Source organism: Equus przewalskii, chromosome 19 (assembly GCF_037783145.1).
Source record: "Equus przewalskii isolate Varuska chromosome 19, EquPr2, whole genome shotgun sequence".
In the NCBI taxonomy this organism is placed as follows: domain Eukaryota; kingdom Metazoa; phylum Chordata; class Mammalia; order Perissodactyla; family Equidae; genus Equus; species Equus przewalskii.
Genome location: NC_091849.1, coordinates 9150131 through 9294309, shown reverse-complemented (window position 1 = coordinate 9294309; position 144179 = coordinate 9150131).

Here is a 144179-nt window from a genome sequence, read left to right as displayed (position 1 = left end):
TTGCTTACATGGCTTAAATGGTATTGTCTGCTCAGGGAATTCTCAAATCTAGTTTCCATTTTGTAATTAATTTTAACATCCCCAAAATCTAATGCAGTTTAAAGCTCTAATCACTTAAGTGCTGCAAATTTTTAGAAATTTTTGGATAATTGATTACTTTACATTTCTTTAACAGTTTTTTAGTTTTGTGAATTTTAAACAATGCAATTGTTGTTTTTGCTAAGGAATCACTCTTTTTATTTGCATTTTCCAGAAACTTGTCATTTCATCTAAATCATAATTTTTATAAAATTTTTCACAATATCCTATTACTTTTTAAGAAGTGTTTAGTTTTCAAATAGTTGTAGATTTACAGAAAAGTTTCAAAGACAGTACAGAGACATCCCATGTATCCTATACCCAGGTATAATGAAAATGTGTGGTTTACTCTGAGGGAAGTGCTTACAGCAGAACCTAAGAGTAAAGATGACGGTTCCTGACTTCTAAGTTCTACAGATACTATCTGGGGGTGAGATAGGAAGTATTTTAAAGAGAACTTGAACAGGCTGAACCAAATTCTTCTTCCCCCCGGATTAGGAAAAAGGCCCTTATGGAGGGGGAGAGTGGGTCAAGTCTAATCGAAGAGAGAAGCAAGAGAGTTGGAAGTCAGTATGAGGTCTTCTTACACTCTTCCTGTCTTGCAGACCAGGTTCTAGAAGATACCCAGTGATTAGTAAACAATTATTTACTGAACCTCTACTCTGTGCTAGGTTCTGGAGATATCAGGTGAGCAAATGTAAATTCACTCTTTATCCATAGTGAGAAAGTTTCCATTAGAAAAGGAAACCCTGGGAGTGTATGCAAAACTGGAGGAAGCAAGCTATTCCAAAAGATGAGGGGTAAGAGTGAGATGGGGGGCCCATAGGAATCCTTCTTCTTCAGAGACAGAAAGGGATTGTAAAAAGCTATTTTGCATTTTATTGAGGAGAAATGCAATAGTGGTTCACATCTTGCGGCTTTTATCTTCTCGTTGCAGTAGGAGGCAACAGTGTCTGGAAAGAACAAAGTGGGAGATTTGGTGAACCAGAATATGTTTTAAAGAGCTCCAGTAGGAAATATTCAAGAGGGGTAAATAAATGAGTATAACAGGATGAAAAAAAAAATCCTGGTGATGTACCTAAATTTGGAAAGTTTGGAAAGTGGGGAAAGCAATGAACTGAGTAATTCGTTTTCTTCTTCATAGTTGTTGGATGTCAGACTGTGTGTAATACCTTTAGCCACTCAACCTCCATCACTGCAAACACAAGCAGTCAAAAGAATTAAATTCTTGCAATTTCTCTCTGGCCTCCAGCCTCAATCTGGAACCCATTCATCTGGTTCCTCGTCACACCCAGCCTCCATACCTGTTCTCAGTATTTTAAACTCCTTCCAAAATTCTTAGTTGCTGACCAATAGCTTCCACCTTCCTTCTTGAGGCAAATTTAAAGGGAGTAAGGAGACAGACAAGACACTGAGAAAATTGATAGGGAATATCAATTATCCAGATGAAGTAGGGAGAAAACTAGAGTTATCTTGAAAAGGGACCTACAAAAAAGGGTAATGGAGTAACTGGGAGAGTTGGAAGGAACGACAAAGAAAAGCTTCAGTGAATGTGGGGAGGTGGAAAAGTCAGAGAGAGAAAAATTTATGGTCAGGGGCGGGAATTTCAGACTTTGCCATGATAGAGTAGAAATACTTTCACGATGACAAAATCCAAGGTGTGGTCCTTAATGTGGGTTGTTGAAATCAAGTAAAGGTTAAAGTTGTTAAAATTGTGTCTTCAAAGGACTCTAAAACTAGAGTGCTGGGTCATCAACAACAATTCACCCCTACTGAAGAATTGTCACAGAAACTTTGTAATAATCATTGAAAAAACGACTGGTCCACCTATATACTATGGACAGAGGAAAGGATGTTGGGGGGTTGGAGAGAGAGAGAGAGAGTGAATATAGAGCAAAGAGCAATCAGTATCACACTTTTTGTAAATTTAATAACCTCTTCCTCTTCTGCTTATTGTCATAGTATTTGCCATATCTCTGGAAGGCTGACAACTTTTGTAACCAATGGTCCAGTGATGAAAATAACTATAAAGGAAGGAGAAACTGGCAAACCCAGACAAGACCAATGAAAGGATTTGCTTTTTTGCGTAAAATGAGTGAAATCCTTGTAAATATAATAGGTTAATAGAGGCAGTCCTGGATAGTTGGTAGATAACAAATATTTTAGATCTCCTCAGATAAAGAAATAAAAGTCACAGAAAAGTAAATGGCTTTTCCCAAGTGAGAACGAGAACTCAAGAATCTCTGTTCTCTCATCTTTAAGCAAGAGAAGAGAAATTCATCCTTTGAATTCTGGAACCAGACTTTGTTACAGTTTTATAGTGAAATCTATCCCTCTTGCCTCACCTCCCACGGATTCCCTTACAGCAGCCTGGGATCTCTCTGATCACCAACACTGAGGCCAAATGCCAGAGAAGCATCGATTGCTGGAGGAGGGCAGAAGTGCAGGAGGCGGTGACGGTAGTGTGTTTTTTTTTCACTTCCTTTCTTCCTTTTTCTCTTCTTTTAAATAGGTTTTTCCTTGATATTTAGTATCCCTAAACTTTCTGCTTATAAAAATTGGATTCTGGTATCTATGCAGCATAAACACATGACTATGTTTAAAGGGGGATCATTTACCAGTTTCTCTACTCTCTATACAACTAGAGGAAGAACTTCAGAAAACCTTGCGGGTGTACACAGGAATTCCGTTCTTTGATTTGTGAATATCTGAAACATGCCCAAACGAGCTAGAGTATGGAATGGAGCCTGTAAGGATCCACAGGTACCATAGCAACCAATTCCCGTGGTTGCTATACCACATATCACGTGGATGAGGACATTACTGTGAGACTCCTTTATATGTAGATGGTTGATAAGATAACTCCAGCTACTCTGATCATTACAGTATTATAGAGTCTCATGTCTACACAGCTCCCTCATCAACTTAAATGCTTTTTTGACTTTGTTGTGGTAAATATGCAATTACTTTGATAGTTATGATTTGCAGTGGTTAGAAACATGTGAATTAAGCAGGTCTAAAATTATATATGAATCCAAACTTTGAAACACTAAACCTTTATTGCAATACCTTCTTCTTCCTGAATCTCTTGAGATAACATTGATTAATAGCTAATTATTAAAGTAATAAATATTTATTTAGAGAAAAGGAAAAATATGACAGCATTTAAAATCACCATTAATTGTACCATGAAAATATAATTATAAAATGCAGCAAATTTTAAACAGCTTATCCATAAAAAAGATTTTTTAACATTTTATCGTGAGTATTTTTGTACTATCCTATTTAATAAATAATATTTCATTTAATCATGTTCTATTGCTGGGCATTTGGGTTGTTTCCAATTTCTGTTTCTAAGTTCTGTATATTATAAATAAGGTTCTACTGAAATGTTTGTCCATTTTAACATATACTTGGCATATAGTCTAGAACTGAAACTACTGGAACAAATTACGTGCATACTTTTAAACTTTCTATGTCCATTTCTTCCAGAAAGGTAAGTGTAAAAGCTTTGTATTTTCTTTCCCTCTCACAGCACTGGAGGCTACCATATTTTACAAACCTTTAAAGTCTGAGAAGTAAAAAATATTCTCCTAATTACATTAATTTACATTTTATTACCAGTATTGGATTTTTCAGGTTAATGGTTGATTTGCTTGTTTTATTTTATGAATTTTGTGTTCTTTGCCTGCTGTAATTAGATTCCTTATTATTTTGCACAAATGCTTTGCTTTTTATGACTTGAAAATACTTTCTCCACTTCTTGGCTTTCTTCTCAATTTTATTTATGTATTTATTGCATTTGGAAGTCTGTTACTTACATACAACCAAATCAAAATTTTACTTTGAATTCTCCACTTACTTTTATGATCTCTGGGTGAGATTAGATAAACATTTCCAAAATTTTCTTCTAGGCATTTTATTATTTTAAAATCTTCATTTAGTTATATTATCTATCTGGAATGTACCATAATGCTTTCTATTATTATATATTATTCATATGGTCTCAGCTGAAATGGATTTGTACTTGTATAATAAAACAAAAATAGACATAATTCTATATTTTCTTAATAGCAATTTTTTTAAGATTATAACTCTAATATTGAGAAATATAATGCTTCAAAAAGATTAAAAATATGCTTGAAGAAATGTACTATATGAATTAATTAAAAATGGGCAAGGGAGTAGGAGATGATGTCGTTAATTGAGAACATTTACATTGGAGACAGCCCTACATCTTTTTTTCTGTAATAACAATAATGGTATTAGGCATTGTCTGTTACTTATCAGTCTCTCACTTGTCTAAATTTCTATTGCAACTTCAGGGTACAAGTTCATTCACATTAAGAATATGTGCTGCCCACATAGGAAAAGAAGGAGCAACCTGCCCTTCATCTGTTTATTATGAGTTTATTGTAAGAAAGCCATTTTCCAGGGCTGTTGACTTTGAAACTCCTTTCAAAAGGAGCAACAAGTGTGCTCTCCAGGTTTCGATTCTTCATTCTATATGCTTTCTCAAATTTGCTGTGTCAAAAGAGCAGAAAACAATTACAGAATGTTGTCCATGTCTAGGAGAATAGAGAGCAGGACTGAATCTTGTTTGGGTGTAATTTACAATGAAGGACTCAGTGAGCCAGCTTATATAATTTCAAATCTGTCTTTGCATCAAACTTAGAAATGAAGGGTACGTACTCAGTGAAGATGGTCACTTTCTGGGCCAGGGCAGGAAGGACTCTTTTATTCAGCTCCACCTAGTACAACCTCCATGAGAGATCCACAACACCACTGCAAATACAAGAAACACAAATGAAGAGAATTAAGTATTTCTATATTCCTCACGGAGCTTCTTAGACACTGCATTTTACAAGTAGAAACTTTCCTATATAACTTTTGGTAGGATAAAATAATCATTGAACTGTGACTATATTACTATATTGCATTATGAAAATTCAGTGAACTATGTTTAAATATTTTGTTTTAGCTATTTGACTGTTTTTGTATATTGTTTTCTTGCTTAATATTTTATTATAAGTATTTTCCCTACTATCCCATTTAATAAATGGTATTCTATTTAATGATCTTCCATTATTAGGCATTAAGGTTGTTTCTAAATTCTGTATATTATAAATAAGGTTTTATTTATTTTTTTCCTCATCTGAAAAATGAATTATAAACTTTGCAGAAAAATCTAATTCTTGTTTGTCATTTTTAAACATCTCTGACATCTACAAGTAAATATTTCTTAAAGGGAATATGTGATCATTTAAATTTGCTCTGGGTGGTACAGGATGAAAATTTTTTCTTCAAAAGAAGAGAACCCTTACATTTCCTTGATTAATTCAGATATTCACATGTTAGATTTGCATGAAGCACAGTATTTCTTCATGTATCATCATTTACTGTATTACTCATGTCACAAATTGATATACCATTTTCAAATCAGTTTTGAACAACGGGTCATATTTAATGATTTTCCTGTTTTGGTAATTCTTCCAACATTATTTTTAGAAGTTTCAATTCCTTTCAAGCGGACCCATCACATCAATATTTGGGCTTTGTCTAATCCGAATTTGCAAATAGATTTTATCCAAAGTCAGCTGTCATCTAGACATAGAAATAAAAGGAAAAAGCAATCATTATTAAAAATTTCTTAGCATCACAATTGACTTGCTTTTGCTGTGAATTGGGTTCCATTATTATCAAGCTAAGTGCCTCAGATTAATCAATATTAATTATTTCTTAAAAAGAGGATGTATATCTATATTAGGTATTTTCAGGAGATTTCACAGATCTCAACCAAGACTCTGTTTGCATATGTAGGCATTGTAGCAGGAACTCATTGGGAAATAATGCAGCATTTCCTTGAAAATGTGGGAAAACAATGCTTGCTAGTTATTAATACGCACAACCAAGAACTTTAAATGGGTTTCAAACTGCGCTTTGAAATAAGACATTGTAGAACGACAAGGGAGTGATCTTGTCCAGTAAGGCAGTCAATATCTATTAGTGAGGTCATCTGTAAACGGAGAAGTGTTCATTTGTTGCCTTTGTCATCATGTATGAGAAAACTGACCTAGAAGGACCTAAGCCATCAAATGTCCTAGATGGACACTGGCTGGAAACACACTTCACTCCAGCAAGTGTATGGATGTGGCAATTAGAGGTTCACGTTTTAAAGGAAACATCTCGGGCTCTTTCTCCTATTCCCCTCTTCCTCCTTTCAACAGCAACACTTTCAGAAAAAGAGAAATTTGCTATGCTCATGACCAGTTAGATCAGAATTTTCAAAAGCAGTAAAATCCTAGTGTGTTCCATGACAGCATTTGAAAGCACGTGTCCAAAAAGATTAAGATATTACAATTAAAGTTGAGAAATTCATACACCAAAAGTCTGAAGTGTACAATGGAAATGTGTTAATTTTAACATGAGAACTTTAGCAGTTTTACCACTTAACAGTTCTAATTTCAAAATTACATTTGGAATACCCATTTAAAGTTCTTGTGTGTGTGACTAACCAACATAGCATCTACTCTATAACTGGTAAGCTACTCTAGGCTCTGTTGTAAAATGGCTGTCTTCCATACAAGATTAGGAAAAAGGAAAAATAAACTAATTTTTTTCCTAATGTAAATAGTGCTTTTCTCTTCACTTGTCATTTGTATATAGGTTATTCCTGAGTAAAACATTTTGGTAATTATGTTCCATTCTCCATTTTCCCTGATCTTATAGGAAACAAAAGGCAGGTATCTTCCGACAGGATCTTCTGTTCTCTTGTACCATTTAGCTACCATCAAGCAGCCTTTCTGGAAACTCTTTAGCAGATGAAAAAAGTTTGCTTTAAAACCATAATTAAAATTAATTTGTCACTTATATTTTCCCTCCTTGCTGTAATAATGGGGCTTAAACCTACTACTTTATGACAATGTTATGTTTTTGCCTTGCTCAATTTTTCCCTTTTAAAATCTCTTTTTTTGAACTGTAATGCAGAGAATTATCAACTCTGAGTTGTCAGTACTTTTTTTCTTGTGAGTTTAATCAAAGTAACTGACCTGAGTGGTGGAGCGGAAGTGAGAGTAATAGTAAAAGGGAGTTTAGATTTTATTTAAGTCAGGAAAATAGAGTATTTAGAGGTACTTGTATTACACATAGCCATCATGAATTCTTAATATTAAAAATGTATTCATAAAACAAGTCAAATGGAATGATTATTCATACTGCCAAAAAAAAGTAGTGGGGACTTTTCACTGCACAAGATAGTTATCCACACAATTCTTTCCTATATCCGTTTCCTCTAATGGCTACAAAGTGTGATTTGATTTGTAAAACTCGTACGTGTCTGCAATATCAGATTGGCCCACAGATATCCCCCTCGGGCCTGGCACACCTCATACTTGGTTTAGCTGTTGCCAGGGAAAATCATGTCACAGGAACTCCTAAGGCAACTTTAAAATATCATCTTTATGTACTGTATTTTTAATAATTTTTAAATAAATAGCCATTAAATCATTTTCACACCACCTTTCCATTTTAGCCTCCAATCTACACTACCTCATCTGTACAACGGCCCTCTGTGGAATTCTTATTCTCTCCATTTCCTGGATAAAGATCGTGGGACTCTCGGTTCTAGGTGATTATCTAGAAGGGTGGAAACTTGGGCATGATTGTTTGACTCCCAGCCCAGTGCATTTTCCATTCTATCACAGTTACCTCATGTTGTTAAACACTTAAGACTTTACAAAAACATCCCAGAAATTATATCAGAGATAGGTCAAGAAGTGGCTATAGCTGTCTCTCCAAAATTGTTATATTTAGGTGTCATCACCCTTGTACTTATGGACCGAGTTTATTTCCCTTCTGAATTCAAGCCAATAACTGTTGGCATTTCTGAAGAGAGTTTTCTCCCCCATAAACAATATGTTTTTAACTTGCACTCCGTCTAAGTCATATTCTGTGAGCTACTGATGACCTGGCCTGGTTGGGAAAATCTTATCTTCCGTATGTTTTACCCGAAAGAATGACATGTACAAGGCAATAAATATAAAAATGGATAGATACAAACATACATAAAAACGGAATCTGATTTCCAAAAATAGATGAATCTATCAAAGAACCGAGAGAAAAACATTATAGGCTTTAAAATGTGACACCAAGTGCCAATTCAGAGCAGTTAACTAATGATTAATAAATAGGGAAGTTAGATTTTCTTCCCACTAGCAACCACTTGCAAATTATTTTGAGGGAATCACATTTATTTTTAGCATAAATTTCTTCAGACTACATAATGAGCACAAACTAGGCCTTTGTCCACCAGGGCACATTTAGCATTGTCTGGACATTTTTGATTGTCACCACTGGGTAAGAGGATGCTACTTGCATCTAGTGGGTAGAGGCCAGGGATGCTACTAAACATCCTACAATTCACAGGAAAGTCTCCCACAACTTAGAACTTTCTGGCCCGAAATGTCAATAGGGCTGAGGTTGAGATATCCTGCACTAAAGAAAGCACTTGGAATGTCAGAAGCACACAAACGAAAGAGCAGTAAACAAAACACTTAGCAGTTGTAGGACAGCAAAGACACGAAGGTATGTGAGAGTGAAAACAGTTAGCCATAAACATGGAAGGGCCAAGAATACAATTAAATGTTGGTGTCATCACGATCTGATGCCAGTTTCCCAGGTAGCTCATGTCATGAAATGCTGCATTTGCTGGCCATGGTCTCCCAATCACCTTCCTTGGCTCCCACTCTTTCTCCTGCACTGCCTTTTCTTTCCCCTTTCACTCTTGCTGCTCTTCCAACAATCAGAAGCTAGTACAGAATATACACCAGCTCGAAAGGTGCTCTGCCCTTAAAGCCTGAACCTTTGGAATGCTCTTCCACACTAAATGGTGTCTGAAGAAGTAGGAATCTTGCAGGCCTTCTCTACTCGCTCCTCTACGTCTGCTTCCTGCTGCAGCCTTCCTGGTTCTCTTTCATCTCTCATTCTCCACTGAGGGAATTGCCTTCATTTTTCTCTGAATTCATCTAAGCACAGAAGAAAAGCACTTGCACTCTATATTCCTTGGGATTTACTCTTCCCAAATCAATCACCAACCGCCCCTTTTTCTTGTGCCCATGTATTTAAGAGAAAGCAAGACAATTATTGCATGGGTCCCCATTATTCTATTTTTATGACACTTTCTCTTCTACTCGGTTGCAATCATCATCTATATTCTGTTACTCACAGATGGTTTTGCTAACACACTTTTTCTTCTGAGTAATCTGGCTTAGCCTGATCTAGTCGTTTCACACTGTTAGACAAGCAAGCCAGTCCAGTTCTGTTTTCTTTGAACTATATGCGTTGACCCAACAAACGCTTGACAAGCTCTGTTTTAACAGCCTTCAAAGCCACAGAATGGGTTCTGAAGATACAGAGGTTACCTAGAAGAGCCCAAGTGTACACTTCTACAGGAAGTATACGATTTCTTTGATTTCAAGTTTAGAAAAACAGCGATTTGTCATGTTTCATATTTCTAAGTCAATGGGCCTAACTCATGTGGTTTGCATCTGAGCTACACTGTAAAAAGGAAGTAAAATGTCAAGCTGTTTATCTCTGAATGATTTTCTTATCTCAAAATAGCACCGAGTTTGCTTAATCAGATGTGTGCTCAGTAACATCAGTGGGATTCCTTTGCCAGTCACCAGTCTCTTTCCAAAAATGATAAATTCTGGGAAAGGAAGAGTTAAACGTTTTGACAATTGTGTCAAAACAAAACAAAAGGCAAAAGTTAACTGGAACAGCATCTCTCTATTCACATGAAATAAAGAATCTATTCTCCTGATCTCCTCCCACAGGCCACCTTCTTTTAAATGCTGTTTCATTATAGATGAAAGGCAATGATAGGAAGGCCCACAAAAGACAAAAAAAATCCTCCTTCCTGATCATAAGCTTTCACTTAGTGACAAGTAGAAACCCTGTCTGCTGATGTCAGCGGAGCAACATTGGACTACGTACACTCTGCCTATTGTGAAATATCTGATCAAAGTCCTCCATATAAAAGTAGGTGGAACAGCCAAAGGTTTTCGTTTTACCTTAGAGATCTTCAGCTTGATTTCAAAGTCTGAAAGTAGTGCTTCTTAAAGCTTTTGAAATTGTTGTGTGTGTGTTTTTAAAAATTAGCTATCAGAATAAAGCAGTACAAATCATTGATGTTTATCAGATATTCAAAAAAGAATCGTTGCTGACATTATACTCCAGGCAGCCACCCCTTTTTGTGCACAAAGGACATGAAACAGCCTGTGCTCGTTCAGCACACAGATCGAAGTCAGAGTGAAGCCAGTTTGGGGGAAGCTGCTCATAAACATATTAATTATTTGTATAGCTTCTATAAAGGGATTTTCCTGTCTTAAAACTTCTTGGACACATGCTAATCACATTCACTTGGCAATTAATCATCTACTCCTTTAAGACATCTTTATAATTGCTACTTTGGACCCTTCACATTTTCTGTTCTTTGCTATTTTTTTAATGTCTCGAGTTTTTGTAACTTGACTCTTGAAGTCAACTGTAACATTTTTTATGCATTTCTTACGCATTTTTCACAACCAATGGGAGGGAGGGAATGGTGTTCTGTGTACTCTACCAGGGTGCCTAGAAGAATGCCTGACAAGTAGCAGACACATAATAGTCAATGTGTTGTTGAATGACTTTCACGTCCCCTCACTGTGCCTAAGTCTGAGCCTAACCCATGGCAAAGTCCGTGTGACCGATAAGTATGTTGACTTGACTACAAAATAAAGTCCTATGCATCATTATTTATTGAGCTTGCATACATACAGCCATGCTCTAAAACAAACTACAGCATAGAGTTTATCCCCCAATTTGACAGGTGAGGAAACTGATGAAGAACATAGTCGCTTAGTTGCCCCAGCTCAAGTGCACGGCCTGGATTCAAACACAAGGCCGTCTGATTCCAGAGCTGGGCACAGCCCGAGTAAGCAGACCATAGTCTCACGTTTTAAATAATGCCACGTTGTGTGTACTCCTATCTCTTTATATGAGTTAAGCTTTTATTAAAATATTTAATACTCACTTATAGCAGTCTGCATTGTCAAAACATTTTAAAAATCAAAACTAATTAGATGTCTTCATTAGCTCTATGTTGTAAGTATTCTGATTTTCATTTGGTGGGTAATGAAACTAAGACAAAAAGAGAGCAAACACTTTTCTCAAAGACAACAGCATTAAATAATTTTGAAATTACTATTCCTTAACCCCGTTCTCACAATGGCTGAGGCACATCTCAAAATACACAGTTATTAAAACTCACGTTGTCACTAGTTTGTATCAAAGAGTGATCCCAAGCTGGAATCCAGTGAAATACAAACAATGACAAAAATCATGTGGAAGGTGATTACAAAATGGAGTCACACACGTCAAGGGCACCTAAAATGGAGCTGGGAGGCCATGAGGGCAGTGGGGCTTCTGCACGTCTCTGCTCAGGTAGAATGTAAACTTTTGAACCGTGATTCACCACTATCCTCCTGAGCTTCTTCCGAGAAATATGCTTACTCCCATAGATAAGAACTTTCTGCTTTAGAGATGGCCTTAGCAACCAATCACCTAGAGCCAAGAAGTAACAGTTGTTGCTGGCATCAATCACAGATCTTGCAGAACAATCTATGTAATTTTGTTGGAATTTCTCTCTTTTTGCCTTTGTAAACCCTTGCCTCTTTCCTTCTACTGGGAGTACAATTGAGATTCTACTTGAATCCTTGTCTCCCAAGTTGCAATTCCTAAGACCCCAAATAGGCATTTTTTTGATTCTCTTACAGTTTATGCCTCTTATTTGTTGACAATAGTGACAATTGTATATTTAGAATTCTTATAAGGTGACAAGTAACATTCTACATTTTGCATACCTGATTTTATTTAACCTTTGTGCTAACTATAGGAGATAGATTATTTTTTCCATATCATAAATGAAAATCTGACTTAGGAAAGTTAAGGTCATGGAACTAGTTTTTGTAGACACAGAATTCAAACTCACATTGTCTGAATTTCATATGAGTGTGCTTACCTACCATGCTAAGCCTATTCCCCAGGGAACTCAGTTTGCAGTAGAAATCACAAGCTGTGGGACAGCTTCTCAAATGCAGAAGGAAGCAAGCATGGATCAACAAGTTACTCTTAATTATAGTGTTTATTAAGCAATATCAGAGCATATAATCCTATCAGAATGAATACTGGTAGATCAGTCTACTGATGAATATTAAAGACTAAATAGACGTGTAGTTCCGGGAATATGCATGAAAATATTTCAGGGGTAGGAGGGGCCTCTGTGACCTGGAATAATCAAAGACAACATCATGGGCAAAGTGGCCTTTGGGTCCAGTCGGTCTCTGAAGCCACTGAATTTCTTTTGTGTTCCAGGCTGCATCCCAAACAGGGAGACAACAGCGAATAAATCAGAGTGAGCACTTGAAGAAGGGGTAGGATTTGGACACAGTCAATGGAGAGGAGAGAGAATTCCAGACATGGGCAAAAGGAGACTCGTCCTTGAGTTAAGAATGGCATGCCGTATTCTGGGATTGCGAGGAGTCAGGCTGATCAGCAGAGCTTATACTGGGAAGAAGTGGAAAATCAGATTGGAAAGACATGACGTGGTTAGATGATCATCTTGAAAATCAGGCAGAGGGATTTGATAGGACTGGCAACTGATGGCTCTTAAAATAAGTTTTTTAGAAAGAATTTCCTGGTGACATTAAAAGGCAGTGACACCAGGACTAGAGCCCGTTGGTTATGAAGTGTATTCTAATGTGAGGTGATGAGTTGGGGACAGTGGGAACTGAAAGGAAGGGATAGACGCCAGAGATGTTAAATAGGAAACAATAAGATGTCAAGCTGTGTTTACTACCAAAGGGAAAACCTACCTAGGTACCTGAAGTAATGAAGCGACCTAAGTGTCTAATTTATCCCAGAAATGAGGACAGTATCAGCAACGTTTCTGAGCCAACAGGCTGACCTAGAAGCATGTTAGAGAGCAGAGTAACAAGCTCATGTGGGAGAAGACCGCCGACACTGGTCCAGCAGTGAGCGAGTCTAACTAACTGAGACAGAAATAGCAGGAATAGAGACAACTGGCCAAGGGGACCTTATTTCCAGAACTGAAAAAGGAGATTTTGTCTTATGATTTTTAATACACTTACACAAAGACTCATTCAAGGGTGAAAAACCAAAATCACATTCAGTTAAATGTTTTTTAATGCTCTTTGTTATTATTATTATAATATGTTTTCATGTGGTTTGTTCTAGAAATTACACAATACATGCAAAGTGTATCTTACTAAACTTTAGACAAATCTTTTGATATGTTTCCCACTTTTGTACTCTACTCCTTCAAAAATACTGGACCTTATCACATGTTTATAAGTAATTACAGGAGTTTAAAGAGGCAACTCAAAATACTGATGAAACTACTTTAAAAACAGTCACCATGGGGCCGGCCTAGTGACATAGTGGCTAAGTTCGCACACTCTGTTTCAGAGTCCCAGGGTTTGCAGTTTTGGATCCTGGGTGTGGACCTAGCGCTGCTCATCAAACTACACTGTGGCAGCATTCCATATAAAATAGAGGAAGATTGGCATAGATGTTAGCTCAGGCCCAAGCTGCCTCATATGCATTTCAAAAACAAAAAAAACCATTAAGAAAAACCAGTCACAATTATGCATAGCTGTTGAAACAAATTTTTAATTTATTTCAAAAGTCAAGAGAGAGAATTTAAAAAGGAGGGTGTGTATAGATTTGTTGCACATATAAGATTATTATGTAAAGTTTAAAACAAAATGGTGACTTTAGAAAAAGCACTGTAGGGCCCGCCCTGTGGCCGGGTGGTTAAGTTCACGCGCTCCGCTTCCTGCGGCCCAGGGGTCGGATCCTGGGCGTGGACATGGCACCTCTCCTTAGGCCATGTTGAGGCAGCATCCCACATGCCACAACTAGAAGGACCCACAACTAAAATACACAACTATGTACCGGGGGGGATTTGGGGAGAAAAAAAAAATATTGGCAACAGTTGTTAGCTCAGGTGCCAATCTTTAAAAAAAGAAAAAAGCATTGTATACACAAAAATTAAGTAAAAATGAATTAAAGATTTAAACATAGACCTGAAACTGTAAAACTCTTAGCTGTAAAAAACTGTAAAACTCCATACTTAAAAACAGTATGGAGGTTCCTCAAAAAATTAAAAATAGAACTACCATATGATCCAACAATCCTGCTTCTGGGTTTTTATCTAAAAAAATTGAAATCAGGATCTCAAACAGCTATTTGCATTCACATGTTCATGGCAGCATTATTCACAATAGCCAGGATGGAGAAACAACCTAGATGTCCATCAATGGATGAATGGATAAAGAAAATGTGGTCTATACATACAATGGAGTATTAGTTAGTCTTCAAAAAGAAGGCAATCTTGCCATATATGACCATATGGATAAAACTTGAGGACATTATGCTAAATGAAAAAAGCCGTTCACAGAAGAACAGATATTACACGATTCCACTTATTTGAGGTATGGAAAATAGTCAAACTCACAGAAGCAGAAAGTAGAACGATGGTTGCCAGGAGCTGGAAGGGAAGGGAAATGAGAAGTTGCTGCTGAATGAGTATAAAGTTTCAGAGGGTAGATCACATTTTATGTGTTCTCACACAATTAAAACAAAATTACAAAGTGTTTCATTGTAGACTAATATTTGATTCTTTTTTATAATTTCCTTGACCAGTATTTAAAGCATCAAAAGTATTTATCATAAGCCAAAAAAAAAAAGCAGCTACTGGCCAGATTTTCATCACCTTTTTATCACTGTTATTGTGTATTATTGAATTACATTACCAATGCTACACAAGTGTGCAATGTTCTCACTACCCCTGGCTGCTAAATGAATCATGTCAAGCTTAATACTCTTGATGGCCAACATCTGGACTGGCCCATACACACTGACTGGTTATCAACAGCCTCAAGTGCACTGTGGAGGGGCTGCTCAACCATGTGACATAAGAAAGTGCGAGGAGTGGTAAACAAGAGGAATATGCCATTTGTATCCAGTTTCAAAGCCTTTTCTGGATCGTTACACAAAGAAACGTTCAGTATTTGACTTACACAAACAGTATTTACTACCACTTATTGAATGAACTATCAGTTTTATATAAAATAATTATTTCACATTTTACCAACAAGGCAACTGAAGACCAGAATGGTTGAGAAGTCCAACTGAGGCAGAATTAATACTAGATTTAGTATTAAGCATGAGTTTCACTGGTTATTAAGGCCGCTTTATCCAACTATCCTTCATAAAAATAAACCGAGTGGTAAGGATAGTCACTATTTCAACTTAGCATGAATTTAGAAAGAAAAATTGTTTTTAGAGCTAAGTGTATACAGACTGGCTGCACTGCTAAAGATCAGACATTTTATTAGAGAGTGTCACTTAGAAGACCACTTTTATTTTCTTACTAGAAATCTTGATGTTAAATAGACGAAAATGTTTGCGTGCTCCAGCTCAAAATGATAACCATTTATTTAGTTAGTCATGCATTCTGATCACAAATCAAATGTACTTTTTAAAAATCATCAGCTTATTGAAACATATAAGGTAAAGGAAGTTACAGTAGAACTTAGGAGGAAAAAACAAAATAGTGCACCCTAAGGCAGTGGAAAAACTAAATAGCAGGATCATTTAATTGACCCCTGCGTAGATCTCATTGATGAGCTTAGATTATTGCCCTACGTCATTTTTGAATTATTTAAGAAACACGTTTAAGAATACTAACCAAAACCACTGAACACGGCCTTGACAGTCTAGGTTGATGACGAGAGTACTTTTCTATGTCTACCTTAAACAATATTATCCAAAATTGAGAATTTCCGTGGATTTTAAAGTCGAAGATAACCTTTTGCTTAAACATACTCTCATCTTCTAATATTGTATCTTTTATTTTGCTTCTTATGTTCCTGTAGTTTATAATATCATGTAGTGTATGTTTTACACAATGATTTCCATACACAATAGATATTTCAATTTCTAAACGCCCCATCTGAATTTAGACAGAAAATGTCCCTGTCTTCTCAGCTTTCGTCTTCCCTATCAAATCAGGCTGGCAAGAAATTCTGCACTCAGAAAGTAAACCTACTGTGCAAGAGTTTAACAAATCCTCTAAACTAGATAATGCAAACAGGCTGGGTTTTAACACTCGTCCACATCAATCTGAGGTAATTGTTTGAAATGCTGTAAATATTCATTTGATACCTTTGCTATAGAATAAACAATTTCTTACCACTCTCATATAGTTCTGAGGTTCCCAGAATACCATAAGGATTTATTTACTTCCTGTAAAACAACAGGGGTCCTTAATCCTGTCAACAGATTACGGAGCTGTGTTCTCTGAGAGGAAGGAGGAGGCGGGTGCAGTCAGGATGCGGGTGTTGTCTGTGAAATGCTGCCATCTATGGGGGAGCAGCGGGCACTACGTGCAGGGCCCAGCGCGGCGAAATCTCAGGGTGGCCAACTCTGGACAACAGATTGGTTCCATAAATGAAGCATTTCTTGGTCAATAAACGGGAATAAAAAGTATAGCATTGGCTGGAAAGGAAATTTTAGAAACTCCAAGCTCGTGCTGCTCACCACCATAACTATTGCTTAGGGAAGAAAATGAGTTCTATGGCAGTTACTGCGCTGTAGCTTTGATCCGAATCTGTTTCTACATTTTCTTTCCCCAAACACGTGAACACCCACACCTACCCTTTCATCCAAAGTGTCGCAATGTCGTTAGAACAATACCACCTTCCACAACTCGCAAAAAGATGTTAATCAGGTTAAACATTTTTTAAAACTGTCCATTCTGAATAACAACATAAACCAAATTTTCAACCTGCTCCTGAGCTTCTAGTAAGTTATTGAGGTCCATGAGACAGTGTGTGACATATTTTTGCTCGAAACACCACAAAGAGATACTGAGGTGACAGTTTCTCCTCCTGTGTGTTTATTTAAAGTCCGTACATTAAGCCCATTTTACTGTTTGAAAGGCTCTTGTGTGTTTGTTGAAAGCACCTGGCCAAGCCCATTAGACGCTGATGTCATTTCATGGCCACCTCCACCCCAGGATGTGGACACTGCCATAATCGTCCCCATTTCACAAAAGGGCAGAGGGAAGTTTAGAAAAGTTCAGTCACTTTGCTTGTGTTTTACAGACAGGTTAGCAGCAGACCCAGGATTTGAACACAACCAGTCAAATCTGTCCAGGTATCCACTCTCCTGGGCTTCCTTGTGCTCAAGCAATGACTTAAATCTTGTTCTTTGTTTTTTTGTTTTCATTTTAAATCTATGTAGCTTTGGGAGAATCATTGAACTTTCTTTTTTCTTAGTTTCCTCATTTTACAACAAAAACATTTAAAGTATATATTTCTATGTTCCTTTCCAACTCTAATCATATAGTTCATCCTCCTTGTTGAAGATAACAAAATTAGAGAGTCACAGATTGTCATTTAGATAGAACTCTGAAGCTTCTTTAATTCAACTCATTTTAAACATGAAGGAGCCAAGCTACTAGAAAAATAAAATCAAATAGCTGAGAGGCACTGTCCGTGGAAGAATTACTTCCAACACGTGAATACCTGGAAGGGGCTCAGTGTTCGTTTGCTCTGTGTCCTCCGGCTCTAACCTGGCCAGCCAAGTGAAGAAACAGAGAAAGCAGAGGAGCCTTGAGAGCCTTCATTAGGTGGAATAGTAATATGGCAGTGGTTACTCATCTGATATAGACCAGGAAGGAAACAGGAATCTCTAGACTTGTCCCAGGGACAAGGCTTGGAGTCCAGGAAGCTGGACATCAACTGGGATAACAAGCAAGCATTCCTCCAAACTTCTACCTTCATGATGAGAATATTACTTTTCCAACATGAATTATACATCTTTGGGTGCCCACAACATGGCTTAGTATAACAGCTTTCTCCTTAGTAGAACTTGGAAAACATTTGTCAAGTAAATGAATTAGACACTGCCCTATGTCTATCCAGGAGTGGAAAGCCACAAAGAACATTGCTTCAAACCTAATAGGGAGAAAAAACTGGATAATTTACAATATCATAATTTTTCTTGAATTTATTAGAGAACTGATTCCTCAAGGTAACCAAAAACCAAATTCCAAAAATAAATAAACGCGTCCAAGGAGAGAGAGGACATGCAAACTGTCTCACCTTAGCTGGAACATGAGGGAAAGAGATAACCAACAGAGAAGAGAGTACAAAAGAAATAAGCAAAAATTTCAACAAATCCTTAAAAGCCAAGAGTGGACTAGGATGTTAGTTTGGAATAGCTAGGGCCCTAGGCACAGGGAAAGTTTGTATTAATGCATGATTTTTTTCCATAGGCCTCTACCAGGTGCTCAACAGAAAGATGGGGACTGGATCGGAGGCCAGGGAAGTCTCTCAGTAGCACAGGTGATTAGCATCAGTGGGGAACAGGCATAAGCCCTGCCCACTTCTCTGGACCTCTCCTACAAAGCAAATGCCCCTGAAGGAGGAGTAGAAGAAAAGCCAATCAGACTCTGGGGGGTGGAAGGGAACTCTTGAGACACAGACTAAAGTCCATTGTTAATAGCGAAGAGTTGAACCCTGTACCCCTGGGAAGGAGGGGCACAAAACGGTCTGAGACATGAGATCCTACACTGATGCAAGACAGAGGCCTGATTCACTAGAGGTGGGGCTGGAAACTCCCATCCAAGATTGTCAAAAACTGTGAAGGATCTGAGATTTTATCCTACTTACAAGCTAACAAGTTAGCTTGACAAAATTTCATAAATTCTGGCAGAGTGACTTGAGGCTCACAGCAATAGTGCTAGTCAGAATATCATCATTTTCTTTCACCAGGTCCCTGAGTCCTGATTCCTACAGGGTGACATGATGAGGGTAAGCTGAGGCTTGTACATGTAGTGGGTTGTCTTACAGAAATGGAACTCCAAGTTAGGATGCTTCAGTCTTTTATAATGAACCACAAGCAAACCTACCTGACTTTTGTTCCAGAAAGAGACTTTATCTTTATTACAATGGACAGCAAAGAAATCTGCCTTCTGGTCCAGAGAAAGACACTCTCTTTTCCTTATAAGGTTGTTCTCCATACTAAATCATTGAAAATAAAATTGTTGAAAAGATAGTCCAGAAGAAAAAAAGACTGTCAGTGTCTCTGCTGGTAAGATGTTTAGAAGCTCAAGAGACTGATGGAGAATTGTCTCTCAAAAAACACAGATACAAGATGGAGTTACTGCCTTGGGGAGAAGGGACAGGAACACCAAAAATTTCCCACCCTGGAGGCCCAGACACATAGATCCTGCCTAAGATTGAGACTGGACCAAGGCAACAAAGAAACCCTTCAACTCTACCATGCGCCAAGTAACTAGGTACCCAGCACAGCATTCTACCACTGGGAGAGTTGTAAGAACATGGAGAGAGACTCCTGTCTGTGGTATAAGTGTGTAGGGATGGCTGAAAGCTGATTGTGGAAAATGGACACTGAGAAAAACTTTGAGGACCACAGACTATTCTAAGCAGCTTGAGGAATTTGAAGCCTCTAGTGTTTGAAGGCAACCATAGCAATAAAAATGTCCAGCCCAGATTGGTTCAGCCACACACACTAACTGCCTGATGAAAGAAAATGTAGAACCATTACTGGGTTTAAATAGTATTTTCCTCTATCTACACTATTCTATACGTGATATCTGACATTCAGCTAAAAATTATGGGATACACACACCAAAAAAAAATACAAAAACCCAATCCATTTTCAAGAGATAAAATAATCAACATAACAAGAAGCAGAGATGACTCAGATATTGGAACTAGGTGAAAGAAGCTTTAAAGTAATTATCACTAAATATTAAAGGATTTCATAGAAAAGGTGGACAACATGAATGAACAAGTGGGAAATTTCAGCAGCCAGAAATAGTAATACTGGAATGCTATAAATTGAAAAAAAAAAAAACCATATCAGACATAAAAAAAAGTAAATCCTTGGCAGGCTCATAAGTAGAATGGACACAGATGAGGAAAGAATTAATAAGTTTGAGGTTAGGCCAATAGAAATTATTCAATCTGAAACACACAGAGTTTTTTTTAAAAAAAACAAAATGAATAACAGAGCAGATCCAAGATCTGCAGCACACTATCAAACAGTATATATGTGAAACTGGAATCCCACAAGGAGAAGAAAGAGATAACAGGGCAGAAAAAAAATATTTGAAGAAATAATAGAGAATTTTATAAAAGTAATGGAAAACATCAAATCACACATCAAAGAAACTCAGACAACTTCAAATAGTATGAAAACAAAATAAGCACACATCTAGACACATCATATTCAAACTGAAATATAAAGATGAGGAGAGGTTCTTAGAGGCAGAAAGAGAAAAAACAAATCTTACATACAAAAGAATAAAGACTCACAGGAGAAATTTCTTGAGAAACAATACAAGTCGGCAAGATGATGCAGTGAGAATTTTTAAAGCCAAGAGAAAAACTGTTCATGAGATTCCATACCCAGTGAAAATATCTTTCAAAAATAGAACCGAATAAAGACTTTTGAAGGCAAACAAAAGCTGAGAGAATTAATTGTTAGCTGATCTGCATGTCAAGTAATATTAAAAAAAAGTTCTTCAGGTAGAAGAAATATGTTATCAGATGGGAACTTGAACCTCACAGAGAAATAAAGACCTCTGGCTATGTCAAAAAATAAATGTTCTGTGTGCACTTTAAAGCTATATTGTAGATAACTGGCAATGGAAAATGAAAAATTTTCTAAAAATATCTGTATTACTTCATAAATTCATATCAAAATATCTCCATATATGAGATGACAACAATAATGCCAATGTTATTACTTTACAAGTAATAATAATAATAGTAATAATAATTTAAGGGAAATCTCAGGAAGATATTTAGAATGGGAATTTAAGAAAACAAACACACACATACCTAGACACATGATAATCAAACTACTAAAATCAAAGATAAAGAGAAAATAGGAATAACAGTTGGCAGTTACTATGAACTTAGCCAGCTGATACTAATATTAGAAAATAATAAAGTAAAACTATCAAAATAAAATCATATATATGTACTCCAAGCTTACCAAATATTTTGGGAAAAATTTTCCAAATAATCAAGTTCCATTCTAAAATTCATATTCTTTTACCTAGTTACTCCACTTCTGAGAAATATTTCTAAGCAGAGGAAGGAATGCTTCCATCAGGCCTGCCTCATGCTTTACAGCGCCACTGCAATCACCTCTTTTGTAGCTTGCATGGTTCTAGTCTCATTTGTAGGACAGTTTCTCTAAATTGTAAGTCTGTTCATGCCATTCCAATTTCTAAAGGCCTTTGACAGCCTCTTGGATCTCCAGTCTCTGTCAGACAGCGCAGAGGCACTTTTTGGACTGGCCACAGCCTCTTTCCTGGCAACTCGGGTTGCCCCCTCAAGGCAATGTCCTGAGAGCAACACGCTTACCATAAGCCAGCCCCCTGTCATGGTTACACAAACTAGTCGAAGATTTTTAATAACTATAAGCTCTTCCACTCCTATTCACATCCTCATCCCTCATAACAGCATCTATCTTATAAGATTTGGTAAAGATTAATTATGATAACATATATAAAGAATTCAAAATAGTACCTGGTGTGTAATAAATATCAATTTCTAAATTTTGCCCTTTTTTATAATTGTTTACTAATTTGTATATATTTTTCTCTAGAACATTCTTCGTCTCCATACTGTACCTGGCAGAAAGTGACTCTCAAAAATATTTTTTGACAGAAAGATAAAATCTGAATATCCACCAAAAAGAGGTTAAGAAATACAGTTTAACCTCTTAGGGATTATTATTTCTTTATTTAAAAAAATGGTAGTCTAGGGGACAGCCTGGTGGCACAGTGGTTAAGTTCGCACTTTCTGCTTCAGCAGCCCAGGGTTCACCGGTTCAGATCCTGGGCATGGACCTATGCACTGCTTATCAAGCAATGCTGTGGCAGGAGTCCCACATATAAAATAGAGGAAGATGGGCATGGATGTGCTCAGGGCCAATCTTCCTCAGCAATAAAAGGAGGCTTGGTGGCAGATGTTAGCTCAGGGCTAATCTCCCTCAAAAAAAATATAGTAGTTTACACCTGAAACTAACATAATATTATATGTCAATTATATACCATTAAAAAAAGTTAAAAAATAGTCAATAGGCAATAATATTTTAAATGCTTATGATTTAATGTAAAATGAACGTTCGATAAAATTTTATACATATACCGTTACTTCAGTATTTAAGAATATGCATAAAAAGAAAAAGACTGGAAGGAATTAACTTTAACTAATAGCAGTTTTTAGGTCTTCCAACAAATATCTGCTCATGTTTTACTGAACTTGAAAATGAATTAATTTTTCTTCTCTTTTCTAATACGTCTGTCATATGCCTGTTACTTTTACAACGAAAACAAATAGAACTAAAAATGATTTCAAAAATAGTGAAATACAATATATTTTGATTCCAGTATTTCAATCCCAGCATTTCAGAAATCTCTCTCTTTATTTGGTGGCTGGGACACCACGGCTGCCTACTTGTTTTTCCCTTCTCCCTCTCTGACCACTCCTTCTCACGTTCCTTCTTCATAAATCCAATCATCTCAACCACTTAATGTGAAGTGTCTCGGGGATCAATCTTCAGACCTCTGCTTCTTTCTATCTGCATTCACTTCCTTTCTTATGGCTTTAAATGTCTACATGACAGTCACTCCCAGATTTACATATTCAGCTAAGACCTCTCCCCTAACTCGGGGTTTATATATTCAGCTGTATACTCATCATATCTACTTGAATCCCTAAACGACGCTGGACTTACCACGTCTAAAATTAGAATGTTGATCTCTTCCTACTCTACTATCAAAGGTCTGTGTCTTTTGCAATCTTTCCCATTGGTCCATTTTCTTAGGCAACATGTTTATTCATACATACATTTTTTGATTTTTCCTATTAACATTCAACCTAATGTCTCAAAAACAAAATAACTTAAAAATCAGGTCATTTCTAAGGACTAAGCATGTAGTTATGAGAGCATGGGTATTGAATTCTCTAATATGACTTGTAATAAACATGACAATAGAATTCTAACTCACATTGTGGAGATGTTTCTAGGAAAGACAAAAATGCTTATCAGAAAAAAAGTATTTATTCTTCTAGTGCTACCTACAGAGGCTTTTCAGAGTCTTCCTTAGAGTAGGGTTGGAGGGGGAGAAGGGGCTTTGGAGGCAACCAAATGCCCGCTAGAAGGAACGCCCCCTCCTTGTGTTACTCATTTTCATTCATTCATTGATTTAACAACTATTACTTGAGCATCTAGACTTTATAAAGTATACTTTCTTAGCACCAGGGTTAAATAAATCATACAAAGTTCTTGCCTTCATACTTCTAGTTCTACTGAGGAAGACAGACGATAATCAAATAAGCAAAATAAATATGAATTTTAATAGACAGTAAAAATGCTATGAAGACGGTACTATTCAGATATCACTGAGGAGGAGTACTTTGAGCAGAAACGTCAATATTTGAGACTAAATTTAAAATATTTTTTTCATAAGACAACTCACAATATTGCTGAATTTGCCTGCATATCTTGATAAGTTGTGACAGCCCAACTGGTTTGCCATTAGTGGTGCAAATATTCAAGTATGAGGCTTCCAGACCTTACATTTGCCAGTTTACAGCATGATCGTGCAGAATAATTTTCTATTTTGCTATGAGGTGGTAATGTTGCATTTAACTCAAACTCATCTGAGCTGTGTTGGCTCAGATGATAATGCTGAGCTCCAGTGACAATTTCATTGGATGGTTTGGATGTAACCCAGCCTGCTCCATTTAGCTCAGAAGTAGCTTTTCATTTCATGTGATTTGGGAGAAATATTAGTCGACCAAGCTCAGAGCACTATGATAGCAATTTATAAGTTAAGAAAGTGAAAAAAACAATTTCTTTCAAGCATTTTGTTTGGCAAAGTATATATCTCAGAACTCTGCAGTCAGAATATTAGGCAACTAAGCTGGACCTTTTGTTTTTTTTTTGTTTTTTTTTTGTTTTTTTTTAAAGATTTTATTTTTTCCTTTTTCTCCCCAAAGCCCCCTGGTACATAGTTGTGTATTCTTCGTGGTGGGTTCTTCTAGTTGTGGCATGTGGGACGCTGCCTCAGCGTGGTCTGATGAGCAGTGCCATGTCCGCGCCCAGGATTCGAACTAACGAAACACTGGGCCGCCTGCAGCGGAGCGCGCGAACTTAACCACTCGGCCACAGGGCCAGCCCCCTAAGCTGGACCTTTTGAATTAACCGTTTAAACATTAGGCATTTCATAGTCTATTTTAATGACAGAGAAGAGAAAGATGGCCTAAACACCAAAGGAAGGAAAATTAGAGAACAGACATGGAAACTATAATTTTACAGTCTGAAAACACACATATCTATCTATATCTGTCTATTTATTGTCTGTCTGTCTATCTATCTATCCCCACATCCATAAGCACACATAAATATGTACAGACATAATAAGTGTAAGAAGTTCCTTCATGTATTAACCACCTACTCTATTCATGCCATGCCTTTATAGACAATGGAGATATATCAGTGAACAAAACAATAGAGCAAGGGGAAACAGAGAGCAATCAACAGACATAATAAACAAATACATTATTTAGCATAATACATGATAACTGCAATGGGAAAAGAAAAAGTAGAACAAGAGAGGAAGACGAGGAATGCCAATATCAATTAGGGGTTCATTTTCAAACAGGGTGGAGAATGCAGTGAAGGCTATCAGAGCGTGAGTTATGCAGCTAAAAATATTGAATCATCACAATTTTGTGTGATATAGACAAACACTTATGTATAAAATGTATTTATATTCAAGGTTGATATATGTATTTATATAAATACTCATCAACATTTCTATTGAAAAGTTTTTCTTTAAGTATTTCTTATCTCTTTTACATTTTTCTTAAATAAAATATTCCTCATATTCACTTGAAAGCATGTAATATTAACTTCTCAAAAATAAATGGGATAAAATATACATAAATAAGTACATGTGCAAATTCTCCCCCAAACATGGCTAGTGTTGTTTAGTTTTCAAGGACAAGCTCATTTTTCTACACACAAATGGCAAAAGGCTCCTAATCGTTGATGTGTACCCGCCTTTGGAATTCAGATGTTACACATCTGCCTTAGAGACAGTAGTCAATGTGGCTGCCTGCCAGGCAGCAGGAGAGGTGTGTAACCATTTTCAAGGCCATTTTATTGGACTCTAGTTTCCTTCACTGTTTCTGTCTAACAGATAAATATAAAAGACAGAAATGTAGAGCGGTAGCATTAAGCTGGTATGTCAAGTCTATGACATACATGACTAAAAAAGTGTTTATGCTAAGGTTGACTACATTAAATTAATATTTTGTCTTTGGTTGGAGGTTTTTAATCTCGGAGTTCATTTCTCTTCATAGCATCTTTTCTGTGGGGTAACTATTGCTTGCATTGATAATATAAGGCATGCTGACACCGAATATCAATCCTAGGTAAATCCAATTAAGCCCAGAAGCAAAACAGCTGGATTAGCAGTCCTTGCATAAATTATTTTTCTTCCATTTACTTTGTTTTTTTGCAAATGAGCCTTTTAGTATGAAAAATCTGAACTATCAGTGTCTCCATTCCTTATTAATATCAGAAGCCTAAAATGGATCCCTTAAAAGAGTTGAAGGTTTCCTTTTATGTTACTAATATGAATGTTATGATTAAAGCTGTAAATGCAAATGCCTATATCCTATATGGACTTCCTGTTCACAAAAGGTTATCAGAAGCACATTGAAAGTGGTATCCTAATAAAGAATTTTCCCCTAAAGGCTGGGAAGCTATGCTATTTTTGCCAGTTTAGAAGCCTTTGCTTTCTTTCTCTATCCAGAAAAATAAGGCCAGTGAATGTAATATAAACAATTTACCCAGTAAGCTATTCAAGAAAATGGGTTTAGTGCTTCTATATCAAAGTACATGGTAGAGACATCCATAAGCTGAGAGGTGTTTGGTCTCTTCCACTAAGAGCCATGAGAAGATATCTCAGCACCTTACTAAATATTTTGATGAGGATTTTAATGATGGTAATGTCTTTAACTGCATAAGTAAATATATATATATATATGGTATATAAAAAGAGAATGAAAATGTAAATTGAAGTTTTAGCTTTCTGGCAGAATTTTAAAAACCTCTTTGTGATGGCCAATAGATTCCATTTGTTTAAAATATGATTGGTGATTGGTGAGAGATCCTAATTTAATTTGTAATGAAGCTTTTAATTTATTTTTACTGCCTTTTCTGGTACGGATAAGAGAAAATGTTCTTTAAAAAGAAAAACCAAGACACTGTTCAGTTTCCAAGAATCCTCGGAATCCTCATGTCTGTATGTCTACCATTCTAAATTACTGTGTCGTAAATCTCACTGGATCATAATCAGGCTTACACAGTGAAGAGCCCACCTTATATGAGAACCCCCAAATTCACGAAATGTTTGCCTTTGCCCTGCTTTCTTAAGACTCTCACAATGTAATGATTTCCCTTATTGAAGTCAGCATTTTTGTCATATTTTTAACTATAAAAATCTGTCTCTACTGAGTAGAAATGACCACTTTCAAATACACTGGATATGCCACTGAAAACTATTTATGTAAGAGCAAGATAATCCTTTTTTTAAAGACCTTATTTTTTTTAGAGCAGTTTTAAGTTCACGACAATATTGAGCTGAAGTCACAGAGATTTCCTATATGCCCACTATCCCCAAACATGCACAGCCCCCCATCAGCGTTCCCCAGTAGAGTGGTACATTTGTTACAATGAATGATTTGAACCTACCCTGACACACCATAAACATTCAAAGTCCGCAGATTACATTCTGATTCACTCTTGGTGTTGTACATTCTATGATTTTGGACAAATGCATAGTGGCATGTATCCATCATTATGGTATCATACAGAATAATTTTGATGCCTTAAAAATCTGTGCTTTACCGGGGCTGGCCCCGTGGCCAAGTGGTTAAGTTCGCGCGCTCTGCTGCAGGCAGCCCAGTGTTTCGTTGGTTCGAATCCTGGGCGCGGACATGGCACTGCTCGTCAGACCACGCTGAGGCAGCATCCCACATGCCACAACTAGAGGAACCCACAACGAAGAATACACAACTATGTACTGGGGGGCTTTGGGGAGAAAAAGGAAAAAATAAAATCTTTAAAAAAAAAAAATCTGTGCTTTAACTATTTATTTCTCTTTGACCCTCAACTCTTGAAAACCACTGATCTTTTTACTGTTCCCACAGTTTTACCTTTTCCATAAAGTCATATGGTTGAAATCATACAGTATGTGACCCCTTCAGATTGGCTTCTTTCACTTAGTAATATACCTTCAAGTTTCCTCCATATCTTTTCATGGGTTGAGAAATGTATTTTAACACTGAGTAACATTCCATTGTCTGGATGTACCACAGTTTACTTATCCAATCACCTGCTGAAGGATATTTTGGTGCTTCCAACTTTTGGCATTATGAATAAAGCTGCTGTAAACATCTGTGTGCACATTTTTCTGTGGATATAAGTTTTCAACTCCTTTGGGCAAATACCAAGGAGCACAATTACTTGGTTGTGTGGTAAAAGCATGCTTAGTTTTGTAATAATCTACCAAACTGTCTGCCCAAGTGGCTGTATCATTTTACAGTCCCACCAGCAATGAATGAGGTTTCCTGTTGCTCTGCATCCTCACCAGCATTTGATGATGTTGTCAGTGTCCCAGACTTTGGCCATTCTAATAGGTGTGTAGTGGTCAGGATACAATCTTTAAAAGCTTTTAAAATATCTATTATTAGATTCTAAGAGTATTAGAAAAAAATAATTATGAGTTTTGTAATTAACTTTAAGATATTAGATTATTAATTTTAGAATAAATCAAAAAATATCTGGAAAGGAATGCAATCACATATAAACCCATTTGACACTTAGTAGTAAGTCTGCTCTTATTTGGTTAAATAGAAAATAAATCATAATTAAAATCCAGTTAAGTCTTCAACAGATAGTATTCTAGGAATCCTTTAGAAATACTTTTCTTTTTTTTGATTCCAACAGAGGAAGAAGGAAAGCGAAATTTACTTTAAATGTTTTCAGGAAAGAAATCAACCAACCACTGATTGGTTGTAGTAATTGGTTGTAGTAACTTGTGGTAGGGAACCAACCATTCCCTATGACAAGTTAAAGTATATTATCTGGAAAGGTCCCTCCCACAGCCTATGGTGCATAATATTTTTATTCTTAATTTTTATTTTTTGCTTGTTTTTTATTTGGAGGAATTCTCACATTGGTAGCTACAGCAGAAATTTAAAAATCAGCATTTTCATGCCAAACAGTGAAAACTTTAAAACGTTTTGCATAGTTTTCAAATATACTCTATTCTCAAACCCTTTCCAAGAAGAAAGACACTTTTTGCAGGGAGAAAATGATTTAATTTGGCAAAACATAGAAATTTCCAGCTGAGGCACATTAAAACATTTTTACAATTGCCTCAAAGGCAGAAAATTCTCACCATTTCTTTGCCATAAAAATCTGTCTCTACTGAACAGAAATGACCAGTTTTCCCTGAAAAATGTTAGAGCAGATACATGCACAGTTTTTGTCCATCCCAAGGTTTTATAAAATGTCATCTACTCACTTGTACAAATCTAGTTTAACGTTAATTTTATTTATAATAATTATTTAGTTTTTTAAAAAGTTTTAGTGGTAAATTAACAATTAAAAGACTAACTCTTGAATTACACTACTTTTAAAAAGAAAGAAGTTATGATTAGTAGGCACCTTTAACAAATCCCTTTTAACACTGGACTCAATTTCAGGTGATTTTCACACTACACCTTACATATGAGAATGTTTATGATAAAATAGGAAATTTCACAGGGAGATAAAAACTATATAACAAGAGAGTCAAATGGAAATGCAAGAAATAAAAAATAAAATATTAAAGATGAAGAATTTCTCTTGCAGTTTTATTAGTAGGCTAGGCGGAAAAGGAAAAAAAATCAGTGAAATTAAAAATTAGGTCAATAGAAAATATGTAAAAGGATGCAAAAAAAAGTGAAATAAAAATATAAAGATGAAAATGAAATAAAAATATAAAAGCGAAATGAAAATACATTTTCCCTAAGTAGCAAATAGCCTAACATGCATATAATTGGAGATTCAGAATTGGAAGAGTGAAATGACATGACGGGGATTTCTGGCTTCAGTTGTAACATGTAAAGAGCTTGAAAGTCATTACATCTTTACAAGAAGAAAAGTCTATAATAACTGAAAATCAGCAACTTTTCTTGGGTCTCTCAGAAAACGAAGGTCACAGGGAAAACTGTCACCCCCAAAATCAAGAGAGACAAGTGAAGCAAAAGCATCATAGCCAAGAAGAGAAATTGCTGGAGCTGTAAACAGCTGGAAACAGTCACAAGGTAATTTTCACAAATTGCTGGGGACCAGTTCAAGTTCACTTGAGACTGAGAAATTCCTAGGGGCTGCAGACTTAGAGGGGCCTAATCTCTCCTGTGGTTTTGACCTCAGGAAACCTACCAAATTCTCAAGCTGAAGAGCCAACAAAAATATTCCCATGGCTCCAGCAGGAGGAGGAAAAAGTAAACTTTGTGAAATATACCCAGAGTGTTCTCCATAACAAAGACCTACTCTCCAGGGAAAAAATCTTTACCTGAGCCATATTCCACATGGAGGATAGGCATTTCTGTGACCCCAATCCCGTGTATCTTTCCTGTCTCACCTAAGGGAGGAAAAGCTGAGAACGACGAGTGGAGGGCCCAGCCCAGAGACACAGGCCCACTAAAGAACTGAGATTTGGTCATGAGATTATAGACTGCCTTCCCTCCCTCACACATTTCCACCACATCAACTGAGCTTCAGTATAACAGCAGTGCATTACAGTGGAGATAGCCGCAGGACACGGACTTGATCTGAGTAGGATTACTTAGAGAAGAAGCAAAAGGCAACAGGATTGACAATGACAAGGACAGAAGAAGAATTTGAGGCCTCTGCCCCCTACAGCTACAGAAAACATTAAACACAGCCCAACACCTAGCCAAATTAACATAAAATCTCACACTACAGCTCTGTTTACCTCAGTTCCTGTTATGTGTTACATCATTTCTGGCTTTTAAAAAAGATTACAAGGCACACTAAAGACAAGAAAAAAATACATACTGAAGACACAAAGCCAGAATCAGACCTAGATTTGACATATATTTCAGAATTATCAGACAAGAAATTTAAAATAACTATGATTAATATATTAAGGGCACTCATGGAAAAAATGGACAACATTCATAAACAGGTGGGTACTGAAGTCAGAAATGAGGAGACAGAGAATCCAAAAGAAATGCTAAAAACCAAAAACACTAAAAGAAATGAAGAATGACTTCTGTGGGTCATCAGTAGACTGGACATCACTGAGGAACCACCGAGCTTGAAGATAGATCAATATAAACGTCACAAACTGAAATTCAAAGAGGAAATAAAATGGAAAAGATCCACTGAATTTAACATACAAAACTGTGGGAAAATTTCGAAAGATATAACATACGTAAAATTGGGATGAGAAAGAGAGAAAAGAAGGGAGAGCAGAAGAAACATTTCAAACAAGAATTTCCAGGAATTGTTCAAAATTACTGATAGACACCAAAGTACTGGTCCAGGAATATCAGAGAACAACCAGCCTTATAAAGAACAAAAAATTTATACGTAGGCCTATCATATTCGAATTATAGAAAACAAAAGGCCAAGAGAAAATTTTGAAAGAAATCAAGGGAAAAAACCACTCTGCTTATAGAAGAGCAAGCAAAAAGAAAAATTACAGCAGACTTCTCAGACACCATTCAAACAAGATGACAGTGGAGTGGAATACTAGAGGTATTAAAAGGAAAAAAAACCCTCAAAAGCTTAGAATTCTATATTCAACAGATTTATCCTTCAAAGGAGGAAAAGTAAAGACTGTCAGGTAAACAAGATATGGAAGAACTTGTCAGTAGCAGAAAGGCCCTGCAAGAAATGTTAAGTTATTCAGGGAGAAGGAAAATGATATAGGTTTTCTCAAGGCTGCAGAAAGAAAGAAAGAATGTTGGAGAATGAATAAGTAAAGCTAAAATAAGATATTTTTTATTCTTATAAAAGACAACTGTTTAAAGTATAATAACACTACAATATATTGGATAATTATAGCAAATGAATATTGAGGAGTCTGGCTATGGTTAAAAACCTACGTGTGATTTTTCAGGTCGGACCATAGGAAATCACAGAGGCTTTACCTGGCAGGTCTCAAAGGGGACAGTTGCCCTCCCCACACCAGACTTGCTGCACAGTCAATGCGTCACAGTCTCAGAAGGGAGTTGCAGTCAAGGACTCAGGCCCCTCTGGCTGGTCATGCCTTTTGCACATTTGCTTTCCAACCCCAGTTCTTTCATTCCTAGTTCTTTTCATCTGAAGCCTTGAGGCAAGATCTTCCTCAGGCACCTCTACTGAGGCCTCGTAATGAGGGAGGGAGGGAGGGGACACCTTTCCCTACTCTCACTCAGTTCTTTTCCACTCCTAACCCTTCCCCCTCACTCTTCCCCCAATCCCAGGATCCGTAATACTGCCACGGCTTTTTGTTCAAGGCTCCGTCAACAGTGAGATAAACTCCACATATGTGCTGGTCCACCTGACCTTCAGCAGTTTGTTATTTCATGGGGGAAAGTGGAACAGAGGGGCTTGGAACTGCCTGCAGTTTTAGCCTCTTGCTTATATCATCTCAGTAAGTAATTAAAGGCTTACCTCATTTATCTTTGGCTTGTTGCTTTAATTGGCTACTCCAACATCTGGCAGCTTAACTCTCTCCCAGCTCAGCTGAGCTACTGATTTATGTAAAATGAATGACACAAATATCACGAGGGAAAAGAGGTATGAATTGGGAAAACTCTTGCGAGGTATCCTTACTACGCATGAAGCATAGTGTTATTTGAAATTACAACTAGATTACGTAAAAAGGTATACTGCAAATTCTAGGAAAGCCACTAAAACTTTTTTAAAAAGAAGTATAATAATATACTAAGAGAGAATATAAAATAGAATTATATAAAATGCTCAATTAAAACCACAATAGGTAGTAAAAAGAGGGAGGAGGAAACAAAACACAAATGCAACAAATAGAGAAAACTTACAAACATGGATGATATTAATTTAACTATATCAATTTTACATGTGAATGGTCTAAGTACATCAATTAAAAGACAGAGATTATCAGTTGGATGGGAAAAAAACAAGATTGAACCATATGTTGTGTACAAGAAACTCATTTTAAATATAAAGGTGCAGATTAAAAGAAAAGGAAATGAGAATTATATACTATGCTAACACTAATCAAAAGAGTGCTAAAGTAGGATATTAATTTCATACAAAACAGATTTCAGAGCAAGGAAAATTATGAGGGGGTAAATAGGTTCGTTACATAATGATAGAGGGATCAATTTCCCCCAAAAATACAATAATCTTTAATGTGTACACACCTAACAGCAGAGCATCAAAATATGAGAGGCAAATGCTGCTAGAACTGAAAGAAGAAATAGACAATATTACAGGAGACCTCTGTTTTAACAATTGAGAAATTAAACAGATAAAAAATCAGTAAGAATAGTTGACCTGAATAGCACTGTCAATCAACTTAATCTAAATTATTTATAGAATAATCCACATAACAATAGCTGACTATACATTCCTCTCAAGCTTGTATGGAACGTCTACCAAGATAAACAACATCTTTAGCTGTAAAACACACCTTAACAAAATTGAAAGAATAGAAATCGCAGAAAGTATATTTTCAGACCACAAAGAAATTAAAGTAGAAAACAGCAACAAAAAGATAGTTGGAAAATCCCAAAATATTTGGAGATTCAACAACATACTTCTAAATAACACATAGATTAAAGAAGTCTCAAGAAAAATTTAAAAATATTTTTAAGTAAGTGAAAATTAAAAAATAACTTATGAAATGTATGAGATTAAACAAAAGCAGATCTTAGAGGGAGATTTATACTATTGGATGCATACATTAGAAAAGAGCAAAGATCTAAAATCAATAACCTAAGCTTCTCCCTTTTAAAGTAAGACAAAGAAGAACAATTTAAACCTAAAGCATGCAAAAGCAAATAAATAGTAAAAATTAGAGCAGAAATCAATGAAATTGAAAACAGAAAAGCAATAGAAAAAATCAATGAAAATGAAATATAGTTCTTGAAAAGATCAATAAGTTGGATAAATTCCTAGCAAAGCTAAGCAAGAAAAAGACAAAGAAGACACAAACTACCAATATGAGAAATGAAATAGGGCCAACACTACTGATCTCATAGACAGGAAAAGTAAAATAGAAGAATATTAATATCAACTCTAAACCTCAACATTAGATAAGTTAGATGAAATAGACCAGTACCTTTAAAGACCAAACCTACCAAGACACAAACAATGTAAAACAGATTATCTGAATAGGATTATACATATTAAAGAAATTAAATCAACCATTAATAACTTTCCAAAAAAGAAAGCACCAGGCCCTGATGGTTTCACTGGTAAGTTCTACCAAGCATTTAAGGAAAAAATGAAACCTCTACAATCTCTGAGAAAATATGAGCAGAAGAAACACTTCCTAACTTATTCTATGAGGCCAGTAATATCCTAATACCAAATCAGATAAAGATATCACAAGAAAGGAAAAAACAACAAATCGATATCTCCCATGAACATAGATGCAAAAAAAAACTAAAATATACAAGTAAATGAAGCCCAGTAACACATAAAAGTGATGATAACACCTTGACCAAGTAGGATTTATCCCAAGAATGCAAGGTGGATTAACACCAATAATGAATTAATGTAACACACCATAGTAACAGAATAAAAGGTAAATCCGTTCGATGATCCAAATTGATTCAGAAAAATAATTTAACAGAATTCAAAATGTTTCATGATAAAAGTCGCTCAAAAAACTAGGAATAGATAGAAACATTCTCAACCAGAGGGATCACAGGGGGATCTGCTGGGCTTGACAAATAAGGCTGAGAGAAATAGAGAAGTAGTTAGGGCTTACAGCAGCCAGCAGTCATATCTTGCCAGATTGCATTCTTCATCACAATTATGCTCAAGTAGAGAGCGGGGCCCATGGCTCTGTCCATCTGCAAAGCCAAGCTGGTGGCCCCATCTGACTAGGGAGATCAGTGGGCAGCTCTGCCTAATATGGGTCCCCAGCCAATAGTCAATACTGGCAGTGGAGCCTCTTCCATAGCCCTGCACAGGCAAAGAAGCAAATGTGAAGCCCCACCCAACTGCTGAGTTTAGCCTCTAGTCCCAGTCCACCAGGAAGCCTGAGCAGAGAATCCTGGCAGCTGAAGAACCCATCCTGCAGCCAAGCTTGTACAGGGACCTAGCCAGAAGTCCTGCTCAAATGTGAAGTGTAGCCTCTGGCCCCACATAACCATGGAGTCTTATGTGTCCAGTGACCCTGGACAGCCTTGGAAACCAGCCAATAGTACCAACCACCCCCAGAAACCAGCCTACTGCCTTGCCTGGTTGGTTATTGTAGCTTGTGGCCTCACCAAGGCAGGGAGCTCAGCCAATGATCCAGTCTAATTGTGGAGAATAGCCTGTGGCCCCGCTAAGTGAAGCAGCCAGTTAGCAACCACACTCAAATACAGAACACAGGTTCTAGCCCCACCCAACTGCAGGTTACAGATGGAAACTCCTGCTGACCAAAAAGCAGCAATCTTGCCCAATAGTGGAGCACAGTCAGCAGCCTGTCTGAGCATGAAGTCCAGCCTGTAGCCCTTCCCAACTCTGAGGCACAGTCTGCATCCTTGCATGCTCACAGAGCACAGCCTGAGACCCTGTCCAACCACAAAGCCCTGCCTGCAGCCCCACCTCAACACAGAGTCCAGCCAGACACACCATATAGTTGGCGATCACAGCCTGAAAGTCTACCTGACCAGGAGAGATTGCAGAGCCAAGCCTATAGCCCTGCCCAATTGAGGAGTCCTACCAGTGGCATCACTGTGCCAAAATACACAGCCAGTGACGTTGCTCAACCAAGGTGATTGCAGAGCCCATTCATGGCCCCACTTGACCATATGGCACAGCCATTAGCCCCACACAATCAGGAAGTCCACCAGTGACTCCACTTGAACACGGAGCCCAGCCAGCAAGCCCACCAAAAGTTGAGCCCAGCCAGCAGCACCATCTGACCTCAAAGCATGGGCAGTGGCCTCACTCAAATAGAGACCCCAAAAGCAAACCCCATATCCCCAAGCATGCTACCAGCTGACCTGTCCAGATCCCCAAGTTGAGCTAACTGGTGAAAGAATATTCCATCTGAAGCAAATCTGTAAAGTCTAGAAGAGGACATCACTTACACAAATGTTCAAATAATAATGCAAGGAACCAAGGATCATGAGGAATCAGGTAAATATGATACCAGGAAAGGAAAAAAAGCTCTAATAGCTACCCTAGAGAAATGGAGAGCTATGAACTGACAAAGATTTTAGAATAATCCTCTTAAATAAGTTCAGTTAACTACAAGAACACACAGACAACTAAATAAAATTAGGAAAACAACCTATGAACAAAATGAGAAGTTCAAGAAAGAAATAGAAAATATAAAAAAAGCCAAACAAAAACCCCAGAGCTGAAGAATATAATGACTGAACTCATAAATTCAAAAGAGAGCTTTGATATTGGACCTGACCAATCAGAAGAAAGAAATAGTGAACTAGCAGATGGGTCATGTGAAATTATTCAGAGGAGCAAAAAGAATAAAAAAGAGTGAAGAAAGCCAGCAGGACTTAATAGGATATCATCAAAAGAAACAATATACACTAGTCCTCCCTTATTTGTGGTTTTGCTTTCCACAATTTCAGTTACCTGCAGTCAACCATGGTCCAAAAATATTAAATGAAAAATTCCAGAAATAAACAATTTATAAGTTTTAAATGGCACACCACATTCTGAGTAGCATGATGAAATCTTTTGTCATCCCACTCCAACCTGTCTGGGATCTGAATCATCCCTTTGTCCAGCATATTCACTCTATATACACTACCAGCTTGTTAGTCACTTAATAGTCATCTCAGTTATCAGATTGACTGTCACAGTAATGCTGTGCTTGTGTTCAAGTAACCCTTATTTTACTTAGTAATGGCCCCAAATTGCAAGAGTAGTGATGCTGGCAATCAAAATATGCCAGAGAGAAGCTACAAAATGCTTCCTTTAAGTGAAAATGTAAAAGTTCTCAACTTAATATGGACAGAAAAAAATAGTATGCCAAGGTTGCTAAGATCTACAGTAAGAATGAATCTTCCATCTGTGAAATTGTGAGGCAGGAAAAAAAAAATCTGTGTTGGTTTTGCTGTCACATCTCAAACTTTAAAAGTTATAGCCATAGTGCATGATAAATGCTTAGTTAAGAAGAAAAAGGTGTTAAATTCATATAATAAGATATTTTGAGACAGACTATATTCACATAACTTTTATTGAAGTGTATTTTTATAATTAGTCTATTTTACTATTAGCTATTGTTAATCTCTGACTAATTTATAAATTAAAATTTACCATAGGTATGTGTGTATAGGAAAAACCATAGTATATATAGGGTTCAGTACTATCCCTAGTTTGAAGCCTCCACTGGGGGGTCTTGAATCTCCTGCAGATAAGGGGGGACTACTGTATACATTATTGTAATCCTAGAAGGAGAAGAGAAAGGGACAGAAAGTCTATTTAAGACAATAATAGCTGAAAACTTACCAAATATGTTGAGAGAAATGGACATTCAGATTCATGAGGCCCAAAGGACTCCAAATAAGTTGAAATTGAAAAGAGCCACACTGAGACACATTATGATTGTATGTCAAAAGTCAAAGACAAGGAGAGTATTTTGAAAGCAGCAAAAGAAAAAAAAAGTGACTCATCACATACAAGGGAACCCCCATGACACTATGGGTGGATTTTTCAATAGAGTCTGTGCAGGCCAGGAGAGAGTCGTATAATATATTCAAAATATTAAAGGAAAAAAATCATCAACAAAGAATACTTATACCTAACAAAGCTGTGTTTCATAAATGAAGGAGAGAGAGACTTTCCCCAATAAAAAAATGTTGAAGGAATTCACTTCTAGACCTACCTTAAAAGAAATGCCAAAAGAAGTTTTTCAAACAGAAATAAAAGGAACTAATCAACATCACAAAATCATAGGAATGTATAAAACTCACTGGAAAATGGTAAATAGTCAAAGTCAGATTCTATAAAAATTGTAATGGTGGGTAATTGACTTACCACTCTAGATTAAAAGTCAAAAATCAAACAAATTGAAAATAACCATAACTCCAATAATTTGTCATTGGATACACAATATAAAAAATATGTAAATTGTAGCATCAATAACCTAAAATGTGAGAGTGGGGAAGTAAAAGTATAAAGTTTCTGTATGCTATTGAAGTAATATTCTTATCAGCTTAAAATATATTATAAGTATAAGATATTTTATGTAAGTCTCATGGTAAACACAAAGGAAAAACCTGCAGTAGGTACACAAAAGATTATGATAAACAAGTTAAAGCATACCACCACAAAAAGTCATCACATCACAAAGGAAGACAGCAAGATAAGAAGCAAGGAAAAAGGAAGTACAAAGCAGTCAGAAAACAATAACAAAATGCCAGTAGTAAGTCCTTACCTATCAATAATTACTTGAAACTTAAATGTATTAATTTCTCCAATCAGAAAACACAGAATGGCTGGATTAATAAAAAAAAGGAAACAAGATCCAACAGAATGTTGCCTACAAGAGGATCACTATAGCTTTAGGGACACACACAGACTGAGAGTGAAGAGATGGAAAGAGATGTTTCAAGTATAAGGTAACTAAAAGACAGCAGAGGTAGCCATACTTATATCAGACAAAATAGACTTTATGTTAAAAATGGTGAAAAGATTCAACATAGTACTGGAGGTGTTGGCCAGAGCAATTCGGCAGGAAAAAGAAATAAAAGGAATCCAAATAGGCAACGAAGAAGTAAAACTCTCACTGTTTGCAGATGACATGATCTTATATATAGAAAACCCCAAAGAATCCATAGGAAAACTATTAGAAACAATCAACAGCTGCAGCAAAGTAGCAGGGTATAAAATCAACATACATAAATCAGTAGCATTTCTATACACTAACAATGAACTAACAGAAAAAGAACTCAAGAACTCAATCCCACTGACAACCCCAATAAAAAGAATAAAATACCTTGGGATAAATTTAACCAAGGAAGTGAAAGATCTGTACCAGGAAAACTACAAGACTTTCTTGAAAGAAATTGATAATGACATAAAGAGATGGAAAGACATTCCATGCACATGGACTGGAAGAATAAACATAGTTAAAATGTCCATACTACCTAAAGCAATCTACAGGTTCAATGCTATCCCAATCAGAATCCCAATGACATTCTTCACAGAAATTGAACAAAGAATCCTAAAATTCATATGGGGCAACAAAAGACCCCAAATTGCTAAAGCAATCCTGAGAAAGAAGAGCAAAGCTGGAGGCATCACAATCCCTGACTTCAAAGCATACTACAAAGCTACGGTAATCAAAACAGCATGGTACTGGTACAAAAACAGGTGCACAGATCAACGGAACAGAATTGAAAGCCCAGAAATAAAACCACACATCTATCTCCAGCTAATCTTCGACAAAGGAGCTGAGGGCCTACAATGGAGAAAAGAAAGTCTCTTCAACAAATGATGTTGGGAAAACTGGACAGCCACATGTAAAAGAATGAAAATTGACCATTGTTTTTCACCATTCACAAAAATAAACTCAAAATGGATCAAAGACCTAAAGATTAGGCCTGAAACAATAAGCCTTCTAGAAGAGAATATAGGCAGTACACTCTTTGACATCAGTTTCAAAAGAATCTTTTCAGACACCATAACCCCTCAGACGAGGGAAATAATAGAAAGAATAAACAAATGGGACTTCATCCAACTAAAGAGCTTCCTCAAGGCAAGGGAAAACAGGATTGAAACAAAAAGACAGCCCACTAATTGGGAAAAAATATTTACAAGTTATTTATCCAACAAAGGGTTAATCTCCATAATATATAAAGAACTCACACAGCTCAACAACAAAAAATCAAACAACCCGATCAAAAAATGGGCAGGGGACATGAACAGACATTTCTCCAAAGAAGATATATGGATGTCCAATAGACACATGAAAAGATGCTCATCATCACTAATCATCAGGGAAATGCAAATCAAAACTACACTAAGATATCACCTTACACCTGTTAGAATGGCAAAAATATCCAAAACCAAGAGTGACAAATCGTGGAGAGTCTGTGGAGAAAAAGGAACCCTCATACACTCTTGATGGGAATGCAAACTGGTGGAGCCACTATGGAAAACAGTATGGAAATTTCTCAAAAAGTTAAAAATAGAAATACCTTATGACCCAGCCATCCCACTACTGGGCATCTATCCTAAGAACCTGAAATCAGCAATTCCAAAAGTCCCATGCACCCTTATGTTCATCGCAGCATTATTCACAATAGCCAAGACAAGGAACCAACCTAAGTGCCCAGCAACTGATGATTAGATAAAGAAGATATGATATATAATATATATATATATATATATATATATATACACAATGGAATACTACTCAGCCATAAAAAGGACAAAGTCGTCCCATTCACAACAACATGAATGGACCTTGAGGGTATTATGTTGAGTGAAATAAGCCAGACAGAGAAAGACGAATTCTGTATGACTCCACTCATAGGTGGTAGTTAACATATAGACAAAGAGAACTGATCGGTGGTTACCAGGGGAAAGAGGGGGTGGGGGGAGGGCACAAAGGGTGAAGTGGTGTACCTACAACACGACTAACAATAATGTACAACTGTAATTTCACAAGGTTGTTAACTATCATAATCTTAATTTAAAAAATGGTGAAAAGAGACAAAGAAGGTCATTAAAATGACAAAGGAGTCAATCCATCAAGACGATTTAACAACTGTAAATATTTTCAAACCCAACATCAGAGCACCTAAATATATGAGGCAAATACTAGCTGAACTAAAAGGAGAAATAAATAGCAACACAGTAATAGTTGGGAAATAGCCCACTCCAAACAATGGATAGATCATCCAGACAGAGAATCAATAAGGAAACACTGGATTTAAACAATGCTATAGACCAAAAAGACCTAATGGACATATACAGAACATTCCATCCAACAGCAGCAGAATATAGAGTCTTTTCAAGCGCACATAGAACGTTTTCTAGCATATATCATATATTAGGCCGCAATATGTCTCAATAAACTCAGAAGATAGAAATTATATCAACATCTTTTCTCACCACAGTGGACTGAAACTAGAAATCAGAAACAGGAGGATAGCTGGAAAATTCACAAATACATGGAAATTAAACAAACATACTCCTAAACAATCAATGGATCAAAGAAGAAATCATAAGGGAAATTTTAAAAATCTTAATAGAAAAGAAAATAGAAACACACGTACCAAAGCTTATGAGGTCTTGCAAAGCAGTCTGAGGGAAATTTATAGTGATAAATGCATACATTTATCAAAGGAAAAAAAAAAACTTTTAAATAAACAACCTAACTTTACACCACAAGGATCTAGAAAAAGAACAAAGTCCTAAATTATCAGAAGAAAGGAAATAATAAAGATTAGAGCAATAATACATGAAATAGAGAATTAAAAAAACAATAGAAAGGATTAACAAATCAAGAATTGACTCTTTGAAAGATGAACAAGATTGAGATACCTTTAGCCATACTAACCAAAAAAGAAATTTTGAGAGGACATGAATAAATAAAATTATAAATGAAAGAGAAGACATTACTAAAACAACTATATGCCAATAAATCGGAAAACCTAGACATAACAGATAAATTCCTAGAAACATACAATCTACTAAGACCAAAACATAAAGAAATGGAAAATCTCAACAGACCAATGATGAGTAAGGAGATTGAATCACGTGATCAAAAGCCTTCTAACAAAGAAAATCCTAAGACCAGATAGTTTCACCGGTGAGTTCTACCAAACATTTAAGAATTGAGGCCAATTCTTCTCAAACTCTTCCAAAAAGCTGAAAAAGAAGGAATATTCCCATCCTCGTTACCCTGACACCAAAGCCAGATAAGGATTCTACAAGAAAAGAAAACTACGAGCCAATATCCCTAATGAATATTGATTTAAAAATTTTCAACCAAATACTTGCAAATTGAATTCAACAGCCCATTAAAATGAATATAGGCCATGATCAAGTGAAATTCATCCCTAAGATGCAAGAATGATTCAACATACACAAATCAATAAATGTGATACATTGCATTAACAGAATGAAAGATAAAAATCATGCAATCATCTCAACAGAATGCAGAAAAAAACGACAAAATTCTACATCTACTCATGATAAAGACTCAACAAATCATGTATAAAGGGAAGCTACCTCCACAAAATAAAGGCCACATATGCCAAATGCACAGCTAACATCATACTCACTGGTGAAAGGTTGAAAGCTTTATCTCTAAGAACAGGAACAAGAAAAATCTGAAAATCTCAGTTAGAACAATAGGCAAGAGAAATAATTAAAAGGTATCCAAATGGAGAAGGGAAAAGTAAAATTGCCTCGATTTGCAGATGACATAATCTGATATGTTGAAAACTCTAAAGTCCACCAAAAAACTGTTAGAACTAATAAATGAATTCGGTAAAGTTACAGGATACAAAATCAATTGTGTCTCTATACATTAGCAATGATATATCAGAAAAAGAAATTCTTTTTAAAAGTCTCGTTTATATAATATCATAAGGAATAAAATACTTAGGAGTAAATTTAACCAAGGAGGTGAAAGACAAATACACTGAAAACTATAAGGTATTGATGAAAGAAATTAAAGAAGATGCAAATAAATGAAAAGATAGTCTGATTCAAGGGTTGAAAGAATTAATATTGTTAAAGTGTCCATACTACTCAAAGAAATCTATAGATTCAATGCAATTCCTATCAATTTCCAACGGCATTTTTTACATAGAAGACCTCAAATAGTCAAAGGGATCCTGAAAAAGAAGAACAAAGCTGGAGGCATGACACTTCCTAATTTCAAACTATATTACAAACTGTAATAACCAAAATGGTAAATGGCACTGGCACGAAAACAGATACATAGACCAACGGAACAGAGTCAAGAGCCCAGAAATAAACCCATGCATATACTGTCAACTAATGTTTGACAAGGGAGACAAGCATACTTAAAGGAGAAAAGATAGTCTCCTCAATAAATGGTGTTGGGAAAACTGGGTATTCACATGCAAGAGAATGAAACTGGACCTCCATCTTACACTGCTCACAAAAATGAACTCTAAATAAACCTTCAAAGACTTAAATGTAAGAACCGAAACCATAAAACTCCTAAAAGAAAGCATAAGGAAAAGCTCCTTGAGATTAGTTTCGGCAATGATTTTATGGATATGATATTCGAAGCACAAATAAACAAGTAAGATTACGTTAAACAAAGAAAGTTCTCCACAGCAAAAGAAATCATCAAAAAAATGAAAAGGAAACTTCCAGAATGTGGTTTGCAAACCACATATCTGATAGAGGATTAATATCCAAAATATGTAAGGAAATAATATAACATGTAACTTAGCAAAAATCTCCCCAAAATTTAATTAACAAATTTGTAAAGAACCTCAATAGACATTTTTCCAAAGAATATATTCAAGTGGCCAACAGGTACATAAAAAGGTGCTCAGAATCACTAATCAAGAAGGAAATGCAAATCAAAACCACAACAAAGTATCACCTCACACCTGTTAGAATGGCTATTATCAAAAAGTAAAGAAATAAGCACTGATGAAGATGTGGAGAAAAGGAAACCCTTGTACACTGTTAGTGAGAATGCAAATTAGTCCAGCAACTGTGGAAAACAGTATAGAGGGTCCTCAAAAAATTAAAAATAGAACTACCATATGATCCAGCAGTTTCATTTCTGAATATTTATCTGAAGGAAATGAAATCAAAATCTTGAAAATATATCTACATTTCTGTGCTCATCACAGCATTATTTTCAATAGTTAAGACATGGAAAAAACCTTAGCATCCATCAATGGATAAATTGATAAAGAAAATGTGGTATATAAATACAATGGAATATTATTTAGCCATAAAAAGAAGGAAATTCTGCAATTGGAGCCAACGTGGGTGGACCTTGAGGGCATTATGCTGAGTGAAATAAGTCAGAAAGAGAAAGACAAACACTATGTGATCTCCCTTATGCATGGAATCTAAAAAACCAAACCCACAGAAACAGAGAATAGTTTGGTGGTTGCCAGGGCTGGGGGTGAGAGGGTAAGATAAATGGTTGAAGATGGTCAAAAGGTACAAAATTGCAGTTATAAGATGAATAAGTTCTGGGGAGGTAATGCACAGCATGGTGACTACAGTTAGCCATACTGTATTGTATATTTGAACATTGTTAAGAGAGTAGATTTTAAAAGTTTTGCCACACAAAAAAAATTGTAACTGTGCAAGGGGATGAATGCATTAACTAAGCTTATGGTGGTAATTGTTTTGGAATATATACATATATGAAATCACTACATTTGATACCTTAAATTTACACAATGCCATATGCTAATTATATCTCAATAATGCTAAAACAATTTTTTTTAATATTTTTTTTCTTTAAATGGTGATACAACCTTTAAGTAGCTTACTTTCACTATTTTTTGTTTAAGGTATACCTTTTGGTGAGGAAGGTTAGCCCTGAGCTAACATCTGTTGCCAATCTTGCTCTTTTATTTTTTTTCTCCCAAAAGCTTCAGCACATAGTTGTATATCCTAGTTGTAAGTCATTCTAGTTCTTCTATGTGGGATGCCAGCACAGCATGGCTTGATGAGCAGTGTGTAGGTCCATACCCAGGATCCAAACCAGTGAACCCCAGGCCACCAAAGCAGAGCGCGCGAACTTAACCACTCGGCCACAGGGCCAGCCCCTAGAAATTTTTTTTTTTAAGTGAAAAGACAATCCACAGATCGGAAGAAAATAGTTGCAAGTCATATACCTGCTAAGGGATTTGTATCTAGAATGTATAAAGAAATTTTACAGCTCAATAACAAAAAGACAAGCATCTTAATTAAAAATGAGCAAAGTGCTTGAATAGACATTTCTCTAAAGAATGTATACAAATGGCCGAAAAAGATGTTCAACATCATTAGCCATGAGGGAAATGCAAATCAGAACCACCATGAGATCTTGCTTCATACCCATGGCATTGACTGTAATCAAAAGCAGAAATAACATAGTAAGTGCTGGAGAGGATGTGGAGAAGTTGAAATTCTCATACATTGGTGTTGGAAATGTATAACAGCACTGCTACTTCAGAAAACAATTCGTCAGTTCCTCAAAACGTCAAAAATAGAATTATTATACAGCACAGCAATTCCACTCCTAAGTATATACCCAAGAGATGGAGACATTCATCCACACAAAACCTGCACAAAAATATTCATAGTAGTATTATTAGTCAGAGGTGGATGCAACTCAAATATCTGATAACTGAGGAATAGGTAAATATCATGTGGTATATCCTAATATTGGAATATTATTCTGCAATAAAAGAAAGGAAGTATTAATAAACGATGCAACGCAGATACTATACTTGAAAAACACTACACCAAATGGAAGAAGTCAGTCATGAAGAATGCATAGTGTATGATTTCACTTACAGAAAATGTCCAGAATTGACAAATCTATAATACGAAAACGTAGCGTTTGCCCAAGACCGGGGTGTTTGTCTTTAGGGAGAATGTGGTGTGACTACTGATTAGTATGAGGTTATTTTGGAGAGGATGATAATATTCTAAAATTAGGCATAATCTTCTGAACTTACTAAAAATCAAAGAGTATATTATTCTTTAAATGGGTGAATTGTATAGTATATGAATTATACATCAGTAAAGCTGTTAAAAATAGCCAGCGAGCACAGAAAAGGATGCTTAACATCACCAATCATCAGAAAGCTATAGATACAAATTAAAATCACAGTGAAATAACAATACACACCTACTAGGTTGGCAAAAGATACAAAGGCTGTTGGAGAGAATATGGAGTAATTTAATCTCTTGCAAGTTTTTACTGGACTGTAAAATGATATAGCCGCCTTGGAAAACAGTGTAACCGTACCTCGTAAAGTTAAGTATGAATTTCCCATGTGACCCAGAAATTCTTCTTTCAGGTATTTATCCAGGAGAAGGGAAAGCATATGTCCACATAATAACATGTACATGAAGAGTCAAAGCATCATTATTCATAACAGCTAAAAATTGGAAACCACTCAAATGATCATCAGCTGGTGAATGAATAATCAAATTGTGGTGTTTCTATAATATGGAATACTAGTCAGAAACAAAAAGGAATATGATATTAATACATGTAAAAACATGGTTGAATTTCACAAATATGATGCTAAGTGAAAGAAGTCCAACATAAAAGACTACGTACTATATAATTACATTGATATGAAATTATAGAAAAGGCAAAACTACATAGACAGAAAGAAGGTAAGTCCTCACCTGGGACCAAGAGTAGAAAAAGGGGATCAAGTGCAAAGGGGCAGGGGGAACCTTTGTAGGGTGAGAAACTGTTCTATACCTGGATTATGGAGGTAGTTAAGCAATTATGCAAATTACCAAAATTCATCAAAATGCACACTTAATATTGATTAATTTTAATATATTTAAATAATACTCTAATAAACAAAAAGTGAATAAATGAAACATAAAATATCTGAGCTTTCACATAACTGCTTCCCCAGTTCATTGCATTTGCCTCCTATGTGAAATAGTAGCACATGGTCTAATTGATGGGCGACATCTCTCTGCCACCATGTTGTAATGCTCAGAGCACCACATATTCTCTTATGTTTAGATATCCAATGCCAAAAAAGAAAGCAAATTCCATCAACTACTTCTGTTTCTCATACTTCTTTAACTCACATTCTCAAATTAAGAAGTCCAAGGCTAGGATGTTTACAGTTTTAAATACCCATAGCCCATATAACTGATGCATTCACAAGGTAATGTGACAGACATTGCAAGGAATACAAATATTAGACAACAGAGCTCTTGTCCAAATGATCTGACAGTCTAATGCTAGCAAACAAATGTGTGTACAGCTACCTATGTATTGTAGTATATAATAATATGTGCTAATGCAATCAAGATATGAACTAATTTATTCTATAGAGAAGAACTTACATAGTTTGTATTTTAATTGGATCTAGACATATTGGTGGGATTGTACCTAGACAAGGAAGATCATTCCAGACAGAGGAAACATTGTGAGAAAATCCCAAATGTTCATTTCACAATATTTGTCTAGGTGATGATGTTTTGTTTGGTGTGGATGAAGCAGAGAAAAAGAAAATGAGTAAGTATGAGAAAATAGCCTAGAGCCAAAAAATAAATAGAATTGATTGTTATGGTAAGAACGTTAGAATTTTTTATGTAGGCGATGAAACCATGAAGCTTTTGGAGAAGAGTAGGCATGCTGAACATGATCAAATCCATATTCTCAGAAAAGGAGAAGGATGAATTGCAGCAAAAAGCAAAAAGGAAGTTAGAGAAGACAACTAGGAGACTTGAATGAGGAGAGTGACCGTGGAAATGGGCGGTTTGGAAACTAATTAAAGAGACATTTCAGAGTTAAAACCAACAGATCTTGAATGCTGATTAGATATAAGGATATATTTATCCTTTATATTTATTATATATTAGATATAACCTGCAGGTTAGGAGGAAGCTAATGGATAACACAATTATTTCCGACCCGGTGAGAGTGAATATACAATTGTCCAAAATAAAAGGCAAAAAGAGAAGAATGAGTATTGAGTTCAATTATGGCTATACTGAATCTGAGACATGTTTGGAAGCACAGCAGGATTTGAAAATACTTTTCTAGATCTCAAAGTAGAGTCAAGGCTAGAAATGTGTATTCATACACCACACACATATCAGTGGTAGTTGAATCTATGTCAGTGGATCTCATGATTGTCATTTGCCAAATGAGGAGAAAAAGGAAAAATGATGGATCATAGAGGTAGATTCGGTCAAAGGAAAAACCAAACAAAGACACTTAGGGGGTGAGAGCTAATGGGAGTAATAATTGTAAGTAATGTTATCAAAGCAAGAGGAATGTTTCATGAAAGACATCATGGTTAATAGCCTGTATGCTACAGAAAGCAAAGTAGAAAATGACTGAAAAAAAAGACAATTAATTATCAATTAGGACATCTTTGATCTAATTAAAGAGATACAGTATACACATATGAAAAATTAAATAGCAAGGTAAGAAGTGAATTTTCCTCATATGATCATATACAGTTATAGCTCCCAGTTTTAGACCCAGCTCTGACCTCAATAAGTTCTTCTCAAAATAACAATATAGTGCCTACTTTCTAAAAAGGTAATTTTAAACGTTATCTTATTCTAGTAACAACACTATGATTAATTATATGAACATAACAAAATTTAGATATGGTACTTTTAGTTACTTTGTCAATTGATTAGACATTCACTGTGATTAACCATCTATGATTAAAGGTTTTTCCTTAAGCAAAAATTACAGACATTTGTCATAACTTATAAATCCAAAAATTTTCTCTGTGTATCCTTTCTAAATTAGATTTCCCCTTTTATATAAGAAGAATGTTCACAACTTCTTCAAATTTTTCTAAGGCTTTAGTCTGATCTGTTTTCAAGTGTGTCCACATTAGGTGCTTGTAAACAAAGATATCGCCTAGAAAGAAAAAGGATGAGGAAAACACACTCTAGAGAGACAATTTATAATGAAATGGTCCCACAAATTCCAATGTGCTCTCTCTCTCTCATTTGGCTCTCTGATATACCTTGTTGCAGAGCAATATTTAATCTACTGAATTTGTAAATAAACCCATCATGTTAGATCCTCCTTTTAACGTGTAAATAGTTATATTGCACTTTGACTAAATTTAGAAATACTTGTATAATCATTTCTATATTAAACTTCCACCAGCACATGTGTACTGTAATAACATTTCATGTCTGTGCATATGATTAGTCTTTGAAAGATAAGATTTTGAGTGATTGTCATTGTTACTTTTAGGTATTTGCAAAAATAATCATAAACTACATTATAATTAAATATAATAAATACTATTAAAGTTTGAATTTAAATATTTATTATCATAAACAGCTTTTTATTAGAACAGATTTAAAACCTGTTTAATGAGAATTATATTTACTTGAATCTATATTCATTAGTTTATAGAAAGAAGAAAACATTGAAGTAATGACTATATAACTTAAAATCCAAAAACAGTCTAGTTCAAGATGGTCAAGTGAGAATGACATTGGCCTTCTCTTGCCATCACAAATAAGGAAAGAAAGAAAGAGACAGAGGGAAAGCAAAAGAAAAGAGAGAAAGAAAAGAGAGGGAGGAAGGGAGGGAGAAAAAGGACAGAAGGGAGACAGAAAGAAAAGAAAAAAACTTTGAAAATAATAGTTAAAGGAATAAAAATTGTATAAATAAATAAATAGAATAATCAACCAGAATGCAGTTGTGAACATAAAAGAAATTGCACCAAATTTCTAGGAGATGAATACTGTATGAATGAAATAGAAGGAACCAGGGCTGCATCAAAAGATGAGATAACATGGAAAGAATCCTGAGGCTCTCCAATCTTGAAGTCAGTAGAAAGAACAATGAACAAGCGTGATAAATAAGGATGGAAACAAGAAGATAAATAAAGATTTGTTTAAGGAAACCTGACATTCCTTCTCCTACAACAACCTGTGCTCACTCACCTAACCTGACGTACAGAATACAAGAAGATCAAAATTTACTCTCAGACAAAAAATTAGAAGACTCTTCTCTGAAGCTGTTGAATAAACTAAAAACAACTGTAGCAGTTAGTATGGGTGGTAGACATATTTACCACTGGTTCCCCATCTGCTCACTAAATAAAAGCCAACCACTGGCCAAATGTTGTCCATGTTTACAGAGATCTGAATTAGCTCTTTTACTGCCTCAATTTAAAGCATGAATGGAAAATCAAGGAAGAAGTCCTGTAGCAAGAAAGAGAATGACCAAAATAAATAGAAAAACAAAGCAAAAATTAAACAAGATAATTCATAAAAATAAAGTTTTAAATACACTAATTAGGATGATCAAGGACAGTCAAGAAGATGTTTCATTTATAAATAAAAACAGAATGCTATGAAAAAAGAAACAATAAAAGAACAACTTTTTTAGAAAAGTAAAATAATAAAGATCAAAATAAAAAAATTAAAGGATTGCAAAACAATGAGGAAATCCCCAGAGTGTAGTGCAAAAGTCTAATAAAAGAAATTTTGACACAAAGGATGAGCCATAGAAAATCAAACCAGGAAAGGCCTGTTTCTAAATAATAAGTCCTGAAATGGAAGGGAAAAAAGGGAGAAGGAAATTATCAAAGAAATAATATTAAAAAAAAAAAAATCAGCCTGAGTAGTAAGCAGAATCCATTCAAAACCACTGGAATTTTTTCACATCTAGGCATGCTGGACTTAGACACTACTTGGTGAACCCTCTTACAGACAACGACTGATTATAAAACCTGGACAAAAAGGAGCTACCTAAAGGTACCACACAATGAACAGAAGCAGGGACATTCTAGCAGACAAACCATGCTTCCTAGGAGAAGGGAGACAGAGAGCTATACAAGTAATTCCCGTCTTTGAGGGGCTAAGTTTAGTGCCTTGGGAAAGCAGCAGTGGCAGGGAATGCACACAGGAAGTCTCAAAATCTTTCTGATTGGGGAAGCAGAAAAATAAAACTTGGACAATATGAGTATTGAAGAGAATAGGAGATGTTGCAGAGGGAGAGAGCTGGAGCCAGAATCCCCAAAATCTATCTGTCCCTGTTACTGACTGGTATCTGAACTATGCATGGAAGGACAGAATCACAGCAGCTCAAACAAAGAAAGAAAATTCTGAACTCTAAATGATGTTGCTATACTTAAGGTTGCTGTCCTGAATAGTACTTAACATAAACAGGCAGATTTTCGCGGAGTGGAAACTTGCTTGAAGGAGGGCTGGTGAGGATCCCAGTTTCTCTGTCTGCAATTTTACCTTGAGTCTAAGTGCATCCACCAGATACACAGCAGAGGCAGGAGCATACATATAAAGAGTAATGTTCCAATCTTCCTGGTGTGGTGAACAAAAAAAACGAAACCAGGAAATCATGAATGCTGAAGACAGTGGGGAACACAAATAGGGAAAAAGCCAGAAGAAGCATCCTTAGAGCAGTTCAATGTCAGACATAAAAATTACTTGATAAAACAAAAGAAAAAAATATTTATCATGCCCTTTGAGAGCAGGAACAAGACAAAGATGCCCACTCTCACCACTCCTATTTAACATAGCACTGGAGGTTTTGGCCAGAGTAATTAGGCAAGAAAAAGAAATAAAAGGAATCCAAATAGGCAATGAAGAAATGAAACTCTTGCTGTTTGCAGACAACATGATTTTATATATACAAAACCCTAAAAAATCCATCAGACAGCTACTAGAAGTAATCAACAATTATAGCAAAGTTGCAGGGTACAAAATCAACTTACATAAGTCAGTTACATTTCTATACTCTAATAATGAACTAACAGAAGGAGAACTCAAGAACACAATCGCATTCACAATTGCAACAAAAAGAATAAAATATCTTGGAATAAATTTAACCAAGGAAGTGAAAGACCTGTACAATGAAAACTACAAGACTTTCCTGAAAGAAATTGATGACGACATGAAGAGATGGAAAGACATCCCATGCACATGAGTTGCAAGAATAAACATAGTTAAAATGCCCATACTACCTAAAGCAATCTATGGATTCAATGCAATCCCACTCAGAATCCCAATGACATTCTTCACAGAAACAGAACAAAGAATCCTAAAATTCATATGGGGCAACAAAAGACCCCCAACTGCTAAAACAATCCTGAGAAAAAAGAACCAAGCTGGAGGCATCACAATCTCTGACTTCAAAACATACTACAAAGCTATAGTAATCAAAACAGCATGGTACTGGTACAAAAACAGGCACACAGATCAGTGGAATAGAATTGAAAGCCCAGAAATAAAACCACACATCTATGGACAGCTATTCTTCAACAAAGTAGCTGAGGGCCTACAATGGAGAAAGGAAAGTCTCTTCAACAAATGGTGTTGGGAAAACTGCACAGCCACATGTAAAAGAGTGAAAGTAGATCATTCTCTTACACCATTCACAAAAATAAACTCAAACCGTTTGAGACTTGAAGTTAGGACCTGAAACCATAAGACTTCTAGAAGAAAATATAGCCAGTACACTCTTTGACATCAGTCCAATGTTAACACTGCATTTTATGAGGTGCTGTAATTGCTGTTAGGGTTCGGGTTTATGGTTTTTTCCTTTTTTTTTTTTACATCGCTTGAATTTTTCATAAAATATGTGTAATTTTTACAAAAATGTGAGGATAATTTTTCAAAAACACAATTTATTTAAAAAATAAAAATAACCAATATTAAAGAACAAAAAGTTAAATAATAAAAAATAAATTATTTAGGAAGTTTTAAAAAATACTTGTAGACTAAGACATCACTGAGAAATAAATGATAATTTTGACTACTTAAAAATTCATACAGTCTCTGTGTTGGAAAAATACGTTAAAAGGACAACGATTAACGTGGTGTATGATATATATATTATATAGTGTATGATACATACATATGTATAATAGGCTAGAGGTAAATATATTTTCAAAAGTGCTAATAAATTAATTTTTAAAAAGCAATATCAAACAGAAAATTGGTCAAATTATATTGACTGAAATTGCCACAAAAGGAAATACAAATATGAGACCATGTTCATCCTCACCAGCAAACACAGAAATGCAAATGAAAACAATAGCAAATAATTTTTTAAAGATTTTAATAAATAAAATATCTTGGGTTGACAAGAAAACAGGAAAACCAGCACACCCATATACTAGGGTAATTTCTCCAAAGAAAATAAGTGCACCATTACCAAAAAAAGGATAAGTAATGTCAGGTAGACAATAATAAGGACTCTTTTTTATAGCAGTAGTATTAAAATAGTAGTATGAAAGCAAAGTAGTGGGGCCGGCCCCTTGGCCGAGTGGTTAAGTTTGCGCACTCCGCTTCAGTGGCCCAGGGTCTTGCCGGTTTGGATCCTGGGCACGGACATGCCACTGCTCATCAGGCCACATTGAGGTGGTGTACCACGTGCCACAACTAGAAGGACCCACAACTAAAATATGCAACTATATACTGGGGGGATTTGGGGAGAAGAAAAAAAGCAGAGAAAAAAAGATTGGCAACAGTTGTTAGCTCAGGTGACAATCTTAAAAAAAAAAAAAGACAGAAAGAAATTTAAAACAAAACAAAACAAAAAACACAGTATTTGTCACTGAAGGTGGGATTTTCGAGAATTTTTCCCTAGTTTAAAAAAATTTTTAGGTAACAATTGTATATTTCATTTATAATCATGGAACGAAAACAAGGGTGTTTTTCTTTCTTTAAACAGATAGTAACTCCTCTGAGAAATCGTATAGGCCTGGAGAAGAACATTCGTTTATAAGATGGTTGTGTTGAACCCATAAAGATAACACTCTTCTCATTTCTCCAACTCACAGAGACGCCCCTTTTGATTTTTTTGATTTTCTTTCTAAGCCAGTTAGGAATACAGTGTGGGAAGAGAAAGGGTCAAAGAAACAGCCCATTGATACCTCACTGATAACTCCAGAAAGTCATCTGGCATCATCCCTTTCATTAGCTCTCAGAGCCAAAGCTTGTTAAATATGTTGTCTCTTGTGGAGAATGTAGAAACTATCTGACTTGAAATCCTAGAGCCAGTAACAATTTTAAAAGACATCTGATCCTAAGGTAAAGCTAAGGGATGATCTTGAAAGATGCATTCTAAGTAATATTTGAACTAAAGGAGGGTTGGACTGAGACTATTTATTTGTGAATTTTTTTAATAGAGAAAGCTTGTGTCTCATCTTTAATATAAAGCCTATTAATCTATTTTGCATTTTAATCTCTTTTAGACTTATTAAATTTATGGCTATTTTTAATGTAGACAAGTGTATGTTTCTATTTTAGGTTACTTTTTAAAAACTAGACATTATTTTCCTTTAGGCCTTTAGATTAAACTTTACCACTCAAACTCTATGACTGCATTCACTGAATGGTTGCTAACGGGTTACCAAAGGGGAAAGGGTCATTGTGTATCAATGAAATGGCTGAAAACATACACTTGAAACTGGAAACTCAATGTATTCTTATAGGTAATAGTCATTTCATGGTCTGGAATGTTTTATTATATAGATGGTTCATTTTATATATAATTGATAACAGTGAAAATCATCCATACAGATGTGTTATTTTGAAGTATTCTAAGATATCATAGCTAAACAAAATTTAGGACAAGTATAAACATAGCACTTTCAGGATTATATACTTATATGTATATCAAGAAATGTGGGTGAAAGAATACAACATTAAGAAGTCTATTTTTCTTAAGAATTGGTATCCAGCAATTCCACCCCTGGCTATATAGCCAAAGGAAATGAAAATGATATTGAAGAGATATATGCACTCCCATATTTAGTGAAGCATTATTCACAACAGCCAAGATATTGAAACACCTAACTGTCCATCAATGATGAATGGATAAAGAAGATGTGGTAGATGTGTATATACAATGGAATATTATTCGGTCACGAGAAAGAAGGAAATCCTGCAATTTGTGACAACGTGGATAGATCTTGAGGGCACTACACTAAGTGAGATAAGTCAGACAGAGAAAGACAAATACTGTATGATATCACTTATATGTGGTGTCTCAAAAAGCCTAACTCTTAAAAACAGAGGGTAGAAAGGTGGTTACGAAGGGCTGAGGAGTAGAGGAACTGGAGAGATGTTGTTTAAAGGTACAAACTTGCAACCAGTAGATAAATAAGTCCCAGAGATCTAATGCACAGCATAGTGATTATAGACACCAATATTGTATTATAAGTTACTAAGACACCACATCTTAATTGTTCCCACCACAAAAAGAAATGATAACTATGTGAGGTGATAGAGGTCTTAGCTACTGCTACAGTGCTAATCATATTGTAATATATAAATGTATCAAATCAACATGCTGTACACCTTAAACTTATACAATGTTATATACCAATTATATCTCAATAAAAATAATTTTTAAAAGGTTATAGGCAACTTACTAAAACATTTGAATCCTAAGTTGCAAAGTAAATTCTGTTCAGGATGAAACTCAAAATATTTTAATAAACTCTAAGATAGTTATTAGGATAAAGTATATAAAAACTTAAAAACACTTAAAAAATGAATATGCTATGTGTAATTTATATTTAGAAAACTATTTCCATATCAATCATTTACTTACAAAGAAAGCACTCTCAAACTTCTGTATGCAATGGACGTATACATAAACTATAGCATTTTAGATAGCTTTTCCCAATATTTTTGTGTGAGTGTATAACAGGATTTTGCATTCTCACTCATTGATGTATTATTTGTCAGTTCATTCTGTGAGAGGAACATAAGTACTCAACTCTTTGAAAACGATATGTAACATGTTTTGCTCAATAGGATGTGAAGTACTGGAGTCGTTTGCTGACTAACACCTAGACAATCATCTTTTCAAATGGAAGCAAGTGCTTCATTTTCTTATTTCAAATGATTGGTGGACAGACTGTAAGGGGGACCTGGTGATCTCACCTCTTTGTATCCATTCCTTTGTGTAATCTGATCCCTTGAATGTGGACAGGATCTGTGACACACTTCTAAAAATAGAATACAGCAAAGCTGATAGAATGTTGCTCCTGTGATTGCCTTATAAGATTTCATCTTGCTAGCAGACCAGCTGCAGGACTGTCTGTCTTGTTGGCTTTGAAGAACTTAGTGGCCATATTAGAAGACCCATGTGGCAAGAATCCAAAGCCTGCCATTAGTTGCAGAGGGCAGCTTCCAGCTTGCAGCCAGCAAGAGGCTAAGGCCATCAGACTTATAGTTATAAGGAAACGAATTCTGCCGACAACTTGAATGAGGTTGGAAGCAGACTCTTCCTCAGTCAGGCTTTCAGATGAGAACTCAGCCTTGGTCAACCCTTTGACTGCAACCTTGCAGAGGTCCCCCTAAACCATGCCCAGACTCCTGAGGTCATAAATGTGTCTGTTGTTTTAAGCTTCTGAGTTTGTAGTAATTTGTTATAGCAATAGAAGAATTATACAACAGAGTCCAAACCTGAAATAGATAAGAAAGCGTGTGTGTGTGTGTGTTTGTGTGTCTTAAAATACAGAATACAGTATATGGACAATATTTTTCAAAAATTCTGTGAAATATATCTCTATCTCTGTCTATTCTTTATCTGCCTAGAAACAGAGAGAGAATGAGAGAGAGAGAGAGATTAAACTTGGAATCGTTAGTCATTAAGATCAATAGTTTCCCACTTAGGGTCCCAGAACTTTGCAGAGTTCACTTTGAACCCACTGGATAGGAGATTATGTCGTGGGGCACAGCAAGTGACAAGAGACAGGTTCTTGCCTTCCCCCTATTCTATCTTTTCTGACAAAGTACTGCACAAAAGAAAAATATGCATTTAAACGAGTTTTATTATTTAGTATAGTTGATAAAAAATATTTTATAATTGCAATTTTTCAAATTATAAATGATGTGCCGGTAAGTTTCTTTTAAAGACTTTGCCTAATAATGCATAAAACTTATGTTTTAAAACCTGAGATAGTCACAAAGATTTTATAAAGACCATGTACTTATAAGTGAAAATTTTATACTTTATAAGTGAAAGTACTTATAAGAAAACTTAAGTTTTGTCTTATAAATGAATACGACCATGAAAAGAGCACTCAATAATTATAGAATCAACGCTGCTGATTTGGACAGCATACAATCCTCTTAGCATTTTCACTGTTTAGTCATTGTTTACCGATAACAACTTTGTATGTCAGGAAAGTATCTTTGAAAGTCATTATTAGGGCATCTTAAGAACATAGCACATTAAATACACTTGATTTTCTATGAGTTGATATTTCTGCACTTTAAAATATTGCAAACAATAGTCTTTGATGATTTTAATCACAGAAAATCAGAGATATTTGAAGGACCATTGCTAAAGAAGAAAGGCCAGATATGCATGAGTCATTAGTTCAGCCCCTAAAATAGATCAAAGAGGCATCCAAAAATGAACGGCTATTTACTGCTCTGAGAGCAGTCATGGTATTCAGCTGACCACAATGTAAACTTTTCTCAAGCTGCAGGAAATGAACATTAGAGTCACAAACAATTCCTGAGTTCTGGAAGGGAAGGAAATATGCAGTAAAATTTAACTGGTACATATTGATGCCTTTTCAAAAGTAATTCTTAAGAATGAAGTGGAATTTTATAAACCAATCATCTTAAAAATAAATCCACTTAAATTTCCTTAGCTGTGCTTAAGAGTGGATTTTTGAGCTTTTTCCAAATTCCAAAAAGTAACAAAAAACAATCAAGAAATGTTCTATGTTAGTACGTTTGGCCTAGTCCATTAGTATCCAAAAACCAGTGAGATAATAGAAACTCTTCCATTTATTATATTTTCTTAATGCTACTGATTTTTGTAGGTTGAGCTTATCTGTAGCAATCTTAATGAACTCATACCGATTCTATATCTATCACTGATTTTTTTTTTAGATTCCCTAGGTAGAAATATCTGTCAAAAAATAGCGAAAATTTTCATTTTCCTTTCCAATCATTATACTTTTATTTGTTTTTTTCTTCTCTGGTTTCCCTGACTCAGATCTCCAGTTCAATGATATATGATCAAAGGGATTCATATTGTATTTGCCTTTAATACAGATATTAAATTCTGCCATTACCAACACTTATTGATGTTTAGTAAATAAATTTTATTCAGATTATGAAAGCCCTTCTTTGTCATCCTTTATTGGGAGGCTATTTTTATGAATAGGTATTGCATTTTACGGGTTATTTACTTTCTGCATCTACGGTTGGATTCTTGTCTTTTCGACCATGTCTGTGGTTGTAAGTTGAACCCTTCTAGCTCTCCTGGTATAATTTCTATTACATCACATTTTATTTGAAATCACCACTATAATTTCCCTTGATCTCATCAAATGACGAGTGTAGATTGATTTATTTATCCTGTATTCTCAAATAGCCTGTATTAGGGTAAGGCTTTTTACAGGTAAGGGTGAGAATTACAGGTAAATTCTCCTGTAAAATCACCTGGTCTGTTTCAGGAGCTCGAAGGTAGAGTGTTTTTTGATAATCATTTTCATTCCTTAAGTATATACTTGGATATTCATTTTCTCTTCTTTTATCATTTTTGGAAGTCTTATTTTTCTAGAAAATTCTCATTTCATTTTTGTTTTCAAATACTATATTAGCATACAGTTTTCCAGAGTAATATATTTTTTAATTCTCTGTTTTAATTAAAGCTAATTCTATTTTCATATGTAATATATTAATTCATTTATATTTTTCTTAATCAGTGTTCCAATTTGTCTATTTCAAGTCCTTTCAAAGATTTATCTTTTGTATTCTTGATAAGCTTTAACGTATATTTTTGTTCCCTATGTATTATTTAGTTTAATATTACTTCCAACTTATTTGAATGAATTTTTTAATTTGTGCTCTTTTTATAGTTTCTTGATATAGATGATAGCATAAGAATTTTCAATCTTCTTTTTGTTTTAAATTAAATGCATTGAGGATACAAATTCCCCGTAAGAGTTGTCTTCCTTGTCTCCCACAAGTTTTGACTTACCTGCTTGTTGTTGTATTTCTGTCTTAAATATTTCATAATTTCTACATATTTAATCCCCCCATCTCAAGATCATTAACTTAATCACATCTGCCCAGTCTCTTTTGACATATAAAATAACATTCACAGGATACGTTTTCAGAGAACGTTTTCAGCCTACCACAATTTCCTTTGATTTTTTTTTTGTTTTAATTTTGTCATTTTAACATTGCTGTATGAATTTGCCTTTGATTTGTGTTTGGTTGATGTAGCTTTCTCCTACCTTTATTTCTATTTTATTATGTCATTTTATTTTAAATGTAGCTCTTACAAGAGTATTTCACTTCCATTAGTGTGTTTGTATTTTAATTGCTGAGTTTTATCTATACGCATTTATTGTGATGTCTTAGGTTTTTGCGTTATCTTGACTGCTTTTTGCTTATCCACTCTCAGGCCCTCTCCTTCCACTCCCCACTCTCACCCTGTCTGGCTTGGTTGAATTTTCTTTGTCTTATTTTATTTTTCCTGTACTGGTTGGTTTGAAACCTAGATATTGTGTATTCTTTTCTTCAGAGTTATATGTCAGTTTTTAAACATTTATCTTTTAACACCTGGAGTTAGTATCTACATCACTCCGAGAGTTAAAACAAAAATTTCAACATGCTTTTACTGCCATCTTCCCATTACCCTCTCTTCCTATCCCTGATCAGAAATCTTAGTTCTAGACTGTCAGTTTTTAAATAAACAACCTTTTAGATCATGAGTTTTTAAAACAATAAGTTGTACTAATTCCTATTCACGGTTGCGTCTTCTATCATCTTATTTTCTCCTGGATTCACTTTCTTCTTCCAGAGAATATAGCTTAGTAAACCCTCAGAGAGCTGCGAGTGGTAAAGTTTCTATTTCCTAAAAGTGTGAAAATACCTTTATTTTGGCTTTACATCAAAATTATAGTGGTAGTGAATAAAAATTCTACCCCTCTTTGTCCTTAGTTGTTATGCTTTCTGAATGTTGAACAATTGATTTCATAGTATTTTAATGGGAAGTTTACTTCTATAGTCATTCTTGAACATTGACATTTTTTTTTTGCAATATGTGTCAGCCTTAGATAACTATGAATTATGAGTTAGGTAGCATTCAGTTTCTCATAATTCTCTAGCATTCTTAATAAAGCATAGTTTATTATTCTGGAGAGATTATGGATAAAATCATTTGTGATACTTTATTCATTGTTTTTATCTGTTAAGATTTTCAACTTTTAGTGTCAATTTTATTGTCATATTCTCCTGAGTATCTGTTCTACTGAGATTTCAAATTTTCTAATATACTAATGAATATCATTTTGTCTAGAAAATTTTTCTATATTCTATGTCTGGTAGACTCTCTTTTCTTTTACTCATAATTTTGAATTGAAGTATAATATACACATGAACAAAAACGCAAATCTTAAATGTCCTGATCAATGAACTATCAATGGTGTACCTAAGCATGAAGTTGCCACTAGGTCACAGAATAGAATACTACCTGCACCTTACCGGGTCCTTTCACGGCGCTGGTAGTCACTATTCCCTCCTCTCCACAGGTGATCACTATCTTGCCTTCAATCATATGGATTAGTTCAGCTGTTTTAGTTCATGCGCATCGCCTCTGACTCAGAAATTCCGTTTCTAGTTATACGCCCAATAGAAAGGTTCATCCAGTTGAAAAAAGACGTGTAAACAATGTTTCTGTTTTATTTTGAATTTGTTTATTCCTTTCTTTTTAATAATATTTATGAGATCCATTTTTACAATTTCTTTCAAAGTATTTTGTTACATTTATTAGCTCCATTTATTTGTGCTTTCCATTTTATCCATTAGTATCTCTTACACTTGTTATTTTTATTAGCTCATAGCTGATTTTGTGGTTCTTTTTCTAACTTTCTATTACATTTTTAAAAATAAAGCAAGAAATTTCCCTCTAAATCTAGCTTTGGTCTCATCTCATTAGCTTTCGTAGATAGTAGTTTTGCATTTCTTATTTGCAAATAGTGATTATAATTTTGATGAATAACTGTCAGGCATTAAAGGTCATAAATTTCCTTCTTTCAGAGCTTACAGAGATTTTATTTCTCCCTTAGTACAATATTGTCTTTAAAAATGAGTATTTTCTGTTAGATAAAATATTTACTTATTTATTCAATAAATATTTACTTACTGCCTACTATAGGACATGATATTAATTATTAAGCAAGATAGGAGATAGAAGATAGGTAGATAGATAAACAGATTTAGATGTACACATATATAAATCTATATGTATATATCAATTATAATATCCAAAATACTTTTTTTAGTATTTTATGGTCTGCATGATTTCTTGAAGGCTCAAGTAGATATGTGACAGTCTCCTTAACTTTTTGTATTTTCTAATATTCTTTGCTTTGTACTGCTTAAATTTTTTATTTTGCCTTATTGTTATTAAAGAAATTAAATTTAGTATATCTTACTTCAATCACATGCTTTCCTCTACCTTATCTTTATTAACAGAATATGAGGCTACTGTGAATAATTTGTTAAATATTATGTATCTTCTCCTTGAAATTTATTTTGGATAATTCCATTTACAATTATTAGTTAGAGTGAAGTTTTAATTACGTTAGTGTCCTCCATTGATCCTTTAGGAAGAAACACCAGAATTTCTGAGAATCTAAATTGTGTTTTTTGATTAGCTAATCTCCATGTTCAAGTTCTATTTTTTATTTTCAAAATGATATGTATGTGGCATATTTTCTGGCTTCCTGCATGTTGAAGTCTTTCTTTCTGATACTTTTTGAAATGAAATAAATCATTTCTGAACTTAAAGTTGTTGGAATATTGTCTTTTTTCCTCAAAATTTGGAAATGATCCTCTACTATTTTTTAGCACTCAGAATTGTACAAAAGAATTCTAATTCCAGTCTGCTGCTTTGTATATGGTGGAAGTTTTTTCATTTGCTTTGTTTTGTTTTTGTTTTTCCTACTTTAAAAACTCTAGGATTTGCTGTTTAATCTTGTAATTCGACATTTACCTTCCACAATATCTGCCACATGTATGTAAATAAACATGGGGACGCTTTCACTTCCCCTCTGCAGTTGTTCTTTTTAGCCCTGTTGGTTTTTTTTATTTCCTATCTCTTAGGTTAGCATGTCTTACAAAACTGATATCTTTCATCCCATCACTTTCATATTTGTCATTTATTTTTCTTCATTGAAGAGGTTTTTCTCAGGTTGGCTCCCAATATTGTTTGTTTCTCTCCAGTCGTTCCTTGTCTGCGCCACCTCCACGGCATACTTGAGCTCTGCTATTGCAATTTGGGCTCCCTCTTAGTGTGTCCCTTCCTGTGGGAGCCCATTGTCCGCTTCTCTTTTTATTTTCCTCCTTTCTGTATTTAGCACTATCTGCTCCAGGGTTTTTAGATATTGTGGCATCTGTTGAAAATGCTTCAAAAGTTTTATCTGGTTGATCCAGTGAATCCTTTTCAGATTTTATGGTTCTTTGAGAGTTTAAAATGCTGATCCTCTTTCTACAATTTTCATTTCTCTAAGGTTTTTTTCTTTCCAACATGTATCCTTCCATGAGGAAAAAAAAATCTATCTGAATGCATTATTTACCACACACAATACATATGTCTTTTCCTTGGCTTTATTGCAGGTCCATGGTAGTTGATTGAATCTTTGACAGATCTTCAACTAGAGATGTGATTAATGGGAATAATTTCCAGTAAAAGTATCAGATTTCACTTCAACGTTGTGGATTAACCCGAGACCTTTTGAAACCACTGTCAGGGGCCCTGGGACTCTGAATCAGTGGATAAAGAAACAAATACCACATAGCCTACAGTCACTGTCATATACTAAGACCAGAACACCTATCATATCTAAATCCTCATGTGGTCAGTGTTTTAATTACAGAGACTAAAACTCCCTGGAGATAATCTTGCCTCCTTAAGAACTACTCCTTTTTTATTTTCTAACAATATTTCTCTCTAATCATATGTAAAAATGGAAGGGGGTGGGTAACAATACTCTATCCATCTCAAGAAGTAGTACTCACATCCAAACAAAAAGCCTTTCCCTGTCTTTGCAATGATTTTTACATAAAGATTGGAAGGGCTCTAGCCTCAATACTTGCAGTCCTCATTTCTCTAGCCTCTGAGGTTCTAAATATACTGAAAAAAAACCATGTCCACCATTGCACTTACCCAAATGACTCTTAAATGTCTTTAGGACCTTTGCTTAGATCTTACCATAACCTCCTCCAGGCAATATTTTTAAATTTCCTTGTATCAAATTAAGAGCTCCTTATTTGTTACCATGGTAACTTGTGGTTGTTCCTACTGTATGTAGTCCTTAGCACATTTCATTGAAAATTCATCAGTACTTGTCACTCTTGAGTTCAGTGAAAGTGCCTTGAATAGCGTTGCAGTACTAACAGTAGTGATCTAGGTTTAAGAAATAGGAATGAATTGAACGGATGAAAGAACTGCCAGCTAGATGTCAGATTCCATCTTAAATTCCAATTTCAGCACTAATTTTCAACCCCAAGGAATCTGAGGAATGATAACGGTTGGGGGCTCAGAAATTTCCAAAGTTGGTCAGAGGTATGGGGGTGGGGCGGGAGAGGATGAGCGGATGGGAAGGTGGGCCGCTGCAGCTAGCATCTCATCTCTGTTGAGAATCCTATTGCACTTCTTTTGACCCCCAGGCTCTACCCACACCTTATCTACAATGATAACAAACGAGGGGAAAAGTCTAAAACTGAGAACCGAAACACCAAGAACCTGAGATAAAGTGCGTTGAGTTCTAAAAGCCGGGAAGATTTTCCTGGACTAGGACACTCTTTAAAGAAATGAGTCTGTGGCTCCGAGCTACAGGTAAACAGCTAGGCTTCATGAATTACAGGTGTACACGTTGTTCCTTAGGGCCCAGAATTTAAATTCATACCACTAAACAGTTTTTAAAGGCTTTAACACATTATTTGTTTGTATGCAAATGAGGGCTGTTAATTTCAAATGAGTCTTAACTATTTATTTAAGTAGTCCCAAAGGATCTTCACTTGAAAACAATTTGCTAACAGTTATTTCAGGTGCTAGACACACTCAGAAAATAATAAACTGTGTGTTTTAAATTAATTTAGTAACTTGGGTTACAAATTCCAACAGATCTCTATAATTAATCTGAATCAGAGAGCCTACTGCGGCTACAGATTCAATATCTTTTTTTTTTTTTTTTTTGCCTGAATTTAAGGTTTTGAAGGGAAAATGAAAGTACCTTAGACACTTTCATGCAAATAAGATATGATGGTTAATAAAGAAACTTTATATACACTACCCCATTTGAGCCTGACAGCAAGTATATGACAACATACTCAACAAGTGAGGTAGATATCATTAATATGCTTATTTAAAAGACGAGGTAAATGAAGTTAAAGAGTTTAAGTAACTTAACCCGGTTGGGAGAGTTGCAACTTGAACCTGTGACTCAGGGTATAACCATAATGACTCTAAATGATCCTGTTTGTGGGGTTGCCACACTGCATAATTCCAGGTGGTCACCATTCATATCACGAGGCCATTCAATGATCCCGAGTGACTGACTATGTTTAAAACAGTTGAATATTTACTGTCCCTGTGTAATGCAATTTGTAACAGCAAAGACCTCAGGATTACTATTCTGGACTTGGCCAAGGTCTTTAACATCATTCTCACCATCCCAAGGTAACAGAATAGTTTTGTTTTATTTTCCAAAGAGAGAGGAAAACACCTGAACTCAATCTCCTTGATCTCACCAAGGATTCTAATTTTAGGATTTTTGCATTAGGATCTTTTAGGTCCAGAGGTGGAAGAGATTTTAGAGTTCATTTAGCACAATCCCTAATTTTGCATTTACAGATGTTGAGAGCTAGGGTCTAACATGACTTGTTGAAGTTTGCACAGTTAGGTTGTGGCAGAACCAGAACATGCACAGAAAAATTGGTCTGTTGATTCATTCTAGATTTTTTGCATGACAACCTGCTTTAAATACTATTTGCTAAATTACACAAACACTTAAAGTATTTTTTCAAGTTGTTACTGGCATAAAGCTCCCTTTAGAGTGTTCAGAGCCTGCTTAACTTCAGTGAAATACATGTAGTTTATAGTTAGGTGTAAGGAAGGAGTTATTTTCTGGATAGTCCTTAGCAAATAGCAAGTGCTCAATAAATCTTTATTGATGACACAAAAGACTAGAAATGATAAATGGTGTAGAAGCATCCAAAATTATATACAAGTGGTTTTGTTACTAATAAATATCTAATGAAGTAAATGTATAAAGGGAAAAACTGATATTTATGGAGAAAAAATACATGAAGCATCATGTTGAAAATCCAACGGTAAAATCTTCCATGAGGACATTGTATATTATATAGTACATGTGGGTTTACTGCCTAATCTAGTACAAAGTATGTAATTTCAATTAAATTGCTTAACTTAGACATCAGTTTCCTCATTTTCAAAATGTAGATATTAAAAATACTTATCTCCGAGGATTGCATAGTCTTCTACATCTATCCAACAAACAGTGAAAATAAAGACCGATAGAAGATCTCAGGGATGTTTTATGGACCAGGCCAGAAGTGGTACACACCACTTTGTGGGGGACTGGAACTGACCACCCCAAGATATGTCTCTTTGGCATGAGGATTGTTTGGGGCTGGTTACTTTTAAAAAAACTGCAGACAGGAAAGAAACTTTGAAAAGTAGAATTTACTTACCCTTTGTTAAGAGACATTTACATTTGTAAAGGAAATTTCCATTTGTAAAGGTGTCTCCCTCTCTGTACCAGGAAGAAGGGGGGAGGACCTTATCTCTAGAAACTTTTAATCACTGTGGAAGGCAAGGGCTTGAATCTGCATAATAACCTGATTCTTGTTTACTGTGCTAGTGTGGTAATCTCCCATAACTGACTTCCCCCACCGCCAACATCCTCCTTTGTCTTCAGCTGAAGATGATATTTAAGGTGGTGGCTTCAACCATTTTGGCAAGTTGCTCCGTTTGCCTGAGTCTCTCCCATGTATACATGTTATAAAGCTTTGTTTAATTTTCTCCTGTTATTCTGTCTCATGTGAATTTAATTCGTTTTCTGGCCAGAAGGACCCAGAGTGGGTAGAGGAAATGTCTTCCTTCCCTACAATTTCTTCCCACGTTCTATTGGCCAGGAGTTAGCATATGACCCCTGCCTGGATGCAAAGGAGGCTAAAACTAATCAAATTTTATGTGAAAGATTTCTTTACTGGTATGTTAGTGAGGGAATATTATGCTAACTTCAATAATAGCCAACCCCAATCTTTCAGCATTTTAGCATAGTTGAGACTTCTCTCTTATTTGTGTCGCTATCCAATGACTTGAGGTAGGGAAAGGTTAATTTCTCATCTGTACATTCATTCAGGGACCTCAGTTCCTTCTAATTAGTAGCTATCTTCAAGAGCCGTGGTGTGCAAACTTTAAAATGCATCAGAATCACCTGGAGGGCTTGCTAACGCAGATCATTGGACCTCCTCCCAGAGTTTCTGATTCATCGGGTTTGGGTTGAGGTCCAAGCATTTTCATTTCTAACAGGTTCCCAGATAATGCTGGTGTTGTGATATCATAAGTTTGGGGATCACAATTTGAGATCCTCTGTGTTTAGCCTTGTTAACCACTCCCAACACCCACATAGTTTTCAACATCCATCCACCAAGTATCAGCAAAGACCAAGACCACATGGAAAGTCTTAGGGATGTTTATGGCCACGCCGAGAGGTGGCATACATCACTTGTTCTCACTTTCCATTGCTCAGAAGTTATCATATGACCCAACTTAGATGCAAAGGCAGCTGAAACTAACGGGATGCCAAGGAAGGAGGGAGGCATGCAAACATTAGTGAGTATTAGCAGTCTTAGTCACAAATGGTGAGTACACATCATTAAATTATTTATCATGATAATACCAATTTATTAGGGTTTCCTTTAATATTGATATAATCAGGGAATAAATCTAAATTATAGAGCTTTTTCACTGTCATTAAAATTCATTTATCATCTGTTAGGAAAGGGAACAATACATTAGAAATGTCGTTGACTCCCTGAGGAAGCACTTTGATAACATTGTAAACTGTGATGTTAATGTTTGTCAATTTTAAAATATTCTTTTGACTGAAGAAATTATAAAAGAAAGATAAAGAAAAGAAATTGCACTTTTTCTGTCAATAAGAAAATAATCCAACTCAAATTCAATAGTTCCCTCAAGTGACTTCATGACAGAGAGATCCATGTGTGAAATTAAACAGCATGTGTCACTCTGGTGAGATTTTTTTCTGTGGGTTGTATTTTTCTAAGGGTAATCTGAGCAGGTTCAACTAAGTTTTCATCACTCCATTTATAACTTTTCCTATATTTATTTACTCAGAAATATATTATTCTTCATGTCATAGTGCCAAGAAATCTGGTTAGTAAAAATGCCAGATTCTTTTATTTGATTTTATTTGATTTCATCAGGGACCATCAGCCTAGCTGCTTAAGTGCCCGACTACCGTTTGCAGTTAAACATTCATTAAGGAATCCCCAGTGGGTTCATTTGTTTCACTGAGGTCCAATTACAGTGCCACAAAAGCAGTTTTTGTAGCAATTAGCTGATTTTTCCTGTTTATGTTCTGTCTCTTTAGGAAAAGGACTAGCTTGTGGAGGTCAGATTTTTAATTAGGCACGATTTAGGGCCAATAAGAAAACTGATAATTTACTAAATGGCTGTGGTGGACTTAACAGCTCAAAGCAGAGGTAAATAACGCAACAGGGACCCCAGGACTCTGTTTTCCTGGTGTGCACAGCTCTGAGCCCTAAAATGTAAGGAATAGATTATGTACTAAATGGTTGTCATTGATGCTAATGTGCCACACAGGGCACCAGTGTCTTAACCTCAGGTGCCATCAGGATTAATCATCGACATTGCCTCTGTTCCTCGTGGCATGTCATGAAGAAAAGGAATTCACTTGTATTTTATTTCTTCAAAGCTGGCCTGAGAGAGAAACATTTGGTAAATTAGTGTAAGAATATGCAGTTGTCAAAAGGCTAGGATGGCGTCTACCAAACAACCCTGAATTAACACTAATTGTAAGACTAACTTTCAAAGTGTTATATGTACACTCTTATGCGCTGAATTAGGGTGCCCCAGACTCATATGCTGAAGTCCTAACCTCTCATCCCTGAGAATATGACTGTATTTGGAGATTGGGTATTTAAAGAAGTAATTAAGGTTAAACAAAGTCATTTGAGTGGGTGCTAATACAATATAACTGATGTTCTTATGAAAAGAGGAGCTTGAGACACAGATACAGAGGCATGACCATGTGAAGACACAGGGAGAAGAGAGCCACCCACAGGCCAAGGAGAGAGGTTTCCAGCACCTTGATCTTGGACTTGTAGCCTCCAGGACTATGAGAAAATGAATTTCTGCTGTTTAAGCCCCCCATCTTGGTACTGTGTTACAGCAGCCCTGGCAAACCCATACACAAACCTAATAGATGAATTTGAGTAATAATATTTAGACAGAACATATATGGTTCCATATATTCTCATTAATATATCAAGTCTATGACATCTCAGGATAGCTCCAAAAAAGGTAAAATGATGTGTATCCAGTATTTGCCATCCAACCATCTAAGCAAGAACAAGAGTAAGTTTTCCGAAATGACGTCATCTTATGACAATTGTTTCTGTGATCTACAGCAAACCAACAGTGCTGCCATACAGAATCAAAGACATTCTGCAAACTGTAGATGCTTCCGCTCCAAACTGGGTAAAAGAAACACATTTTTCAAAATGTAAGGAGGAAAGAAGGAATTTAAAATTAGGGAGACAGTTGGAAGGTTTAGACAGGCATGAACCTCTGGGAAGCCATATACATTATTAAATATATACTTTTATTAAAATGAAATAAAAACAGTAAATGCTACTAGTGATATATCTTTTAAGTTGGTGTTAAGGCTATAATGAAAGACATTTTTATTCACCAAAACTTTCCTTTCCTATAATTTCAAAAAGATGCTTGCAAATTTGCTTTGCTTTATCCAGATCATATGCCTTCTAAGGGACTCTTTTTCAATGTCTGGAAATTCATCAAAATGTCTGCTGGATTTTAGAATTTGGGGTACTTGATTCCCACATCCCCATTTTCTGATCCTGAGACGGAAAGTATCTTTGATCTTTGAGATGCTTTAGGAAGCTTCTATTTAATTTGCTCATCACAGATGCGTACATATTCCTCCAATCTCTTCTCAGACCCGTGAGAACCTCATGCTGGAGCTCACCCTGACAACGCCTCTAACACAAGCCTCAGCCCTCTCCCACCACAGGGAGACTGGCTCTCCTTCCTCCAACCTTGCTCCCTCAGACTTCATCACAGACAAAAGGAAAAATGTGAAAGAGCTCGACTTCTGCCATTCCCTCTCAGTACCTCCCTTTTTACTTACCAGTCTCTAGCTCTTTTTTTCTGTGACCAGAAGGTGTGACTTAATTCTTGCACACCAGCAGTAAAACCTGTACGGAGGAAGAATTGGTGCATAACATTCATTCTCATGTGCTGGAATTCTACTAAGATGAGCTAAGTGTGTTTTAGGAACAATGTGTGTTTGTGTGTGTGTGTCTCTCTCTCTATTCCTAACAGACAAAAGCATCTCAAACTGTTTTGGTTATTCTTTCCTCTTGCATGTAGAATCCGTTAAGTAGTCTCTTTAAGAAAAGAATTTTGCCCTGTATCCTCAGGACAAAGTTATTTCATGGGCTCTCTCCTTGTCAGGGTGCAACCACCCCGCAAACTGAAGCATGATCATCTTCTCCCACGAGGAATCGGAGAAGTGAAGTGATTATCCAATTGACTCAGAAGGACACAGCAACAACAAAGAAGAATCTAGATTTTTATTTACCTTTTTTACTCACTTATCATATTTGTGAATTTTAACAAGTATCTGGTGACCTGTTACATCTTTTAAAATATATGTGGTAAGTATAGAAAATTCCTGAAGAGAGGGGGTTGACACTTTAAAAAAAAAATTTTCCTAAGTATAGAAAACCACAGATTTAAACTGGATCTAATTCTCTTACCAGGTAACTGAAAACAGAGAGAAAAATGCAAAGGACACTTGGAAAGTTACACACCACTTAGAGCAGGGTAGAAACTCAGTAAATTCTTACGGATTGATTTACATTGTTCTAACAGAGAAGAAGAGCTCACCCAGATCACAATATTCTGATACAAAGCTAGGAAATGGAGTTACTGCTTTGGGATGGTTCGGCCCAGATTAACCCTCCAAGTGATGTTTTTGAAGCTTACTAAATATTCACTTATGAAAAAACCTACAACTACTAAGTTTTCGTTTTCTTTTAATACTTACTGTGCCTTTTTTTTTTTTTTTTGGCTGAGGGAGATTTGCCCTGACCTAACATCTATGCCAATCTTCCTTCACTTTTTAGTATGTGGCCCACTAGCACAGCATGGCTGTTAACAGAGTGGTGCAGGTCTGCGCTGGGGAACCAAACCTGGGCCGCTGAAGCAGAGGGCACTGAGCTTAACAACTAGGCCACCTGGGCTGGCCCCCTGTTGTGCCATTTTTGGTGGTAGTTTTTCTGTTCGTGTTTCCCAAGTGGGTTTTCAACTGTTGCTTCTTCTTATGGAATCCATAATCACCAGGCCCTGGACATTAGATAAAGCAACAGAAAAGTTTATTCAAATTATATCTAAAATAAGAGAAGCCCCATTTGAATAAATACTCAAAATAGTCTCTCATTATAAGCTGTTTAAACCTTAATCTTTCAAGTTTTCCTTACACCATTTTAGGGTGTTCATAAGACTTTTTATGTTGTCTTTTGGTTCTCAGTTGTTTTCTAGTTTTCCCGGGACAACCCCAGTTTATATCCATTGTCCTGCTATTCTTATGAACAGCGCCATCTTTGATTTGCAGACATGTAGATGTTTATACAATAAATCATAAACTCATTGTACTTATAGCCAAGTTTCAGGGTAAATGTCCCGTAGGTTGGTAAAATGTTTCCATCTGACTAGGGCTTCCATGCAGAAACCCAAGAAGGCCTGGGTCCAGTGTGGCCATTTAGGCGTTGCCTGGCTACAAACAGGAGCTAGCCTCAGGATCTTCCTACTCAAATGAAAGGGCTGATACTACATTAATTTTTGAAACTTGAGTCTTGTCGGACTTGAAATTCTTTCAGGAGGGTAATTAATAATAATCAGCCACTGAAGTAACTTTGTACAAACAGTGAGCAGCACTAATTCCCTCTGGGCCAAAAATAAACACATGGCTTTCAGAGAACTCAGCTGACAAAGAAAAGGAGAGTGGTTCTTCCAAAGATGTTCGTAAAATTTGCGACCATAATCCTCTGCCTTTGTTACTTTTGTCCATAGCTCTTGCTTGGGTCACTTCTGTTATCACAAATATAGTATTTTTAGTTAATTGGTCTTCTGGGCACAATTTTTATATCATTTATAATCAAAAGATTCCTTAAATAGTAGATTTGGTAATCCTACTGTTAAAGAGTGGTAGAGAAAAATCACATATCTTTGAGCTTTCCAACACACCTTATTGGAAGTGTAAATATAAACACATTTAGAAATATTTTACTGGTTTATCTAGGATGCAGATAATGCTCTTTTGAATCCTGGATCAATCTGGCTTACTTTATTCCTGTAAGAGACAGTCTAATAAATTATATTTCCCAGTAGCAGTCATTCCTAATGGAAATCTCAATAAACTTTCTTTCAGCAAGTGTTTAAGTAAACTTGAAGGCAAACCTGGCAGGCTGTTAGGTTAGAACATGGAGTAAGGCTACTTAGTATTAAATATTAAGTGAAACCCACATTTTAATTTCTCATAATTTATAGTCACGTGGCAAATTTTGAATACATAAAGTTTTGACAAGCTAGTATTTGTACTATTAAGAAAAATTTGACACATAATTTATACTCTTTGTACAGATATTATTAAACCAGCAAATTAAATGCAAACAGGAAATTTGTCAAGTCAAAATTATTTCATATTATACTAGAGCTTTTCAACTACCTGAAAGTTAGTGATACAATACAGATTTGTACAGAAAATGATCCTAATCCTTGCAAAAATAGTGAAGTTATATATCAGAGTGAACTCAAGAAAAGCAAACAGCCTACTGATTTGGTGTAGGTTTAACTTTTTCATTGTTGTTTCAGGCCAGATTTTCTGTTTCTTTTTTATTATAGAAGAAGAAATTCAAGACAACAAATCACTAATTCTGTTATTTGCATTACATATCATGCCAAATTTAACACATGATTTTTTCCTTTGTTGCTTTCTTATAAATTTCGAATGGCCTAAATTATGTTCCAGAACAATAGTAATGAATTTTATTTAAAACACAGAATTTTGCATTAAAAAATTGGAATAGAAAAAAGTCATCCATAAGCCAAAGTACCATATTCAAGGTGTCTATACACCAACCCCCAGCCCTCACTGGCTTCCAAGTTTGGGCAAGAAGGAGAGTTGGGCCTGCTTGGACTTCCTAGTACACTCTTACACCACCAACCCCTTAATCTAAGACCCCTCATCGCTCTCCAGGCTACTGAATCTGCCTCCAGGTTCTACTGGCATCTACTAGGCGTCCTCCATTTCAGATAAGTTTTCTAATTGCTTCCAGAGTGAACTTTAAAAAAACGCTAATTGACTAAATGCTTTATTGGCTTTCCTGTGATCTAACGATAAAGACCAAAATCTTGAACTGGCCTGGAGGCATTAACTGATCCGCTTCTTTCTCTTTGCCACCGTGGCCTCATGTCTGGTTTTTGTCGACACCTACCAGCTTCCAGTTGCTCCATGGAACCAGATTTCCCTCTACTTCAGGGCCTGGCTCTTCCCTTTGATTGGGTGTTTGAGTAGAGAGGGCCACAGTTTAAGCAGCCTTTCGGGCTCTCTGCTGCAGAAAGCTTGAAGGTCCTTTCCCAGATGCTGTGGCTGCACACATGTGTGAAAGGCAGTGCAGAGGAACATTTTTCCCACACTGACTGGAGTTAGAAACCCAGCTCTGCCACTTACTATCTACCTAACCATGGAATCCTTACTTTGCCTCTCTATACCTCAGGTTCAACCTACATAAAACGGGGATAATTAAAGTACCTAAAACAAAGGCCAGTGTGAGGATCAGGAGAGTTAATGGATGCAAACCCTTCGCATCACCCCTGGTACAAAGGAAACGTTCAATACACGTTGTTATTATTACTATTATTGTTATTTTTACCAAAGCTCCAACAAAAACATACATCCCTACAAGGCTCATAGGCCACAAAGACTGTGCCTATAATGTCTCATGTATGAGCCAGTTATTATCTTAATACGTGCTGACATAAGAAAGGAACAATTTGGAATGCATAGGAGAGAATGAGCGAAATTTAACTCAAAAAGGAAATTAACACTGAAGGAGAAATAGTGATAATTCTCTTTGTCACACTTATCTCAGGGTTTGCCGTTCCGTTAGTGAAGAAGAATTAATATTAGACTCATACCACACACTATTCTGACACCATCATAAAATCTTTCTCATTACAGTTCTTCATAAATGTCCGCACTGAATAAACACCATCTCTTATAGCCCAGCCTGGATAACCCTTTATTTCCATTTGGGTGCATTCTATGTTAATGCTCCCATATTCTGAGTTTCTTCAACTAAAGACAACCACCAAGAACTGTCTTCAAATACTCTGCTGTTTTGGATTGTTTTCCTGGAAATGAATGCAATAGTTAAAATGAATTTTTATCCCAAGAACCTAGGTTCTTATCTGGACTGAAGATCTGGCCTAAGTTTTAACAGCGCCAATAGTCTGAACATACTGCACTGCAGGCCAACATCGCTGCCTTCCATGACAGAGCAGACCATTTGGCTAGTTCATGCTGATTTCCAGTTGGAGGTTTGTTTTCCTGTCAGCCTTGTGAATCTAAGGAGATAGCTTTTAGCAACATCTTTATTTCATTTACTTTTTAAAATGCACTGAAAAGCCCTCTTCTGTTCCAAATACCTTCTTATGAAGTATGGATTGAGTTCTCAGGCTATTGGTGCAGCTGCCAAAATGACTGAAAGCAGATAAACCAGATGTGGAAGATGTGACCATAGTCACCATAGTGACTACATACAGATACAGATATACATACATACATACACACAGACAGATCAGGGCGGTTCCAGTGATGTGCCTCTCACTGTCATCTCTTGTGGACTAGATGTTTTAAGGAATAAAGTTTGTTCTGGGATCTAATTGTTAGTCTTCTGAACACATCATGCATTTTAAGTGCATGCAACACAATTTTAAAAAGTATATATAGGTGTTATTGTAATACATGCAAGTAAAGTACAAAGTAACATGAATATTTTTAAACAAATTTATTAATACTCATACTTAACACAAAGAACAGTCCCTAAAAGTGGTTTTTTAGAGGCTATACCTTTTATAATAGTGTTGCAACTCCTCAAATTCTATTTTAATTCCTTTCAGAACTCACTCTACAGATGGTGGTAATTCTTTGAGGTTAAATATAACTTTTGAAAACACCCAGATGAGAAGCAAATATACAGATTAATTTAATAATACTAACTAATTTAATAATGAAGTTATTTATATATATAAATTGTATGCATACATAAATTATAGATATACGTATAATTTCAAATATATAACTGATGAAATAATAAAGTTCATTTATTTACTTATGACTCAAATTGCAAGTGAGGATTATTCAAAAATTGAAATAGCAGAAATGGTTTGAATGGTGGTAAATAGGCCCTTCATAGGGGTCTGTTTAGTGCAATTAAACAAATAATAAGGACCTAGTCATTTCTGAGCTATGTGTTGGATGTATGAAGAATTGGGACGCATCCAGTTTAGTTGAACAGACATTACACATTTGAATGTACAAATTCTAATATATTTGTTTTATATCAGTTTTATGCATATTTGACACCATAAAATATAGAGACTACATAAGTGTGATGGAAGGTTTAAGAACATGGACTCTGGACTCAGGTGGATGTGGGACCACATTCACCAAGTGCCAGCTCCCTGCCCTTGGGGAATTATTTAACCTCTTTATTTCTCACTTCTTCACATGTGAAATATGAATTTTGGTTTGTAGATAAAGTAAGATAATGTAACTAATAGCTTAATAAGGTGTGTGGTACAATATAAATTTCCATTAAATATGTTATTAGTAATTATAAAAAACACTTCTCTCACTTCATGTTTATATCATATCATCAATAAGAAACTCATTTCAATACATTTAAAAGAATGGAACAAACAAGTCAGTATAGAAAACTCTAACTTAACATTCTAAAAAGTATTTAAATTGCTGTAGACAGGTTCAGTTATTAATATATGTCATTAGCAAATGGCCTACACAAAACATTTGAGCATACAAAAAATTCAAAGCCAGATGAAAACTCTCTTTAAGTGATAACTTTATCTTTTATATTTTTAATTTGCCTTTCTATTTGGTTGGATGTTGATTACTTGGAGTTTAATTGAGAAAGGGGAGACAAGATAAGGGATTTTTGTTGGGAAAGAGTGGGTTAAAAAAATGCTTTGAAGGGACTCTAAAATAGCCACTAAGAGAGGAGTTACCATAGGTACTATATTGCAGAATGTTTATTTTTCTTTCTCACTGGTTTCACATGGGTCAGCATTATCAGTAAAACAAGAAGTAAACAAAGACCTATCTCAGATTACATCGGCTCCTGGGGCCATCAACAAAGTAAATATCAGTCACCCCATGAAAAATACAGTGATTACCTGTTACTGGACACTGGCAGGCCTGGCCTACCCACAAAGTGGCACAGTTAATGAATCCACTTATTTCTAATACAAATAAACCAGAGAGAGGAAGTGGTCAGCCAAAGCTGAATCTGAAGGCAAGATGGGGAGACGGTTAAAGAAACGCTCAAGGCTGACATTTCCCTTTTATTTGAAACATGCTTTTCTTGAGAATGACGTGATCTTATTGATATGGTTTAGTAAGCCTCAGCTGCCACCAGGTTTTAAGGTCCTTTTTAGATGTCTGTTCTTTTTTCTGGGTGGAAAAAAAATTCCAAGGGAAATTTTTTAAAGTCTATCTTGGTTTCATAGTACAAAGACTAAATACAAGGAAACATAATTGCTTTCATGTTTAGTCACTAGCAAGTTAAAAATGGTGACGTTAACAAGATACATCTTTGCTGCAGAACAATTTGTCAAGATTTGTGTAAAGTCTTAAGATTGTTTATAATCTCTGCTCAAGTAATTCTACTTGTAGAAGGATAGGTTAAGGAAATAATTAGAAATATGTTAAAAAATACCAGCAAGGGGGCCAGCCTGGTGGTGTAGTGGTTAAGTTCACACACACTGCTTCAGCAACCCAGGGTTGACTCCTTTGTGTCCCAGGCACAGAACTAGTACCACTCGTTAAGCCATGCTGTGGTGGCCTCCCACGTAAAATAGAGGAAGATTAGCACAGATTTTAGCTCAACAACAATCTTCCTCAAGCAAAAACAAGAAGATTGGCAACAGACGTTAGCTCAAGACCAATCTTCCTCACCAAAAAAAAACATGCAAAAGGAATCAGGAACACATTATTTTAATGATTACAAAATGGAATAATCTAAAGAGTCAAGAATAAATTAATTAAATAAATCATGGTATGTCCATGTAATGGAATGTTATGATATTTTCAAAATCATTAGATGCTGAGAGAAAATTCCCACAATATAATGTTAAGTGAAAGAGAAATATATGCTTCAATGGAAATGATTCTTATTCTTTTTTATTTTGCTTTTGTCACTTGTGTCTTTAATTTTTATTACATTTTGTTAAAACACATATTGGCAAAATATTTGCAGGCATAGTAAATATAAAATGTTAACATAAATTCTCTTAGAGGGATGCTATTTAAGGTGAGTTTTTGCTTTATATTTTTCTGTGCTTCCAAATTTTGTGTAACAAACGTGTTTTATAAAGTTTCATAGGAAAACACTGTGTATGGAACAGTCATACTTCTTGGTCAGGAAGTTATATACTCAAATGAGAACATAATTTTTGAATCCCAAAACAAATAGAATCCCTTAGTTCTTCATTTTCACAGTCAGATAATTTTCTGGTGTCTGATCTAAATTCTTCACGATACTGTTTTACATATTTCCTCTCCTCCTTTCCTGCCATGAATTAATAGCGAGTAATCACCACCCAATGTTTAAAACCCCATATATTTGAAGTCTTTCAGCCTTCCCTCTCTTCCTTAGGCTGAAAAATGACAGTCCCTTTAATCTTTTCGTATTTATCCCCTTTCTACTCTTTTAATCATTTCTGTATGACTACCAAAAACAACTCTGTAACTGCAGAATCTGAGAAAATCATGGAAAGAGGATTTGCAATACTGTAATGCTTAACTAAGCCATAAAAAGATCCACATTTTCCCTGCATTCTTTTCCTTCCTTTGAAATAATTAAAAAGGAATCAAGGCATTTCTAATTTCATAGTTCTCTTTCAAACAAATAACATTCCAAATTATTTTTCATAGACAAGTGATTAGAAACTATGCTTTTGGTTAAATTAGAAATGTGTACATTCTATTAAACCAATTTACAAATGTCTCAATAGAATAAATCTTATCACAGAGTGTCTTTCAAAGGGTATGGACATTTATGGTATATTAAATGCAAATTGTGAAAATTAATTCATCATATATATTGAATTCATTAATTCAAATATTCATTAAGAGCATCCTTACTGGAGACCTATATTGTGCTGAATAATTATGACTCATAAATATTATTAGCATATATATTCCTTCTTGTCATCTACTTTTTTGTTGTTTATTTGCTTTTTAATATTTTACTGTTAACTATACCATATTTTCTTAGTCCAGGATATCTGTATGCTTCTTCAACTGCTATTTATACCAAAATCAAGTAGTAGCCAGTAGTACAAGATAGAAAACACTATTGTGACTGAGTTTACATTTGACTATATAATATATTATGCTGTATATAGATAGAACATAGATGATTCATATAAATATATCATATGTCATATATACATATATCACATACGTATGTGATACATATGTTTTATGTAATACAATAAATTGTATATGTATTTATATACTGTAGTGCTTATTGAGAAATACGTACACATTCTTTTCTGTCACTTTAGAAAGATATGAAGGAAATTCTATGCTTGAAAATAAAGTTAAATAATGATATGAATATGTTCTTTGTCACCGCCACGTCTGTGCTCTCATGCTTTACAAACATAATTTTCTCATATGATATAGTCTAATCGCCTGAATTGATTACATTTTAAACGTCTATGGGAAAGTTCCTAAATTAGCATTTTTTTAGTTTTCTGCTATTGCTTTTCCTTTTCCAGAGAGAAATGGGCACCCATCAATTATTTCTGCAACTCTAGTTCTTTTGTATCTATCAGAATGGGTATTGGGCACATTAATAATTACTGCTTTCTTTAAATCTGATTGAACTAGATGCCTTCATTATAGCTCATCTGAGTCTTACAGGCAGTTTTGATATCTTGTCAATCTCATATAGACGAGCTTAAACACCTCAGAGTCAGTGAAAAGTGACTTTCTGGCTATCCCTCTACTTAGATATAATTTTCTGACTTGTCAAAGGAAAGTCCTTGTGCCCCACACCCCACTTCATCTTCAGGGCAGCTTTGGGCTTGAGCTGCCAAAGGTGACAAGGTTAATCTAATTTAGGGAAATGGTTCTTTGTCACTCCCTAACAAAATTCCAGTCATGCAGCAGAAGAGAAAGAGTCACAGCGGCCAGAAATGGCCTTGCCATGCATGTAGTAGCAGTGTCCAAACAGGCAAGTTCTGGTAAATTACCAACTGAGCTACAGTGTGAAGAAATGGTCAAGTCTGTTCAAAAATGTTTCCTTAAATAGAATTTGCCAAAGACGCAATTGTCACTCACATATTGAAAAATCCAAACCTACAATATAACTCAGGATACTATTTTGGGTTCTATATACCCTCCTACCAAGGATTACAGAAAAGTTAAAGCTAACATTTTCCTATAATGTTACATCCAACCTCATTTTCTCCTGGATGTCCAACAGCTTACTGCATGGAGACCCTGGGCTTTGAAGTCAGACCTTATTTTCAGACGTGGATCATGAACACAGAGCAAGTTACTTAATCTCTCTGACTCTTAGTTTTCTCATTAGGAATATTGGTGTGTGGGTGGAGGGGGAAATATCACGTAACTCACAGGGTTGCAATGTGAGCTAAATCAAATAGTATATAAAAAGTGCCAAGCAAAATAGTGGCTTTACAATCCCTCTTAGTTTCTTTTCTCCTTTCTTTTGCCTGACTGACTTTCTTAAAGCATTTATTGCCTTCTTTAGCTATTGTCAACTACTATTCTTAAAAAAAGACATTTTCTTCAATTCATAATCAATGCATTAACTTTCAAAACAAGCATAAACTTTTTTAAACATTAGAATGCAAAGCACTTGAGAAATATTACTCATCCTTAGTCAAGATATTTATTCTCAGAATAATTGGAATAGAGACTCATTAGCTATTTACAGTATGTAATGTGATTAAGGAAGGCCATTTTTGTTTCCTTTTTAGATACAGAGTTAAGTGACATGGAACTTTTAAAAAATCAAATTTCTCAACTATAATTTTTTTTGTGGGAAATGCATCAGAAAGAAATGCCCATTATATTAGACACTATACCTATATAATATAAAAGCATAGGGTGGAAAACTTAGGAAAAGTGTTGGTTGGGGAGAGGGCCAGGCAAATTGAAAGACTATTATTTTACCTAATTTGTCCATATTTTAAACATTTTCACAAGTTTTTTTGTTGTAATGACAATACTTTGCTTTTTCTAATTATTGTATGATCAGTTCTCTATAAAATCGACCTCTTAGCAAAAACTGAACTTGAATGAAGTGTAGATAACTCCATTCTATGTCAAGCTTCTGTGAAATTTGATTCTGAGACTACGTTCTTCCAAATTTGACTCCAATTTATATATCTAACCTTAAATAATCTTATTCATATTGCACAGGTAGAAGTAATCCATTCTATTCAATCACTATCTGTTGTTACATCAATGAGAATGACAACAAAAGCTTCTCTGTAAGTACAGGATATAAGCAAACTAACTCAGGAGTGGCTGGGCTGCCACATTATTGCTGTGAGTTCCCGTGTCATAGTGCCAAGCAATGTTTTCCCATAAGCCCCAAAGTCAGTCCCAAGTAATCATTTAAGGAGCTGATAGAGAGGAGAAGATGCCCTTCAGTATGTGAGAGAATGTGAGTCATTATATCCAGGAATGAATCGTCCTATCCTCAAAATAGGAACACCCACAGTTCCTCCAGGGAAGCCGTGAGAGAGTAGAAGTTCAATTCTCTCCCTCTGGGGACCACGTTCTATTTTGAATCTTAGAAAGGACCAGGAAAAAATTTATACTTTAGATGTTTGTCATTTAATTCTTGGCCCATTTCACTTTCTTTCATCACATTGCCTAAGTACACACAACCCTAATTCTTTCTGAGATATCATTACCTTCTGGGCAAGCTATAGGTGTTTATTTCTTCTGTTTTGCCTCCTTGATTTCTCGATACTTTTCTTGAAATCTGATGATTGCCAACCTAACATTCAAAAGAAGGAAACTGACTATAACTGGTTCCAGAGAGTGACCAGGCTCCCCTTTCTTCTCCAAAACTTAAATCCATTTGGCAAGTTATTGTAGTGGTTCTTAACATATCCTTTTAAGATAAGTATTGCTAACTTTTTTCTAGATACAATAAAAAAGGCAAAAGAAAAATCGTGTTTGTTCAGTCATAGCAGTTGAACAGTAAAACAGAAAGGTATCTCTTGAAATTTTGTTCGTGAATTTCTTTATGAGTCTATCAATTTAGTTCTTTCCATTTCCTATATAAATGTTACCTTTCCTTTTAAAGAGTGACATAAAATATCGTAAGATAATACGAATGTTACAGCTCAATTAGTTGCACCATTTTACAAGAACTAAATCAATTTCATTAGATTAGAAGAAGGAAAAGCATCAAAATTGTTAAACAGCATGAGTTTATAATCTTTGGCCTGTAACTGAAAGACTGTAGTTTTAATTTGCATTTAAATAAAGCAAATCTCCCACTGCAAAGAATTTTCTTTTATTAGTCCCCATAAACAAGATGGCATTAAAGTGCATTGCCTGCTTACGTGGGATGGAGGTATAAATCAGAGGACTAAACGAGGCAGTAGCAGGAAGAAAAGGAAAGCCACTCTACATGTATTTAAATAGTTAACGTTCTGAATTCTTTCTATCAGTTAAAGAAACGTCTACTCTAAGAGATTTCTACTTATCAAAACTATACTTTTAGAAGAGATACAATACTGTCCTAATTAATACCTCATTTGTTGGCAGTTAATAAGTACCTAGTCTTCTATGTTATTTTTATTTACATACTAAGTAAGTATATGCTAACTGTCTAGTACATAACTATTTTCATAAATTTTATTCATGTATATCAGTCTACATAACCCTAGAAAAAACCCCAGTGGGATAAACATAGCAGATGTTGTTGGCATTATTTTACCCAGGAGGCAAGTGGGTCTCTATGTTTGGCCCAAGTTCATGAAGCCAGCTCAAGGCAAATGCAAGGACTACTTGTCCATGTGTAGTGCCAGTCCCAACACCACAAGGGGGACCACTTGCCAACTACAGTCAACTTGAATTGATTTGTTTGTTCTTTCACTCAACACGTGTTTATTGTCTATTATGTGGGGAATGTTTATCTCCTACTTCTGCTACAGATGACTCTTTTCCATTTGGACTTTCTAGACTGCTGAGAGAAAGGCCATGAGAATATTTCTGCTCTCCATGTGGTTGTACAGGCAAACTTGCCCTAGAGGCCAACAATAAGTAAATTGACTTACTCACTGATAATTCTTCATCTTAAACAAACAAAAACTCATTATTATTTACCCTTGGCTTTGCTACACATTCATAGTAATAATAGTTTTAAGACAGTTTCCCTTGATCAAAGACCCCCAAAAGTTCAGAACAAACTGTTACATCAGAAAATATCTGGAAAAAGAAAGTTGCCAAATTAACTAGTTTACCTTCAAATAATCAGTAATAAAGTATATCACTCGTTCTTCTAAATTCAGGTCGTTAAAAAATTTGTAATCAGATCACAGGCATAATTTTTTCTTTATAATTGTCATATCCTTTTCTCTCTCTCTCTTTCTTTCTCTTTCTTCATCTCTCTGTGTGTGTCTCTCTCCATCTTTCTCTCTCCCTCTCTCTGTGCTCTCTCTCTCTTTCTGTGATTTTTTTCTTACATTTCCCAAATGATCCATAAATACATAAAAAATAAGAAAGAATTAATGTATTCTTTAAAATAAGGAAATGCTTGATCAAAATGCACTCTACAATTTATTCAACAAATATTCATGTATAATGGTGATTAAAAAGATAGCTTATGCTCTTAACATGAGTGAGTTACTTAATCTTTTTAAGACTCAAACAATAAACCAAGCTGTCTCAAAGGATATTGTGAGGATTTTTGAGAAAGATTTAGTGTTGTGAGATTTAATGTAAGGTAGCACCTTGTAGGATGGTTTTAGACATAGTAAGCTCTTAATAAATTCTAGCTACTTCTGAGCATCCACTGTGTATCAGCAATGAGGACATAAGGAAGAATTAACACCAACAAAAATCTTGGTAGAGAAATCTAGAATTAAAAAGAATTTTAGCTTGAATTATGCAAATAAATGTTTCATTTCTGTCATTTATTTTTAAATGTAAAATTGGACAAATATAGACATTGGAGGGCATCATCTAATAATGTTATTCAGATCATTAACTGAAATAAAAATCTCATTTATCTAGGTGTTTGGAATATTGTTAATGTTCACTAAATGTTATTTTTGTACCTGTTGCATCATAAATATCTTTCAAACAAAAGGAAGTATTTGGCAAGATGAGTTGACATCAAAGTCAATACCAGGCTTCTGCGATAACCACAGGCTGCAATTAACTGGCCCAATTGCCTGGACTCTTGCCAGTGAGGAGATCTTAGGCCCAGTTAGTTTGGCTTACTCTAGCCAAGTTCACTTTTCTGTATTTCATGATGATTGACAGCAGCCCAAACCCTGGCCAGGATGCAAATAAAGATCAGGCCAGAGACTTGTCCCCTGAGTAAGCTGCCTAAGCAGTGAGTAGGCCACTGTTAAATCCAGGTGGAAGTCATTTCAATTCAGTGCAACAAACATCTCTTGAGAGCTTACTAGGAGCCAAGCACTGTGATAAATACTAAGGATTCAAACATGAATAGGCTCTGGTCTTTTCCCTTGAGCTCTTTGTGGTCAGTTGGGAGACATATAGATAAACAGATAACCACAGAGAATGTGTTGTAGATAGTATGATGAAGACCCACACAATATGCTGTGTAGACAAAGGGCACACAACCAGTCAGGGATGTGTGATAGAGACAAGAGTGTCTGTGGAGGCAGCAGGTAGGGTACCAGGGAAGACTTCCCAGAGAAGATAAAATTATTACCAAACGTTATCTTACAGTGCTCTTTTCTTTTTGTAGAAAATGAGATGACAGTGTTCACAGACTAATAATTGTCAAACATATTTGTTCTCTTCTAGCACACTTTTCCAATATTTGAAATTTCCGTATACCATACTTTAAATTTAAATGTAAATTTACGGAATTGTATGGTTACACAAGGGGTACCACCAAAAATCAAAGGAGAAAATCCTTATTCTAAATTGGTAATTGCACAAATACATACTAGTACAATACTCTGCATTTATAGTAGAACGTCTTCTAGGGGAGCTCACACATAGGCAAATATATTTGATTTTTCTGACCAAAGCGCCCATCAACACGACAACACTGACATATGTGTCAATGTATAAGTAGAGTAGAAAATAAATAAAACCAAAACTCTCCAGCATGATATCCCAGTGCCTATCTTCACAAAAAAAAGACTTCATTGTAAATAAGAATTTTAAATTTTTTATATTAGCTCGTTTCATCAACTTAGTTTGACAAGCATTTTTTTTGCTAGGCACTATACTACATACAGGTGATTAAAAGATGAATTAGTTGTGTCCTCGTCTTTCAAGGAGGTCACTGCTGATCAGACTAAGCACTGAATGAACACGCACACAAAAGCATGAAGTTTGCGCAAAGAGAGGAACCCAGGAGCCATCTCTTTAATACCCTTTTTATCTTCAGGAGGGAGGATTAGAAGGTAACTTGCTCTCTTAAAGAGTTACCATTTATGTCGTCCATGGCTTCAATTTCTCCACCTCAGTTTTTGCCCCTGTTACTAGCCTGGAGTCTGATAGTGCTGCATTACGCTTGGCTTGCATCAAGGAGTCTGTTGATGCTCTGTTGAGATATCTTTCACTACTAGGAAAAAACAAATCTACACAGGATACTATCAGATAATTACAGTATTACAGGACGTGGACAAGTACAGCATGTTGCCCGATTCCCATCTTTCAACACCACTTGTTGACTGCAGACACTTACCACAGGTGGTCTTTAAAATATAGACGGTATAGAGTTGGGAGTATGGCTTGTACTAGTATTGATGTTACTAGCTTTAAAGATAACTCTGTGTCTAAATTTTTGTCTAAACAAATTTGGTCTAAATACATTTTGCCTCCTAAATACACAGATGTCTGTGCAGTTTTTAAATTCCAGAGATTTAAAAATTGGCATACCCACGTATGCCACAGTTGGCTCAGATTAACAGGAAGGGAATTTTGGCTGAAATAGAGGAACATACATTCTTTAAACGGTCCTCAAACCTCCTTGATATGATAAGCAAATAATAATATTAGTTTCACTGATTATGGCTAGACCATATCAAAGCAATTTTCTTCTAAAAATTGGTTTGGCACTCACTTACGTGACTGATGTTTCTCTCTCTCTTTTTTTGAATAAAAGGATATATTTTAACTGACCAAATCTCCTAGAAATCTTTGGAGGCAGAACCCAATGCTTGGAATCTAAGGATTGCTGAGTGTTGAATATTTCTATCATCTCTGCTTCTCTCTGTGCTGCAATTGTTAAGAATAACAGACTTCTCTTGAGCCACTAGGGACAAAGACATGCCCTCTTGGGAAAAGAGAACAAAGGAGAATGGTAACCATGCAGGTGACCCGAGTAAGTGCACATGATGAAATGTGGGAAGGAGAACAGTCAGGGAACAAGAGCAAAGGTGTTTGACTCCTGACCTGAATGACCCTGGTGTCAGGAAAGCATCAGGGGCCCTTCTTCCACCAGAGAGTTAAATACCAATTACCGCAACATTTTTTGACTTTTCATGACTTTTTTTCCTTTTTAATACTATGAGGTTAAGTGACTTTTCTATAAAAATAGAAAGGATAAATAAATAACCTTAACACATTGATAAGCTTTAAAAACATTTTTATGACTCCTTCCTAGACCTGCACCCAATAAGGTTTTGGTTTAAAAATAAGGGGTTTTTGCAAGATTAATTTAGCCTGATGTTTCTCTTCTTTGTTAACTTGTTGACCACTTCTCCTCACTAACGTGAGCCGTGTGAGAAGAGAAATCCTGCTGTCCTGTTCCTTGACAAAATTCTAGATGGAACAGCACCCAGCTCACAGGAGGACTTTGCGTAAATATTTGTTGAATGGGTGTGAATGAATAAAGTGATTAATTCTTAATTCTGAAGCATGTCCTCATTGTTCTTAGTCATATATTCTGCATCTATCCCACATCAATAAAGGAAGCACTAATGTACCAACACTAGATTTCCTTTCTGGTATACATTGCAAATGTTCTGTGTGGCATTCTTAATGACGTATTACAGTTAAAAAGATATTACAAAAAGGTTTCATCAAAAACAAGCCTTTTGGTGGTGAGAATGGAGATATATTTTGCATTTTCTTATGCATCTCAAATGCAAATGTTCTTGCATTTGTCAGGCATCAAGAGAAATTAATGTAAAATCATTCAAGAGCTTGATAAATTTTTAAAAAGATTCTCCACGTAATGGAAGTGTTAAATTAATTGTGCAAATAAAAGTGTTCAAAATGGCGGAATTTGCTATTCATCTCAGAAGTAAGCAAAGGATACTCATTATTGGGTTAATCTTCTCTATCCCCCGACCTAACCTCTTATCTGTCTTGAATTTAGGTTGGTAGCTGCTCACAGGGCACAACTTTTCTCTTTTCTTGGATATGACGTGAGGCTTTATGTCCAAGAATCATTCAGAATATCAATTTGGATTTCAGAAAACAGATCCATGCATAGTCTGATGAGCATTTTAAGGAGCAGAATAGAAAATACAATGGGGCAAATACTCAGAGGCCATGATTCTACACCTGGTTCTAGAGCTAATTATAAACCAACTGTTAACGAAGCCCAAACATCACAGTTGTCCTTACAGTACCCTTCTTCCACTTCTCCCTGCCTGGGATCTATGGTGAGAAGGGGGGCCTGCTACCCAGCAATTCACCATGTGGCAATGTTTTACAGTCAGGCCAACTCAGGGAAATGCTTTGGGTGATCCCATAATGCTAGGGGAACCATCTTTGAGGAGGTGAGTACAAGGATAATGGAGGTAGTTGTCCTGAATGGTGGCTCAGAGAGAGGAAAAGGGGAGGACCTAAGACATACAGACAGTTGACACTGGGTGGCTCAGTTTTCCGGGACTGCCTATCAGGGAAAAATTCCTGCTTCCACCACCATAATGATACATGTTTAGAAGGTGCTTTTGCTGTTCACTGTCCTGAGGTTTACTTGTATAACACTGACATGTGTGGAGTGCCCAGGGTCTGCATGATAGGACCTTCTCTTCATTCTCTATTGCTTGGAAATGGTCTTACCCGGGACATCGGATACGCAGGTTTCCAATAACTGACACTGCAAGTGTCCTTGAAGATCCCTGCTACTTACCAGGAAGGAGGGTGAACACTTTTTAGACATAAAACTTTCAAACCACATTTGGACGTTTGGCTTGATGATTCTTAGCCAGATTGTACTTCAGAATTTAGGTAGGAGACTTACAAACACAGCCAACCCTGCAGATTCTAGCTTAGTGAATCTGAAGAAGGAACTAACGGATGGTCATACATGATTTAGAAATATTGTTTTAGGGTCACACTAATACCACCAATCATAGACTCATCTCACAGAAATGCTAACCAATATTTTAAGATAAGACTTGGTGAGAAGGTGTGATAGTGAACAGAAAGATAGTTTCATTTACATACTGAATTTATAATAATTATTGTTATCACTAATAATTCCTACCGTATAGTGAGCATCCACTAAGTGTTAAGGACCAAGCCTAGTCATGAGTGTGTAATCACATTTAAACACTATTTTGGTGAGAGGCAAGAGTATTATCTCTATTTCATATAGGAAGGGGTTAAACAATTTGGCTGAGCAAAAAATTTAGTGAGTGCTGAAAATAGATTCAAGGACAAGTTGCATGCACCCCAAACATATCCCCTTTCCACTATACACACCTCCTCCCAGCATCTCTCCCCAGAGAGGAGCAAAGTCAGCGTAGACCAGGCTCCTACCAGGGACATATCTGAGTCATGAGCTTATGCTCTAGTTGCGAGACAAGTGATACATTAATTAGTAGGTATATGTATGGTGGCCATGTTTTCGCAACCAAAAATTGGGCCACTTTCACTGAAAATGGGACAGAATATTTTAAATTAGACCATTGTGAACATTCCAGGTTACCCAGTCAGCATAAAAATGTTCGAGGGGGAGGCCACAGATAGAAGAGAGGTCAGTAGTAAAGAGAGCATTCTCAGCTGATGGTCATTCAGGGTTCTGGGATAGAAGGAAGACAGACTGACTTGAAATACCTTAACATCTTACAGTCTCAATTACTTTCTAGCCAGGCCTAAAAACAGAACAGAATGCAATTTTTTTCTTATAAGTCATTAAAAATTGTTTCACTTAAAATTCCCCAAGAAGATTTAAAAAGGCAAAATATGAATCAGACATCCTGAGTTTATATGGTGTAAAAACCTAAACAAGGCAAGAAATGCTACGCTGAAATGATATTGCTTTCAAATGATGAAATGCATTTTACACAAAACAAAGCTTTGTTGGGAAACAACATAAGAATGCAATTTCTACTAAGTTGTCTGAGGTATGAAGTGATATGGAAAATGGATATCATATAACCGTGTTCTGTTTATCAATACATAATTATGAAGTAATTTACAATAATGCAGTTATTGATTTAACTTCACCCAAGTGCCTTCAGAGGATATTTATACTTTAGGAACGAAATTTAACTAAATTTGCCATGAAGCCATCGTAATTAGAAAACAGATGCTGATATGAAGATCATGTTTTATCTCGGGACTCCCCTGGTCCCAGTAGAGGTGGCTTTTTAATAGATTGATGTTGCTGTGGCGTCACCACTGGGAATAGCTCATATCAATTCTATTGAGGTGAGCTTCATGCTTCAACATATGGTAAATAGAAAAACAGCCTATATTTCCCCTGAAACCCTCCAATAGCTCACAAAACCCAAGAATAGTAGGGCTAACAGCTGGACTGCTAGGTCAGAAGTTGTAGAGATATATGAGTGGGTTTGCCTCAGTAGTGGGTTCACTAAAGAAGAAAGGAAGGAAAGAACAAAGGGTTAGAAGAAATGAAGTGAGAATAGAAGAAAAAAAAACCTATTGGAAAACACAGGGCTTGGCATTTGCAATCACAATCCACACCGAATAATGATAATAAAGATAATATTACAGCATTCATTGGGTTACTACCAAGTACAAGCACCTCACTGTTATGTGCTAATTCATCTACTCTTTTTTCTTTTTCTTTCTTTTTTCCTCAAGAAGATTAGCCCTGAGCTAACATCCATACCCATCTTCCTCTACTTTATACCTGGGATGCCTGCCGCAGCATGGCTTGATAAGTGGTACATAGGTCCACAGCCAGGATCCGAACTGGAGCATGAGAACTTAATTGCTGCACCACCAGGCCGGCCCCTAATTTATCTGCTCTTTGAGGGAGGTTTTATAATCCCTCTTTTGTGGATGAGATAACCAAGACTTGGAGGGGTTAAAAACCAAAAGCCAAGATTTGAACCCAGGCAGTCTGGCTGCCAATTCTGTGCTCTTAATGGTTGGTGAAGCACTGGTACCTTGGTGTACTTTCAAATTTCGTTAATGTTGGAAACAGAAATATGAATACAAAACAAAACTGGAGGAATATGTTAGAAATGTGAGTGCAAATTCTTCCAGAAGTTTGAGGAGGCTAGTTGACAGAAAGACTTGAGATTTATAGCCCAAATATTTTTTGCCCTTAGTGTCTTCAATAAGCAATTATGTCACCAGGTACCCAGCACAAAGCAGGCGTAATGACTGACCTAGGGTGCAGAGAATGTACCCATGTGAAATAACCAAAAGGATTTCTCTTTATAAAGTGGGAGCAATCGCGTGTTAGAGATTTAACTCTACTGTCCGTATAACAGATCCCAATAAGCAAAGCTATAATTTAGGCTGTTAAATGTAATAAATTAAAATAGGAACAATAATTTAACTGGCTCCCTACAAGTGCAAAACCAAGCTTTAGCTCTAGGAATATCAATCTCAAAGGGAAAGAATTCAGCCAAGTATCTTTCTGAATTTAATTTTGTTATTTCCCTAAAAATATCTTGTCCCATTTTTGTTGTATCTGTGAAAAGTCAGTTTCATAAGGTCAGATCAAAAGTGTAAGAAACAAGAGTTATCTTATGATCCTAATCATTAAGAATAAAACCAGAAAGGAAGAGGAATAACAGTTCTTAGATTAATAAATGCGTGAGCTTTGAATTCAGAGGACTCAGCAGTTCTACTTGCCAAATATAAGACTTTGAACAAGTAATCCAGGCTTGCTATGCCTCAGTTTATTCAGATGTAAAATGGGGGACCATAATAACAATGTACAAGATTATGTGAGAAACAAATATTATCTCACATTTGAAAGCAAGTTTTCAGATGCTTGACACCTAGCTTCTTGATGTGTACTGTGCTTCTTTTGTTTTCCCTTGGAGCTTTCCGTCAAAGCCTTACACTCCTCCTTAAACAATCCTGGACGCACACGCATGGAGACTTCAGCCCTGCCGCATCATTAAAATTGTAGAATCTTACAAGGTCACAAAAATATTAGATGTTATCTAGCAGCCAGTGTGGAATTTATATTTATTCTCATGTTGAACATCGTCAGGATAGGAGTCCAGTTCTCTGTGTGACAATCCCCTCTAGTTCCGATTGTCCTGAATCCCTCTGTAGGAGTTCCATAAGTTTGTCCAAGCTGCGCCCTCTAGCGATAGATAATAGGTCTATATGCCCCTCCATGGGAAAGTCTCAAAAGATGTGAAGTTGTTGTTGCCATTTCTGGAAACATTTCTTTTCTCTGTGTTAAAAAGCATTTTTATGTATGTGCTTGTTTAACTGCATCAACTAATATGCTTTTCAGGCATAGCAACACTCCATGCACGTTCCTCTGCGGGTATTCTACTTTATCAGCATTCTTTTTACACACAGAGGCCATCTGCTTCTTTGGGCAGCACATTGCCCTTCCATTATCCTTATTATCCAAATAGTTTTTCAGGAGTTATATGCTGGACTAAGTTGAGTTTGCTAATCAGTCAATACTTTTTAATATTACACCAAGTCTGCCCTACTGTACATTGGATGAAATTCAAAAATCTAAAAGAAACAAAACGCGAAACTTCATATATATCTGAATTACATTTCATCTTACATTTTATGACTCTTCTTGCCTGTTATAATTTTGAATCTGTGTTCTATTATCCACTATGTAACTCTTTTTGTTTCAGGTGAATTTAATATTCATGATTTGGAAGGGTCAATTGTAAAGATGATCATGGCTCTTTGGCCTTATTAGAAAGGTTTAGCAGACTTGGGTCATTGCTGCATTTGGGTCATGGACATGATTGACAGGCCAAGAATACATCCAAGTGCCACCATGAGGTATGAGGAACAGTTCCCAAGCAACAGAAACTGAACGACAGCCAATATCTCAGGTCAAACTTGAACAAGAAAAGAGTCAGGCTGACAAAATCCAAGGGACATAAACCAGTGAAAAGTAAATTTAAAGGTGCTGAGGGATCAATTGTGTTTTCAGTCTTGAACTTACAAATGAGGGAAATGGTAGAAAGAAGTGCAGTCCGTGTCACTGCTGACGGGAAGTATGACTACATCTTCCCTTCTGTTCCTTGAATCCTGAGATCTTTTTTGGTGGGATCCAATACTTTCAGAAGACAGCTACTAACTGTGATAGTAGAGGTGTGGAGAAGCACAGGAAGCATCTATTGACAAAATAGTCATTAATTTGACAGAGTAATTTGATGTAATAGAGTTCTTGAAAGCTGCTGACTATTCCCATACTGACTTATTTTTCTTCATTTTACATAGTACCCACAAGACTCCTAGAATTTCTATCAAAGACTCCATGCCTCAGAGAAGAGATATCTGGCATGCAGAGCAAGGTCCATCTGCTTAACAAAATTCTCTCACGTTTATGCCCAGGTAGATATATTGTACTAAGGGCTAGTTCCTGATAATTTTTTTCAAAAACTCACTTCCACTCTGATATGCAAAAAGCTTGGAATTTTCACTCCCATCTTCACAACAAGAAAACAAGCTGAGCAAAGTAAACATCAATAACTCTTCTTAGATCTATGCGAGAACTGAGGTACAAGGCGAACAGCTATCCTCCAAACTGGAGAAATAGTTGAATACAGAAAGTCACAGAGTACTGAAAGCAGAAACTGCTGAAGTCAGCTACCTGTAGAAACACTTAGATAGTAACTGAGAAATTGCTGTAAGATGAATGTGGACTAGTTTGAGAGTTAAAAATGCGTAAGCTCCCAGTCTTGGCGGGGCGCCCATACTTTCATGAGTTGCATCTACAGGAGCTCCATCAGGTTCTCATGGTGAAAATCCAAGAAAAACCCCCTTGAAATTCTAACAGGGAAAGGAAAGTAACCATTATGGAATACACCCAGGGGAAAAGTATCCATCACATCAACAGGCTAAAGAAGAAAAAATTACATGATCACATCAACAGGTGCAGAAAAAGCATTTGACAAAATCCAGTACCCATTCATGATAAAAACCCTCAGTAAACTAGGAATACAGAGGACTTCCCAACTTGACAAACAACATCTACAAAAATGCCTACAGACAATATCATACTTAATGATAAGAAACTAGAAGTTTTCCCCCTAAGATAAGGAACAAGGCAAAGATATTGCCTCTTGCCAGTTCTCTTCAACATTTTACTGGAAATTCTAGCTAATGCAATACAACTAGAAAAGGAAATAGATATGTAGACTGGAAAGAAAGCTATAAAACTGTCTATGTTCACAAATCACATGATTTTCTATGTAGAAAATTCCAAAGAAGGAAGGGGAAAAAACCTCTTGCAACCAAAAAGCAATTATAGCAAGATTTGCATCATGCAAGTTAGTGTAAAAAATGAATTGATTTTCTATATACAAGCAATGAACAGTTGGATTTTGAAATTAAAAGCATAATTCCATTCACCTTCGCACCCAGAAAAATGAAATATTTAGGAATAAATCTAACAAAATATGTACCACATCTATATGAAGACAACTACAAAATTCTGATGAAAGAAATCAAAGAAGATCTAAATAAGCAGAGGAATATTTCATGTTTACAGATAGAAAGATCCAATATTGTTAAGATATCACTTCTTCCCAACTCAAGCTACAGATTCAATGCAATCCTAATCAAAATACCATTAAGGTATTTTGTGGATATGAACAAACTGATTCTAAAATTTATATGGAAAGATAAAATTCCCAGAACAGCCAATGCGACAGTGAAGAAGAACAAATCAAAGGACTGACACTCTCTGTCTTCAGAACTCATTGTAAGCTTAGAGTAATCAAGACAGTGTGGCACTGGTAAAAAAAATAGACAAGTAGATCAATGGAACAAAATAAGAAGCCCAGAAATAAACCTGCACATATATAGTCAACTGATCTTTGGTAAAGGAGTAAAGGCAATTCAATGGAGAAAGGATAGTTCTTTCAATAAATATTGCTAGAACAGCTGGAAAATCACATGCAAAAATAATAATTATAATATAGACACAAACTTACACCCTTCACAAAAGTTAACTCAAAATGGATCATAGACCTAAATGTAAAATGCAATACTAAAATTTCTAGAAAATAATATCAGGTAAAATTTAAGTGACTTAGGAATTGTTCGTGAATTTTTAGGTACAACAGAAAAATCATGATCTATGAGAGAAAAACTGATAAGTTGGACTTTTCATCAAAATGAAAACCTTCTGGTCCACAAATATCACTGTTAGACGAGAATGAAAACACAAGCCACAGAGTGGGAGAAATATTTGCAAAACACATATTTGACAAGGAACTCGTATCCAAAATATTTAAAGAATTATTTTTTTAAAAAAGATTTTATTTTTTCTTCTTCTCCCCAATGCCGCCCAGTACACAGTTGTATATATTTTTTAGTTGTGGGTCCTTCTAGTTGTGGCATGAGGGAGGCCTCCTCAGCATGGCCTGATGAGCAATGCTAGGTCCATGCGGAGGATCCAAACCAGTGAAATCCTGGGCCACCAAAGCAGAGTGCATGAACCTAACCACTCAGCCACAGGGTTAGCCCCAAAACACATAAAGAATTCTTAAAACTCAATGATAAAAATCCAGACAACCTAACTTAAAAATGAGCAAAAGAATGAACAGACATCTCACAAAGAAGGCATAGGGATAGCAAATAAGCATATGAAAAGATGTTCAACATCATATGTCATTCAAAATTTGCAAATTAAATCAACGATGAGATACCACTACAAACCTATTAGAGTGGCTAAAATCTAAAACACTGACAATAAAAAATAGCTAGCAAAGATGTGGAGTAACAGGAACTCTCATTCATTGCTGGCAGGGATGCAAAATGGTACAGCCACTTTGAGGATGGCTTGGCTGTTTCTTACAAAACCAAACATTATCTCATCATACAATTCAGCACTCAAGCTACTAAGTATTTACCCTAATGGGTTGAAAACTTATGTCCACACAAAAACTTGCACATACATGGTTGCAGAAGCCTTATTCTTAACTGCTAAAAATTGGAAACCACCACCATGGGCCTTCAATAGGTCGGTGGATAAGCAAACTATGGTACCTTCAAACACTGGAATATTAATCAGTGATGAAAGGAAATGAGCTATCAAACCACAGAAAGACATAGAGGAAACTTAAATGCATATTGCTAAGTGAAAGAAGCTAGTCTTAAAAGGCTGCACAGTATATAATTTCAGCTATATGATATTCTGGAAAAGGCAAAACTATGGCGACAGCAAAAACACCAGTGATTGTCAGGGATTCATGTGGAGGAAAGAAGGGTGGGATAAACTGGTGGAACACAAGCATATTAGAGTCGTGAAACTACTGTGTATGACACTGTAAGGATGTATACATGACGTTGTGCATTGGCAAAACCCATAAAACAACACAAAGAGTAAACCCCAATGTAATCTATGGGCTATAGTTAATAATATATCAATATTGGTTCATCAATTGTAAGAAATATACCACATGAATGTAAGATGTTAATATTAGGGGAAACGGTGCAGGGCAGAGTGGGTATACAGGAACTCTCTGAGCTATCTGCTCAGGCTTTCTGGAAATCTAAACTGTTCTAAAAAGGAAAATCTGTTCTGCCAGTTGTTAGAACTGCAGCCACGGAACTTAAAAATCATGTTCAGGGGGTTAAGAAAATAGTCTTGGGTTTGAATTCAGCTTTGCCCATTACTAGTCGTGTGTCTGTCAGCAAGTTGCTTAATATTCCTGAGACCGTTTCCTCCTTGGTAGAATGAGAATCATGCTATCTTTGGTACAGAGTTTTTGTTACTATTAAATGAAATACTGTGTGCATATCAGTAACTGGCATATAATATGTACAATAAGCAGTAGCTACTATTTGGATCCTAAAGGACTTAGAGATTTTAAAGGGAGAAAAGCACAGCTCCAAGGTCTGAAATGACTTGTAAAGACAATAATGTCATTTGTAGAGCACTTGCTGTGTTGTTATAGAGCACTGCATTAGGCATTTGTGAGAATAAATGAAAATTTAAAATTGTTTTCTTTCTTTCCTGGAGTAAGACTAACTTTAAAACGTAGTGATTTAAAAGCAGAAGAATTTTCTCTATGCTGTTTCCTGTTCTCTCTGTAATCTCTCATCTTTCCTGCCACAGTAACAGTAAGGGAAGAGAGGAGTGGGAGAAGTGACTAAGCAAATAGGTTCTTTAAAGCACTGTTATAGGGTGACTTAAGTGCCTCTCTGGCTCAGAGAAAGATCCAAGTTGCTTCTTTTCAGTTTTACTCAAATGAGGGAGGTGCAGGAAGGTTTTCATTTCTATGTCTACCCAGTGTTTTAGGTCTCCCTCCTGCATTTATGGGATTATATGTATCTTGAGACAGAGAAAGGATGATTGTTTTATGGAATAATGTAAGATAATAGGCTTCAAATTTGTTCTATGGAATACATGTTGATCATTAAGTCATTCAACAAACAATGATTAGCCTGGGTTGGGATGAGTCTTGAGAAACAGCAAGTCCTTTACCATCCTAACAACCACTCCACAATGTGGATAAATGATGGAGATTATTTTACATTAAGAATCATCCAAGTTCATGGGCAAAAATATCACTAGACAATTATGTCTAGGACCATACGTATAGATGAACTACAGGACTTTGTGATGGCAAGGATTCCTTCTAGCCAATGCGCCCAGCTCATTCTCATCCTTCAGGTCGCTGCTGAAATGTAACACCCTAGAGAGTACCCATTTCGATATAATCTCCTTTTCTCCACTTCTCAGTACCAGTCAAATATTTCCTATCACTCCACTTTGCTGGTTTCTACCATTTATACTTAAACTTACAGTTATACATTTACTTGTTCATTTCCTTGCTTGTTATTTATTTTATTTTATTTATGTATTTTTTTTTGGTGAGGAAAATTGTCCCTGAGTTACCATCTGTTGCCAATCTTCCTCTTTTTGCTTGAGGAAGATTAGCCCTCAGCTAACATCTGTGCCAATCTTCCTCCACTTTGAATGTAGGTCGCCACCACAGCATGGCTTGATAAGCAGTGTGGAGGTCTGTGTCCCAGATCTGAACCCGTGAACTCCAGGCTGCTGAAGCAGAGTGCGCCAACTTAAACCACCACATGGCTGCCCCCCCCCCTTGTTTGTTATTGCTGTCTTACACTACATTTTAAACTCCCAGAGAGTAAGAACCATCTTAGTTATATTCACCAAACTATGCACTGTTCTTTACCTGATGGAGAGTGGCACTCAAAAATATTGCTTATTGATTAAAGAATGAATGAACTTGCAACGGTGCCATCTCCAGTATTCTCCATGTTAGAGAATTTACACATCTCTCAGCTTAGGGTTCAAATGACTTAAATTGTTAACTTCCCATTTATTCTAAGAAGCTGGCATAGTCATTCCTCTGCCTTCAATTTGTCTAATCAATTTTTTTTTTAATTCACAAGTTACTATTGGCTGGAACACAGTGAAGGTCAAAGTAAAGTGGCCTTCCCATACATATTGGGGAAATCAAAACTTTTATACAAATATAAACTCAAATATTGACAATTCAGGGTATTCATTTCTTTGAATATTTTAAGAATCAAATCTATAATAAAATGAAGCTAAGATTATTTACTGATTAGGAACCATTCAGCCAACAGATGTTGTGGCACAGATAATTCAACGTAATAAAATATAATACAGCATGATGTAAAGGTTAGAGTGGTTGATATATGAATGTGACAAGACACCATTATTGGAAATTGAGTTTCTTAAAATTAAAACTAAAAGGTTTGGGATATTTGTAATATTTTTAGTCAATAGTAAGTAGATAAAAGTTTCATAATGACGTATTAGTCAAGAATTTTCTTTTTCTAAATAACCAATGCATCTTCTAGTAAAAAAGTATTTTTTATGATTAACTGTTGTAGGAGCATTGTATCTGAAATCATTTACTATTATTTAATATAGAAACTCCTCTGATACTGTAAGGGAAAGCTGACAACGGCAGGAGAGTTTTGAAAGATTATTTTTAATATTTGGCATAATAGTCTGTAATGGTTCCTATGGCTCTGATCACTCAAAAATTGAACAAAAAGCAAAGGTAAAGTTGAAGCCTCTCATGTTGCTTTAATAACAATTAACACTTTTGTGATGCTTTCATAGCTGTGATTTCATTTGACACCTGGTTTATCTTTTGAAATTTTCCCAATTGGTTTTTGGCTCCCTCAGATACTGTAGTTAATACTTTGGTTGAGTGTATCTTAACTTGTAAGTAAAAAACTCCTGGGATAATGAAGACACTTTTTGCTTTAGCAGTCAACCTGGAAGTGGATTCGTGGAAAGGAAGGACATGGAGAATGGATGCAAGAGGCAGCCGTGATTGGTATGAAACTATGAGCAAAGCTCAAAGGTAGAAATTAGTGTGTTCTTTCAGTGGTTATTAAGGAAATAGGAGTAAATGAATTGAAAGAACGAGTATGGAATGAATTAAGAGGAAAACTTAAAAAGATCGCTAATAACTAATATTACAATAATATACATCTCTATTTGACGTGTTAACAGTTTAAATTTACTACATAGAGATCCAATTTCAGAAATAAGGCAGTCTAGGCATTTTATGTAACCCTTTTGCTCAAAAAAGTGAAAAATGATAGATAAAATATTTTGAAAATATACAATGGGACAAGATGCTCTAGACTCATTTTTCCCTGTGCATCTCCTTTAAATACAACTATATACCCTGGAAATAATTCAGCAGATGATCATAAAATGCCTCAGAAAGGTGGAAAAGAAAAGGTGGACTGGCTAGGGATCTCAAGACTTGAGAAAAGACACCAAATTGACTTCCTGGATTTTCTTTTTCTTTCTCATATATGGCAGACAGTATTGCAAAGAGGCCTGCAACGTGGAACTGCTAAAGACATAGGAAAAAAACAAAAAGAAAGGCCTCTCTTTCTGACCAAAGGACTGGGGAAGGAGCAGCCCAACAGAGACCTAACAGGGAGACCCCCCACCCAACACCAGCGTCAGCAGGGCCCTCCAGGAGCTCATCCTCACTCTGCCTAGTAGACGCTCCGCAGAAGCAGCAGCGATGTCCGCCCCGCAGCCTGGGCAGTAGCAAGCTGATCTGCCACAGGGTCAGCATCTGCAGGGCCCCTGCCCCACACTCAGGGCAGTGGTGACATAATCCACCCCAGCGCCAGTGACTAAGGCCCAGTTTTCCTGAACCTCCCTCCCAGGGACACTGGGAAGTACAGGTGGCACTTGCAAGAATCAATAAAGAGCCCCAGCAGAGACATAAGAACAAAGCTGACCAGAAGAGCATTGCAAATTCTCTAAACACTAAATTGTCATCAGAACTACAGCTCATAAAATTACCTATGACCTACGTGCTAAACCTACATAGAGTCACTACCAACTGAAAAAGGAAATTTAAAAAAGATCGAGAGTCTCCTGTTATGTGCGAAATGTCCAGTCTACATGCAAAAAGATCACTCATTATATCAAGAACCATGAAAAATACAACTTGAATGAGAAAAGACAAGACAACCAGTGAACACTGAGATGAATCAGTTGTTGGGATTATCTGATAGTATTTTAAAGCAGCTATCACATAGCCACTTCAAGTAATTACAAATTCTCTTGAAAAAAACTTTTAAAAATAGAAAATCTTAGCAAACTAATGGAAGCTATAAAGATGAACCAAGTAGAAATTATACAACTGGAAAATAGAAAAATTGGAATAAAAAATTTTCTGAGTGGGCTCAACAGGAGAGTGGAGATGGCACAGGGTAGAACCAGTGAAATTGAGGACACATCAACAGTTTGTTCAATCTAAACAACAGAAAGAAAATACACTAAGAAATGAATGACACTAACAATGAAAGGAATAGACTCAAGGAATCATGGGACAATAAGAAAGGAGCTAATATTTGTACCATTAGAGTCCTAGAATGAGAGTAGAAGATGTTGGGGCTGAAAATGTTTTTAAAGAAACTGTGACTAAAACTTCCCAAATTTAGTGAAAGACATAATCCTACAGATTCAAGAAGCTGAGTGTACCCCAAATAAGATAAATTTTAAAAAATCATAGCAAGACTCCACATAATTAAACTTTAACTAATGAAACTGAAAACTTAAGACAAGGAAAACGATAGGACATCACTTACAGGGAAACGTCCATTCAAATAACAGTGGAATTCTCACCTGAAACTACAGATGCCAGAAAGAAGTGTCAAAACATCTTTCAAGGCTGAAAGAAAAGAATTGCCAACCCAGAACCTAATAGCCAATGAAACTATTCTTCAGAAATACAGAAAAACTGAAGACATCTCAGAGGAAAGAAAACTAAGGGAATTTATTACCAGGAGACCAAGCCTTAAAGAATTGCTAAAGGAAACTCTAAAAACAGAAAAAGAGTGCTAAGAAGGCTGAGATACTCAGAAAGGAAAGCAGAACAACAGTATGGATAAAAATGGGATAAAGGCAATAGAATAGACTTCACTTCATGAGTTTCTTAAAACACATTTTATACTTGAATCAAAAGCTATAGTGCCATCTGATGAGATGCGCAATGCGTGTAGAGGAAATACTTAAGATTATTATATATAAAAGTGGCAAAGGTAAAGAGACATCAACGGAAGTATGTTTTCTACATTTTCTTCAAAGCAGTAAAACTTTGACACTAGTAGGATGTGATTAGTTGTAGATGTACATTGTGATATTAGAGCAAGCAACTATAGGAAGAAAGCTATACATCTCACTTTCAGCAATTAATAGACTACTAGACTGGAATTATCAAGGATATAGGAGAACCGAACAACATCACCAACAAAATCAAATTGACATTTAGAGAATACGTGATCTGACAAAACCAGACTACACTTTCTTTTCAAGCATCCATGGAACATTCAGCAAGATAGACCATATCCTGGGTCTTAAAATAAACCTCAACAAATTTAAAGGAATTGAAGTCATGCAGAGTATATGCCTAACCATAGTGGAATAAAATTAGAGTCAATAACAGAAAGACAGCAGGAAAATCTCCTAACACACTGAAATTAAATAAGACACTACTAAATAATACATAGGTCAAAGAGAAAGTCAAAGAGAATTTTAAAATACATATAGCTATATATTAAAGTATATTGAAATCTGTGGGGTGCCGCTATAGTGTTGAGAGGGAAATATATAGTATTAAATGTTTTCACTAAAAAAGAAAAAATGTCTCAAATCAGTAACCCAAGTTCCTACCTCAAGAGACAAGAAAAGGAAGAGCAAAGCAAGCAGAAAGAAGGAAACAATAAAGATGAGAGCAGAAATAAATGAAAACTGGAAAACAATATAAAAAACAAAAATCTCATTCTTCAAAAAAGATTGATAAACCTCGAGCAACTGATAAAAAAATAAATTGATAAAGAGAAAACTCAAATCCCCAATATCAGAGACAGAACAGGGGCCGTCCTAACAAATCCCGAAGCCATTGAAAGGGTAATAAGAGAACACTACAAACAAATTTATGTCATAAATTGGACAGCTTTGAAGAAATGGACCAATTCCTTGAAAACCAGCCCCTTAAGATTTTAGTCAAGGTGAGAGAAATAACCAGACTAGTCCTAAAACTATTAAAGAAGCTGACTTTGGAGAAGTCTCCTTAAAGAAGAAATTTACAGGTCCAGAGGGTTTCACGGGAGATTTTGTTAAACAATTTAAGGAAGAATTAATATCAATTTTACACAATCGCTAACATAAAATAAAAGAGAAGAGATTGCTCCCTCACTCATATTATGAGGCTAATATTACCTGATAGCACACACACATGAAGACAGAACAGAAAGAAGAAAGAAAAAAGGGAAAAAAAGAAAGAAAGAGAAAACTATAGATGAATATCTCTCAGGAACTGAGATGCAAAAATCCTCCAAAAAATTAGAAAATTGAATCCAGCAATGCATCCCAAAATAAAATACTGCTACCAAGTGAGATTTATTCCACTATGCAAGTTTGGTTCAACATTTAAAAACCAATCAATGTAATGTTCTACATCAAAAGTCTAAAGAAGTGTAATGGTACAATTATGAGGGCTAAATTGAACTAATTTCAACACACATTCATAATGAAAACTTTCAGCAAGCTGGCAATAGAGGGGAACTTTCACAACCTCATGCGAGTATCTACAAAAAACATCACAGTAAACATAATGAATTTTGTAAGACTGAAAGCTTTCCTTCTAAGATCTGGAACAAGTAAGGGGGCCTGCTCTCACCATTCGTATTCAACATAATACTGAAAGTTCTAGTCAGTGCAATAAAGCAAGAAAAAGAAATAAAAAGAATAAAGATTGGTAAAGAAGAAATAAAGCCATCTCCATTCTCATCTCCATTCTCAGACAATATGATTTTCTATGCAAAAAAATCCCAAGGAATCTACAAAAAAGTTCTTAGAACCAGTAAGTGAATTCAGTAAGGCGTAGGATATGAGATCAACATGTAAAAATAAATTGCACTTTATATATTAGCAATGATCAAGTGGAAATCAAAATAAAAAATACAATACTACTTACAGTTGTTTCAAAGGAAATGAAATAGATGTAAATCTAAAAAAAAGTCATGCACAGTATCTGTATACTGAAAACCTCAAAATGGTGATGAAAGAAATGAAAAAAGACTCAAACACTTGAAGAGATATTCCATGTTTACAAATGGGAAATCTTAGCATAATAACATTTTCAGTTCTCCCTAGACTGATATGCAGGTTTAATGCAAGCTTATCACAATCTCACCAAGTTTTTTTGTATACATAGACAAGTTTATTTCAAAATTTATACAAAAAGGAAAAAGATTCTAGAATAGCCAAAACAATTTTGAAAAATAAGAAGAAAGTGGAAGGAATCACCCTTCCTGATATCATGGATTACTTATAGCTATGGTAATTAAGACCGTATGGTACTGGTGGAGAGAGATGCACCTAGATTGATGGAACAAAACAGAGAACCCAGAAGTAGAAGCATACAGATTTGCCCAACTGATTTTTTACAAAGATGCAAAAGCAATTGAATGGAGGAAAGATAATCTTGTCAACAAATAGTGCTGGAGCAATTAGATATCCATAGGCAAAAGAAAAGGAAAAGGAAAGGAAAGAAAGACAGGAATGAAGGGAGAGAGGGAAGAAAGAAGGAAGGAAAGAAGAAAGAACGGATGGAAGGCAGGCAGGGAGGTGGAGAGGGAGGAAGGAAAAAGAACCTCAGCTTCCAACTTACACGTTATCCAAAGACTAACTCAAAATGGATTATTAGCTTAAACGTAAAACAATAAAATACAAAACTTTTAGAAAAGAAATAGCAGAAATATTTTGGTATCTAGGACTGGGCAAAGAATTTTTGGACTTCATACCAAAAGCACAACCCGTAAAAGGAAAAATTGATAGATTGGACTCTGTCAAATGTATAAATTTTTACTCTGCAAAACACCCTGCTAAGAAAATAAAAAGATAAACTGTAATATAGTTAGCAGTACACAGCTATCGGAATGGCTCAAATAAAAATTGTGATAACACAAATGCTGGCAAGTACAGCTGGTGGAGTGGTACAGTCAGTCTGAAAAATAGTTTGGCAGGTTTTTTTAAACTATGAATAGTCTCAGCATACAACTACCAATTGCGCTCTGGGCATTTATCTCAGAGAAATAAGAAACTTATTTTCATACAGAAACTTATACATGGATGTTTACAGCAGCTTTATTTGTAACAGCCCCAAACTAGAAACAACTCAGATATTCCTTAATGAGTTAGTGGTTAGACAAACTGTGGGACATCCATACTGTAGAATACTTAGTTTACTGAGTTTAAATTTCACAGTGATATTTTAGGCTATTGATTTAAAAGCGTTGCCAATTTTTGAAATTCGACTTGAAATTAATTGTGCCAATCTCCCCTCCCTTTCCACATCTTTTTAAATATTACGAATTCAATAAAATTTTGTTCCCCTGTTGGCTAATTCAATATCTGACCAGTAAAAGCTTATCCAAGATTGCTCTGAGATACAGTTAAAAAGCAAGTTTGGACACAGTCACGTGATTGGGAAAATCAGGCATCAGGATTCCAGTGTGATAAGTTAACTTAGAAATTGTAATTTGCTATTAAAACACACACACGTGCACACGCATGTTAAGTATTGATTCAAAATCACTCTGCCTGTGTCTGAATTATTTGATCCAGTCAAATCTAAAATTTGATAAAACAAGTTATATAGATAAGTTTCAAAATGTACTAGTTTTGTATTCCAATATCCATTCCTATCCTCATTTTTTTCACAAGTATCAAGAAAAATCGGCATTTTCTTATTACGATGTTGACACGATCAAAGCATAACTATTCATAAACTCGGTGGATATGGTTCAAGAGACCCAAGTACTCTCAAACTCTTTCTCTCACCAAAACATCATAGTCTGCCTGAAATTCTCATCATGTTTTTTTGTTCTTCCTTCGGGTTAAGCCACAGTAGGTGCTAAGTTAAAGTGTGTATATATATTAATTTAGAAGAGTTCAAATGGTGTAGTAAAAATATTACTCAACTGGACAGTTTTAGCCTTAGTTCTGCCGCAATTAGGTTACAAGAACTTGGAAAAAATAACACTTTATTAAATTCCCTGTCTGACAATGACATGGACTAAGTTAGTGGTTTCAAGCCATTTTGTTGGCCAAGGAAAATTTTGTTCTACTGAAATCTTAACAGAAGCCAGAACGTAAGAGTTCAGAGAAGGCACTCTGGAGGAAGTGGAGTTCAAGGTGGGGGCTCAGCTCTTTCTCTCTCCCTCCACTGGTCTCTGTAACAACTTCGATGGTTCTTCAGAGCACAGTTTAAAGGGCTCTGGATCAGACGATCTCTAGGAATCCTTAACAGTTTTATGTTGCATGGGTGACTATTTAGAGAAGAGGTAAAAATTAGAGTGATTGCAAAGGAAATGTACAGAATTTTAAAGCTTTAGGGTAGAGCCAGGGCCCAGCCACTAGAAGAGACAAGAAGAAGGAAATCATGGGCAGTGGGCCGTCCTGTGCTTGCTCCACTGCAGTCTGGACCTGTCCTCTACTAGGTTTGCATGACATCACCCGTGGAGAGTGATTCACATGCTAGCACAGCCTAAGACAGCATAGTGAGGAGCACCAGCATGTCATGCTCGGGAAGAAGAAAGACTACAAACAGAGAGAGAAGTCAGACAAGCAGATGCAGAGACGGCCTTCTTCCTCCATGTCTACACTCCATGGAAAATCCCTCCAAGAAGGTTATCAGAGTATTAATAGGAAGGACACTGGACAGTGAAAAGCCAAACAAACAAAAAAAAAAAATATTGCCAGCTGCACTGGGGCAGAGAGCAGAGTGCAAGCCTGTTCTTGACCAGCGCTCCCACGATAAAGGTGCTGGCTGTATGAAGACTCTACTGCATCTTTCCAAACCAGAAGGCTGTGAGCCTTGTAGAGAACATGTTGACTAGTAACAACCAGCTGGTGTTTAAAGCTGAAGATGATCTTGGCAATTTAATTTAATTCAGCCTCAAACTGAAGTAAGATTGATTATCTGGCAGATACAGCGTTGGCATGAGAAATTTGCTAGCTTTTGACTTTGATAATAACATAGTAGAGGACAGCAGTGACGCCTGGATTATTCAGTGCTTCTGAGAGAACATTTCTATTGGACAAAGAGTTCCTTGCCAAAAAAGATGAAAGACAGAATTTATGAGCAAATTCTTATTCTTTAGGAGATGAAGGATGAAAGATCACTGACAACAACATATTTTGTGAGAAGAGTGGTCATGCTTTTAAACTTTGTTGGCAAGAATAAACACACGTTTGACTGTATAATTATGTCAAATTCAAAAACAGCCTTCATATATTGAATTAAAAGCCAACAATTTTCAAAATGTATTTGGTGGAGTGTTTACAAGTCCAAAAGCTTCTAATGTTGATGGTTATCTCATTGTGGAAAATTTTCATTCTCGCTGTTGGTATTGCATGGCCAAGGAATTTTGAAAGAAAAAAAAAAGTCCTAGTATAATTGGTAGAGTGAAAATTAAAGCGAAGAGTCTAAGACACATGATATTCACCCAGATGAATCATGGAAATGATTCCTGACCAGCAGCCTTCTTAAAGAAGTATGCTGTTCCCATGCCGTAAAAAGAAGATTGACTTTGTGAGAGTTGATTTCTGTAACATCTCCAAATCTTGATCCTGCGAAGCCTTCCATTATGGTTGCTCTTCTGTCAAAATCACTTTTCATTTAAAATTTCTGATAAGAATTGACAGAACGACGACGAGCTGTGTGTCACTTAGGGTTAGGTTTGTTTACATCAAACAAAAATCAAATAAACAAAACCAGTAGTTGAAACAAGAAAGAAGTTTGTTTCTCTGGAAAAGAAGTCCGCCAGTAGACAGCATAGGACGAATGTGGTGGCACTGAAACCTGCAAAAATGCTTTTGTCTTGTGTCTAGAAGCTTCTATTTCATGGTCCAAGATGTTTACTTGGGATCCAGGCATCACATCTTTAACCAAGCTCTCAGGGAGGAGAGTTCCTACCTTTAAAGATACTCTCTAAAGTTGCACACAATATATCCTCTTACATGTCATTGGCCAAAATGTAATGATGTGCACTCCTGGCCACAAGCCAGGCTAAGAGATGTCATCTTTCTACTGGGTGACCGTTTACCTGGAAAACATCAAGGATTCTCTTACTAGGGAAAATCAGAGAACAGGTATCTGTAGCACCTAGAAGTCGTAGTCAAAAGGTAATTGAAAAGTCGGCTTTGTTTTAAAATTTATTTCAGAGGTGGTAGTAATGGTATTTTAGATGTCTCTCTATATCTACAGAATCTATTTTTCAGGTCTTCATCAATTCTAGATTTTACCTTTATTTATTTATTTATTCTTTTTGGTTGAAGTAATGTTGACTTATAATATTATATAAATTTCAGGTGTACAAAATATTTCAACTTCTGTATAGATTATCTCTTGTTTACTATCAAAAGTCTAGTTGCCATCCATCACCATACACATGTGCCCATTTACCCCTTTTGCCCTCCCCTTACCTCCTTCATCTCTGCTAACCACCAACCTGTTCTCTGTATCTATGTGTTTGTTTGTCTTTCACATAGGAGTGAAATCTTACTAATTGTCTTTCTCCATCTGACTTACTTTGCTTAGCATAATACCTTCAAGGTCCATCCATGTTGTCACAAATACAAGATTTCATCTTTTTTAAGGCTGAGTAGTATTCATATATATTTTTTCATATATAGTATTCATATATATATTTACTTTTTGTTTTATTTTTATTTTATATATATATATATACACTACATCTTCTTTATTCATCTGTTGAAGGACACTTAGGTTGTTTCCAAGAATAAAATAAAGTTTAAATCAATACTTTTAAATATGTTTTAACTTTATACTTCACATTATAGAAATCAGCTCCCCTGAGGACAGGTGACTTGTTCAACTGTCATCTTCTGATCATTGACAATAGTATGTCAAAAAATACATGAACAAATTTATAGCAATACAAATTACTATCTAAAATTTTAATCAGCTGTTTTATAAACGGGTATTAACAGTGTACCACCTTGTCTAAAACATTTTCAAGGAGCGAATATAATTTTTAAACTCTTATTTGGGGCTATTAATAGCCAGTATCCTATAGTATGATTTTTATTCCTTTCCATATTATTGACAGAAACCCTTAGTAGTCCCAGAAAAAATGCATTCAGTATAACTTCATATGGAAAACAACGTCTTTTTTTCTGTTATATTTTCATTAACTACGTGTGTGTGTATATATATATATTTATTTATTTACTCATTTATTTATTTTTTGGTGAGGAAGATTGGCCCTGGACTAACATCTGTTGCCAATCCTCTTTTTGCTTGAGGAAGATTGTTGCTGAGCTAAAACCTGTGCCCATCTTCCTCTATGTTATGTGCGATGCCACCACAGCATGATTTGATGAGTGGTATGTAGGTCTGTGCCCAGGATCTGAACCTGGGCCTCAGATGCGGAATGAGCGAACTTAATCACTAAGCCACTGGGCTGGCCCCTCATTAACTATATTTTTCAGTTCTTATTTCTCTAGTAGTTTGGAAGGCATAATTACATTTTATTTCCATTAGTTATCTTTTTGTTATTAAAAGCACTTTAAAATATTTTTCTCTCTGCTTATCAAGTTCAAGAATCTGACTGTATCTATCAATTGTCATCTGCGTAAAATGAGAAATCTTACAGGCTTTTACTGTCCTTACTGTCTCTTCTCACTTCACGATTTTGGTTGATGTAATCTGGGACTCAGATCTAAATTATTATTGTTATTTCACGTTCCTCATTTCATTTGGAGATATTTTTGAAATTTGTTTTGTTTTGTAACCACGTCAATGACAGTTCTCAAAATTTTACTCTAGGTTTAATCAGTTTTTCTGTTGCTTCTACCACTTCTTTTTTATTTTGACACCTTCATTCTTGAGTTCTTCATCCTGATGCATCACTAGGTTGGCTGGATTGTTTGCCTCAACCCTGAGAGTAGTACTTTCTGAGCACCGGCTTGTAGGAGAACGTTGGTCTGTCGGATAAATAACCTCTTGACAAAGTGCATCATTCTCCTCCCAGCTTGGAAGCCGGGCTTCATTTGCTAATGCTGCTTGGCTCTCTGCAGAAGAAGTCTATGATTTTTCTTCCTTTGGGCAGTGGTTCTCAACCCTGGCTACAAATTCAAATCACCGGGGGAGATTTTTTTAATGTCAATGCCCAGGTTCCATCCCAGAATAATTAAGTCAGAATCTCTAAGGATGGAGCCCAAACACTAGTATTTTTTAAAGACTCACCGAATGATTTTAATGCCCAGCCCAGGCCAAGAACCAATGCTTAACAAATAAGCTCTTTTTTCTTGCCTGGATGTTTGTGGAGGTTTCTTTCTTCTCCTTAAATCTTTCTTTTTTTATTAAGGTATAATTGAAATGTAACATGACACTAGTTTCAGGTGTATAACATAATAATTCCACATTTGTATATTTTGCAGTGTCTCCAATCGCTACACTAAGTCTAGTTAACATCTGTCACCAGACCCAGCTACACAATTGTTTTTCTTGTGATGAGAACTTTTAAGATCTATTCTCTCAGCAACTTTCAAATATGCAATACAGCATCATTAACTGTAGGCACCGTGCTGTACGTCACCTCCCCATGACTTATTTGATAACTGAAAGTTTTACTTTTTCACCCCTTTCACCTATTTTGCGCCCCCCACCTCTCCACCAATCTGTTCTCTGTATCTATGAGCACAGTTTCACTTTTATTTTTATTTAGATTCCACATATAAGTGAGATCATATGATATTTGACATTCTCTGTCTGACATTTCACTTAGCATAATGTCCTCAAGTTCCATCCATGTTGTTTCATATGGCAAGACTTCACTCTGTTATACGGCTGAATACTATTCCATTATATATATATATCTCCATTCATCCATTAATGGACACTTTGTTTCTGCATCTTGGCTATTGTAAATAATGCTACAATGAACATGTGGGTGATATATCTTTTCAAGTTAGTGTTTTCATTTTCTTCAGATAAATACCCAGGACTAGAATTGCTGGATCATATGACAGTTCTATTTTTAATTTTTTGAGGAACTTCCATACTACTTTCTATAGTGGCTGCACCAATTTACATCCCCACAGTACACAACTCCACATCCTTGCCAACACTTTTTATTTCTTTCTGATAATAGCTATTCTAACAGGTGTGAGGTGATATTGTGGTTTTGATTTGCATTTCCTTGATGATGAGTGATGTTGAGCATCTTTTCACATACCCGCTGGCCATCTATATATCTTCTTTGGAAAAAAGCCTATTCAGATCCTCTGCCTATTTTTTAATCAGATTGGTTTTTTTGCTATTGAGTTGTACAAGTTCTTTATACGTTTTGGATATTAACTGCTTATCACATATATGATTTGCAACTATTTTTCCCCATTCCATAGGTTGCCTTTTCGTTTTGTTGATGGTTTCCTTTGCTGTGTAGAAGCTTTTTAGTTTGATGTAGGCCTACTTGCTCATTTTTGCTTCTGTTGCCTTTTCTTTTGGTGTCAAATCCACAAAATCATTGCCAAGGCCAAGGTCAAGGAGCTTACCACCAATGTTTTCTTCCAGGAGTTTGAAGGTTTCAGATCTTACATCCAAGTTTTTAATCCATTTTGAGTTAATTTTTGTGTATGGTGTAAGATTTCCAGTTTCATTCTTTTGCATGTGACTGTTCAGTTTTCTCAACATCATTTATTGAAGAGATTGTCTTTCTCCATTGTATGTTCCTGGCTCCTTTGTCATAATTAATTGATCATATATTCATGGGTTTATTTCTGGGTTTTCTATTCTGTTCCATTGATCTATGTGTCTATTTTTATGCCAATACCATACTGTTTTTATTTTTGCCTTTATTGTCTTTGATTTTGGTTAGTTCTTAATCACTTATTTTGTAAATGTAAAATGAAATGAACACATTTCGTTTATCTTTGCTTTAGTAGCAATGATTTAGAGAATAAATAAGGTAAATTCTGTGAAACACTTGAGTTAGCTTTACCATTTTTTTTGCTTACTTGTTGAGGCAGTAAAAAGTTATAGATTGTGGTAGTAATACAAACTGATATTAATTTTTGAACTGTAAAAGATATGCATTTCAGTTTTAGGAAAGTGAAGTGGGCAAAATCTTGTCCTCATAAGTTTTCCTATTTGTCTGTAAATTGGTAGTGGATTGATGTGAAAAGGAATTTTCTGAATATAAGTTAAGCATGAATGCATTGTTCAAATTCCTTGTGACCACCACACACATGGAAATATTAACTTCCTGAATAGTGTTACAAAGTCTATATTCTCACTCTTCGATCTAGGCGGCTGAAGCATTTCTCTTATTACCTTTCTTTTGAAATGCAGTATATTATAGATCACTGAAATATGATGATGGCAGAGTAATTTCCCTGCAGTTGGCCTGTGTGCATTTTGTAATCATAAGTTAAATATGTTCTTTTCTTTTTCAGAACAAAAGAAATCCAAAATCTAAATAAAAAACAAATTTATGGTAAATGTGATTGTTATAAAATTCTAAAAGCAAAATATATAAAAATGTATAAATTATTCAAATAGAAAGAAATTCTTTGTCTCACATAAATTCATTCCTTAAGAGGCTTCTATTCATTCAATTCTTTGGTGAGCCCGTACAGGTGGGGTTTACTATTTTGTTTCTTTTTTGTAAAGCAACAACATTAAATAACTCTTCAAATTTTCTCCTGGTCTAAATTGAACCACTATTATAAATATTTGCTATAAGAAGCTAATAAACGTATAAAAAATAATATATTTTATAATATTTAAAGCAACTTTTATACTAAAATAACATGCAGTGTAGTTTTTAAAATACAGAAAAGTATAAAGAAAATAAAAGTCCACTATCCCTTTGTCGATATATTATATAGGCAATAAATGTTAACTCCTTATTACTGGTGATCCTGCTTTTGTTTTACTAGATGGTAATTTTCTATACGTTGCTCATTTATTTCGATTTTACAACATAATTTAGAAAAAAAGTTTAATGGCGTTAGTTTGATAGTTTCTAGATCATCTGTGTTCATCACCACTTTATCACTGCAGACTTGTTGGTGCCTCTCTGCATACGTGCAATGGGCGGGACTGCAGTTGAGTTAGCATCCCCTGACTGCAGCCTTCAGCTAAAAACTCCCAGGAGTTGGTGCATCACTCCGCACCATGGGGGAGATGACTCCCTAGCATGTGATTTACACTGATCTCCAGAGTCAGGCTCGTCGCCCCTCCCCCACGCCCCCTACCCCCGCCCCGTCTCCCACCATGCCCTTTACTGAATGTGTTCCCTCTCCCGCATGGCTCCCTTCGCCCACTACTGATGTTTCCTGCACTTCTCAATCAACTACTTGCACTCAAGCCTTGGCTCAGAGTCTATTTCTGGGGGAATCCAAATTAAAATAAAATTTCTAAAACCAAAATATAATGCATTACCATATTATAATCCTAAAAAGCTTTAGATTTGCTAAGTTCATGTTAATATTTGTGAAAATTACAAACTTAGGACTACTTTTTTCTTTTTTTAGGAAGATTAGCCCTGCACTAACATCTGTTGCCAATTCTCTTCTTTTTTGCTGAGGAAGACTGGCCCTGAGCTAACATCCATGCCCATCTTCCTCTATTTTATGTGGCACACCTGCCACAGCATGGCTTGACAAGCGGTGTATAGGTCTGCCCCGGGAATCTGAACCAGTGAACCCCTGGCAGGGGAATCGGAGCCTACGAACTTAACAGCTGGGCCACGGGGCAGGCCCCAGGACTACTTTTAAATATCACTTTATGATAGATTTCAGTCAAGTACTTAGGGGTAACAAAGCCTTCTGACAAACTGTGTGGTAAAACGCCAGGTTTGAAGGCAGCACACCAGCCATCAACAGCAGAGGACAAACCATAGCTCTTATGAGCGCAGTCTCCTTCTGGGCATGTTCGGAAGAGCGAGCATGCGCATCATGCTTTCTAACCCCCCTCCCCCACCCCCAGAAAGACGTGGAATTACAGACCATTCAAAGCAGTTGCTGCAGCAAGAATTTCCCATTCTGTGAGGTTTTGTGACTGCTTTCCCCAGAATGTGTTCCCAAAGGTTGTGAAAAAGGCCAAGACAGATGGTTCAAAAGATTATTCACTTCCTCCTCTGAGATGTACGTTCTTTCAGCATTTATCACTAAGCGTTATTTTACTTAATTATTAAGTCTGTCTGGATTTCTCTCTGAAATTAATATGTTTCTTCCTTTTAAAAAAATCCTTCTTCCTCCATTCCAAACGGGACGGTAAACCATCACTTCCTAAGCTGCACATGAGCCTTTTTAAAAACCCTAAAGATTTATTCCTAACTTAATTCCATCAAGTCAAGAAAACATTTATTTTAGTAAGAGATAATAAAAGGACAGAATTTTAGGTGGATTTTCCTAGTTGAACAAAACTATTTTTAAGGGTTACTTGTTTCTATCTTTTTCTTGAATTAAGTACAATTTAATTAAATTATGTAAAAAATCTTGAAACTTGAAAAATAAGAATTTTCTTTCATTTGACCTTGGAGTAGGGACCTCAGAGACGATGAAGAGGATGAAATTTGCTGGCGGCCTTTCACAAAAGTCACCCTACTGATGCTAACATCTGGATTAGATGCTGCGTTTTCTGGGTTGCTTTCCCCTGCTTCTTTCCCCCCATCAGTGTTGTATCGGACCTTTACGTTTTCATTATAACCTGGCAGCAAGAGCTCCCTTAAATAGAAAGAGTGAAGGAAGGCAATTTTTTCCATTAGCAATATATTTCCCTTTGGGGTCTCAGGCGCATTATTGTTCTTCTCTTTTAGAAGGAGCAAAAACCCCAAGAAAACTGTCTTCAGTTGGGAAGCATTATTATAGATCCTATCTGAAAGCCTTGGGTTTTGTTTTCCTCTTGTGAAGACATCCTGAAATATTGCTGTAAATGAATACAATCCAGAGCAAACATCTATACATATTTGAGCAAGTGTTGTGCTAAAAATACATTTTCTAAAGAGCATACTTTCCCATGTAGCCAATATGGAAAATCTGGAAGAACTGAAGTTCCAAAATAAGGTAAAATATTACTTAAACACATTTTTTGAAAGATTGAATTCTTTCTTAGAAACCACAAGGTATTATATACAATATCCCAGGTGTATCTATTTTATTGGATTTGTTTGATTGTGCTCTGTAATGCCTTAAGACATACATACATACGCATATATAAAATAGATTAATGTCCTAAGACTATAGGTATATATACTTGTTAGTGCCACCAGGTGGATTCCGACTCCTAGGACCCTGTGGACAGCAGAGCTGAGCCCTGCCCGACCTTTTTGCCCCATCCTCTCACCTTCTAGTGCTATATCAGACAGTGCTCCACTGTTATTCATTGGGTTTTCATGGCCAATTTTTTTTGGAATTGGGTGGCTAGGTCCTTCTTCCTAGTCTGCCTTATTCTGGAAGCTCCCCTGAAACCTGTCCACCATGGGTGACCTGCTGGTATTTGAAACAATAGTGGCATAGCTTTCAGCATCACACAGCAACCACACTGTGATAAGCAACAGATGGGTGGTAAGGTTCCCTGACCAAAAACAAATCCTGGCCACAGTGGCGAGAGTGCTGAATCTTAACCAATAGATAACCTGGGCTGGCTATTATGATACATAATAGTATATAGTATATTAATATTAGCATATACTAATATAATAGTATATAGCATATAACATACTATAAATAATAGTTTTAAAACATTAATCTATCGTACAACTCAATAGCTGAAATTTTAATACTCTCATTCATATAAAAGTGAAACTTTGTCATTCAATTTATTTCCTTAGATATCTCAACTTCTTGATTCCAAGATCCTTTTGGGAAGAGATGGAGCTACAAGTGAAAAAGGAGAACCATTTTTAATGTTGTACTTAAAATCCTCAAGGTTATTTACTTAGCCTTCAAAATAATCCTGAAGGGTAGACGGAGTTGCTCCTGTATCACTTGTGATGCTTTTGGCTGCATGTAATACCAACCCACCTAAAATGGTCATAGAAACAGTGCGCAATTTTCTTGGCTCACAGAACTGCAAGTCCGGAGATTGAGTGTAGGATTCAGGCAAGACTTGGTCAAAGCTCTAGCGTCTTTTCTTTCTGATTCCCTCACATTTGATCTTTATTAAACTTCAGCTTTGTCTTCTGGCTGTCTTCCTTCAAATGTCACAGGATGGTAGGGCAGCACCTGGGACAGCATGCTTCCAGACTTACACCCGAGTGGAGAGAGAGCCTGGCTTCTGGTGATTTTCTCTGAAGAACTGGAACAACTCGCTCAGAAATCTACAGAAAACACTTTATTGTATCTAATTCACAAGAGTTAGGTCACATCCCCATTACAGAAAAAAATACAAGCAAAAGGGGATAGGATAACTCTTTGGTCAATCATGTCCTTCCCTCAACTTACATCAAGTCCGCAAATGGCATTACTATTAATCAGTGGGGCAGGAGTGCAATGGACTCTGGGCTGTTATCTACAATGTCCACTGCATACCCTACTCTACAGAAGAAAAACTGTGACTCTGGCTTTTGACATAATTTTCCCACAGTCCCAAAGGAATAAAACAGTGGAGACTGGATTCATACCCAATAGTTCTTCTCGTAAGTCCATTATTCTTTCCACTATATCATGCGAAATATATGCTGTTGTATTTTGTGTTGTGTTGGTTTTCTTAAGTCCATTAAATCCAGTCACAAGCATGCAATCAATATGTGGAACATGAAAAACAGCAATATTTTAAGCCAATATCAAATACTACCACAGTTTCAGTTAGAAAGTAAAATGGGGGTAGAAAAATAATCTCTTAATACACTTTAGGCACAAAAGGTCCCCTTCACAACAGAGAAATACTAGCGTGAACTTTTTATGAACAACACTACTTAAAATCAGCATTGGCTAAAAGTTGAAGAAATGCCTGTTTGCATTTAGCAGCCCTGGCAGGCAACAGCAACATGGGTGGACAGGGTTGTGTGGACATCCTGTTACTGTAAAGAAAAGGCCAATTCCTTTCTTCCTATTTTACTTTACTTTTTAAATTCTCTTCTCAGGCTGTAAATTTATTGTTTATTGTGATGAAGGAATAGAGAAAAGGCAAAGAAAGGTGGATAAAGAACAACCTCGATACCACACTTGGTTTTAAATGAAAAATAACAAATGGAAGTCATTTACGAATTGATACTTTGGGTCGACACTTAGCTTATTGGTAATTCTGAGCAAGAAAAATACAAAACGAAACTGTAAATAGGTGTTAAAAGTGCTCTGTGTCTTACTAGGGATCTCAAGAGGCATTTGTGGTGACTTAGCTTTCTCTGACCTTGTCACTTCCTGCTCGGCCAGGGTCTGTCAGCTCATCTAGGGAAAGCCTGCAGACGCGGAGGTAAATGTTCAGAAATAAACACATTCCAGTAAAGGTTACTTAATGGCTTTCCGTGGATTTCAAAATCACTTTCCAACCATGTCGGGCTGAAAAAAAGATTCCGATAATTTATGTTACCCAGATGTTAAGAAATCCAACAGCTTTCACTACTCATAAATTTAATGGCATTAAGCACCTGCTGGCTCCAAGCAACAACTCCTGCCAAGAAGGAGGAAAGGAGCTTTGCGGTGTACTAATAGGCTCCTTCCCTTGCCATCCAAGCTGGGTTCAGGTCCCAACCCTACAGCTTCTCACCCTCCCCAGCCTCCAGCAGAGGAGCTTTAGGCTCCACACACCAAGAGCAGCAGCAACCCACTCTGCCAATTCTCCGCTGGATGTAGGACGCAGGAATCAGAGTCGAGATACGGCTGTTTCTAAAGCTCAAAGAGCTCTACCTGTTACCGAAATTAGCAACAAGAGAAGCATCAGAGTGAATTTAGAATAACAAAGACTAAAACTTTGAAAATAGAAGAAAATAGTGAAGGTTAATTTTGATCTTTTTTCCTTGTCATTCTTTTTTTATTTATTTATTCAGTGAGAAATTCTCATTGTCATATTCTCAGTAAGTCTCTCATTAAAGAGTCTTTAAACACATGCACAACTTTTAAAGCATTTAGTCCAGAGTTTTACCTTTCTCCTCTGCCAAACCCATTAAGACATGTTAAAATTGTTGAATTCCTTTTTATTTTCTGTTTCCTTTCTTTGATGGAAGTGCTAATGAACCTCAGAATGGCAATAACATGGACCTCTGAAAGGGATTAGATCTGAAGCATATTAAAGACCACGGATAGTGCTAGCTGATTCTTGTGAGTCTAGAAATGGACCAAATGCACAGCAAGAAGTTAAAGATCTTTAATAATTCAGAGTTTTCTGTAGACCTTTCATTCATGCGACTTCCAGACCTAAGGCTTCCTCTCTGTCGCTGTAGCGAGTCTAGCCCAAGCCTCCACTGGATTTGCTTCACCAGTGTCCACTTGTGGCAGCCAAGAATCTTAGCCATAGGGTTGGAAGAAAGCTCTTAGTGGACACCATGTACCTGCTCCATCTCAGGAAGCACCAGTTGGATGGCAAAGATGTACATTATTCCCTAGTGAAGATGTATATTATTCCAGGAAGGGGGCTTACATTCTGATACGGTAGTTGCCAGGAGTAAGTACTATTAAGGGCAAGATCTTGAATTTCTGATTTCAAGCTCTTCACAGGGCACACCCATTCCCTAACGCCCTTCCTCTCACTCTATTACTCCCCTTCTTACATTCAGAGAAATTAACATCTTAGAGCACATACCAGTTAGGAGCATTCGTAACCTTGACATACTTACCTCATTTACTCAGTCTACGTGGAGTACCTTGTCTTTTGACTTTTCCCCTCATGGTTAGAGCCTACTTACACTTGAAGTGCTCCTTTTACTTAAAAGTATCCTCCTTTGCCTCAGAAGGTTATGTCAGATTCTACCTCCTAAACTTCTGAATGAGTTTCTAATTTGAAAACATGTTTTTCTTAGAGACTCTGGAGATGAAACTATATCCCATCTCACTGTGCCACCACCATTTAGTCACCGATCAAGTACAATATGCAGTCTCTGCTCGTCATGCTGGGGGTAAAGGTGACAACTTCTGGCTTCCTGGTTCTAAAAGAATAGTTGGAGAAGCAGAAAAATAACTCTTTACACACACAGGCTGAGCGTAGTAAGAAGTTTTCTAGATAGATAAAAACACAATGCAATGAGATGTGGGGGATCAGAATTGGCCACCCCAAAATATGTCTCTTTGGCTTGGTTATTTTTAAGAACAAAAGACTCTGAAAGAAACTTTGACCTTCCCCCTGACTGCCTAAAAGAATTTAAGACAGAAGGCCTGTTCCAGGAAGGAGCTAATACCAAAAGATAACTATAATATAATGTTAAATAGGTGTGATAGACAGAAAGGCACCCACAAGCCCATTTTTATCAAAGTTCTGTCTCTCGGGTCACATTGTCTATAGATGGTCCAGCAAACATGTTTATCAAACATTGGCTTTTCCATCTCCATGTAAATTGTCTTCTTTCCCTTTGAAGTTCCAGACCACCAACATCTTCCTTTGTCTTTAGCTGAAGACAGTATTTAAGGTGGTGGCTTCAGCCATTCTGGTGAGTTACTCAGTTTTCTGGGGTTTCTCCCAAGTATACATGTCATTAAACTTTGTTTTATTTTCTCCTGTTGATTCTGTCTCTCTCAATTTAATTCTTAGACCAACCAGAAGGACCTAGAGGGTAGAGGAGTTGTCTTCCTCCCCTACAGCGGTAACAAGAAATAAAGAGATGCAATCACTTTTGGGAGAAAATAGATACCATAATTTTTCTCTGAGAGATTACCAGTTTATTCATCAATTATAAGAACTAATATTGTTAAATGCTTAAAGTGTGCTGGGCACTATATTAAATAATACTTCATAAGCATTCTATTTGTTAATTCTTGCACCAGTGCTAGGAGGAAACAGGCTGAAAAGTTGTTTTCCCAAGAACATAAAGTTGAATTGGCATATGAATCCAGTCTGCCATCTCTAGAATGAGAACTTTTAATGATTACTTGATATTGCCTCTGTGAATAGGGATAATAAGGTCAGCACACATATCTATCAAATTGCCTTCTCTTCCATTTCTTCATAGATGCAACTTTGAAAACTTGCAATTGGTTAGAGTAGCAGCATTTATTCTAAGTATTGCTCTTCACTGTGATGAGATATGAAGTTGTACCAGCAATGTTGTTATTCAATGTGATTTTCAGTTCTATATAGATTATCATCATTAATCATTTGTGAAAAAAATGAACGCTGAGTGGGTGAAGTTTTTTGAGTAAACGTTATCTTGGGTTATTAAAATCTAAGTAGATTTGTAGGCACAGGAGTTACAGGTGTGTGTGTGGGGGGGGGGGAGACATAAACTCAAGCAGCAAATGAAATCCAAGTCAAATGAGTCCTTCCAGTGAACCTTGAAAAAGAGTTGACTATTTAATTTTAAGTAGACTTTGTCCAGTTATGAACTTTAAAGATTAACTAAGAGAGAAGTTTAACAAAAGTGATAGGAAAATATGAATCTAATTAATAATAATAAAAAGTATTTTAGCCCAGACATATCCATTACCTTATCTAAGTCAGTATCACTCAGTAATATAGACTGTTACATCTAAGAAGCCCAAAAAGCTTAAAGTAAAAAGAAATAATCACAAGGTGAATAAGACAGAATTCTTATATATTAGAAATGTATCTGCAAAAAAGTCAATAGAAGAAGTTGAGGATTTATGCAGAACATGAAATAATTTAAAAATAATTTTACAAAAATGTGAGAGAAATACACGTAGATTAGCAATCAAGTTCAACATTCTCATAATAGATATCCCAGAAAAAAGATTGGAAACACATTAAAGTGTTGGAAATAATCAAAGAAATAATAGAAGAAAAATTCCCATAACTGAAGACAACCATGAATTAGTTTTGGCTGGCCCCGTGGTATAGTGGTCAAGTCTGGCACGCTCCACTTCAGTGGCCCGGGTTCGTGGGTTTGGATCCTGGGTGCAGACGTACACCTCTCATCAAACCATGCTGTGGCAGCAACCCCCATATAAAAAAATGGAGGAAGATTGGCACAGGTGTTAGCTCAGGGCTAATCTTCCCCAGACAAAAAAAGAGGAAGATTGGCAACAGATGTTAGCTCAGAGTGATTCTTCCTCACCAAAAAGAGAGAGAGAGAGAGAGTAAATAAAAAACCCTTAAAACTTCTAATGAGTAAATACAGTTTACCTACAGAGGACTAAGTTTCACATTTGTCATTAGATTTTTCAACAGTGACACTAGTTACTGCAAAGTAATACCTTCAAAATTTCTAAGGAAATAAAATAAATTTGTACTCATAATTCTGTAGCCAGGAGAACTAATAATCAAATGCAATATCAAAATAAAGACTTTTTCAAAATGTAAGAACTCTGGATTTTATCTCCTATTATTCTTTTTTAGAGAAATTAATTGAGTAGCTTCTCCAGCCAAATAAGCAAGAATTTTTGATTGCTTATTTGTTTTTTTGTGCATGCATTACTTCTATAATAATTAAAAATGAATAGTGAGGGAAGAGAGAAATTAAGTAAATCATGTTCCAAAAACTAGGACATATAAGAGGCAGATATAAATCATGTGTGTCACTCTGGGTCCTTTAGGAAGCAGGAGTCAATAAGAGATTCATTGTGAAAGGTGAAGAGAGAGGAAGCAGGAGGAGGTGGGGAGAGTCTTCAGAAAGCAGTGCCCTTCTGATACTTGGGAATGGAAAGCAGGTATGAAAAAGGATTGGGTAGGAAGAGTCTCAGACTATGACATAAGTCAGAGAAGGTCATTGTCAGTCCACTGGAGGCTCCAGACAAAGATGACTCATGGAGGGCTTCTGCATTGAGTGGAAATGATCAGGTGCTAGCATGCCACCATGCTTACTCATCGGCTGAGAGCTGCCTGGGAAAGCACGGCCTGAGCTTGAACATGCTGCAGATCCCAAAAGCACTGTAGTGGTGGCCATCAGCTAACTACCCTCCTCACAGCGGTTCTGTGGGAAGGAGGTCCGAGTAGCACACCTCCAGGGCAACCCCACCATGGCTTATTCGCTCTCCATATTCTCAACCACTGTCCAGCATTTCTGCTTCATTTAAGATGGGGTGACTAAAGAGTCAATATGAAGTGAATGAGAATTAAATGTATTTTTCTATCTCGATGGAATTTCTAAAATTTCTCCATTAGAGATTAGGTATCTTAATATGTTATCCTAGAAAAGATTAGCAGTGTCCTATAAAATACATAACAGCTACTTATAAACATACAGGAGAATGAGAGAGGAGATGAGAGAGAGGGAGAGCAAGAAAGAGAGAAATATGAATGAAGAAAACCAGCTACAAAATAGTGATTATAGCATGCTACAATTAGTGCGAAAAATGGGACACCAACATAATTACTTCTATTTGTATAGATCATGTCTAAAAGCACACACACACAAATTCCTAACACCATTTGCCTAAGGAGAAGGAAACCCTGTGCCTGGGACATGGAAGGGGAAGTGAGATTTTCAGTGTATTCTTGTTGAATTCCAGGCCAGTGAAGGTGCAAGTATGTTATACAATATTTTGAAAACTTTGTGATAAATTATTGTAAAAAATTTCTGTCTGTTAGTGATGCATTGTGTTCAGAATTACTATCAGAGCAACTGAGAAAGAGATTTCACTTCTCACCACTTGTCTTTCAGGTCTGAACTGTCAATACTTCAAAACATGATTCATCACTTTTGCCAAACACGCCTTTTCTACCTGTGATATCAGCATTCTTCCATTCTCTGTGGCTAGAATGAGTAAAGACTTTCTTCTCCTTCACGCCCTATAATAGCTTGCTGCTGAATCCTGCTCTTCCTCCCTGGCCATCTACCTGGCTACTTGGGCACCCAGCTCTAATGTTATCTTGGGATTTCTCTCTCCTGCTTTTGCTCTCTTGTTCTCATCATGAGGATGTGTGTCGTAATTTTATACCTTGTACGTTCTTCTACTTGTTTCCTTTCTCTACACAGTATAGAAAGGCTTAGTTTGGTAATATAGAAAGGATTAGTCTCGACGTGTATCATGTTGTGCATTAACTTCTCTGAACTTCTCTATTTGCTAGTTGAGACGTGATAGTGTTTCACATATATCTCATAAACACATCAATGTGTAAAATCTTATTTTTGATACAACTTTGTAAGCACGATATGAGAAAGCATGAGTTTTCTTGGTTATATGACATGGGCAGGCCAGGGTTCTAAAATTAAACTGGCACCCAAGAAAGCTTGCTCATACTGAAAAACCATAACTTGACATCCTAAAATTTAGGACATGAAGATTAGGTCAGTAAAAGCATTGACCAAAACTGCATAGGGTACTGAACTTGGACAAAGGTTAAAATGCCATAACTCTTAATGCTTTGTGGATAAATGGGAAACATCATTTTACTGTAATAGTGACTGTATTATAAATATTATTGATTTATTTTATTGTTGTGTTGAGTCTTTCAATTCCCTTCATTATACCACCAAAAATTCTAGTATTGAAGAATGTGCTTTAAACGACTGAACTGAATTAAGAAAAAAAAAGAATCCTGCTGGAATTTCAGGTACTAGAACCATGAGACAATTTCGATTATGACAAGGGCTATCTAAAGAAACTCTTAATTCCCTAATAATCATTCGGATTTTGATTTCCAGATCTTAAGCTTTTCAATACACTTGTAGACTTAAATAATAATCCTTGGGAAAGTTGAGCTTTCTCCGAGTCCCCTCATACAGCAAGAAAGGAACCTGGAGAATCATCAGGAGTATATTCAACCCTGATCATATGACCTATCTCATTTAATTGTTCTTTTGGTAAGACTTTTTTTCTGTATTCACTCACCCACTTTGTTCCCCCAACAATTAATTTGTTCTCCCAAACCATCGATATGAGTATCATAAAATAGAATTTTTAAGCGTTCATCCTCATATGGGGAAATAGATAAAGCATTCCTTTAAAGAACCTGAGATTTCCCTTGCTGAATTTTTAATTAATAACAAATCTACAGTAGGAGCTTAAGGGCCTTTAGTGTCATAGCTCTGCTCTAGTTTGCCTTCAGATTGGAGCAGAGACATCTGGCGAGTGCCTCGCTGAAATGCTGTTTTGCTTTCCCTTTTCAAGTATGTCTTGAAGTTTAAGCTGATCGTTTTCCTCTGATCTGAACTACTTTGTCAGTGTGCACATCCAGCTGTGCCTAGGCGGACTCCAAATATTTCCACTGGAGCAAAAACAATCAGATCCGTGGGACGACCTGGTGAACAGATGATGACTATCTCGGAGCTTGCACTGCTGAACACCTGCACGAGAAGCACGTTGCAGTTTACAGCCAGAGCCTCGTCAGGTGTCAGCTTTGGGGAGAAAACCTCTGCTCTAGCATGGAATGCCTAGCCTGTTGGAGCAAGAAAACTATTGCCACTTGGATTGAAAAACAGCCATCCCTCACCCTCTTCCTTCTTGATCCCCAGTTTACAACCCCAGTGATCTCAGCTGCTATGGGATGCTGCAAAAATCTCTCAAAGCGTTGGGGTCAGCAGGCAATCATGTTCCTAAGGAGTGTGCCCTTTGAGCGCTAGGCCAGCCACTTCATGTGTCCACTTATTTTTACATTCCTGGAAAGCACTGTGCTTTTGGAATTTGGGGTCAAAAAATGTAACACAACCAGTATGGCAATTTCCACGGTGATCTTGAACTTTTCCGGTTTGATCAGGCACTAAAAATACTAAGACTCAAGCCACTTCCAACTATCAGAAAACTTAGTTTTCAATTAGGAAAAACCCACAGATGCACATAGCTACATATGCACACACATACACGTAAATGCACTTTCCCCCTACAATCCTCCAGAAAAGAAAGAATAAAATACCTGAGAAAAATTCTTGTGAGAAAAAGAAGATCTAGATTTTAATTTCAGAAAGCAGCAATATTTCTTGAGTTTTTCACGGTAAGCCAAAAAGCTACCTTATTTACAAATAGGAACTGGTGAAACTGATACTCCTACAAAACTTTCATTTTTCTTTTTTAAGAAATACTGTCAGTTTGCCCTCTATATTACATCAGGTTTACACAAAACGAATTAATATGTATACTGAATTTTGTGTTTCTGAAACACATTGCATTTAGAATTCCTTTTGCCAATGGTGTTTCCGACACATTTCAACATTCTTTTTTTATTACAGAACACTCATCTTCATATATTTTACCCTGAAAAGCCACCAAAATGCAAGCAATAAAGATAAATTTGAACCCAATTAGTAAGTCAATTGAAGGGGAGGAAAAGACATGAGCGGCATAAATGCTGGCTTTTCAAACCAATAGCACCCCAATTGTTGACTATTTTCTGTTCATGACATGAGTAAGTAGCTTCCTGAGTTTTTACTAGAATTAAGGATGAACATGTGTCTGTACGTGTGTTTGTGTGAGGAAAGAGAGAGAGAGAAAATATGGCGTATTCTTTAGTGTTCTGTCAGATTTCAGTTTCTCAGAAGATCTGCCTTCCTACACAATTGATACCAACTTCTTTAAGCCAAATGCAGCTGAAAGTTCAGATATGCATTTATCATAACACTTGAAATCCAATCTCTGTTCCTTTTCCTTTTTCTTTGTAAAAAGTCATTACCAAACATATTGACTTCGAACCCTGGGGACTGAGAACCAGCAAAATTTGGAACAAGGATAATAGATAACAGGTTTTTGTGAGTTTGCCTCCCTCTTAGTAATAAAGAAAATGAAGAGAATGAGATTAAAGGAGAGAAATAAAAAGTGAGCAAAAGCCCAAGACCAATGACCTCATCATTCCACAAATTAGTCTGGCATACCCTCTTAAATGGAAAAGGCCTCAGAATTTCCAGAGACAACTATATCTTCTCTTATGCAGGCAATGTTCATCATTCGTGACAAAGGGCAGTTCTTTTGCGTGACGCTTTGTGCTGAAGCAATAACAACCTAATTCACGATGGGAGTTGTCAAATGATAGGTAATGATTTTTATTTGAGAAATGTAGACTAATATCACTTAACTGATCACTAAAGAGAACTTGGTCCGTTTGGCTGCATTCCTCATTCTGACTGCGGCCGTAGGATTGCTGTAGTATTGGCCTTGTCAGGCAGCTCCAGCCCAGCACGCTCCATGCCCCATTGATTATTTTTGGCCTATTAGGAGATACACTTCATCAGTCATTTTCAAGAAGCATTAGCTTCTTGTTTTAGACAGCATTGGGCTGTATTCTCCCTGAGGACAGCAGAATGGAGGGGTGCAAGAGTGGCAAATATTCCAGAAACTCAAACTGAATGAGGGCCTTCAAAGGCGGGGACCAGAAACTAGCCCAGCCTACTCAGTGAGAGTTCTGTAATGCTCCCCTATTCACTGTTAACATTTCCAGGTTTTTGCATTATGTGATATTTTGGCTTCTAATAATAAGTACTCTCTTCAAGGTCACCGTGCACCTCTTTTGGGCAATTTAGCTCTTCACATAGGCTGGAAGAAATGTTTATGCAGTGGTATTTGAAGTTCAATCCAAAAGTTTCGTAATCAAATATTTTACTCCTAGGAGATACTCAAATTCAATCACTCAGAGATAAATGCTGAGAAAGCCATGTTTAAACATCATTCTTAGCTTGCCAGTGCAATATAATCCTTTTGAAAGGCTCTTTGTAACCCTGGGAAAAAATTCCCCATCACCCATAAACACAACAGCTGCATATAAATCAGGCAAAGCAGTCTATCTAAATGAATTGTACGGCATGACATCAGGAGAAAAAGAGGTAAGATTTAAAATATGTGAAAATAGTTTCCATGTTTTGATTTAAGCATTGTTATTCTCGATTGCTTCCACACTGTATCTTCAAGTTCTCATATCTTACGCATGCTTTATCATTTTATACAAATAGAAAATCTATCTGCAGTGGTCAGATATGGCATTGATTATGTGAGAGCTCATGCATATAAATATTTTTAAAATTTTTGTGTTTTTTGGTTATTTTAACACATTGTCTTATGACAATGCCTGAGGATTTTTCCATCACTTGTTATTTGTTTCCCGCTGTTCTAAATCAAGACACCAAAGAATGTCTTATTGGCCCAATGAAGGCTGCATGGTTGGTTTTCAGGAAGTTCTTCCAAATCATCCAACTGTGTGGGCATAATCTTTAATTCCCTTGGTTCCTAATTCTATTTTATCTAACTCCTTGAAATAAAAAAGTCAAGTAAAATTTCCCATGGCCAAAGGAATGGAAATTATATCAATACAATTTACAAAATTATTCCTGAAATTAGTGATTCTCTAGGTAGAAAGAAATTAAAGAAAAGAAAAGGGAAGGAAAGAAGGAAGAAAGGAAGGAAGGAAACATAAAAAGAAAACCTGTAAAAAAAGAAGCTGCTAAATGTATTTGAAGCGTGGAGGTCTTATTTTAGCCAACAGAAAGCAAAATTCCTGCATTTAAAAAACTTACATGTGAAAGTTTTCTCTTTGATATTTTTAAATTAACATACTAATATAAAGCTAACTTTATAGAAAATATAGAATTTAGTGCATATCTTCCTATGATGTATCCTTCTATCATCCATATTTCTGGCCACCAATAAAAGACGTTTTCTTTCTCAGAGGAAATAAGGTTTTTTTTCCGTTTTTACTAGAGTTTTAAGGTTACTTTAACCTCAATTAAACAAAGTCATTATTAATTATCCCAAAATCTAAAATCGTAATACATACTCTTCTACTCTTCTGTTTGATTGAGTGCCCCAAACATTTTTTTTTAAAAAGTCTTCATGACCTGCCTAGGAAAACAGTTTATACCTGAAAATAAATAGAGGCTGTTTGCATGTGTGGTATTGTTTTGTAATAGAAATTTTGGTCTCCATTAAGGAGTATAAGGAGCTACTTGCACCGTTTACTGCCTCAAGTAAAAGAACAAGGTGCGATTTTACTCAGTGTAAATTAAGATGTCTTGCGAGCATGGAGCTTTCAGTAATATGTTAAATTAAGGTTCTCAGATGTGCATTTAATTAAGATATTTAATTTGAAATGTCTGTGCTCTTCTTTAATTCCAATTGATTATTAAGAATAGATTTCTTTAGGATATTAAAAAGGTGAGTAGAGGGAGAGATGGAATAGGTGACCTCAAAAGCTGATTCAGGAGACTGCAGTTGTCAAACAAATGCAGAATCTGTCTCTGCCCCGCCCAGCATGTTCCTCCACATTTAAAGATGGGCCAAGTTGAAAATGCTCCCTTACTTGACTGGTGAATATCCTCCCTCAGATTCTCCAGGTTAGTTATTTATGACCTTTGCTTACACCTGATAAATTCATTTGTAATATTGCTAGGACCACCTCCCAATCGCCAAATACTCATTGAGATCCTACTATTTGGAAAAGACTACGTTAGATACAATAAGAATTGGAGAAAATTATTTGAAAGCATTCCACCCTAAAATAGTTTACAATCTAATTAAGAAAACAGACGCACAGGGGCCGGCCCCTTGGCGAGAGGTTAAATTCATGCGCTCTGCTCCGGCGGCCCAGGGTTTCGCCGGTTCGGATCCTGGGTGCGGACATGGCACCACTCATCAAGCCATGCTGAGGCGGCATCCCACATGCCACAACTAGAGGGACCCACAACTAAAAGTACACAACTATGTACTGGAGGGCTTTGGGAGAAAAAGGAAAAATAAAATCTTAAAAAAAAAAAAAAAGAAAAAGAAAACACACACAGTGCATTCCCTAGATGACAACACATGACACCTTGTAAATGCCAAATAACTTCCGTGAAAATTTGAGAAACTTAGAGGTGTGGGTAATTCAGTAGGCTGTAATGGTCAAGGACGACCTTTCACATGAAGGGATTTTTGTCCTGGACTTTGAAAGAAGGCCAAAGATAATAATAGAAGGAAACATTTTCTGACCTTCTACACTTTCTCTGAAATGCTTCCAGGTGCTGTCCACAAATGGTGTCTTTTAAGCCTCAAAATGACACTCTGAGATTGCATTATTTATATCCCCATTCTATAGATGAGGAAACTGAGGCACATAGTGGTTAAGTCCCTAGGCTACAGTTCCACAGCCAGGTGGTGAGGAGCCAGGATGAGAACCTTAGAAGTCGGATTCCAGAGCCATCCCCTCATCACCTCATGGCTCTTCCATGTTCTCAGAGAAGCAGAGAGACAACTATGGGGAAGCACAAAGAGACAGTTTAGGATGATTTCAGTGGTGAAAGAAGTGGTCCAGTAGAAATCATATTCCCAGGAATTGATTGGAAGATACAGTTATCAATGCAGAGCGGGGCCGAGGTGAAAACTTCAAAAGGCACGTGAGGGTGCTTAGCTTTTGTCCTCAGGAGGTCAAGAGTCACAGCAGAGCCTCCAGCTCAGGGCTGACAGCATGAAAGTCCTTCCCAAGGCTTGTTCTGGGAGGGAGGGTCGGATGATTCGATCCCACATGAAATGCTAACACCCACAAATTATCTACTACTGGCACTCCCTTTAACTTGATATTCTTTCCTACTATCTATGAAACCAAGACTTTACTTGTTTTTTCCTTGATCCACTATATTTCTCTTTATCTTTTAAGTGGTAGCCCTAAACCATACTATAGTTGTTTCTTCTCTGAAACAGAGAAGTGGTATTGGCTCTTGGAAAATTATGAAAGTCTCAGCTTCAATCTGGATGTCAGTACTTAGCTAATTGCAGGAATTAGTTAACCCTTTTATGCTTTAGTTTCCTCTTTTAAATGTCAGGAAAAAAATTAAAAGATAGTCCTAATGATGAAATGAAAGGATGCAAGTGAGGGTTTGAACATCATAAAGACCCACACAAAGTAACAGCCATCACCCGTTTGCTTCTGCGTTTGTACGGGGCACTGTGCTGAGTACCAGACACATCGAGAATACCCATCTCAGGCCCTGCCCAGGGTACTCGCAGGTACATGTGGCAGAGAGGATCAAAGAGGGAAATTCTCTCCTAGCCTCACAGAGTAAGTAAGGGGTACAGTAGAGTTTTGGCTCCACTTTGGTTTGATTCTGAAGACCACAATCTTGTCTATGACACCACATGGGCTTACTGGTTGTTATTATTATACTCCCAAAACAGCCTTACCATTGAGAGCCACTCCCTGTATCTTCTACACTTTATTCATAACAGAACTACTTCCCATTTTGCTGTCTCTAGCAGTTTCCCCTCCACTATGTACTTCCTCTGATTCCAGATTATTCTTCCCAAATTGCTGCATCGATCATATCATTCCACAGCTCAAAATCTTTGAATGGCATTGTACTTCCCATTACCTATAGAATAGCACAATCTCTTCATGTGAAAATCAAGATACTCAAATAGACCCCACAAAGTTTGGTCTAGCTTCATAACTGCATCTCTATCTCGCACCTGTGGACACAAATCTCCTCTACATCCAATAAGCTCCAGAATGCTTTGACCTTTCCTACTGGTAATTCTTAGCTTGTGCTAATCCTATCCCCAGGCATATCCTCCTTTCTTAGCCAGTTCTATCAAATGTCAGAGGGACATAGGTACCAAACGCATTAAGTCCTTTCATGAAACTTATCAAGGCATTACCACTAGACTAGGAGAGCTATAAAGACAGTGGCTAAGTTTGTCTTAGTCACTAACACTGCATTCTTAGTATCTAGCCTGGCACATAATACGATGTATAGATATATATACACATACACACACACACACATAAAATGAATGAATGAATGAACAACCAACTGCCTAGAGTTCTGATAGCTAAAATAATTTACTTTAGGATTTGTCATTTCTTTTTTCTCCTTTTGTACCCTAAACCATTAAACATAGCATCCTTAGGAGAGATATTTATAAAGAAGCTGGTAATATTTACCAATTTTCAATCATCATTAATTCATGTCTGCATTTTTCTTAGAACTAGAAATTTCTTTTCACTTTGTTCTTTCTGCCAGCAGCAGCAAAAAGCCCTCTGGCCCTCATAAGCCACTTCTTCTTCTTTTTTTTTTTAATACCTTTATACTTCCTTTATTTTGTTCTAATTCTCAACCCTTTTCCTTGTGACTCTTAGGTGACTTTGAACAGTTCACCCGAAACACATAGACACACAGTCCCAAATGTGAATTTCTTATAAGGCATATTTGAAATTCCTTTAAAATACAGATAGCAGTAGATTTTTACCATTTTTTTAAGTGCTACTTGAGTTTGATGGTCTTTTCCATTTCAAAAATAAGTACACCTCAGATTCAACGAAAATTATTCATTTAAGTTTAAACACTGGTCACCTTATTTCTAGGATCCTTATAACTAGGAGTTATTATTTCTGACCCTTGGAAGGGTCTCACAAAGTAAGTGTTTCAGTTTACAAATGCAGAAGCTGAGCATCAGAGAACTCAAGAACCTTGTCCAAGGTCAACTATCATGTAAATGCTCCCCAAGTCTGTCTGAGTTGAAAGCTACTCAGACCCTCTACAGTGTGCCAGGCTGCATCTTTGCACGTGGCTGCGTCAGTATGCAGCCCGATTCTCCCTCCTCCATCTCAGTTTCCTCGTATTTAAATAGCTATTGTAGGCCTGAGGTCTTCCAGGTGGCCTCTTACTTTAACACTGGATGATTCTGTAAGTCTGCCTATGAAATCCAGAGATGGTCTCTTAAAGCCAAGACCCTTACACAAGATCACAGGCACTGAACACACACACACACGCTCACATACACAGTACACACAAGAACTTTTTTCCCCTGCATCCTCACTTACCCAGTTTCACGCCTGAAAATGGAAAATAAGCCTTCTTTCACATTCTTTGTTATCACAACTACTGTTTTATCTCCTGACGCTCAACAGGAAGTCCACAGCAACTATCACTCAGAGGGTACCAAACTGATATCCAGGGGCGCCAAACTTCCTTTGCTAATTTAATTTTCTTTTCACTTTTTGGAGACCCTAGGGATACAAAGCCAGACCAGATTGAATGAAGCTGGGGAATGGTTTGAAATTTCTGGAGATTAAGGTATGAAGCAGTGATTCCTTCTCTTGCCCTTCTTGATGACAAACAGGATTCAGAACCTGCTAGAAACACAAGCTCCAGTTAGAGGAAACCTCATGTTAGCCCTGATACTCACCTTAGGCTGTGAGAGTGTGGTTTGGGGCTACAAGCAGGATTCAATCTAATAGAGAAAAAAAAAAACTTTGAAATATGGAGACCATACAAAGTGGCTCAAGATTGGGTCAATCAAATAGACCAAACATGGAAAGTCTGAACACAGAGAGCATCACAAAATACAACAATGTAACAGGTTGGTCAACTCAGACATAAATAGCTAGCTGTCCAAAATGGCAGAGTCCACTGAGTATTCGACAAAAGATGCTGACTTTTCCTACAACAAAAATCCATTAAGGACGCCGGGAAAGAGAGAGAAAAAGGAGGAGGGCCACTCACTGGCAGGCACAAACATAATTACAGCTATTACATTTTTTTCCTAAAGTAGTTATTTGTGGTGCCTCCAAACTCTAATGTGTTTTTATGTTGCAGCCTGTTGTGATTGGGGCAGGCTGCTTGACATTTGCAAGGTTCCATTGCTATTAAAAAGAATGATGTTATCAAGAGGAAAGCGAGGCGACAAAGCAAAATTAATTAACGCCACCATCTAACAAAGCAAAATAAATTAAACGATGGTTGACTTGCATTGTGTACTTCTGAACCGTTACTGAGGGAAAACCAAAGCTTTTAACCCCCTCTGCTCTGAGCTTAGCACCGTGGCAGAGGGGGCCCAGTGCAATTGAAAGACGCGCTATGTTTCATGCTCATATACAGGCAAGCAAGCAGATACGCCATTCATATCCTTCAATAATAACACCGTTGCTTTTCCCTTCCACATAGAGGGCAGCAGATGGAACACGGTAGGGAATGTTTTCCCTAAATCTGTACTGCCTCCAAGCACACTTAAAAGAAATATTATTAGTTTTGTCACACATTGAACACAAATGAGGACAGAGCAGCTGATCAATTTTAAACCGTTTGGCGTGCACCGTGCCCTCAGATCGCTTGGGTTCTGTGATCACAATGATCTGTCACTTCGCACATGCCAGGGTATCAGTAACAGCTAGAACAAGTTGCTTGAAGCTACCACAAAAAAATGGTGACTTTCTAGAAAAACCCGTGATGGCATAGAAATGAATACTGTTACAAGTCAGTCATTAAATGGGGATTTATTGAGCGGGTACTCTGACTGGAACTGTGCTGCATACACAGAGGGACATAAGAGTAACCTAAGCCAGTGCTCATGGAAATTTATGATCTGGTTGGAATGGTGAGATATGGGCAGGTGCAATAAACAGAACAAGATAGTAATATATACATAAATATATATACATAGATATATGATAGAGAATTTTACCGATGACCTTACAGAGAGATATAAACAGATAGCTATATTGCTAGATCTAGTAAAGTGTTCAGTTTTGGGGAACTAACCAACTACTTCACATTTCTGGCATTTTACATTTTTTCAAAGCACTTTAGTCTGTATTATAGTATTTGATCTTCACAACGTGGCTGAATAAATAAACGAAAGAATTAAGAGATAGGACAACCACTAATTTTCCCATTTTGTAGAAGATTAGTCATAAGCATAGTGAGGTTAAGCTACCTATGAGATGAAAAGACTACCACATCATTACAACAGTGTACACGTTGCTGATTTTTCATAAAATTTAAATATCAGTGAGAAAAGGGACATCTCTGTGAGCTGAGAACGTCAGGATATTTTGCAGAGGAAAGAGATGCCTGGAGAAGGAGAGACAAGGTCCTCTAGGCAACGGACAGGCAAAGAGAAGATCTCCTTGCCCTGGGTTCTCTACTTGGGGACCGTCCTTAGAGAAACCATTCCGATAGATATTACCATCTGCTCCTTACAATAGACAATGCTTTTAAGAGTTCCAATGGATATACCACGTGCTTTTTAAAAAAAATCAGTAATCAAATAGCAGCGATTGCTTAATAAACTCCTACAAAATTCACAGAAAGTAAATTTTCAGGTAAAAATATACCTGTAAATATTTGCACATTACTAAGAACGAGCTTTTCTTAAAGCCCATAAAATAACCTCAGACCAAAGATCGACAATATCTTCATTTCTCAGGAAAACTCAGTGCCAGCAGCTCAGTTATCCCTTGTACCTATTGGCAAAGTTACACTACCTTTCAGGGGAACTTATTTTCAAAGGCTATCATGCAAGGAAACAGGTTATAGAGTTTCTACTGCCCTACTGGGAAATTTCTAGAGTTCATTTATTAAAAAAATAGACTACTTATGCTCATTGCAATAATGAAAAAAGTAGGCACATAATACCTCCAAGTGTGCAGGCTTTTACCTATCACCAATAAGTCAAGTGTTACTCAAAGAGAGCAAACAGAGTTAAGAAGACATGAGCATGATATGCTGGTTGTCATTACGAGATGGCACTCATTAAGCTCAATACCCCTGACAGTATATGTTAGGAGTTATAAATTTCCACCTAGGCCGTGTTTTCCAGAAACTTGTTTTCTAAAGCAAATATGTGTATATATATATTTACTCCTTCTACTTTGCAGTCTCATGTTTGTGCATATATGTGTGTGTACATAAAATATAAATTGTCTGTATTTCTTTATTTTTTCAAATATATTTTTATCTTTATACCCCATTTCCTCTCATCCAGCAGAGATTATTTGTGCTAAAATGTATTAAGCTTATCCAGTAATTAAAATTGTGGTTTAAGGAGATACAATGAATCTGCAGTGTCCTTCTCTGTTAAGCAAGTCTCTCTATGTGGTATGGGAGTTAATGTCAGAAGATAGATGTGACCTAGTTTTGATACTTTTCGTTTGTAATTTAGAAGTTAAAAGGTCTTAGTGGCACTACCTTTACAATGGAAATAAATATTCTAAAGAAGTCCATAATGATTTATATAATTATGATTTATAAATCATCACAGACAAATGTAAAATAATAACAAAGCATTTGCCACTCTGATGCAGGTTATATGTCTCTGATTTCTTTCATATTCTCAAATGGAGAACAGTAGATGTTTGTCTCTATTTCACATTTATTATGTTTTTGTTATATTGAGAATATTATGTGATATTCCAATGATTATTTAATTTTATAATTACATTTTGCTCAGCCAAAAGTTAAAATCCAGTTGTCTTATTGGATGGTAGAGAAAGTACCTTGAAAACACTTGTTCATTGGCAGGGAGATTGCCCTGGAATTTAAAATACATTTACTATAACCCACCAAATTGACATGGCTCATGCTTGGCTCTGCTTTATTCCTAGACAAGTAGCTGAGTATGACCTTGTACGTAAACTCACAGAGGTTTGTACGAACTTACACACTCCGCTGTGGTACATTGTGTTGGGACTGCTGTAACAAAGAACTGCAAACTTAAAACCACAGAAATTTATTCTCTCATAGTTCTGGAGGCTAGCAATCCAAAATCAAGAAGTCTGCTGCCATGCTCCCTCCGAGACTCTGGGTAGAATCCTTTCCTGCCTTTTCCTAGCTTCTGGTAGCGGCACTCCATCCTTTGTTTCTTGGTGCATCACTCCAATATCTGCCTCTTTTGTTACATAGTATTATCATTGTGTGTCTCTGTCCTCATATAGCATTTTCTTCTTCTTATAGAGACTCACTTATATTGGATTAGCATCCATCCTAATCAAGTATAATTTCATCTTAACTTGATTGCGTCTACAAAAACCAAATCTCATTTCCAAATAAGATTGCATTCACAGCTACCGGGGTCAGAACTTCAGCATATTGTTTGGGAGACATAATTCAACCCACAGTACATGGGAACAGGATTAAACTATATATGAGACTAGCATGTTTCCTTAGTTAATGAAATATTTACTATATAGATATACAAACATACAAAACGACATTTTAAAATAATTATGTATAAGTAAGTGATATGGATTTTAAGAAGCACAATGAAAGCACATGTGAAATGATTTTTAAAATGACAAATAGCAGGGATGGACATTATTTGTCCAATATATAGTGCTCATATCAGGAAAGAATAATCTGTCATTGTAGAATGATCCAAGCCTGGAATCAAATCAGGAAGAGAAATCTATCATTTTAGACTAGTCTAAAGTCCAGGATTTCTGGGCACAGAAAGATGAACTAGTTGATTACTCAGGTTCTTTTTAGCTCAAGTATTCACTGACTTTAAAAAGAAAACAGATCTAGGAATTTTACTATCGCTAAAAAATTCCTAACTCCAACAGAAATAAAGATGCACAATACAGTATAGGTGTAGAGTGAGATTTTGTGGAATTTATGTTAATAGAGAAACAATGTTAACATTAAAAATAGCGCATTTAAAATATTTTGGGTCCCCTGTATTTGTATATCTGGAGGCATGAGGAAAGAGGATAGCATTGATGAAAGAATTACAATTTCTGATTTGTGAGGGTGAGTAAATTTAATCTGCAAATGAAATTTCCAAATCTCCAAAGGTAACACTGGGAGTAATGTCACCTGTGCATGAATTATGCTCTCCATGTGGGGTCTGTGATTTGAAGAGGGGACAGAATCCACCACAGCCAATTTGCATAGCAATGGGAACCATGAAAAATGTTAGGAATCATGTAAATTGAGATCATTTGTCTGAAGTTTGGGACTAGTAACAGAGCAAACTCTTAGTCAAAAGGAAATTCATGCTACCTCTGTTCTACTTTTCAGAGTAAAGATCAGTGCTAGATTCTCAAAGCCTAAATTGCTCATGTGTTTATCATAATACTGAAAGTCATCAATGACTCCTGCTTATTTGCAAACTTTTATTTTTCCTTATGAGTTACAGGTAGAACTCCCGACTCTGAAAGAATATAGTTCTAAATGTATCCTTTTGACTAGTTGAGAGTATAATATGTCCATTCCAGTTTTCTTGCCTCTCCTTGCCTGGATAAAGGTAAATTTGGTTTGCTATAAGATCACTATTTCCAGGAACTATCACTGAGTATAGAATGCGATAAGGTATATTTTAAAACTACTGAGGATTATATATATTTGTGTTAATATGACCTTGGCTTCCTGCTTTCACATTTATATATTCTTCTATCTTAAACAAAAATCATATTATACTATCAGTATTGTGTCTTTAAAATTCTTCCGTAAACTACTCTGATGTTAATAGTTCATGAATGTTTCTGTTGAAATCTTTCTTTTTAATTGCACCGAAAGATTTTTGAAAACTCTACTGGCTGGAAAATGCGGATAAGAGATATGTTAATCACTGCCTCACTTAATTCAGTTCCATTTCATACTTTTATTTCTGTTTGCTTCCTTAAAATTTTCCTCTTTGAGGGAGCTAATTATTGGATTTTCCCCATATAAACTATTTTCTAATCAGAGCATGTTTGGGAGATGAAGAGTGCTCATCCCCCATGAAAACATATCTGTTCCTGGGATTTACTTAACAGGAAAATAAGTTTTCAGGCTTGGCGGAGACAAGTTTCCTAAGGCCCTTTTTGTTAATTGATTGATTTTGATAAGTCTATTTGATTTATGGTTTAGTCTTATGTATTTTAGGAGAGGACTCCTCTTCCTTTCAAAATGCATGTGCGCAGCTACCCTGTGGTGAGTTAGTGAAAGGTGTCCACTTATACACAGCAGAAAAGGGACGTAATGACTCAGAAAGGGATGTGTTTTATGCAGTAAGCACTTTCCACACTCTTTCCTGCACTGCTACATTTATGCTGAAATGGTCCATTTATTTTAATCCTAAATAGGGTCCCTAGACAAGAACTGAGAATGGAACTAAAGAAAAAGGAAAAAGAAAAGGATTTCTATTTCAGAACAAACTTAACTCAGAATAAGGAAAAAAAAAAAAACCACAACACTCATTTAACCCTTGGTGAAATTGAATTTTTATAGCACCTACTCTTTCTCGCTACAGGAATTTGCTTTCATAGCTTCTCCCTTACCCTCCAACCTTGATGGGCTTGCAACAAAATAAATCATCCCCACTCTCTCATCACGTGAAGGTTTCCGCTACAGTCTTGAATCTTAGAAGGATGATGGAAGTCCAAGTTAAAACCATATGTTTGAGACATAAACCTTCAGTTTGGGATTCTAAAATGATTGTATCAGCAGCCCCTACAAATGATCTAATATTCAGCCCACTGGGGTCCATGTGCAGGACCAAGAGGACAGCTTTCCATAGCCTCTCATAAACCAGCCAAAATCACCGTCAAAGAAGATTACTCAAGGTAGAAATTCAGAATGCTAACACTACAAGGCACCAGTTCTTTCTATACTGTTCAAGAAGGTTAAAAACCTGTTCAGTTAATGTAGGCAGTGGTGGCAGAACAGAGCAGATTCAGAACCTGGTAAAACCAAATTGCCGTTATTAAGCGGACATACTTGTAGCAAAGTTATAATAAATTGCCTCCAGCTACTCAATGGTCACCTACTAAAATGTAGTAGTTGTTGTGGTCAATTTGGAAGTGCCATTAACTAATCTCCCTGACGTTTATAACAGCATTTGTGCATGAAGTGGACGTTTATTATCTTAGGCTTTCTGGCTTATAAACTCATTTCCATTTTGGAAGGATCTCCATTGTGAGAGTCTTTGTGGAAGGAAGTCCTGCTTTCTTATATAAATAAAAAAGGAGACCAAATGCTCCATCTCCTCGCATCTGAGAGTTAAGGCTCAGGCACATGACCTGGAATGGACTAGATGCTTCCAGCAAGAACTCTTAAGCTTGAAAAGGTGATATTAGGATCAAGTGAGAGGTAGAATCCACTAATAGTATCAGCATTCAGTGTGAAGAGGGGAGGGTGCAGTTTTCATTGGTGGTGGCTGGAACGTCCAGAAGTAGTGGTGGAGAAAGTGCCAACAGCAGCATCCTAAGCAGGTTGTTACTTTAGTATAACACTTTCGTTTCTATCACTAAGCCTTCCTTGGTTTCTCCCAAGGTTAGTGGGTCTTCCAATTGTTTTTTTTTTCCCAAAGATTAGCCCTGAGCTAGCATTTGTTGCCAATCATTTTCTTTCTTCTTCTCAAAACCCCCAAGTACATAGTTGTATATTCTAGTTGTAGGTCCCTCTGGTTGTGTTACGTGGGATGCCATCTCAGCATGGCTTGGTGAGCAGTGCCATGTCTGCACCCAGGACCCAAACTAGCAAAACCCTGGGCCACCAAAGAGGAGCACGCAAACTTAACCACTCAGCCACAGGGCCAGCCCTCTTCCAATTGTTTCTGTGAGTACTAAATAATGTTCCAACAAGTTAGTTTTCAGCTTAACTTAGTACAGTCATGTTCTGTTGCTTGCACTGCTGGACCCATAGCATGAGTTGTAGAAAATAGAAGCTGAGAGACACGTCAGGAGTAAGACATTGGCTGTCTGTTTTAGCTGAGGTAAAAGGCACTCAATGCCTCATCAATTTTCTAGGATAGTAATATGAAATCCCATGACACACAGTGGTTAAAAAAAAGTAACTTGGAATCAAATTTCCTAAGGACAAAACTTTGAGAAATCACATACTGATTGCAAAAGTGCAGCAAGAAAAAGTCTTAGAATTCAAAAACAACAAGGTGAGGTGGCTGTTCTTAACTGCACTTGATAACTTAAAGAAAGAAAATAATAATTTCAAGTCCCCATACTTCATGCTAAGACATAGAGCTTGACAAAATATCTTATATCTCATAACTACATGGTGGAGATTGCCGAAACAAAACTCAACGTTCGACCCTGTTGATTGCTGAATTACAATGACAATTGAATTCCAAGTCTTACCATTTCTCAGTGAAAATAAGGGATCGATTAGGGATCAGTAGAATACTTAGGATTTGAAAAACATCTTGAAACCACAAACCCCATGAAAAATATTTGCCTAAAGAAGCATCTCCTTGTCTTATGCGCAATTCCTCGTTCAAGAAGGAAGCCAGAACTAATGTCCTAACCCCTTCAATAGGTCCATGTCTGTAATCAAACTCAAATCCTAGCATGCTGCAAGGAGCTAATTAAAAGCCCAACTGAAAGACTGAAAGGCAGGCCCAGTGGCATAGTGGTTAAGTTCACACACTCTGCTTTGGCAGTCTGGAGTTCACTGGTTCGGAACTCAGGCGTGGACTTACACACAGCAAATCAAGCCATGCTGTGGTGACATCCTACATACAAAATGGAGGAAGACTACCACAGATGTTAGCTCAGTGGCAATCTTCCTCAGGCAAAAAAGAAGAAGATTGGCAATGGATGTTAGCTCAGGGCTAGTCTTCCTCACCAAAAAAAACAAACAAAAATCCCAACTGAGTAGGAAAAGTCATATATACACCAAATTATTGCTGAACTCAGCTGATTTAGATTATTGCAAATCTGTTTAATGAGTGTTGGAGTATATTCCGAGTGTGCCAGAACAAGAAGAAACAAATATAATCTAAATCCAATATGGTATCTATCTAGGAGAGAGACTGAGTATGTAAGCCTGGCTCACACTAAGCAATATTGTGATAGCCCACAGTAAGCAAAGGCAAATTGCAAAAAAACGTATTGGCTTAACAGAGAAAAGAGAGAGTTCACATATAAGTGGTAGTATGCAGTATTTTTCTTTCTCGTTCTGGTTCCTGTTACTTAGATAATGCCCTCCAGTTTCATCCATGCTGTCACAAATGGCAGGAGTTCCTTCTTCTTATGGCTGAATATTTCATTGTATATATATATACCAAATTTCCTTTAGCCATTTATTCACTGATGGACTTTTAGGATGTTTCCGGATCTCAGCTATTGTGAATGCTGCCGTGAACATTGCAGCGCAGATATCTCTTCAAGACACTGATTTTGTGGAATCTGAAAAAAAGACAAAAAGCCAATTTCATAGAAACAGAGAGTAGAATGGTGGTTGGGTGCCAGGCTCTAGGCAGAGTGGGAAATGGGAAGCTGTAGGTCAAAGAGGACAAAATTTCAGTTATAAGATGAATAAGCTCTGAGGATCTAATTTACAGCATGGTGACTACAGTTTATAATATGGTATTGTATACTTGAAAATGTTCTGACAGTAGATCTCAAGCATTCTCACCACACACACACACAGAGTTAACTATGTGGGATGATAGATGTGCTAACTAATTGGCTCTTGGTAATCATTTGACAATGTATATCAACTAATCCAAATAATCACATTGTTCCTTCTAAATATATACAATTATATTGGTCAATTATTCCTCAGTAAAGTTGGAAAAGTAAAAGAAAAAAAGTTCAATGATTTTGAAGGATAGAAATCATGAGCTAGATATACATGCTACCTTCCTTCCCCCAGTCCCACACAAGGAGAAATAAATCAGGGTGTCAACCTTAAAAATAAAACAGCCAGTTATTTCACCTTTGAAATGAGTTTATTCAGAAACAGCCAAAGAATTGCAACTTGGGGTGTGCATACTATGGCAGACCATAGGGAAATCCAACCAACAAGAGAAAGGAACGTTATTTTACAGAGAAAAAGAAGGAAAAGCAAGAGTTAACCATGGTGATGCTTTCTCATTGGCTGAATTGCTGGGATAGTTGATTTCTATTTGGGATGCAGTGTACATTTCATCCTGTAATTAATGATGCTTTCCTGTCGACAACTTCTGTTGGGGTGTGTAATTGACTATCTTTCCTGCAGTTGACCTCTAGTAGTACTGTGTGAGAGCTCCTCCTCCTGGCCTCCTGACTCCATTTGAAATGAGGTTTCCCTTTATTCTTTTTTACATGTTCCCTTTTGGATCAAGATCTTTCTCCCAAAGTATCATTGATCAAGAGTCAGGTTCTCTGTGTATAGTGGTTTGGTCCCTTGGTGCCAGGGAGGATCTTTCCTGATTGTCATGTGGCTGGAGGGAAAGTGCATAGTGACTGGAAACCATTTAGGCCACATTTGCGTAACAAGGAAGATTAAGAGGGAGAACTCTCAGGCATCTCTTATTTAAGGTCTATGGTTGTCCAAGGTCATAAGTATGAGAAATCATTTCAAATTGTTGAGCTAACATCACCTTATTAAGTGTGTTATGTTTACAAAGCTTCAACAGGCAATAAGTACAGTTTAACAACAAGTACACAAAGTAGGATTAAGAACAACACAACAAGCACAGTTTGTATGATAGTTCTAAACCAGGAGCCCAGGCCTGAGGGTAACCAGCTAAATAAATCAAAAGATAGTGGGTTATTGGGCAAAATTTGTTGCAGCCAATGTCCTTGCTCTCTAATTCTATGTAATTGAGTCTCCACTTCCCAGAGGTATCCATGTGCAACAGAAGGTGTTTGTTATTGCACAGACACATTCCTGCTCAGCAAGTAGGTAATCAATAGCTATATAGTTATCTAAAACTACACTGACCAATGAGCTAAGTGATCATTGTTGGGTTGCAACTCCTTTGGCTATGGAATTGGCCAACTCTTCTAGTGTTAGGGAGAGACTTCTGATCATTTGTTCTTTGACACTTGCTCCCATCCAAGGAAAGAAAGCTCTCCCTATGGAGGCAAACCCAGAACACACATGCCTCCTGAAAGTTCTTGTTTGAGATGACTATAGGAATTTAGTGGAACTGACTAATGAGAGGCTTCTGATTGGTTATACAAGGAGAATAGCGTCGTGAATATAGCAAGTGCACCCTGTCCTCATATTCTCCAGCTGTCAAGGCAATGAGATGCCCAAGCATAAAGGCTGTTGTTGGAGCTTCCACATATGAAAACATAACCAAGGAGTGTATATAAAGCTGTTGCATAAGTAACAATATCCATGGACTCATTCAACGGCATCTAACGATTACCCCCATTTAACCAAGGCTCAGACATTGTGTTGTTACATATTGAAAGGTTGTCTAAAACTATGGGTATATCAACAAGTGTACAAATGATCTGATTTATATTGGCCATTCTACAGAAATTATCATTCAAATATTCATAAGACCTTGTCTTTCTCTCCCAAAGTTAGTTTAAATTAAAGCAAAGATCAAAATTAGGCATGCTTAATACCCTAACTTTATAAAATGGGTCTGCAGAACAATTTAAACATAAAATGGCATGTGGAATGCTAGAGAAATTATTTATAAAGTGAATTAAGGTGTCATTATTGTCCTGAACAAGTCGAGGTTTCTAATGGGAAATCCAACAATCAGAGAGGTTTCATTTTTTTGTGAGCAATTGGGAAATGTGGACAATAGCATTATCCTTCCAGGAAAAAGATGGAGAAAATAAAGTAAGAATCAAAATCAACATTGAGAAGAGAGTAAATAGGCCTGGTCTAGTCATCTTGGGAAAGCTGTCTGCCTCAGATATCGGCTGCTTCAAATCCTGGTGAATTTTATCTTCAGATCACCAAATGGAATGCAGGTCCTGTTGGGTCTGGTGCCTTCTTTAGGTGTAACACGTGGCTCCAATAGTCCAACCCCTGGAGTTTGGCACTACAAGAGTTAGTTAACAGTACCTGACATGGGCCCTTCCACCAAGGCTGGAGAAAGTCCTTTTGAAGAAGTCTTTTCCAGTAAACAAATCTTCAGGTTGTAGAGTGTGGTGTTGAGGTCTTCATCTCCTGGGAGTGCACTGGTGCACTGTGAAAAGGTTGCTCTACCAAAGCATGGTTATTTTTAATAGAAGCAATTAAGCCTTTACAATATTGAAGTATGTCACACTTTACCAATTGAGGCTTGCAAAAAGCAGGAGCCAAATGCCTTGGGCAGCTGTGATTATTTCAAAGGGTGAGAGTTTATGAGTTCTGAAAGAGGTAGACCTGAGATTTAGGAGGACCACTGGAAGTGCTTTTAGCCAGAGTATCTGGAGAGTTTTTACAAACTTTGCTAGTTGAGTCTTAATAATGCCATTAGAGCATTTGACCAGCCCAGAGGGTTGAGGATGATAAGCACAGTGAAAATGCTATGGAATCTGCCAAACAGCACAGACCAGTTGAAGTACTTGACCTGTGAAATGTTTCCTAGTCACTATGAAGTTCAGTTTGAGGGGGTTTTCCCCAGGTGGGAATAATCTTTTCAAACAGAATTTTAGCCACAGAAGAAGCAGTGGCCTGTCTACAAGGGAGAGCCTCAGTCCAGTGAGAATACATACAGAACATTACCAAGACATATTTGTATCCACAAGACCGGGGAAGCTGTATGAAATCCATTTGCCAAACTTTGAATGGTCCAATGGGCAATTTAAAGTGTCCAGGAGCAATGTGGACAGGTTTTCCTGAATTGTGTTTTGGGCAGGTAGGACAAGTGAAATAGGCACTTTTGGTTTCTTTATTAATATTTCCCCACCAGTCTTGGTACATAAATATTACCATTTTATTGCAGACCAATGATTTAAGGCATGCTCTGGTTAGCAATGGGAATTTTAGAGTCTCTGGTAGAACTGGGCTATTATTTTGCCCAAATCAGAGCTTTCTCTTTTTGTCAAACCTACAATTATTGAATTTAAAATCTTGTTTTTCCTATTCTGAGGCCAATTGCTGGGTTTCTCTAGCCAGTTTTTCCAAACTGTCACTTGGAGAAGTGTCCCTATGGACCACAACTTGGCTACCATTTGCTCCTTTAAGAGGAGCATTCTTTGGGGATGTGTCAGCAAGGTGATTTCCTTTAGCTTTCAGAGACTCAAGTTTAGAATGTCCTGGGATCTTAATAATCACTAAACAAGTAGGTAAGAGTATTGCGTCCAGTAGTTTCTGAACTTAAGAACTACTTTTAATCTTATCTCTGTTGGGAATGAGGAAACCACATTCTTCCACAACATCCCAAAGTCATGGATTACTGGAAAAGCAAATCTACTATCAGTGCAAAAGCTGGCAATCTTACCCTTAGATTACAGGCCTGCAGAAGTGCACACAATTTGGCTTATTGGGCAATAGTAGTCAAGGACAAAGGCGCCACTCTGATTACATCAAAAGGCAGTGATATTTCATATCCGGTACAATATTTACCATTGTCATCTTGCAATTATTTATTTATTTTTTGGTGAGGAAGATTGTCACTGAGCTAACATATATGCCAACCTTCCTCTCTTTTGTAGGAGGGATGCCACCACAGCATGGCTCGATGAGCAGTGTGCAGGTCCATGCCTGGGATCCGAACTTGTGAACCCCGGGCCACCTAAGCAGAGAGTGAAAACTCAACCATGATACCACTGGGCTGGACCCACCATTGTCATCTGTTAAATAAGACTCATCAGTAAGCCATGAGATGTCGGCATTACTCAGAGGTGTTTCCTGTAGGTCATCACAAGTGGTTAGGAGTTGGTCTGTTGGTGTCAAACAGTTGTTGGGGACTCTATCAGTGGCAGAGGGGAGAAGGAAACAGGGTTAAGGTTATTGCACCAAGAAAGTGTTTTGTGAGGAGCAGTTAGTAAGAAGATATCATAAGAGGTGAGGTGGCTAGCTGAAAAATATTGAATGTAGTGAGGATTTAGGAGGGCTTCCACTGCATGGGGTACAAAAATGGTGAAAGTGGATCCCATAGCTATTTCCTGAGTGGCCTTAACTGTAAAGGTATTAGCAGTTACAGCTTTAAGGCAGGGAGAGTATCCTTGAGCTACATGGTCCAGTCGCTGACTGTAGTACCTTATGGATGGATGGCGGTCCCCATGTTTTTGTGTGAATACCCCGAGGGCTATCCCTTCCTTCTCCTGCACAAAAAGAAAAAGGAAAGCTGGTAGTTTGGATGCTCAAGAGCAGGGGAGTTTATTAAGCGCTCGTTTAAGGCTTTGAAGGCTATATTATCCTGTTCTCCCCACAAGATCAAGTTAGGGTTGTTGTCTTTTTTAGTAAGAAGTACAAGAGTTTAGCCATAAGAGAAAAACTTGAAATCCAGTTTCTGCAATGGCCAGCCAGCCCAAGAAAACCTCATAGATGACACTTAGTTTTGGGTTTCAGGAAGCTCAGGACACCGTGAAGCCTGTCTGGATCTAGTTATAACCCTTGTTCTGGTATCAGGTGTCCCAAATACCAAACCTGGGTTTGGACAAACTGCCGTTTCTCCTTGGTGATCTTGTGTCCCTTTAGGGTTAACAGCCTTAGTAAGTGGATGCTGTCTTCCTCTGAGGAGCTCTGAGAGGAGGAGTAAAGAAGAAAATCGTCTATGATCTGCAACAAAGTAGAACCTCTAGGAAATGGTGCATCATCCAGATCAGCCTTCAAGACTTGTGAAAAGTAAGAAGGACTTTCAATAAAGCCGTGAGCTTCACCGTCCCGGTGAATTGTGTTCCTTCTCAAGTGAAAGTCAAGAGGAACTGGCTGTCCTCCTCAATTGGGACATAAAGAACACGCCTCACAGATCAATCACAGTAAAGAATTTACTTTCACTTAGGATAGATGCCAGCAATGTATGAGTGGCATCTACTGGGTGCCTAGGGATGACAAAGTTATCTCTCAGAGGTCTTAGAAGAATCTCCATCCTCGGCCATTGGGTTTTCTCATAGGCAAAACAGGAGTGTTACAGGGACTAGTACAGGGGAGAACGAAGCCTTGGACCTTATAGTCTTCTATTATTGGCCCAATGCCTTGGACGGCTTCTTGACTTATAAGGTATTGATTAATTTGGGGGAGAGGTTTTAAAGGATTCGTTTGAATTTTAATAGGAGGTGCACTATGGTTTCTGCAGATGTCACTTGCAGACTTTGCCATAGGGAGGGTGGCAGCTGATTTAATGGGGATAAACGGTTAGTGTCTTTAAAGTTAGTTTCAACATCATCAGTGATAGGATCACTAAAAGATATTGCAGTTCGTTTAATTTGTCCAGTTGGCTGTTGTGCTTACTGCTGTCACTGCTATCAAATTCTAGAATTGTTTCCCCCTTTGGGGAGAAAGAAATACCAGTAAGGTATTTTTCCAGGAAATCCTGGCCTAACGGATGAACGGGAGCAGAGGAACTAAGGAGAAAGGAAAGAGTGTCCCTCAGAGGGCCTAAACGAAAGGGGATGGGTTTAGAGATAGGGGCCTGTTGAGGTTTGTATGAGCCCCCACTGTGTCTGGACCGTTTCAGCACTCTGAGGCAGCAGCTCTTTAATCACGGTGAGGCTGAACACTGAGAGCACAGCACCAGTGTCAGTAAATACAGGGAAAGATTTGTTCCTAACCCGGAAAGTGGTTTCCCCGCGTTGATTGAGGGAAAGGATTGGGAAAAGCCTCTGTGGTTCCTTGGAGCCCTGTCATTGGGGA